Source organism: Cryptomeria japonica, chromosome 10, assembly GCF_030272615.1.
Source record: "Cryptomeria japonica chromosome 10, Sugi_1.0, whole genome shotgun sequence".
Taxonomy (NCBI): Eukaryota; Viridiplantae; Streptophyta; class Pinopsida; order Cupressales; family Cupressaceae; genus Cryptomeria; species Cryptomeria japonica.
Window position 1 is genome coordinate 189,456,445 of NC_081414.1, and position 144,179 is coordinate 189,600,623.

Sequence of the window (144,179 nt, forward strand, 5' to 3'; positions counted from 1 at the left end):
TTTCAATCAATTCAACATCCCCTCAAGGAGGAGGATTTCTACTTTCAATCATTTCATTTACATTATTTCAACCACTTGGTTAATTCCAAAACCGAGGTTTGCTCTGAAGACAAACCCCTATTCCCAACACATTTCCCTTTCTTTTTGTGTGTAGGAAATAGGTGCGCAACTATACTTTTGGAATTAAGCTTTATTCGCAGAGATGGAAAAACCATTTTCAATGCGCGAAAAGTTTGGAGGACCGATAGGAGGGTGCCCCTGTCTGGACACACGGTCCCTGCAACTTTCACCGGATTTCTCAGAGCAACTCTGAATCATCTCAAACTTCTGAGATCCAAGTGCACAACTGAATCCTGAATCTGTAGCTTGTTGTTTTCTCATACTTTGTCTTCATTTCCATCATTTAGTCTTAATTCAATCAGTCAACTTACAAAATAGGGTTAGTTGCATTTCAATCACAACCAATCTACTTAGTATTCAATCCTTGCATCCTTTGGGATTGGGTCTAGTAGATTCATCCCCTCTTTTGAATGTAAAGTCTCCCAAGTGAAAATTGAACCTGAGTAAAGTTCCCACCTTCCTCTCAAGTGGCGAATTTGGCTAAGGTTCCCAATTTTCTACTTTACATTTTGGTGAACCTGACTCCTTACACCCTTAAATCTGATTTTTTGTTTTAGATCTGAGTGGATGCAATTTAAAATTCAAACTTTTATTTATAAGTTTAATTTTGCTTGCAATTTTTAAAAATTTAGAGGTTGAATGCACAAAAACCCTAATTTTTAGATTCAAAATTAAGCTTGTTATTTGTCTAAATTGGATTGATTGTTTCAGATCTGAGAACTTTTCAATTTTGCAATTCAAGTTTTCATTTACACTTTCAATTTTCAAAAAAATTAAAATTAAGTGGTTGAATCACAAAATCCAAAGCCTCTTGTCTTTCCTCTAAACATCATAAAAGTCATCCCTTAAGTGTGTCCTTTTTGTTGTCCTTTCAATTAATCATTTTATCAAACATTCTAAGTGTGTTCTATTTCAACCTTCAAGGCTTAATTCTGCATATCTCGACATCTTCAATTTCCATATCCTTCTGGAACTCGCATAAAAATCACAATATCTTGCTTCCCCAAAAAATTGGAAAAAAGTTGGTCGAACCATGTGTTCCCAGACCAAGTCGCTACCTACTTGGTCTCGACTTTTTTTGCTCAAATTTCGGGAGCTTGTTCTGACTGTTTTTTACTGCACAATTCTAGAGATTTGTGAAAATTTGTTGATTTTGGGTCACCCTAAGGTCGAAAATAAATTTGAATTTCAACATTTCCATTTTCAATTTAAATTTTAAAATTAAGTGGTTAACTATATATGCCCTAAATTTTAAAATTAAATTGATTTCTTCAATATTTCAACATTCCAAAATCTCAAAATTTTAATTAAAAGGTTAAATTTGAACAACCCTAATATTAATTTTGATTTTCCCTCCTTTCAAACTTTTAAAATTAAGATGTCGTTTTCAACCATAATTTTAAATTCAAATTTCTATCTTCTAGGGGACAATTTAAATTTGATAATTCAAATTCCTAGGAGATTGCATTATTCTTTCCAATTTCTTTTCCCTAGTGCATGAGTTTTACTACAATTAGTCCTACCTATAGTATCCCCGTTAGAAGAAGTTGTAGAATTAAGGTTGCCCAAGGTTTAATTACCGAGGAAATGGAGTCTAATTTGGCTAGCTTTTTCAATGAGGATATTGCTACTTCTTCCCATCCTTCAAATATTCCTATTTATCCTCTTGATAGTTCTCACAATCAAGAGGAATCACTAACTAGGGTATCTATTGATCAATTGGCAAAGATGGACAATCAATTTGACAATCTTCAACAATGGATGAGTCAAGAATACTCGGAAAGTGAAGCTCTCCCATTGATTGAAGGATTAAAAAGAATGATTCAAAGTGATAAACATGGTGTTGATATCTTGTGTGGTATTGCTCATATTGTTGATACTAATATCATGCCTATGAAGAGTTGTGTCGAAAACCTAGGTTATACACAACCTCCTAGTCAAGTTAATCAGTCTATTCCTTTGACAACTTCTATGACTAGTGTTCCTACCTTTACATCAAACATCATGGCTACTTGTACACAAAATGTCATACCTACAAATGTTAGTCATGGGGGAAATACCTCTTCTTTCATTCCTCCTACCATGAGTGTTCCTCTTGTTACTCAATCACATTCACCTCCTATAAATCTTAGTCAAGGGGGGAACTCCTTCAATCACAATTCCTTCATTCCTCCCATGAGTATTCCATGTGCTACCCAATCTTCTCCATTACCCACTTATCAAAGTGTTCCACCTCCTTGTTCTCAATCTCTTCATTCAACAATATTACTCCACCCTCTCAATCTAACATGTCTAATTTTCAATCCTTCTACTGAAGCTAAAATCAATAGTCTAGCCCAAATAGCATCTTCCTTACAACAACAAATAGCTTCTATGAATCAATCCAAGTATAATGTGCCCACATTTGATGTAGCGAGCCCATTATCTCATGTCATTGTTAGAGTCGTCTTGCCTAAATATGTAGAAGTCCCTCAATTGGAACTTTATAATGGAAAAGGTGATCCTTTAACTCATGTTAAAACATTCCAAACTTTGTACAGTGACTTTGCTCATGATCAAAGGTTGTTAGCAAAATTGTTTACTAGAACATTAAGGGATAGAGCTTTGCAATGGTATTGTTCTTTTCCCCCTTATTCTATTACTTCTTTTCAACAACTGGCTAATGCTTTTATTCAACAATTTCACAATAGCATTGATCCTAAAGTTACTTTGACTGATTTGATGCATTGTAAACAAGGAGTTGAAGAAAAAGTGTCTGATTTTATTGGTAGATATAAGCATTTGTATTCACAGATTTCTTTTCCTGTGCCTAATCAAGACATTCAAAAGATTCTCATTGCTAATTTACAAAAAGACATTAGGGATAAACTTCTTTTACCTGAGTTTACTTCCTTTCCGCAGTTGTGCACAGTACTTCACAATTATCAACTGATTGTGAGTTAATTGGAACAATCATCTCCTTCCATGGCTCCGAGTGATAAGGGTGATAGTGCTCAACAACCGTTTGCGAAGTTCAAACCAAACAAAGCATTCATCAAATTCAATGACAACAACAACAATAGTCAATTCGTAGGTGCTACAGGTGTGCCTCCTTTGTCTAAATTCTTAAAAAGAGAAAAAGAGTTTACTCCTTTGAATGAATCTTTGCATAGCATTATGTCTCAGTTGATACAAAGAAATGTGCTAAAACTTCCCCAAATCAAACCAATTGATCCATCTAAAACAACTTCACCTTACTTTGATGCTAAATCATTTTGTCAATATCATTGTCAGCTTGGTCATGATACTAAAAAATGTTTTTCATTGAGAAGTAAGATTCAAGAATTGATTGATAACAATACTATATTTGTGGCAGGTGTGAAGGATAAAGGAAACAAATCCATAGATCCTCCTAATCAAAACCTACCTTCAAATTTTCATTGATCCTTTATCATCCCATTCCACTAATGTGATTGAGACTGATCATCTTACTTTCTCTCCCAATGATGTTGGCCTTGAAACTAATAATGTGATCAACCTTGTAGATCAACAAGAACCTCCTAAGGATTTGTGCATAACATTTGATCCTAGTGAGACCATTAAGGCACCCGATGGCCCATTATACATAAGTGCAAAAATCAAAGGTATACCCGCTAGAGGAGTCCTTATTGATCCTGCTTACATGGTTAATATGATAACTAAAGAATTTTTTAATACTTTGCAATTGTATCAAGTGATATATGATGATACTGATGTGATAGTTAAAGTTTTTGATGGCTTCTCTTGTCCTGCTATTAGTTCTATAACACTTCCTATTTGCTTAGATGTTCAATTTGCTATCATTCCTACATCTGGTCAATTTTGTGTGAAGTTGGGACATCCTTGGCTCTCTTCCATGAAAGCAATCGCTTCTACTATTCACAAGTGTTTGAAATTTCCTCATAATGGTGAAATCATAACTATTAATCATAGCATTTTTCAACCTACATTGAGGTGTGGAGGCGTTTGTCTTCATTATTTTTTGTCCGAATAATTCAAGCCTCTTGAACCTAGAAGTGATGCTCTCTTTAGATCATATCAAAACTGGAAAAATGAAATGATTTTATCCCTGAGTAAACCTAGAAATCCAACACTTATCATCCCTCTTGATGATCATATACCCCTTCTTGAGGATAAGATTATTCTTCCTCCTAAGGAAAGAAATAATCTTCTTCCCAAGGAGGCATCTATTTCTTCTCTTAAAGAAAAGAGTATCCTTTCACCCAAGAAATGAGATATTCCTCTTCCTAAAGAAGAATCCATTCCTTCTTCTATGGATGAGTCCACTCTTCCTCCCAAAGGTAGAAAAACTCTTCCTCTTAAACAACAATCTATTCCTCCTAAGGCTAGACCTATCCCTCCTCCCCATGATGGACCTAGTCTCCTTCCTACACCTCCCATTCCTCCTTTATATGGTGCGGTTCCTCCTCCTTCATCTTACAGAGAGAAGCGACCGACCTCTCCTATTGTCCAACCTAAAAGACCTCAACCCATTCATCCTTCTCTAAAAGAAGAGACAAAACCTATACCTGATGAACCTAAACCTCCTCAACCTTTAGCCAAGACTAGATGAAACTGTTGTGTGAGAGAACGTTGACGGAGACGTCGTGCTAGAACTCGTGAATTTGCTTCCCAAACCATTTCTTCTCCCAAAACACCAATTGTTGACATGATTCCATTTTCTCCTACACATGATCAACCTAATTCTCCAAGATGCAAAATGCTTAAGACAAATGATGGTTCAAGTTCTATTCCTATTAGAGCTCCTATTCTTATTAATCTTGATGAAGAAATAGATGAAAATGTTCTTAATGATGAAAATGTTGATCCTAATATTTCTGATGATGAAAATGAATATGTGGATGTTGACAATGACTTATTTGCAAAATTTTCAAAAACATTAATCCTAGCTCCTAGTAACGAACAAAGTGACTTATCATTAGAGCATGGTCCTTGTTTGGAACTTGTGATAGCCCCATCTACTGTGCTTGATGTGGCTCCTCTTGCGTGTTGTCCACCTTCCCAAAATAATGATCAGCAAGATTGGGGGGAGGACGACATTCTTGATTAGCTTCATTAGCACTATAGACTCTCTTTCTCCTCTCTTGCTTGTTTGTGACATTCTTCTATTTGTCCTCCCTACTCTTCTATTTGTTGTCCCTAGTGTTGTCTACTTGAAGACGATGCAAAGCGTTAAGATCTCTTTAGGTCTCTCCCATGTTGACTCCCATGGTGGTTTTCTCTATTTGGGGGATGAGGACGATTTATGCATATATATATATATGAGTTATCATAAAAAGCATACTGACTCCAAAGTTAGGTGAAACCACCTCGTGTTTTGTGCTTTGTGTTCATTATCTTTTAATTTATCCTCTCTTGGGGGCTAAATTATTGTGATAACATGCTTGTCTTGTTTGGGTGTATGCTATCTTAAAGAAATTGCTCCCAATAAGGCATACGCAATCGCTTTAACGTGGGGGCATACACTCCACTCATGATTCTCTCTTTCGATACTTAAAGTTACTTAGCGAACTTTGTCTTTGCTTCGTAATTTTGGGTGCTTCTTTTCATGACTCATAGTAAGTGAACCTTACTAGTTGTAGTCATGGTTATCTCTTTCACTCATGATCTTCCCTTTTACCTTATCATTGAAGTCGTAAGATCCTAAAGTCCACTGGGGGCTTGGTGAATCTTTCCTCCTTGATGTGGTGAAAGCCTTTCAATCTAAATTCCTTCTCCTTTACCGACAGTATTTGCGTAAGCTCATACTCCCGCTAAAGTGGAGGCTAAATGTAACATCGTAAAATTGCACCCCTTGCAACTTTTGACTACATTTGGGTCTTCGCCTTAGTGTTTGCCCCCCTCGGCCTGATCGGAGAATTGAACATGCTCATACAAGCCAAAACCTGCACCTCAAAGCCACCTTGATCCTGCCCCAAAATAGGGCATGGTGCCCTAGGATCCACTGGGACCAGGGCGTGGTGACCTAGGATCCCCTATTTGGGACCTATCTTGGGGTCCCTCCCTTTGGCTCATCTCAAATTAGAGTGGGAAAATCCCCCCTTATGTTAGCCCAAGTCGGAAAATCAATCAATTAAACCCACTGGCAAGTATATAAGAGGGAATTCCCCTCTCATTTGACATTCATCCCACAACACACAAGATCATAAAATTACATCAAGCATTCAAGAGATCAAACATTCAAGAGCAATTGAGCATTTCCAATCTTCCTTCAAGCTTTGGAGCAACAATAGAGACAAGATTTCAAGCATTGAAGAGGAGATCAACATTCTACTTCATGAAACCCTAATTCCATGTGGATGCAAGCAAAATTTCACAAGGAGGTATAAGCATTTCATTTTTAGTCAATTCAACATCCCCTCAAAGAGGAGGATTTCTACTTTCAGTCATTTCATTTACATTATTTCAACCACTTGGTTAATTCCAAAACCGGAGTTTTTTCTAAAGACAAACCCCTATTCCCAACACATTTCCCTTTCTTTCTATGTGTAGGAAACAAGTGTGCAGTTGTACTTCTGAAATAAGCTTTATTCGCAGAGAAAGAAAAACCCTTTTCGACGCGTGGAAAGTTCGGAGGACCGATAGGAGGGTGCCCCTGTCCGGACACAAGGTCCTTGCAACTTTCGTCGGATTTCGCAAAGCAGCTCTGAATCATCTCAAACTTCTCAGATCTAGGTGCACGACTGAATCATGAATCTGTAGCTCACTGTTTTCTCATACTTTGTCTTCATTTCCACCATTTAGTCTTAATTCAATCAATGAACTAACAAAAGAGAGTTAATTGCATTTCAATCATAACCAATCTACTTAGTATTCAATCCTTGCTTCCTTTGGGATTGGGTCTACTAGATTCATCCCCTCTTTTGAATGTAAAGTCTCCCCAAGTGAAAATCGAACCTTAGTAAAGTTCCCACCTTCCTCTCAAGTGTTGAATTTGGCTAAGATTCCCAATTTTCCACTTTACAATATGGTAAATGGAATGAATGATAATTGAGTAGTTAAATAGATTAAGTTTTGATATATGCTAATTTATCCCCCCTCTCAACATCTGGAAGTGTTCCACAGTTAAGGATTCCATCTTATTGTGATATGACCTTTACTCTTGAAGGGATGAGCCACTTGCACATAGTATGAGATATTGTTATTCATTGAGAGGTGTCTTGTGATGTTTTCTTCCTCTAGTAGGCCTATTTGTTGTTTGCTTATTTTGATGAACCAAGATTAGGAATGCTTGGCTTTTAGACAGTTCATTGTCTTAAAATTATTAAGGGTATTTTTTTCTATTTGTTTGTCATCTTTCGTATCTTACATGTGCACTTTTTGGGGGAGGGAAACAGGATCCCCACTTTTTGTCTCTTTTTCTTTTTTTGCTTGCTTTCTTTTGGTTGTTCTCGTTTAGTTTTAGGTTTGAAATATTTTTCCCTTATATTTATTTTAAGATTTTTCCTTTGTTAGCTTTTCAAAGGATCATAACATGTGTAAAAGAAGATCTAAAATCTAACCTTTTTGGTAGAACAATTTTTTTAGGGGTTTTCTATACCACCCTCATCAAAATTTTGGAGTTGGTCACCCAAGCATGACTATCAAAGCATTAATGAAACTTTGATGCTAAAGATGTGACATCATCTCAACCTATCTCTTAGCTCTATATTAGTGTCAATTTTCTTACACATGCCACTTGCATTATGTTCTATGTCATTTCGAAGATAACCATAAAGTTGTTAAATGCATTTGCAAGAGATGAAAATTTAAAGTTCACCATACCAAGATCTTTCCTTGTCTTTGTTGTATAAAAGTGTGCACGCTTATGATAATTTTCTAACATCTTAAAATCAACTCAACAAAAAATATTAGCTCAATGAGTAAAATTATTTGGACATTATGAATTTACCCTCATATAAGATTTTGACATGAGACAAGTACAAAAATTCAAGATTTTTAATATAGTTTTGATTAAGGATCGTAGACAAACATTAGCTGTAACATATGAAATTTAATTTTCACTAGGATTTGTTAGGTATGCAACTAATGCAAAATTATTCAATTCCTATCATATCAAATGGAATTTAACTTTACTAGCATTTTGCTAGGTTTTCAACAAGTGAATAAAATAACCAATTTAATCATATTATGAATATAATTGTAATATTCTTTTCAAACCTATCAATGTCATCCGCATTGTTTATTTGAAATCACCCAAATCGTTTTTTAGTTCCTCTTTCCTTAAATCTATTGTCACTCAAACACTTTAAATATCTTATTTGACTTCCCCAAACTACCTTGAAACTCTCATCTCATAGTGCTGATTACTAATTTCATCATGCACAATTTTGTAATACTGTAAATATACAATTACAATGCAATGTAAAATGTGATTTTACTTTTACAAATACTATTATGTTGTCTCTAACACCAATATATAAATCTCATTATGTGACTTTATCAAATGTTGTGCATAACTATGATTAAAACATAGATACAATTGTAATATATTATCTCCTCTCTAACATCAATCTATGAACCTTGTTATGCAAGTTTTTCAAGTGATGTGCATAACTACTAATTAAAATATAAACACAATTGATGCAGGAGCATCCTGGGTCGATTGACAATCCTGCATTGTCCAAAAATATTTTAGTTTGTATTTCCAATTTTTGTTTGTTTTTGTTTGACGTCTCTCTGTTTAGTAGGCTGCAATAACCAAGTTAGAATCTTGCTTCTGCTCTCCAGTGGTTGATATGTGAAGTGGAGCTTTGGAACAAGGCATGGACATCCATTAATGCAGGAGCATAACTATTAATTAAAACATAAACACATTTGATGCAGGAGCATCCTGGGTCGATTGACAATCCTGCATTGTCCAAATATATTTTAGTTTACGTTTCCAATTTTTGTTTGATGTCTCTCTGTTTAGTAGGCTGCAATAACCAAGTTAGAATCTTGATTCTGGTCTCCAGTGGTTGATATGTGAAGTGGAGCTTTGGAACAATGCATGGACATCCATTAATGCAGGAGCATAACTACTAATTAAAACATAAACACAATTGATGCAGGAGCATCCTGGGTTGATTGACAATCCTGCATTGTCCAAAAATATTTTAATTTGTGTTTCCAATTTTGTTTGTTTTTATTTGACGTCTCTCTGTTTAGTAGGCTCCGATAACCAAGTTAGAATCTTGCTTCTGCTCTCCAGTGGTTGATATGTGAAGTGGAGCTTTTGGACAAGGCATGGACATCCATTAATTCAGGCATTGTAGTTGCTACTGCCTCGTAGACATGTCTACAAAATGTGGAGCCATTGACAGAATATCCGCACTGTTTAACAGAATGCCTCGTCAAAATGTGGTCTCACAGATTTCCACGATTGCAGAATATAAACAATTGGAGGCTTGACAAATCAAATTGGCAGATATAAAAGTTGAACTCCTCAAGCAAACTGCGACCAACGCAAGGAGTCTGATAGCTATCAAGCATAATGAACTGGGTTTCAACAAAGCATAATGTCTTCTCGTCCTAGAGTTCGTATTAAGGTGCAAATCGATTTAAAAGTATGCAAATGGGAGCCTTGACGGCCATGGACTGTTTTGCGTCACTGTAATATGGTCTCATTAATTGCAATGATTAGAGGATACAAACAAAGTAAGGGACTTTAAAAGCTGTCATGCCATTTCCCATTCCAAGCGATGTGAAGAAAATGCAAAGTAGAATGCCACAGGAGAAAAAGGATAGATCTTTTGGCAGTTATAAACAACGAAAGAACCCGAGAGGATTGAGGAAGATGAAAAGTCGGCCAAGAGAAAATAAAGTGAAGTGTTGAGCAGGATGTGTATGGTGCCAGAGAAGATAAAAACTCGGCAGATGAAAGGTGGGGTAACGGTAAAACGTACATATAAATACAGTTGCAAATGGAAACAAAGACGGGGGGAGAAGTGGGTACAAGGTGTGTGGCTATGCAGGCATCACAAGTAGAGGCTGCGTGGAGTGTGGGTAGAACAGGGGGTTAGAATTTAAAATTTAATTTTGTATATGAGACTGTTGTGAGATCATGTTTATTAATTTTATTTTTTAGATTTAAAGGAAATGCAATTGGACTTCATTGCCACAATTTATTATGTTGAGTTGTTTGCACAAAGCCTTTGCAATTATTAAGTGTTTGGTTAGAGTTTGAGGTTTGAAGGCAGGAGTTAATTTGTCTCTCTTGTATCAACAATTGTAATTTTTTGATTTCATATATAAATTACTATTTTTCAAACATATTGAAATCAAATCAAACTTAAAAATCTGTGAATCCACAAAACTATTAGCTATCTCACAAAGCACAAAATTGAAAATATCTAAACCATAAATGAAACAAAATCTACATACCAATAAAATTACATATTGAATATAGAATGTGTGAATTAATTTCAAATAATTAACTCGACATAGACAAAAGGCAATACATGTAAATAGTCAAACAACTTTCCATTTACTTCGAGTGTTACTCACCTTTATGCTCTCACCCTTCCTCCTCCCCCTCCAGCTTTTAATTTTATACATATAATTTCCTGCAAACAATTCAGTGAAGCATTCATGTTATTATAAAACAGGTCTTTGGCAAAATTCCTCAGCTGTATATATAATCCAACAATATGATCTAAGATTAAAATTGAAAACAACACCTTATCCATTCGTTATTATTGCTGGTCTGACATGAGCCACATTACTATCATGCAAGCTTATTGTTCAATTGGCTACATTTATCATCACCAATAATCTCCACAAGAACATTCTCCCTGTTTAAAATGATGGAAACGATTCGCATCTCTCACAACAATTTCTCTTGCAACAATCTTAGAAATTAATTTTGTTGCATTGTGACAATCAACACATACTCGAAGGTTCTTAACAACTCTAATAATTGTTCCAGGTGTTGTGTTTAATAAACCAAATGCAATTGCCAACTTTTCACTATGATAACAGAGAAATAACTCTTTTTCCTCCTCTTCCACTTCATTAATTAAATGCTTTGAATCTGAAAAATACCCTGCTGCCTTCATCTCCCAAGTCAATTCCTCCAACTTTGCATAGATCTCCAGTGTCTGTGGATGTGATCTGTCTCCTACACAAAAAACATGTACCTTTTCTTGGGCTTCAATCCAACTACATCCAGGGCTCTTTTTAATTCCCCTATCTTTCATCAATCTCCTTACCATTTGAACCTCACCCCATCTGCCCGCTTCTGCATAGATATTTGAGAGAAGAACGTAAGTTGCAGCATTTCTAGGATCCAAATCAAAAAGAAGCATCGCTGTAAATATCCCTAAGCTTATATTCAGATGTGATTTACAGGCGCTAAGAAAACATATCCACACAGTCACCAAAGGTTTAACTGGCATCTTAATGATTAAGTTTAGGGTGTCCTCAAGATAGCCAGCACGAGCAAGAAGGTCGACCATGCACGCATAATGATCAATTGTAGGTGTAATGAAATAAGGTTTACACATGTGATTGAAGTATGTACAGCCCTCATCCACTAAACCTGCATGACTGCATGCATATAGAACACATGCAAAGGTTGTGGAATTTGGCTTTACACCAGCCAATTGCATTTGCTTGAAAGTATCTACAGCATTTTCAACTAATCCATTTTGAGCATATCCTGCAATCATTGCAGTCCAGGAGATGACATCTCTTTGAGGCATTGTGTCAAAAATTTCACGTGCACTGTATATGCTTCCACATTTTGCATACATATCTACCAGAGCATTTCCAACTACAATATCTGACAAGAAACCCCCTTCCATTATACTTTGATGGATATCCATACCCTGTTCTAAAGCTCCCATTTTCGCACAGGCAGGAAGGATGCTAGCAAAGGTTGTGGAATTTGGCTTTACACCTGCCAATTTCATTTGGTTGAAAATCTCTAAAGCTTTTTCGAAAAATCCATTTTGTGCATATCCTCCAATCATTGCAGTCCATGAAACCACATTTCTTTGAGGCATTCTATCAAACAGCTCACGTGCTTTGTCTATCTTTCCACACTTTGCATACATGTCTACCAAAGCAGTTGCAACTGCAATATCTGACAACATTCCCGTACCCTTCATGCTTTGATGGATGTCGATACCCTGTTCCAAATCTCCCATCTTGGCACAGGCAGGGAGGATGCTAGCAAATGTTGTGGAGTCTGGCTTTACACCTGCCAATTGCATTTGCTTGAAAGTTTCTAATGCCTGTTCAACAAATCCATTTTGTGCATAGCCTGCAATCATTGCAGTCCATGAAAACACATCTCTTTGAGGCATTCTGTCAAACAATTCGCGTGCCTTGTCTATGCTTCCACCATTTTGTGCATAGCCTGCAATCATTGCAGTCCACGAAAACACATCTCTTTGAGGCATTTTGTCAAACAGTTCACGTGCTTTGTCTATGTTCCGACATTTTGCATACATATCTACCAGGGCAGTTGCAACTACAACATCTGACAAAATCCTTCTATCCTTTATGCTTTTATGAATATCCATACCCTGTTCTAAATCTCCCATGTTGGCACAGGCTGGGAATACGCTAGCGAATGTAAACTGATCGGGTTGGAAACCTGTTTCTTGCATATGGTGAAAGAGTGTGACTGTCTCGTGCGGATACCCATGTCTTCTGTACGCTGCAATTATCATATTCCATGAGACGATGTCTCGTTCTTTCATGTGGTCAAACACTTTACGGGCATCATCTAATCTTCCGCACTTGACATACATTTGAATAAGCTTATTATGAAAAGTTGTGCATGTAGCAAATGCAAATCGCCTGTGAGAGATGAAAGAGTGGACTTTTTTCCCTTGTGAGAGCGCTTTCTTGAGAATACATGTCTGCAATAATCGAACATAGGTAGAATGATTTTCAGGAGGGTTGTGTGTAGTAAGCAGAATGTGCAGCGCTTCCTTCAACTGGCCATCTCTACATAATGCTGTGGGATTGAGATGAGTGGTAGAGGGCAATGGCATTCTATAAATGTTGGAGCGTGGATACTGTGCAGTGTCATTCAGTCTACATCTAACACAATAACAGTGCCATTGGTCAGCATTTTCACATAAAGTCTATAATGCCCATTCGAAAGCCATCAAGTGAATGAAAACATTTGAAGTTAATCCATGAACGGAGTGCCAGATTTCAAAACCAAAAAGCCATTAACAGCTGAAAACACCCAGCATACATAGAGACAGATTAACGTTTTCAGTACTCTGAAACTCCTGATACAATACATACATTATACTGACCACAAAGCTATGGCAGGAGAAGGCCAAACTGCTCCATACCTTAAGAAAAATGACACAGCTTCATCGTCTCGAGTTTTATGATGATCATTGTCATACTCTTGTTCAAAGTCAAATTTGTTGTCTCATCTAATGCCTTTATTTGGTCATATGGTTACTCATTTTCACACATTCGATTTATTTATCTTAACTTGCGTGCATGTGCATACTGATTCAATAATGCATCATTATTATCTTGAATTAGAATAATAGCTATAAACAATTAAGTTGCTATAAACAATTAAGTTGCATGCAGAGATAAACGAGCACGACAACCCAGCAAGGGCATGAAGCCCGCGAGCTGCCAGCCCAGCAAGGGCCTTCACAAAGCATTTTTTGCCATCTGATACGGGGGCACGAGCCAATAGGCTGAACCTCTTCGGCTAAGGTACTATCAAGATGCATTATGCTTTCTACATAGATGTTGCCCCCTTTTACACTTGAGTCCCAAGTTGACTTTGTACATGTTCTCATGAGTTATTGTTATGTCCTTGTATAAATAGATATCTATTTACATGTATTAGAACATTATCAAATTACGTAAGGAATCAATCAAATATCATCACTAGATATGAATGATTTCTCATTTGAAAGCAATCATTCTAGTGCATGTAGAAAGGTAATTAAATATCATTGCAATATTAGAGGATTCATACATAATGTAAATCAATACAAAACCTTGACCTATATGACAAAACTTGAGTTACAATAACAAATATCTTAGAAAATATGAATGTTGATCTAATGTAGAAAATGCATTAAAAAAATACAAAACAATAGATGAAGTAGAAATGTATAGAATTCTTAGATGTGTGAGTCAAGGAGGTGGCATGTCCAAGAGGACATGAGTTAACTCTCAATTGCTCCCAATAAATAGGAGAGTTGACTTAGTCTAACTAAGACATGTGACCCTTGATTAGACAAAGTGGTACTTAACATGTTTAAGAATAGATTTGCAAGTGGTGACACTTGATACCCTCAAGTCAAGAGTGACACGTGTCATTATTAACTAATAAGTGAAGGAAAATCCTAAGAAATTTTATACTAAATAGGTGCAATATCACACAAACAATAAAGTATTATCCATGGTAAAGTATAAATATTATACCTCCCCACCCCCCTATAAGTGAAATTTAAGAAGGTAAAGTTAGATCAAAGAAAATGTGTAGCTATGTTAGGTACCTATGTACAAAACAATCCCTCCAAAAGAGAAGTAAAAATTGTTCCCTTCAAAAGTGGTGAAGATGTATATGATTTACATTTCAAAGTATAATAATATTGTAAGTCAATAACTTACTTTTGGTTGAGCTCCTTGATGAATCAAAGTTTCTTTGAGATGGGTAAGTACAAGATAATAGGTTCAAATTGAGGGGGCAAATGTGAGGGCCAAAATTCATGAAATGGAATAGATACCCTATCCTTAAAACTCATATATCTACTTTTAGGAAATGGGCATCTATTGACCACAATATTAGCACAACAAATGACAGGAAATCTAAGGATAAATCTCCTCTCTTGAAAAGTGAGAATCCACTCTGAGATTACTTTAGGTTGGGTCACAGTCGTGTGAAATAGTTCAATTGCAACATATGATTATTTGTGTAAGGGGCAGTTGTTGGTAGCTTACTTAATGTTTAACTAAAATAAAAAAAATTAGTATCAACTCTCTCTCTCTCTCTTAGATGGTGATTTTTTTTGGATTTTCAATTATAACATCAACAATGACGAATCTAAAATGAAATGCTTTTATTCTAACAACCTACTCTAACATAAATCATGAAATAAATGATGAAAGAGATAGGGTGTTATAAGAGATAAATAAAATAAATCTAAATTATCTAGACAATGTCAATCATCACATTCATTTGTTACAGTAGAGGATTAACTTGAATCTCATAAATTCCATGTGCATAAACTAGAAAATCACAATTCATACATACACAATGCGATCATCAAAGGAAATTTAGCACAAAACTTGAGTTTTTTCTCCATAACTAGCACATTGAATCTATTCTTCCACTATTACATTGGCATTATTATGATCTCACCCTAGCATGAATTTTGCAATGTAATTCATGGGGCTATATGTTTGAATTTGAGGGCTATTGAATAAACCCTAGATTTCTTCTTTGGAGGAGAAAGGGCACGCATGACGCCAAACCCCTTGCCAAGATTAAAAAAAAAAATTAAAAATTAAAAAGACCAAAAGAGAAAGTATTCGATGTCGAGGGAGGATGGGGATGCGACTAAGAGGACTTGATAAGAAAGAAAGAAAGAACAAGAACAAAAAATAAATCTTAGTCACAAAATCTCAATCATATCCCACTAACAACAAAAACCAAAAGAAAATAAAGAAAACTAATCTTCACATAGTGCAAGTACGATACCACCGTCAATGATGAGGGTTCATCTAAGGGCCAGTGTATGAAATGTGTATAAGCACAAGCATTGGTCACAACTAGGGTGCACAAAGATTCGAGTTCGAATGCAGCAAGTGAGAAAGACTTTACCAATGATGTCTTTATATAAGTAGTTGTGATGACATAAGAGCCAAACACCCTCACTAATGTGCATAAATTGGAGTTCGAGGTGCAAGAGGCGTTGGGGAGAGCACAATATCGAGGGTTGGGGTAGCATTTTCACTTGTTACCAAGTGAACATACTACCTTCGATCCTTGATGCCTGAAAGGCAAAGAGGTGGAGGTCAGGGTTGCAAGCTTCCTATTTCCACAAGGTGAAAATAGAACAAGGGTATTGGAAACTTGAGTTGTTGTGATTTGTTGTCATTCATTTCAACCTATCTTGTGTTATCATTGATGTAACTATGTGAGTGTTCTAGTATTGTTGAGTTGTCTGGTGAAGATGTTGAAAGTGAAAGTTTCAATATGCAAGAAACAATATTTATGTAGGTTAGAATTTTTAATGTCTTAGTGAAATAATGTCAAGCATTCCTCTAGTATGTTGTTATCCGCGTTTTTAGCGTTAGCAAAAAATGAGGGCACTCCACAAATTTTGGCTCATTTGTGGTTTTTCTTGCTCTATGGTTCGCTTTATGAGACATTTTTGTCGTCATAAGCACATTTTTCCTATGTTTTACACCTTTTCACTTTTATGTGAAGTCTAGGTGCAAATCGGGTTTACGAACCTGATTTACACTAAGTTAGGCATTTTAGGTGTAAATCAGGTTCATAGACCCGGTTTACATCTCTTTTTGGCTCTTTTCACCTTTGAGGTGTAATTCAAGTTCATAGATCTAATTTACACCTCATAGGTGCAAATCGGGTTTATAAACCCGAATTGCACTCATTTATTGTACTTTGAGTTATTTGTGGCTCATTTGAAGAGTTGGTTTAGGAGTCTTTTTACCTTATTTTTTAAGACTTATTTATATCTTTTTACCCTCATTTTAATCTTTCCCAAGTTGATTTCATGGCTAGAGGGAGAAGATTTCGATTATACATTTTGGGTATGTATCTATTTTTCCCTCTTGTTAGGTTTTAGAAACCTTTTTTGTTCTTCCTTATTTTTATTTTCGTATGATCCTAAGTGATTTCTATTATTTATTTTGGTTTTACCCTTTGGTGTCATGGTGGGGCCGTAGGGTCGACACGCACCACTAAGTGGTCCATGGTGGGTTTGCGACCTCACCACGACCTCACCTTTCTTTTTTCTTGTTATACCAAATGATATCAAATGCATTGTGGTGTGTGGCGGGTCTGCGACCCCGACCACACATTATTCCCTTGCATTTTATTTTGTGGTGTTGGGGGGTCTACAACCCCGACCAACACATGTTTTACCCTTGTTTTTGCAATTTTCTTTCATGGTGTTTGGTGTATGGCGGGTCTATGACCTTGCCTGACACCATTTCTTTTATGCTATGGTATATGGCGAGGCTCTAAACCCGTCCTCCACCATTTATTTTGATCTTCCTTTTTTGGTGTTTGGCAAGTCTATGAACACGACCAACACCTCTCTGCCATGTTATTTTTATATGTGTAATTCGAGTTTATAAATTTGAATTACACCTATTTTTGGTTTATCTAAATGTAATTAGAATTTTAAAAATCCTAATTAAATATTTTGACCCACATGTTGTAAATGTTTTTTAAAATTATTTATTTGAAATTCATTTATCGCACACAGGTAAATGGTGATTTTTCATCCAATTTACCTTGGAGATATCAATTTGTCAAAAAGGGGTTTTTGGAAAACCTAATTGTTTCAAATACACTATTTTTAGAATTTGTTCAAGTCATATGAACACAAGTGAATTGATCCAATATCTCATTATAATGCTGATGAATGTCTTTTTCTCTCAGTATTATTATTATATCAATGACAAAGGCTTCTCCAAAAAAAAAGAGGGATGAAATTCAAGAAGCGGGACCCACATCCGATTTTTCCACCTTCTTTAGTTACTTCTAATATTGATCACATTAGATACATGGAGATAGGTCATGTTGATCTAGAATAATTTCATAAAAGAATCAAGAAACCACCTTCATATCGTGACATGGAAGCCATTATCAATAGTGGCATCCATTTAGTAGCATCTTTTCCCATGTCAACTCAGGATCCTGAATTTGTAATGGTAGTGGCAAATCATTTTGATTCAAATAGAAAAAGTGTGAAGGATGAATCCAAGAAGAAATTGATTAGACTTGATGAAGAATTCTATGATTTAGTCTTCAAGTGTCCCAGTATTGACAAGTATATTGATTTTATACAATGCAGTCAGTTATAGCCTACTTTGATAGAAATTCAGATAAGTGTAGTCGTAATATGAATGACAATTGGCTTAAAACCCCAAGACCTACTATTGCAAGATGGTCGGAGACTCTTCCCAGATGTGACTTCATTGAAGAGGTCAATGATTTTATATCTCTTTTAAGTAGACTTAAAGGAATTCCTACTTCTAATACTTTCTATAAATGGATGTATCAGTATATTCATGTGATCAGACAAAACAAGGAGAAGATATTTTGGGGAAAATAGATCAGTGATGCCATCTGTGAACAACTCACTAAGGTTCCCACTACACTTCAGTTCTATATGACTTCTTACTTGGTGTATGATGCGACTTCAATGAGACATTTTCCTGGATTGTCTACTACTAGCAATAGGAGGTAGATTGAGGTATAAAAATACTATTCCCAGTTGGTTCTTCAAGAAAGTCATAATCATTTCTGAAGAGTGAATGATGCTTTCTTTGGTTATTATATGGTTATGTTGAACAAGAACTTGTATAATAAGAGAGTGTTTGATCATGCATGGGAAGTAGTGAATCAATATGGATGCATGTTTCTTCAATTTCCAACCTTCACATATATCAGGGTTGGATGTTTCAATAGTGAGCCCTTCATGCTCCCTAGATACCCTTCCGAAAAGATTGTACTAATGGAGCTAGCTCATCAAATGAATGTTGTGCATGAGGCCTAATCACGTTCTCATAAGATAGGTTTAAAATTTTATCTTTCAATTGGAAGGTATTCTATCAATTTCGTCTTTAAGGCCAGGGCAATGGAGGAGGAGATGAGAAGAGTTACCATGAGGTTCTTTAAGGCTAGAAAGGAATTTGATTACAAAGGAATGAGAAACAAACTAAAGAAGGCATATGTACATGTGCATCAGATTGAAGATGTTTGGGCTGATTGTAGATCCAAGCATGATGTGAAAAAACTTGATTATTATTGGCTGACAGTTGAATAGATTGAGGAATTTGGTCTTGCCGATGTTCCTAAATATTTGGAGGAAGATAGTGATATCTTAGATCTAATGTATGAGAAGAACATGGTTTCTTCTACTCATTTGCCTCTCATCCAGTGGTTAGAAAATGAATGCACTTCCACCAGGGCACATTTTCAGAGTATTCTTACGAATACTAATGTTTGGTTATCTTTGCATGGTGTTCCTTTACAACCTTTCTCTTATGCTTCTAATGATGACTCTCTCAGCCCAATGGGAAAGAGATCAAAGATTAGAACCAAGAACAAATAGGATCCTGCTACTCCAACAATGGATCCTAAGTTGAAATTTACAATTGGGTCTAAGAAAGGTAAAACTCAAGGAGAGCCTTTGAGTTCTAATGTTAAGGAAATATCAGAGTTAGAGGTATAAAATGAACAAGAGGAAGGCGATCATCTTGATGAAGAGTTAATTCACAGACGGGATGATGAGCAAGAACAAAATTAATTGGATGTAGAAAGGATGCCACAAGCAAAGGAATCCTTACTTCAGGTATCTTCTCCTTCATCTATGTTACAAGTTCCTGTTTCTACTTCTAGGCCTGAGCCTCCAATGGTCACATGTATTCCCCCTTCAAGTGTTATTCATGTATCTTCCACTAGTGCTAGTGAGTCCACTCTAGATACACCCCATGACAATATTGAGAATGTATTTTCTGATTTTCCCTCATTGTTTGAAGTATCCGCAACCATGATGGATGATTTTGATAAATTCATGAATGAAGCAATCCCTTGATCCAATGAATCATCCCTTGAGAATCCTCCCCATGTTATTACCATGACCTCTCCTATAGTAACCATGACTGTTCAGGATTCTATCAATCCCTCTCAAGAGATGGTAGCGGGTGACGATGATGATATGGCTTTACCTCCTTGGTTAATGTTAAATGCGCCTAAAAGAAAGAAACAAGTTGTTTCTCCTGAAGGCTTTGATTTCAGTCAAATTGTTCTTGTGAAATCCAAGACAGTCAAGAAAGCCAAAACTTTGTCGAGGGTAAAAGTTGATAAGAATAGGAATAAGTATGTTGATATTGTTATTCCTCCTCAAGATTCTATCATTGGACATGTCCAGGACTTAGATTATACCATTTAAAGGATTGATCTAGGTAAGAAAACTCATGATTCTGTGGCACATGATGCTCAGTCTGCCTTGGAGCTTTAGTTTCTAGGTATGAGGAGGATAATGTCAAGAAAGATCATCTTAAGGCACGAATTGAGCAACTTACCTCAATTCTTATCAAAGTGGCTAAGTCTTAAGAAGTTGTTGAACCAGTGGAAACTTATTTGGATGACCAAGTTGTTAAGAGAGCTAAGAAGGCCACATCAAGGAGCAAATCCGTAGGAGAATGGATGGATCAAATGCTAATCCAAGGTACATGGCTCCTGAGTTCAGCTTGCACCATTGTCAACAACCTTGATGCTGTAAGAACAGAGGTGGACAATACCATAGAAATTTTCTCCCAGGAACTTGAAACACGATGAAAGGATTTTGAATCCTTCTTGAAGTTTGAAGATTATGATCCTAATGACCTCATCCAAAATGGTGTCATTCCTTCACGGTGCATGTACATTGAGCAGCGAGAAGCTTTGGAGCACCAGATGAATATTCTTGAGTGCCTAGTTAAGGATATGAGTGTTGGCATTTTGGCACTAAGTTGTCGTTGATGTCAACCGGCATGATGGAGATTCACATAAGGGTGAGCATAAAGAATGTAGGTCTACCGGTAAAGTACAAACCGGTCTGAAGGATGGTTGCTTGTTTATGATGAAGAGGCAGAATATTAAAGTTGTCTCACACCATTGGAGGTGAAGATGTACTACTGGTATAGGGTGCTCTACCGATTTACAGAAGAAGAAAGCTCTACCAGCAAAAGAGTTGCACTGGTATGTGTTTTGTCGGACCAATTGTGTGTTGGTGGGCCATGTCTTGATCATTGTGACGCCATGTGGAGCGGAGGTGGCAAGCGTGTTGGTGAAGCCTCATCGACAGGGTCGATGGAAAAAATAATCGCCATTAATGAAGGAGTCACAAATCATAGGATTGTATCTGATTGATTGCGGCTCAAGGAAGAAGGAATGATAGAGGAAGATCAGGGAGCAGTTGGCACCTGAATCGATGCATAGGAAATCTGATTCGGGATGTTCTCAAAAAGGAAACTTCTGAAGTACTTTACATGTCGACTGACTTCATGACAGAAGATTTGATTCGAGATTGCCATTTTCCAGAAAACGTGCATTAGATAATGGAAACCGTGTGCAAGTGCATCCTTCAAGGACAGGTGATCGATCCAAGATAGGGGGATTGGATCTCATGAAGATTGTGTTGGAAAGAGGAAACCCTTACTGCTCAGGTTTTTGAATGGCGTTTTGGCAGGAAATCAAGAGATAATGAAAGAGAGCTCAAGATAGAAGAAGAGTTGCTCGGAAGGTTGAGCAGTGAAGAGAAGTGAAAGTAAGAAAGGAGTGAACTTAAGAAGGAGTTCTAAGAAAGTTGCAGTGTGAGTGAGCAAGCATACTGGTGAGAGGATTCTACTAGCAGTGTGAGTTTCAGCGGAGGAGAAAATACTGTCAACCGGTAGAGAGTTATTCGATCAAAGAGTTGCAGAATTCATCTGCAACAAGAAGCCTTAATTGTATTCAAATAGTATTTCAATATACATCGCCAAGTAAAAGCTTGGTGCAAGGGTTGGTGCTCATTGGGTTGGTGCCCAGAATCTTTGTAAGTCAGTCTTTTACCTGTGAGGCTAGATTGGAGCAATACAACTGTTGAACACAAAATACCACTGAGAGGGGGGTGAATCAATGGTTTCTATGGTCAACAATGAGGAAGGCGCAGAAAGAATGTGTTGATAAGAAAACATAGATCATTGCCAAAATCTTTGAAATCCCATGTGCTTTCGTTGATAAAAATGAAAAGGTTCTCAATGAAGATGAAATCATTAAAGAGTTTACCTTACTCTTGACTATTGAGATTGATAGGGAAGACTTCCCTTTGTCCTCCATTGATAAATTACTTGATCTTCAATTAACTCTGGATCTTCTTGATTCACTTATAAAGAAACATAAGAAGTGTTGTACTGAGTTAGAAGATTCTATCACAAGGGTCAAATTCATCATTGGAAACACCTTGGGACCCGCTAGAATTCAAATGAAGAATGCTTTGTAGAAGATCAAGGAGTTCCAAAAGCGAGATTCATCTCAAGGGAATGAAACTTAGTCATTTATGCATTTTTCTAGTGACATTTTGTTATGTCTATTGACACTTCAAGTGTCATTTTGTAACTTCACATGTGCACCTATTGAGCGCACAAGTCCTAAGTCAAATTGAACTCTTCTTTTGACTTAGTCATAGAATTAGTTATAATTTCCTATTTTCATGTTGCACCCCTCTCCTATATTTATGAGGGTTATTATTGTAATAAGGATCTTTTTTCCATCTTTGTTTATGCAACAAAACTTTGGCAAAGTGAAGAGCAAATTGAGACTTGGTGTTCATTTTGTAACTTTGCAATTTAATTAAGAAAGAGAGAAGCTTGGCATTCAAACTTTGTTTTGAGTTCAATCTTTTATATGTTATGAATGTTATTATGTCATTGGTGTCATATGATCTTGAATTATTAAAGCTGGGTATAGTCTTGGTGTTAAAAAATGAAGAGTATTTTGAGTCTTTACAAGTAATCTTTGAGTTACTTTGAAGTTTCAAGAATTGGAAATTGGTTAAGGGGATAATTTCTTTAAGTCTTTGAGCTTTTACAAATTATCTCTAAAAATTGTATTTGAAAGATAGAAAGTAGAGTCTTTGTGCTATACGAACTATCTGGTTAGAGTAGAATATCTTTCAATATATTTGTGAGTCTTTGAGCTGACAATATATTTGGGTTACAGTGGTTGATAGGAATTTTGGCACATTGAAAGAATCTTTGTGTTCCTAAGTGTGCTAACTCCCATCCCTAAGTCATTTTCAGAAAAAGGGAAGTAACGGAAGACTTTGTTCTTTCATGGACACTTTACTTCCTAAGTAAATTAGTTAATATTACTGCAAGTTTAAAGTTATTGAGAGAGGAAATCTATTTTGAAAAGAGAACTAGATATAATTGGTTATGAAAGAAGAGGATTAGGTTGCTATTGTACCTTGGATTAGTGTAAATTTAGGACTTAGGAAAAATGGAAAGCAATTGCAGTAGAAAGGGGGAGCCTTCCATTATAATTAGGAGGGGTTATATCTTGATTTCTTAGAGATATCATCCTGTGTGCTGTCGCGAAACACACACGTTGTGAACCTTCATCAGTTTACAAAATTTTCACCCAACATATGTAAATATTACGTGTTATGGATTTGAATATAATGTCTATGTTCTAAGTATATTGTACTATCAGATTTGCAAGTCCTTTATTGCTCAAATGGCAGAGTTGGTTGTTGATGTTTCTAATAATAAGGCTATCCATTACAATAAGTCCAAAGTATGTTTGATGGGTTTCAAATATGTGGATTCACATGTTGTGGTTTGGAGGACATGTTCACGTGGTTTGTGCAATATTCTACTTCAGGGTTTATATGATGATTTGATTGGCAAGTGGATTTATGATGTTCTGAGTTTTGTGTTGTTAGTTGACCTGGTTTTCAATTGATTGTGGTGTTGTATCCTACTTGGATCATATTCTTTTGGTCTGGGTTTGCTTTGGAGGATAATTTTGGTTAGTGTTTTGGGTCTCACCATGGTGTGTGTAGATCTACATTATGAAATTTGCATTGGAGATTTGTTTTTGGGCCAACTAGTTGATGCACTTTAATATTTATCTACACATTTCATTTAATGTTGACCTTGGAGGATGTGTTAGCATGTGTGGTTCATTGGAATCATTTGAAAAATATGTTTTTTGATGTATGAAGGTCCCCTCTATCTCTTGGAGTGGACCTGAATGAATATTTTAGGTTTAAGTGGCCGAATTTATGCAATATTATTTATTCCATATGTGGCCAACCTAGTTAAGGGTTCTAATGGTTAATCTTGTATATAAAGAAGTGTGGATGTATGAATAGGAGCATGGAAGGAGTTTGAATTGGAAAGAAACAAACATTGATGGTTTGCACGCAAATTTTATGTTGAGATAGTGTGAAAGTCGGTTGTGAAGAGACTTGATGATAATATCTTCTTCATGACAATGTTTTGAGTAGAGTTTGAAGTCAAATGTGTTTACCATGATCTTGGTCACTTGACACAATGGTTCAAGGATAATTTCATGATCAAGAGATCTTTTTTCTTTCAATTCACCTATTTCTTTTGAAGAGGGGAATTAGACGGAGAAGGGACAAAGGAGGTTAGAATGCAAAGAAATCAAACAAGACACGATACAAATGCAAACAACCAAATTTATACCTTGTCTTTCACCTCTCCCTCGGATTGAGCTATGGATGAAGTGAAGGTGCCCCTTTTATGCTCCACTTGATGTGCTCCTTGCTTGATGTGGATGTGGATTGCTCTCCTTTGCTCAACAAGATTAGTATTTGATAGGATTTGGATTTGAGTTTGGGATTATGATGGATTTGGATAGATTTAGATTGGAAAATTGAAGGGTTATGAGGGCATTATGATGGTATGATAGGAAGAAGATAGAAGAGAAATGGGCAACATAAGGATAGAAGAATGGAAGACCTCCTTTGTGAGGAAAAGACACTCCAATTTATAGATTGGAGGAGGCCAATGGAGGGCCAAGATTGATTTGATCATGAAGGGCTAAGTTTGATTCAAGATAGTGGATAGAGATCAAGGATGCCTTGGGAGAATAAAGAGGAATATAAAATTCCTTGGGGAAAGGGGAGAGGAATTAAAAATTTGAAAATAAAGGATGCATAGGGAGATTCAAAGAAATTTGAATTTATTTGAGAGGTTCAATATTGATGTGACATGAGTGGGAATTTAAAAATTGGAGAATAATGATAAGTGGGATTATGAGAGATTCTAGAAGAATTAATTAGGTTAAGTGGGGATTAGTAAAAGTGATTTGTAGGAATCACAAGACTGGGTTAATTAATTAAAATTAATTAACTGAGTGGGCTTAGAGGAAATAATTATTGGAGGGGCTTTAGAATAATTTGATAAATTAATTATTGGACAATAGTGACAGGATTAATTAAATTGGATTTAATTAACACTGAGAAGAATAAAGATGACACAATTAAATCAATTAATTATGTTGACAAGCTTAAATTAATTAAATATTAATTTTAGGTGTCTACATCTTTCTTTGCCAGAAGATAGTGAGTCTTTTGGCAACTTTATGTATCTTGCCTTGAGACAGTGTGTTTCAACTCTGCAAGTCACTTTCTATCTTGTCCTAAGGTTGTGTGCCTTAGTTCTGCAAGTCCTCTAAGGAGTAGTGAGTTTCAAAGACAATATTGTAATAAATTATATTTGTATTGTGAGTTTTATTCTCACCATGGTTTTTCCCTGCTTGGGTTTTTCACATATATTTGGTTGTTCATATGTTTGATGTGCTTGGCGCTTTCATGATTTATTATTGTTGTGATTACATAGTTAAAGTTTAAAGCTTAAAGATTTGAAATTAAGTGCTCTAGACGGATTCACCCCCTCTCTCAGTGTTGTGGTGTGTTCAACAAAGGGAAGGTCGAACTAGAAACCCTAAAGAAGTGACAAACAAAAAAGGCAAAAAAGCAACACTAAGGGGAACAACCCTTATGGGGGAAAATGGGAAAAGAAAAAGAGAGAGGGGGGTTCCCACTTTGCCAACTAGCAGAGTGGAGTGTGAGTTGTGAAGCACAACAATATGCATTATCAATAGAAGTTGATATTCATTATAAGTGGATCACCATAAGTACAATAAAAATCCACTTAGGGATGGTATCTATTCATCATAGTTATCCATTTAGTATTAATAGATATTTGTTGCCAAAATAAGTATGTGTTATTTTCTCTCACACCCATGGGCTTTTTTTCAAATGTATGAATAGTAACCCATGGAGAAGGTAGAGGAAAAAATATACCAAGTATGTTATTTTTTTCACCACCCATACTTCACTTCTTTTCTTCATGGTTGTAGGCCACTAGTTTCTAAGGTATGTCTCCATTTTTTACTCTCCCTTTAAATTCTTTTTGTTGGTAGGATTATTGGCCAAAGGTAAAATAGAGTGACAAATGACAACAAGACTCACCACAAATCACTACAAAAAGGATGTGGGGCATAAGGTGACTAGGCCAAGTAGGAATATACACGTATTATAAGCAACACATCCTGAACAAAACATATATTTATAAATAATAGATAGATTGAAGATACATAGAAACATAGATGATACATAGAAAGATCTATACCATGGAAAAATGTAAGAACCCCCCCTTAAAAAAGATAAAATATTGACAAATTTTTAGTATTTCGTAGAAATAATATTAATAGTATTGGAGAATTTTTTTCTTTTTTTTTAGAACAAGATATTAATATTGTTGGAAATTTTTTGAAATTCTTCGTGGCAAATATTTATCTTCCTTTAAAAAAAAAAAAAAATTCTATTGGCAAAATTTTATTGTATTCAAACAATTATAATAATTTTTTTGGAGAATCATGCTTGTATTAAAAATAAAGAATTATTTTTATTGGCTGATTTAAAACAAATAAAATTATTTTATTGGTGAACTATATAAATATACAAAACTATAAATTTAAGAAGTTGACAAATGTGTTGGTAAGTCTTTGAAAAATTATAATTTTCTTAGCAAAAATATCAATTCCAAATGATGATAATTAATTTACTTGGAAAATTTTATTTTCTGGCCCTGAGCTATATGTGAGTTGTGCTTTCATTAGCTTGCTTGTAATTGTTAAATATTGTAAATTTATGTAAATATACATTGTGTTCTTTTTTGTTTCCATTAGATTAGTTTGTAAATTTATGTATATTCTTTTAGTTTAGTTGGGTTTTACAAGCATTTCTAAGAGAATTCCAAGAATTCTTAAAGGAGAGAATCAAGATAATAATTGAAATGACTAGTATTTCATTATATAAGGTTAAAATTTACAAAGTAGCCTTGGGATATCACCTAGAGTGAACAGACTCAAAATTTCCAAAATTTGGTCAAGGATATCAACTACATAAATGCTAAGGATATCACAAAGAAAACTTGAGAATTCATAAAGATTCTTTCTTTGTCTTAATGAAAAATTTCTAATTGAGCCAAACCTCAGTAAGCAAACAAGAAAAAGAGGACATTAAGATATCTCAAAGTTGTCCTTATTCTACAACAACTTGAGCTATAAATTCGTTAATCCATCGCATGTAGTTGTCAAGTTTAATCACAAGTAGCTTATTTAGGAATCAACACACCTTACACGCTTTATTGTGATGCATATCCAGAGTAGTTTTATGAAAACCTCCTAAGAATAGATACCAATACATGGGAGCATGGGTCTTAAGATAGATTTCAATACCTTGAGGTAAAGGGATGCCAACTCCAAGCCAGGCCACCTCCACTACTTAATCTAGACCACCTAATAAATCCTCTTTGATCATTTCCTCACTCAATTGTAAGGCAATACCCTTATCCTCACCTTATTCGAGAAGAGATGCTAAAAAGTGAGAGGACACGTCAGTGTTGAATTTGTATATAGTTTTCAAAACTAGAATCTCTTCTCCTATGATATATTGAAGTATGTGTATGATCAAGTCTATGTCAATTTCAAAAATGCATTTTAGATACAAGTCTGAAATAAATCCAAGGAAGGTCATTTGCCTCAAATTTGTTGTCAACCTAATCAGTGTTTCCATTAGTAAAGGGTTTGTCATATACAAACATGAAACCTTACCTAATTTTACATGATTTGGAGAACAAAACCCTACGAATTTAAAGTCAAAATGTATTAAGCTAACACAAGTGTAATCAATAAGAAACTATTTTCTTTCCATAAAGTAGTTGCTTTGATTTGGTAAATTGGTACAGATTAGGTGTTTTGAGAAAAAAAATAGTAAATCAAATTGGTTGGTTAAGCCATGGTAAGCCAATGATGAGGAAATTCAAACAAGTTGTCATAAGTGGCACGAGATTAGGGAGATCAATTCTCATGTAAATTAATGTCTATCACATTAATTAATGTTTCAATTTGCCTTTTATTGTTATTAAGTAATGCTATCTACAATAGAAAATAAATAATATTTAAAATCTATATTTACCTATGCATCATTAGATGATCTAATTTCAAAGACGTGGGTTTAATTATGGGTTGAAGCTATAATACAACAAATTTCCTACATAGAGACCGAATTGAGACAAGTGTTACCTTCCTATTGTGTCATGCAAGGATTTTATATCACAACTTTATGGAAGTGGTCCCACCTCAAAGTCATGTTCCTACAAAATTACTTGATGTGACTGCTATTTACTTGGTACAGACTATGATTTGTTGTGACTATTGAGTTTATATCTACAACCATGCAAATGACAAGGAATTTGGTGGTGCCAACCTCTCTAGAGCTCAAATTTTCATTGCTATCGTTTTGATATGATTTTAACATAAAATAAAGATATATAATATTGACATTTACACATGCAACATCAGATGATCAAATATCAACGACATAGGTTCTATTTGGGTAGAGCCCCACCTATGAGGCCCAAGGGGACTATCCCCCCAGTAGAGGCCTAGGGATGGAGCCATGGCGGGGGTCTAGGTGAAACACCACTAATAAGAGATGTTGGTTTCATCACCCCTTATTGGAGGCTAGGGGGAGCAACCCCAAAGCAAAAATTTCCCATTATTTAATAAAAAAGTTAGTTGCTATTTTAGTATGTAAACCAACCTTTGTAAACTACTAAAAACGTTTAATAAATAAGTGGCTATGGAATATGAAAAGATAATACATTATAATTTATTTCTTTGATATAAAAAAGTTGGAGGATTGTTTCTCTATGTATGTTACCCACATTGGGTGAACCACGTTAAATTTGTGTGTTATTGTGAATTATTTTTTTGTCCTTTATTTTGCATTATATTTTATGCTATTTGTTGTTGTAATTTGCCTAAACCCTAACAAAGGGTAGTAGCATACTACAAATAATCACTTTAAAGTGACACGTTTCCCTAATTTTTTTAATTTTTAATTTTTTTTATTAGAAGAGTAAATGGTAAATCAAGCATTCCCATTTTCTCCAATTTTGAAGTTTTTGTTACCAAAGTTTGTTGATATTCATTATTATATGAAAACCTAATCTTGATCTACCTTTAAAGGTCCATGATCCTAATTTCTCTTGGGGGAGAGAATTGATTAAGATTTCCTAAAAAATGGAAAAATCCATGGAAGAAGATAATAAAGATGTAAGATTGCTAAAGTGAGGGTTCTTGCAATATTTAATTGGGAGATAAAGATATTGAAAATAATAAATTGATATCCTAATGAAGGAAATGGTAACTTAATGCTAAATAATTACCTCAAGTGTGTGGCTTGGTTATAAATAAGTATATTTGGCGTCTCATGGATGCAAATATTCTTATTTCCCATTTGAGATAAGAGGATCAATCAAGATGAAGTGTCATATAAGAAATTCAATCTAAGACAATGATGTATATATCTCTTTCCAACCAAAACATTCAAGCCTTTGAACTTGTACTAGCAATTGTACCCCACAAAAATTCATACATTAGGTAAGAAGACCTTATCTTTGAAAATGAATTGGGTAGCATGATGGATGGTATTCAAAGAAAAATATAAGAACTTATGTATTATCAATAAATAAGTATGAACTATTGAACTTGTGCCTTGACTACCTAGGTGATGGGGAAGTTTCCACATGTGCAAAGATATGTTAAGGGAGGGTAAGCGAACCTTGGAAATTATGTTATTTTTCTTTTCATTTGGAGATGAGATATGGGGAATCTTTTCAATGATGGGTTTTCTAGTTATAAATATTAAATGTGTATTAATTTAGACCTTAGGATCTATATAATCATTACATTTGATATCAATTTATAATTTAATAATTTGGGCAAGTGGAAGTGGTTGTAAAATAACTTTTTTTGAGTAGTTCTCTTCAAATAATTTTTTGGGGGTCAAACATTTTTTTACTATAAACTTATAGTGTTAATAGCTATTTTTTTATTTTTTATTTAAGTTCTCCAAACAAGTGTGTTATGTTGTTTTGGACTAGATTTTTTGTAAGTTACCTAAGATTAACGTGATCTTACATGAACTTAATAATAGATTCTCTCAATTTAGTTCTTTAAGAGGTCGTGTATGAGATCTACAAGTGAGATACAATGGTAATTTGCATCATTTATTCTTTCTCAAATCTCCTTAAACATCCACACCTAGTTGTAGTCCTAAGAGTAAAATACTAATCAAGCAAAGTTGGTTTCTAGTTTTTTGTCATCTCAATAGGGTTATGATTTAATTATTTTTCCCAATAGGCTCACCTCTCTCATGTTAGTCCTATTTATTTTTTAATTTAGTAACAATTATTTAGAATAAGATTAAATTAGGGTTTTCATTATGATCCAAAGTTAAAAGAGTACATTATAAGTGCTTACAAGTTTAAATTCATTGCTAGTTTGAATATTAGATACAATGAGCTATCTCTATTTCCTTTACTTTGAAGGAAAAATATAAAAGCACAAATTTGTTCATACAACTGGAAAAAAAAAAATCAAACTAAAATCTTCATATCATAGGCCCCTTGAATTGGAATAGATTTATATATGTGATCACTTAGTTATCTTGCATGGCCATAAGTTACTAAAATGGACCATAGGGAAGTTTAGTATTCTTCCAAGAGACTAGATTCCTTTCAAGAGAGGTGAAGTGATTTTATTTAGTTTGCCTAAGTTGGAAATCTTAAACTACTCATCAACACTTATAATGACATGTGTCACTCTTGATCTAAAGTTACCAAACTTGCTACCCTTGATTTGAAGTTATCAATTATCGTCATGTCCTCATCAATTCTTAATTTATGGAAGTCATATGATGCCTTTGTCTAATCAAGGGTCACCTTCTCTTAAATAGACTAAGTTATGCCATCTCTTGAATATATCAAAGAATCTTGTCATGCATTCTAGGACAAAGCACATTGCAATCAAATATCATTTTCTCAGGGAAAAGGTTGCAGAGATAGAGGTAAAAGTTGAATATGTGTCCACCGGTGAACAAATTGCTGATATTTTCACTAAGCCCCCGCCTGGACAGTTTTCAATATCCGAGACCAAAATTGGGTGTTCTTCCACCCGCCTGCAACACTTAAGTGTTTTTGGAGTAGTCTGTGGTTCAAGGGGAGCATATTGTTTCTACTATTTCCTCCTTGAACCTCATGTACAGTCTCAGGGGGAGTTTTCTTTTTTTGTAAGCAGTATTGGCACTGCTTTTTATATTGTTATAATGGTTCATCTAACTTACAGGCAATAGAGGAAGTTGTAATGGAAATTTCTAATGTATTGCATCTGTGTCATGATCGAAATTGGAAGTTCCATTCATTGCTATAGAAAATCAAAGAGGGAGCATTTGTGTCATTGCACAGATGACAGTTATTTGCAACACCCTTTGACATTGTTGTCAAAGGGGGAGAAATGGTCGGAGAAATGGTCTGAGAGTGGTCTGCAAGTGTGTTGACATCAATGCCAAAGGGGGAGATTGTTGGCATTATTGGCATTGATGTCAAAAGGATGTCAAGAGAGGTAGCAGTCGCACATAACACACATATTTTGTTGTGCTATTGTCACTGATGTCAAAAGGATGTCAAGAGAGGTTGCAGAGATGCAAGTAGCAGTCACGCATAACACGCAAGTTATGTTGTGCTATTATCATTGATGTCAAAAGGATGTCAAGAGAGGTTGCAGATATGCAGGTAGCAGTCACACATAACACACAGGTTATGTTGTGCTATTGTGCATGGCACGTCATGTCATGTTGCAAGAGTTTCGACCTGATTCATCGTCCCCACATGTCAGAAACAGTGACCAAGTCTCAGGTTGGGGTTAAGAGCCATGATTTCCACATGGAAAGAAATTGTTTGATTCACGAGTATTCATGGGTCCCGCGGTGTGCTCGAATTCAGGAAACAGACCGTGCAGGATAACACTTGAGTGAAGAAGAAGACCTTTCATAACTAACCTGCAATGTTAAATGAAATTTGCACTAGTCATGCGGGATAAGAGTTTCATTGAGGTCAAAGACCCCTCGCTATCCCGCGACATTTTTTTTGAGCCTTGGTTGGCAATGCGGGACAAGAAAATTCAAAGGGAAATGTGTTCCCCTGCTATCCCGCACCACACAAAGTATGTGCATGGTGTTCATGCAGGATAAATCATGTTAGATAGTTCAAATAACCGGAAGACAACTAAGAGTGGGGGGAGGGGTGAATCAGTTGTCACAGATTACCATAACCATTAGCAATTAAAACTTTAATACCGAAACCCAAAACATTAATATCGAAATAGAAGTTAAACCAATTAAGCATAAAAAATAATCACATAATAAATACCATCCACATGACACCAATATTTATACGTGGAAAACCCGGTGAAGGGAAAAACCACGGTGGGAAGCCTACCCACAGTCAGATAATACTTCTGCAGTAAGTATGTGAATTACAATTCAGGGGCCTGCACTTGCAGGAAGGCCAATAGCCTAGAGCACACTTATCATCATAAATGGAGCCTCATTGACTACATAGAAATCTAGACTACAATCTGGAGAAGTGTTGAACTTCAAAAGATAGCATCTCCTATCCCTGAGTACAGTTACGATTAAGCTCAATACCGGAGCACTAAATCCTCTTACATAAACCCAATTCGATCTCCAATGATCGACCAAATCCTCTGCCTGAATGATATTACATTATTCACACATTTTATTCCTTGACCATGACCTCTAACATAACCATGATGATCTACAATGAGATCTTACATCTATATATACAAACCCTCGACCATAAACAATTAGGTTGGCCACCAAATAATAAACCAATTACATAATTACAAACCATGTCGGCCTTAGATCAAAAAAATAATATCCAAAACATAAGACATCCCAGAAACACATCGAGAGGTCCAATCCACACGTTACATTAAATTCGGTCCATAACCTAGATCAACCGGGACCCAGTACAGGTCCTGGTGCAGGAGCACCTAGTTTTGAGTCCAATTTCTTCATTTTGGTGTGTTTGTTCATAGGTTGGTTTGGAGTGGTAAATAAGAGTCTTCTATTATGTCCCTATATGTTTTTGTAATGCTTTGGTAGGTTGAATGTCCTTAGGACAATGCATTTGCTCAATTTTGGCTTGTAAGCCTTTGTAAGCCTAAAATGGCAAAATCTTGCATTTTGATGAAAAATGCCTTGAATAGCCTTGTTTGGAATTGGGACATGTTAATGTAATGGTTTTTAGTCATCCTAGATGGTTTTGAGGAGAAAACAAAGCATGTAAGGTAAAAATGCACTTTTTGGTAAAAGTTGTCAAAGTTGCTTGACAACTTTTTCAACGTTGAGCAACTTTTTGCATTTTTGAGAAAAGGGTTGGTTAGGAAACCGATGGAGAGTTATTTAGGAAAATAATGGTATATAAATTCCCTAAGAATGAATGTAATGAGGTTGTTGAACGCCTGGAGTAGATTGGAATACAAATTAGAGACCATTTTTGAGTTTTACATTGCACTTTTCAAGAGTTAGAGCAACAATCTGTAACTAATGGATTGATTGCATTGTTGTTGTTTGTTTGTAGTTTTGTATATGTTCTTGTAGTGCTTAGGAAGAAATTTGGTTAATTTTATTGCAGGTTTGAATTGAGTTTTCAATTTTTCAAGCTCTCGGCCTGAGTAAGGGTTTGAGAGGCCCAAATATGGTTCCAACTTGAAGTCCTTTGAGTTATTCTCAATAACCCTTGGGACTTGACCCATGGAACCTTTTTACATTGTAAATATCTTTTATTTTCTTTTGGTGTTCGTTGAAAGGCCAATGAGCATCATTTCCTAGGTGAGCTCAGTCATAGCCCGGTTAGGAAATGAATGAGATTATGCAAGTGTTTGCAGGAATGAGTAGGGTTGGAGTTGCAGAGTGATTGGAATGAGAAAGTGAGGTGTGGAAGAGAATATGTGTGATTTTGGAGGTGTGGAAGATCAAGGAAGACACCAAACCCCTGGAAAAAGATCAAAACAAGCCTAAAACCACCTAAAACAAGTATTTCTCGGGTCTTGTACCTGTACGGTCAGACTGAAATTCATCACTTCATAAATTGGAAAGTAATTCCAAAAGGGTATCCTGGTCATTAAATAGTTTGTGTGGATCTTTGGGGAAATTGTAAGCAAATCCACAAAAAACGGTTAGGTAGGGCTAATTGGGGATCTAGGGCTACTAGGCCTAGAAAATAGGGAAAGGAAGGAGTGATGGGAAACTGAATCAAAACCCCACTCAAAACTAGTTGATTACCCTTGGAAAACATCATGTACACTTACTACAACCTCTGCAAACATTTGTTAGGAGTTTGTGAGTGTAAGGTTGAATTTACCCTTGTGAATCTCAACCATGCTTGAGAAACTAGCAAGCACATCTTGATTGGGAGCACTCTTAGAGAGTTGAGGTGTCTAAATTGATTAGTAGACTAGATGAACATTGTATGAAGCCCACTAAGACAACACCTGGCTGCCTTTTAACAAGTAATGAACTCTCTTTGAGCATACCTCCCCATCAGGTCCACACACTACATCAATGATCTCCATCTGCCAAGTCTCGAACACGATCACCATCAGCATCCTAAAACTCCACTAGAAGTTGCACCAACACCACTTATGCAATTTATCAAAGATCTTCATCAAAAGCTTTGTCGGTGAAACCCTTGCTAGAACCAGAAACTAAGCTTCTAAGCAAACAGGATAGCATTCGATAACCAGACCAAAACCAACTTACTGAATATGAGCATGGGTATCATGATTATTCCAATTCCATCACCAAAATATACCAGAGCCTACCAGATCCAAATCAACCAGAAACCACTCAACCTACTAGGACTAGAAGGGTGTCGATAAAGCATCCAAACAGCTAGTGTTGGCATCAATGACAAAACATCAATGCAACACATAATCAATTCCACCAAATGGCCAACAATCTCCCCCTTTGGCATTGATGGCAACACTAGATGTGAAAAACATCTAAGTACCAAGAAATGCCAAACAAGTCTCCCCCTGTAAATAATATCTCTGTAAGGCTCTGAATCTCTCCCTTTTCTTATTCTTTTTCACTTCCTTTTGCACATCAATATCACTCCCCCTTTGACATCAATGCAAAAAATCTGACAAAAATATCAAAGCAAAAACATAAACCACTGAATCACAAAGCTGACTACTCCCCCTGAGCAGTATCATCCCCACATCAGTGTCGAAATGAATAGTATTTTTGATAATGCATACCAGACTGATGCCAAACCGCATCGATCAAGTCTCTACCAGAGGGGCAAAAACTCTTAATCTGTCTCTCATGTACTCAAATGATTCCTTGCGCAAAGGTTTAGTGAAAATATCTGCAATATGCTCTTTAGTGTTCACATAAACCAGTCTAACTTCATTTGCTTCCACCTTTTCCTTCAAAAAGTTATACTTGATAGATATGTGCTTTGTCTTAGAATGAAATACCAGATTCTTTGATATATCAATAGCAACAGAGTTATCACAGTGAATAACTACCGATGCATCACAATCCACCTTTATATCCTTCAACATTTGCTTCATCCATAAAACTTGTGTATAGTTAGTAGCAGCAACAACATACTCAGCTTCACCAGTAGATAAATAAGTACATGATTGTTTCTTGCTGATCCATGAAACCAACTTCTTTCCAAGAAAGAAAGCTCCACTGGAAGTACTTTTTCGGTCATCGACATCTCCAGCCCAATCAACATCTGTATATGCACATAAAGTAAAGTTGTCATCCTTAGGGTACCACAAACCATATTCTGATGTACCTTGCAAGTATCTAAAAATCCTTTTCACCGCACTCTCATGATTTTCTCTAGAATCACTCTAAAATCTTGAAACAAAACAAACAACATTCATAATGTCAGACCTAGTTTGAGTCAAATAAAGTAGACCCCCAATCATAGATTTGTATCTTGTAGGATTTACTGATGTAGAAACATCTTTTCTTGTCAATTTATCACTTGTAACCATAGGAGTACTTACCAGTTTAGAATCTCCCATACCAAATTTCTTCAACAATTCCTTAGGATACTTAGTTTGACAGATAAAAATACCTTTGTCAGTCTAAGTAATCTGCAAACCTAAGAAAAATTTCATCTCACCAATCATAGACATCTCAAATTCTTTCTCCATATTTTTAGAAAATTATATGCACAACTTATCTTCACCTCCAGAAATAATGTCATCAACAAATACTTCAATAATCGGTATATCATCATCAGTGATCTTATAATATAAATTACTGTCATCACTACCTTTAGTAAAACCAAGCTTCAAAAGATATTTATCCAACCTTGCATACCAAGCTCTAGGTGCTTGTTTCAATCCATATGAAGCTTTCCTTAACCCGCAAACCATGTTTATATCATGTGACAGTGAAAAACCATTAGGTTGCTCAATATAAACTTCCTCATCAAGATCCCCATTCAAAAATGCACATTTAACATCCATCTGATAAACCTTGTAGTTTTTATAAGCAGCATAGGCAAGAAATAATATTACAGCTTCAATCCTAGCTACAGGTGCAAAAGTCTCTCCATAATCAATTCCTTCCTTCTGAGAATATCCTTTACAAACCAATCTAGCCTTATTCCTTATAACTTGACCATCCTCATTCAATTTATTCCTAAAAACCCATTTAGTTCCAATAACATTCTTATTTTTAGGCTGGGGAACCAAAGTCCATGTGTTATTTTTCTCAATCTGATCTAATTCTTCTTCCATTGCTTTCAACCAATATTCATCTTTACATGCCTCAATTACTGATACCGGTTCAACTTGTGAAATTAAACATACCTCATTAGTTTCCAGTCTTCTTCTTGCAATCACTCCATTGCTCTTATCCCCAATGATCTGATCTTCTGAATGATTCAATCTCACATACCTAGGAGTCCTCTGACTCTTTGTTCCTCTTCCATGCTCTTCAGTTACTGTAGAATTATTTGATACTGTCAAAGTAATTGGTTCAACATTTTGTTCCGGTAAAGGTGCTACCAGTTCAGATATAATCATTTCCATTGTCGGTTCCTTCTCATAAACTTTGATTTGACTTTTGTTCATCTCATCTACTTTGACATTAGCACTCTCCACAATTCTCTGCAATCTCTTGTTATAACATCTATATGCCTTGCTTTCATTAACATAACCAAGAAATATGCCTTCATCACATCTAGGATCAAATTTCCCAATGATATCATCTCTCCTAATATACCATTTACTACCAAAAATTATGAAATACTTAACTATAGGTGTATTGCCAAACCATAATTCATAAGGTGTCTTACCGGTTTCTCCTTTGATATGTACTCTATTTAATGTATAAACAGTTGTGCTCACTGCTTCTCTCCAGTAGATATGAGGTAGACTAGTTTCCATCATCATTGTTCTAGTAGCATCCAAGATACTTATGTTCTTCCTTTCAACAACTCCATTCTGGTGAGGTGTCTGGGGAGCAGAAAATTGTCTTCTTATACCATGCTTCTCACAAAAGTTATTAAACTCACCAGACGTGAATTCTCCACCATGATCTGACCTCAAACATTTAATCTTCAATCTTGTCTTAGTTTCTACTTTAGCCTTAAAGATTTTAAACTTTTCAAATGCTTCAAATTTTTCTTTTAGAAAAATAACCCAAATCATTCTAGAATAATAATCAATGATTAGCATGGAATATCTATCACCTTGAAAAAATTTAACTCTAGCAAAGCCACACAAATCAGTATGAATAAGATCAAGAACATCATTAGATTTATCTTGTATACTCCTAAAAGAGGTTTTGACCTATTTACCCATTTGACATTCTTTACATACTGGATTATAGGGCTTCATAATCTTAGGTATATCTGTAACTGCCTTAGTTGAACTGATCTTCACAATGCAATCAAAATTCACACGACACAACCTTTTATGCCATAGCCAACTCTCATCAATATGTGTAATCAAACATGTCTTCTCACCGGAGTTCAAATGAAATATATTACCTTTTGTTTGTGTATAGGTTGCAATCTCCAAACCAGATCTGTTAATGATTTTGCATTTTCCATCCTTGAATTATTATTGAAATCCCTTATCTACCAATTGTCCTAAACTCAAAAGATTATGCCTTAAACCCTCAACATAATAAACATTTTCATTATTATTATTACCATCCAATGATATAGTTCCTTTTCCTTTGATCATACATGCTTTGTCATCATTAAATCTAACTAGACCGCCATCAAATTCTTGCAAAGATAGAAACTTCCCTTTATCTCTAGTCATATGATGTGAACAACAGCTGTCAATTACCCATTCATCCTTGTCTTCAATTTTAACAGCAAGTGTCTTCTCTTCAGGTACATTCTCTTCCAGGGTCGCATCATCTTCCTTGATAGCCAGGAACACCCATTCCTTCCCATTGTCGAAACCACTAGTAGAGTCTTCTATTGGTTCATCATCATAATTAGTAATGCCTTCCTCATCTGCTATGTAGCACAATTTGTCTATGTTTTTCTTGTACTTATACTTGTTCTGATAACCAGGGTTATGCTTAAATGATCTTCTAACTCTTTCTTCAAATCTTGAATTCCTTTCAGGACATCTAGATGCAAAATGACCAATCTTATTACACGTAAAACATTTAAAAGGTGTTTTTCCTTCATACTTACTTCCTACTGGTCCTTTAGGTACTCTTCTAGAAAATAGTGCTTCAAGTTGCTCAAACTCATCATCTTCTCTCTTCATATATTCCAATTCCTTTGCATACAAAGCTTTCCAATCTTGCTTATCAGTTGCAGATGTAGATGCATGAAACAGGTTTAGACTTCACAGCTCCAGAAGGTCCAAATTCTTCAAGCTCAAAAGTAGATAGTTTCCCAACCAAAGTATCTTTGTTGACAGATGCATTATCCATTGTTCTCAACTCATTAATAATAGTAGCCTTCATTTTGTAAGCCGGTGGTAAGTCTCTCAGAACTTTAAAAACAATTTCATCTTTGCTCAGAGTTCCACCACAACATTGAATTCCCATAACAATCTCATTTACCCTTTCCATGAATGCAGTAATCATTTCATCTTCTTCCATCTTCAAGTTTTCATATCTCACCCGATAACCATAAAGTTTAGCAATCTTCACTATAGGGTCACCTTCATTAAGAATCTCCAACTTATCCCATATAGCCTTTCCAGATGATTTGTCGGTTAATCCCATTATTTATTGATCAAAAAGTGCGCACAAGAGTGCTTCTCTTGCTCTACAATCATTCTCAAGCTCCTTATCTAGATTTTCCAGAGGAGGATTGTCAGATCCTAGATTATAAGGTGTGACACATTTCTATGTGATCTCCCAAATCTCCTTGCCAATACATCAGATGAGTCTCCATCTGAATCTTCCATACTGTGTAATTTGTTCCATCAAGTCTAGGAATATCTCTCCGAAAGACAACTCCAGAAGAACTGGATGAACTTGAACTATTAGTCGCCATAGGATCTTCCTCAATGGTTAAGCTTTCTGTAGAGAGGACCAACGCTCTGATACCAATTGTTAGACAGTTCAAATAATCGAAAGACAACTGAGAGGGGGGGGTGAATCAGTTGTCACATATTACCAAAACCATTAGCAATTACAACTTTAATACCAAAACCCAAAATATTAATACCGGAATAGAAGTTAAACCAATTAAGCATAAACAATAATCACAGAATAAATACCATCCACATGACACCGAGACTTATACGTGGAAAACTCAATAAAGGGAAAAACCACAGTGGGAAGTATACCCACAGTCAGATAATACTTCTACAGTAAGTATGTGAATTACAATTTAGGGTCCTGCACTTGCAGGAAGGCCAACAGCCTAGAGTGCGCTGCTCATCACAAAAGGACCCTCACTGGCTACATAGAAATCCATACTACAATCCAGAGAAGTGTTGAACTGCAAAAGATAACATCTCCTATGCATGAGTACAATTTCGGTTAAGCTCAATACTAGAGGACTAAATCCTCTTACATAAACCCAATTCTATCTCCAATGATCGACCAAATCCTCTGCCTGAATGATATTACATTATTTGCACATTACATTCCTTGACCATGACCTCAAACATAACCATGATGATCTACAATGAGATCTTACATCTATATATACAAACCCTCGACCATAAACAATTAGGTCGGCCACCAAATAATAAACCAATTACATAATTACAAACCATGTCGGCCTTAGACCAAACAAATAATATCCAACACATAAGACATCCCGAAAACACATCGAGAGGTCCAATCCACACATTACATTAAAGTCAATCCATAACCTAGATCAATCGAGACCCAGTATAGGTCCCACACACTACATCAATGATCACCATCCACCAAGTCTCGAACACAATCACCATCAGTATCCTGAAACTCCACCAGAAGCTGCACCAACACCACTTATGCAATTCATCAAAGATCTTCATCAAAAGCTTTGTCGGTGAAACCCTCACTGGAACCAGAAACCAAGCTTCTAAGAAAACACAATAGCATTCGATCACCAGACCAAAACCAACTTACTGAATATGAGCATGGGTATCATGATTAAGCCAATTCCATCACCGAACTATACCGAAGCCTATCGGATCATGCCGGATCCAAATCAACCAGAAACCACTCAACCTACCAAGACCAGAAGGGTGCTGGTAAAGCATCCAAATAGTTAGTGTTGGCATCGATGACAAAACATCAATGAAACACATAATCAATTCCACCAAATGGCCGACAAATCCAAGCTGGGTATAGCGACTCTTGCTATCCTGCGACTTGTTTGAGTTGAGATTGAAGGTCTCGCGGGGTAACAAAAGATGAAGCAAGAGATGATTCCCACCATCCTGCCACATGATGGACGTGCGAAAGGTGACAATGCGGGGTTAATAGATAATTGGCAGGAAATGGGCTTCCTGCTATCCCGCATAATCAAAACATGAGGAGTGATAGTCATGTGGGGCAACTCAAGGAGGACCGAGATATGTATCCTGCTATCTCGCAGTGCTAAGGAAGACAAGACGATGGTTGTGCGGGGTAACACGAAGAAAGAAGTGAATGGTTCTCACTATCCCGCACCATTCAAGATGGATGAGAGATGGTTGTGCGGGAAAAGATAGTAAAGCAAGAGAAGGATCTCGTTATCCTGCACCCTGCAGAAAGATGGAAAGTGGATCATGCGAGGTAAGTTAAGACAGAAAAATGGTGCATCCCGCCAGCCCGCATAGGTAAAATGGGTGTATGAATGATGATGCGGGGCAAGTCAAAAGGCAATATGGCATGTATCCTGCCATCCCACAGAAACAACGGTTAAGATCATTAGAGATGTTTTTTTGTCGACATTGTGGCAACCCTATAAGCTCGATAGTCCATGTGGTGGTTGACCAGGTGACTTGGATGTCGATTAAGAAGATTTTTTATGACATATGTGCATACCTATAGGCACAAAGGTTTATGTGGATGCTGACCAACTTTGACCGTATAATCTCATGAAGGAAATGAAGACATATGACTCCCTGATTGTAAATGAGAACATGTAATGTGCAGAAGTTGGTGACGGTGGATTTTAGTATGGTAGTTGTCGATCTTGTTTAGGTTTGTCAATAGAGGATGGAGAATGCATTAATGGCGATCGATTTGCAGATGGTTGATGGGCTCAAGGAAATTGATAGAGGTAAAATCAAATATGTTAGATAGATTAGGGTTGCTAAAAATAGCAACTTAGTACAGAGAATTTTTAGAAAAATAGAGAAGAGATTTAATGTAGGTGGTCGATCCAAGAAAGAAATCCGATCTACTATAGATCGAATCCCAGAAAGGCAAATGAATTAATTGCAATATTAAAGGGAAAAACATTCCTCAATGCAGAGTTGATGGTGCAGGACTGTAAATGTGATTTGACATTGGTAGGTGTGACTGTTGAGATTGAGATAGAGGTGGAAATAGATATCTCAACTTGTTAAAAAAGTAGTTTGGCAATGAGAGAAGTGTGGTATGGTTGACGAAGAGTGTAGCTAGTGAGAGAAAAACCTACAAAAATAGAGAGAGAAAAGATAGATTTTTTGTGACAAGGTGAAGTTGTAGCAGAGAGAAGAAGACAACCAGACTAAGGAAGAAGAAGAGATAGAGGTAGAAGCTGAATCAAAAGAAAGAATTTTTGCAAGTAGAGAAATTCATTCTCAAGATATGAGAAATTTGTAAGTGTTACAAAAATCATTTGTAACAAGGATTTATCACTGCATTGTAAACCTTGATAACTATTGTAAATCTCTGAGTGGGTGCTCATTTGAGTAGGTGCTCATAAAATTAGGAGTTGGTGCTCCTTGGGTTGGCTCCCTAAAGTTCATGATGTTGGCAATATGAAGGAATTGATTATGTGTTGCATTGATGTCAACACTAGCTGTTATGATTGGTTATTGACAGATAGATTTTGGTTACCGGTAGAAGAACTAGTGTTACTGGCAGAAGGGACAATCGGTTGGATACTACCGACATGTTTGGATCAATGGAATATGTTTGGTTTGATGTTTCTGGAATATGTTTTGGTCAGTTGGTATTGACTTGATGATCGGATGCTATCATACACTTTAGTAAGCCTATACTGGTAAGGGTTTAAGGTTAAATACCGACAGAGATTTTACTAAGAATCTTTGATAGGATGCATAAGTGGTGTTGGTGCGGCTTCTAGATGGAATTCAGGATGCAGAAGGTGATCTTTGTTCATGCCTCAACTGATTGGAGACATCGCTTTGGCGTGGTGAATCTATTTGGGTCCAGGTTATGGACCGATATCATGTAACGTATTCTCTACACGTTACTGGGATGATTTATGGATTGGTTAATGTTGTTTTGGTTTAAAGCCGACATGGTATATCATTATAATGTGGATGTATGTAATGATCTTATTATAATATATTTTAGGTGGTTGACCTAATTGTTTTAGGCCTTAAGGTTTGTATAAATTGATGTAAGATCTCATTGTAGATCATGATTGTGGTGGTAATGGTCATGGAATAAAATATCATATGCGAAGGAGATTTGGTCGATCATAGGTGATCAAATTGGGTTTATGTAAGAGGTCAAAGGCCTCTGGTATTGAGCTTAACCGAGACTGTAATCAGGCATGGTAGATGCTATCATTGATAGTTCATTCTTCTGGATTGTTGTCCAATTATATTGAGGTGGTTATAACCTCTCTGTAGTCAGTGAGACTCCTTTGTAATGAGGAGGCCCCTTATTGTATCACATACTTTTTGCATAAGTATCATCTGACTATGGGTAGGCTTCCCACCGTGGTTCTTCCCTTTACCAGGTTTTCCACGTGCAAATCATGGTGTTATTTGGTATGGTTTCTTTGTGTTGATTCTCTATTTCTGTGAGGCCCTACCCCAAGCCATCATAGCATTTCAGTTATTTTCATATTGGACCTACTATTGATACTACATTTTGATGCATTATAGACATAGATTTTATATGATCCAGTGTTTCGATAACATTGATATGATTATGCCATTACTTTGATTTGCAGTATTTTGTTTTGATGCTATAAAATTATGGATGCGTTCTCTATAAATGATTTAATCCCATGATTATGATGATGATGTCGTTTAGAAGATTATTTTATGTGGATGTTATTAGATAATTGGAAACTTGATTTTTATAAATGAAATTGTATGCGATGTCTGAATTGTATTCTTTCCATATGATAATATTATATATGATTTTTGGAATTACTAATGTGCAAGTGAGATGTGCATGAAAATTATTCCATGTGACCATGTAAACTATTAAGAGAATCAAGCCTAGACCTATGTGCGTTTGTGAAGCCAAGGGTTGTCTATTTGGAGAGACAACAACTCATTTGTAAATGTGTTTTAATTTGTAAATGTTATGCTTGGATATGTGTTTAATTTGGAAATTGTTTAATTTATAAATTCCAAAAAAAAGGACATTTGCCATGTGTATTTTAGTGATTTGTAATTATTTTTGTGGTGTCACTTGACACAAGTGTTGTAGGATGAGTTGGCAATGACATGTCCCTTTGGAGGAAATTTGTTTTACCAATGCATTATTTTTCAATTATCCTAGAATGGTCCCAAGAAAGTCTTGGATAGGGAGCCATTAGAAAGGTCAACTCAGGGTTGACCCATAGGTAAACTCTGGGTGAGTTTCTAGGGGGTTAAACTAACTCCTAGGGTCAAGTTAGGGGCATTTTTAGTGGGCCATATGATGTACCTATGGATGAAGGCCAAATTTAGCCATGTGTCCACTCTCTAGGGCCTGTTTAGCCACCCCAAAAATTGAGTTTCCCAAGTTGGCCGAATTTCAACTTTAGAGGAGCCTTCCTAGGTTAGACAACCCTCCTCATGAGTGACATTGATCTTCCCCATTCCTTTTACCTTTTTGAGGTGCCTTGGCTAGAGAGTTTGGAAGGTGTTGGGAAGATCAACCAATGAACATCCTTCACCCTTACCAAGTGGGTTGGAAAGAGTGAGGAGTGTCTTCATAGGGAATAGTTTGGGAGGGAGAAGTTTGATTGCCCACTCTCCATTTTGGAGACTTGGATTCTTGAGTAGTTTTGGTAAGTTTTTGGAAGTATTTTGGCTAAGTCTTGAGGGAAAAAGATAGTGGATTTGGGTAACTTTTCTACAAGATTCATCACCCTTTTGGCAGATTTAAGGTTGGTTGTTTTTCTAGCTCATGTATGTTATTGTATTGTTGAAAAGATTGCTTGTTATACTTGTCTTCATTGTTTAAATCTTAGTGTGTTAGGAAGATGTTGAGTTCTTACCTATGTGTTCTTTTATTTTGTTATTGTGATTTTTGAGTTTTGTTTTTGGGAGTTTTCAAGGCCAAACTCACCCTTGGGAGGGAAGAGTGGCCTTGGGGTGAAGGGTTGTTTGACAGCCTATGAGTGTAGAGGCTCTCTTTGGAAGAGAGTGATTTACAAGGGGTTATGGGACCCTTGTTGCATAGTTTTTTGTTTATGCAATGGGGTCCATAAGGGGAGTTTTGTTGGCTTGTATGCCTTGGGGGACATAAGGAATTGTTGGGACAAGTTTGGAACTTGTGGATGTGTTTATTTTGTAGCCTTGCAATGGCATTATGTTCTCCTACTTGCAAAATTCTCCTCTAGGTATATGGTCCACTTTCACCGCACTTGAAAAGTCACATAAGTGACATTGTTTATCCTTGGGTTGGGAGTGTTAATGTTGTTATGAGTTTTCTTGCTTGTATGTGTTTTTGAATGTGTGTATCTCGTCTAGCCTTGGTTCTCCTAGCTCGGGGGTGGCTTCTTGTAAGCCTAGGTTGGGAGGTGAGCCTCCATGGTCACAACCTGAAAGCTTCTATTGCAGGTTTGCTTGGGAAAAGAATTGGAAGGGAAGCTAAAATAGTCCTATTGTTTATTGTAATTTAGTTGCAGAAAAAAAAAAAGAGAAGAATTTCTTATTGTATTCAGTTGCAGAAAAGAAAATGTAACTATTGGAATAGTTTTTTTACCATGTAATAAAGATGTATTTTAAATTTGAAGTATTTATATTTTTTGCAAAATAAAGAAGAGTACATTTTTGGATTATTTTTGTATAGATATAGCTTCTTGGAAAAGATTAAGAATGGTATTATATTCTTTCTTATTGCTATAAAAAAAAAGAGTATTGTAAAAAGTTAAATGTTAGTAATTATTTTAAAATAGAATTGAAATGTTTGCTTACATCTATAGTTCAAATTCAAAGGAAGAATAGATAGCTATTTTAAGAGTTAATATTGATAATGCATTAGATATTGTTGTTTATTGGATTAAATGATTTTTAGAAAAAGTTAGTTGCAACTGTAAATGAATAAAATTCTGTCATATTCTACATTCTGTAAAAGCATGTTAGTGAAAGGAAAATAAATCTATATATAGAGTTATTTAAATCAAAATATTAACTATATGTTATTTTTATTCTATTATGTTATTTAACATACCCTGCTAAAATGCTTTGGAAGAAACATATTTAAAACAAGATATATATATATATATATATATATATATATATATATATATATATATATATATATATATATATATATATATATATATATATGCCTAATGTTTAAAAAAAAACTGCATCTAACTGTTGTATTTACTCTAAAATAAAATGATTAATACATATTCTACATCAAAGTTGAAATATATAGATATAGTAAACTATGAGAAACCTAGAATTAGAGGAAATGTTAATTTATTCTAAGTATTCTGATTTTTCCATATTAAAATCCTGAGAACAGTTTGCAAAAAAAAAAAAAAATACTCATATATATATATGTACCTTAAAATATAGATTATAATAATTGCTATTTAAACCCAGATATATATATATATATATATATTTTAACATTTTATAAAAAAAGAAAAAAAAAAAGAAAAAAAAGAAAAAAAACATATGCCAAAATCGGGATGGAGGAGCCGAGGGCTCTACCCCACCCCACCTCCTCGTGGGTTGCTACAGTGCAGTGCGGCCGCCACTGCGGGTTAAGCCGTAGTGGTCGGCTCAACCGCCACTATGGGTTAACCGCAGTGGATGGCTCGACCGTCACTATGGTTAAACCGTAGTGGTCAGTTGTGGCCGCCACAGTTTGACCACCGCTACCTCCATGAAAACTCTTAGCCTTGGTTCATCTCCTTCACCTGCACACACACACCCAAAAAAAAGGGAGAAGAACAAGCAACCCTAAGCCAATTTGGGGTTAGGGTTAGCTTGATAGGAAATAAAAGAAAATAAGAAAAGAGTTGCTATAAAAGATAAATCAACCCTAGTTAGGGTTCACATTAAAATATTAAATAAAATGAAATGAGGAGGAAATTATTTTCAAAGTTTGAAAAGAATTACCCCTCATTTGTCTATAGTCAATATGTAGAAATAAATAATTTCTATTATTGACTAGGGTAAAGTTAGTTCTTAATATAGGCTAGTTTGCATATTTAATTAAATATGGTTGTTTGGGTTAAAATTTTTTTGGGGACTCTATTAATAAATTTATTAAATGCATAATGTAAAATTTTAACCTATGAGGTCATTGTTGACCAAATATTTAATAGTTGAGATTTAAATATCTAAGGGGATTTAAATTCGACTTTAATATAAAATGAATTTATTAATCTAATATTATATCTGATTTGGTTAACTTTATTAATTTAATTTAAAGGCGTTTTTGTGTTTGTTCAATTAATTATTTTTAATATGAGTTAACATTATTTTTATTTAGTCTTGAGTATATTAATACTTTTGAGATAATTAATGTCTCTTGAATTATTGTTGGAGAAATTTTAATTAGGGGAAATTAATTAATTTAGTTTAATTAATTAATTAAGTAATGACGACCCTTTTTAGGAAATAATTAGTCTACTCATAATATGGACGCCATAATGAAGGAGTTGATTAAACCAACTTTAGGAAACCATTCTATTTTATCCTGGGTTAACCTTTAGTTAAGACAAAACTTATTTATTCCATTTTAAATGTAGATTATTTCATATATTTATGTTGTTTTTAAAAAAAAATTGTTGTTCCGTTTTTACCCAAAGGTTTGGGCGTGATAGTTTCATTCTTAAGTTTTATTGCTTACAAGTATCTGTTTCTGCTATTTTGGTATTTAATGTTTATGTGCTCCGGTTAAAGGTTATAAAGTGGTTTGATTAATATAATCTGTTGACAACTGATTCACAGGCTTCCCACTGTGGTTTTTCCCTTTACTTGGTTTTCCACATACAAATCATGGTGTTATTTGGTATGGTTTCTTTGTGTTGATTCTTTGTTTCATTCTTAAGTTTTATTGCTTACCGGTATCTGTTTCTGCTATTCCGGTTTTTAATGTTTATGTGCTCCGATTAAAGGTTATAAAGTGGTTTGATTAATATAATTTGTTGACAAATGATTAATATAATAGGTGATAGAATTGGGTTTATGTAAGAGGTCAAAGGCCTCCGATATTGAGCTTAACCGAAACTGTAATCAGGCATGGTAGATGCTATCATTGGCAGTTCATTCTTCTGGATTGTTGTCCAATTATATTGAGGTGGTTATAACCTCTCTGTAGTCATTGAGACTCCTTTGTAATGAGAAATACGCTCTAGGCATTGTACCTCCCTGCATGTGCATGCCCCTTATTGTATCACATACTTTCTGCAGAAGTATCATTTGACTGTGGGTAGGCTTCCCATCGTGGTTTTTCCCTTTATTGGATTTTCCACGTACAAATCATGGTGTTATTTGGTATGGTTTCTTTGTGTTGATTCTTTGTTTCATTCTTAAGTTTTATTGCTTACCGGTATCTATTTCTGCTATTTCGGTATTTAATGTTTATGTGCTCCGGTAAAAGGTTATAAAGTGGTTTGATAATATAATCTGTTGACAACTGATTCACCCCCCCCCCCCTCTCATTTGTCCACCGAATATTCTAACACATGGGTTGGTGCTCCTTGGGTTGGTTCCCTAAACTTTGTAAACTGTTATTTACTGTGAGGCTGGATTGGAGCAGTAGACTCCAACAACTATTATCACCGAGGTTTTTCTCACATTGGGTTTTCCTCGTATATCTGGTGTTGTGGCTTTTTTTTGGTGTGTTCTCAATTAATTTGCAGTAGCAGTATTAGCACACATAATTAAAATTTTAAAATACACTGATTCACCCCCTCCACCCCCCTCCCCTCAGTGTCCATTTGTGTTCTTCACAACCAATCCCCCCATGAGAGAGGTTTGAGGCTCCAAATCCCCCCAGAATGATAGAACCCCTATGTCAATGATCAAAACGATGTGGCTCCAATGTGGATGAAACAAAGTCAATGGACAAAGAAGAGGAAAAAATTGTATGTAAGGCAAAATGGAAGGCCTAGATGTTGATCAAAGGAGAATGCATGATGTTCCTGAAAAGGAATCTCTAATGATGGAGGGATAACATATGTGATGGATTTGTCATCTGAGAGGGAATGAACATCCTCTGACATGTCCTCAACAATAGTAGTAGTGGGCTCAATGCATGGAGCTCCAATGTTAGGTGGTGATGAAGAGGACTCCTGCTGAAAAGATGCAAACTCAACAGGAGGTGGAGGTGGAGAAGTCACAACACTGGTCTCAGGAACAACACATAAGTTCAAGTGACCTAACTTAACCTCAACATGCTCTCTTTAAAAAGGAGAGGAATTCTTAGACAATGGAGAAGATGGACCAAAATAAGAAAAGGGGTACAAGCGAGAAGAATGATCAACTATCCCTATGGCAACAATGTCTCCAGTCTCGTTGTCTCTAATGTGCACTGAATAGATCGTGTGAACTCATCTGTCTTCCCTGTACCATTGTGAGCAATTTGATAAATAGAGAGAAGGTTTGTTGACAAAGATGGTACACAAAGTACATCATCGAAATTACCGTCAACAATGTCGATAGAACCCTTCCCACATACTGTCATAACAGTGTTGTTGCCCATCAAGAAGTGTGGTGTAGGAGAAGCCTAAAAAGATGAGAAAATATCATGAGAAGATTCCATATGGTGTGAATCGCTTGAATCCAGTAGCCGTCGAGAAGAGGGTGTACTAGTGGTTGCACATAATGCATGACCCTTTCCATTGGACTATCCATCTGTCTGAAATGAAGGAGAAGAAGAAGACCTGTCAGAAGAAGAAGAATGAATATTTCTCTTTGCAATAAGATCAGTCAAATTCGAAATCTTTTTCTCATATCTATCAAACTTATTCTGATGGCATTGTGAATTATCATGCCATGGCTTATTGCAATAAGCACAAATAGGTTTTTATTTCTTCGATGATTCCCCCTTAGGAGAAAGTGAACTTGATGTGTTCTGTGAACTAAAATCCTTTCCTTTCCCTATGGTCTTTGGATTCTGTTTCTTTCCTTTGCTAGATGAAGCCTTCGTGTTCGTCTGAGGTGGAGTAGTAATAAGAACTAAAGCATTTGAAGGCTTCAATGTACCCATTTGAATCAACTTGGATTGTTCTCGCATGAGTTTAATGGCAAAGTCATCAAGACAAGGCATTTTGTAGTTGGATTCCATAGTATCCTTTGTAGTATAGAAGACAAACAAAAACAGAATAATTCGAACCAAGATTTGCAAGAATAGAAAGGATCAACTGGTCATATTTATTCTCAATACCTGACTGCTTTATCTGAAACCTCAAGGACTTAAGCTTTGTGAAGAGGTCCTGGATCGTGTCAAAATTAGAAGGATTAAGACATATCATCTCATTCTCTAACTGATAACTCCTGAGTGTGTCATGATTACCAAATAGAAGCTCAAGTTGTGCCCAAAGTTCTTGCGGTGTATTGCAAGACTCAACATGAAACAAGAGATCATGAGAGATACTCATGCAAAGAGTGAGAAAGGCCTCATTACTTTTGTTGAACCATTTCCTCTTATCTGCAACACATGTAGGTTCAAGTTTTGTACCCTTGGTGACTCGATACAATCCCAACTTCTTAAGAGTGATCTCAATGCGAGACTTTCACTCAAGAAAATTAGAAGTGGTAAGAAGAGGCATGTTTCTTTTCTCCATGATGTTGGAAAAAGTATAGATCTGAGACAAGAAAAATATAGTAATAGAGCCCAAAAATCAGAACTTAATACCTCTGAGAAAAAGTTTTGCGGAGCTTGGATCACAAGAAGGCAACATAGGACCAACATGCAATGTTGAATTCGAAAGGAATAAATAGAAATCTGGTAAAAAACTTGCAAATAAGGATCTGATATCTGGATAGAGCTCTGAATCATCTTTCAGACGATATTTCATTTGTAAAAAATGGAGTCTGGATGCATAAGATATGCCCTCGGGAGTGCAAACAACAACTTTTGAATTCAATTGGCAAAAAAACCTACTAAATAAAAACAAAAAATAAAAAACCTCCAGAAATGAATCTGTCTCGGAAAGAGATTTCCAACGATATATGGTTTGTCAAAAAACGCCTCTGTTTGCTCAAGTTAGAGTGAAAAAAACCAACCCCCTGTTGAAAAAAAGCTTTGGAAAAAAAAAATTCCACTCATGGTGGCTAGGTGGTGGCTCCCTAGCGGAGCGGAGGTGGTAGGAGGTATTGGAGCAAAGCTTTGGTGGCAGGAGGTGGCAGAGCGGCTAGTGGGCGGTCCCGCTAGCGGTGTCGTGATTATTTGCGATGATCGACAATTTATAAGCTGCTGGTGGCTAATCGCAATAGTCAGTGGTTGTGGCTGCTAGTAGCTAGCAGACCACCAACGGTTTCAAATCTGTTGGCAGTAAATCAATTGCAAATAAATATTTTTTCTTTAATATTTTTTTCCATGAAATTTAAAAAAAATTTGTACCTTTCCCGTTGTACGACCTAGAAGAGAAAATTTATGCCCGAGATGCTCTCGTCACCAAAATTAGGCGAATTCTATATCAAAATCCATCTGAAACCAACCGTGAGGTCCTTTTGGGCTCAAAACACTTCAAATTTTTAGGTACCCTCCGCAACAGAGAAAAATCCTTGAACTTCAAACCCTTGCAAAATGGACTCTGTATATCAGATTTTAGCAAAACGAAAGGCGATCTTGACTTTCTCGAACCTTCTAGAACTAATTGTGCAATCCAAAATAATCCAAGAAGAACAATTTTATGTGCATGCAAATAATCTCCAAAAAAGCAAATAGGAATCTTCAAATGTAGAGCTCTAATACCATGTTAAAATTCATGAAATGTGAATCCACAAGCCGTGTTATCTTTTGCAAGAATACCTATCACACATAAAGAGAGAATTGAACAACAAAATAATTGAAGACAATAACAATGAAATTGATTGAATTGCTTTGAAATTGCTTGAGTTACAAACAAGGATGACATCCTTATAAAAGAATCTAACTCTAAAGATAGAAACCCTAAATGGTGGAGTTTACAAGAAAGACTGAGAGTTTAAACAAAATGCATGAATCAGTCATGTATGCACAAATAGCATAATAGATTAATTAAATGCATGAAACTCTCGAAATCTAAACATAGTTTGCTTTTCCTAGTTTGCATTATGCATGGAGATAAATATTAATTAATTATCTCTAATTAATTAATTAATTAGTGAATTAATGCAATTAAGCGAATAATTAATATATAGATTATTTATTCCAACAATGTGTACATGGATATTCAAAACAATTAAGATGGATAAGTTAAATGTGTGAAAAATATGGAATGACACATGAATAGAGCTAGGTAAAAGGGATCAACTTTGCATAAGAGTGCACAAATAGTCATCTTGGACAAGTACCAAGAGATCTTCTCCAAAATAAATAGAAAATAGGTATTGGGATTCATTTTTTCCCATTACAATAATATATATAATAAAACAATCTTAATTGCTTAACAATTCATGTAATCTTCAATTTATCACATGTACCACCATTAATAAAACTTTGACAATTTACGACAACATTTATATTATAAATTTTAGCTTTTATAAACTTTATGTAGCCTAAAAATATTTCCTCAAAGTATTTATCTTATTAAATAATTTTCTTTAATAAATGTGACAAGTACAACCTATGGGGAGGTAATAACAATGACCATAATTCTACCTATTATGTCGATGTGCAAATAATTGCAACAAAATCAATGTAGAACACACTAAAGAAAGAGTATCTATATTAAAATTTGAGATTATCTAAATATTTGATTAGATAGGTAGGGGAGAGGAGCCACTAGATGAGCGTATTCCAATAGCTACTATGGTTGTGCATAACAATGACACCTTTTTTTTTTTACTTATTACTTGTAAACTTAAGCACCATATTTTTGTATCTAAACATGGATAAAAAATATCATTTCACAAATCACATAAAAAAAACAACTAATCATATGACAACGTTGCAAAAATTAATAATTTATCACTTACTACAATTCTGTCGGTCTAACTTTTTTTAAAAGTAGTTTTAAACAACTTTATAAAAACATAACAAATATGATTGCATGGTTAATATCCAAAATCCTAAATAATAACTTTACTTTTAAGAAGCAAGAATTCAGATGGGTATGGAAGCTTTACCATTTTTTTTAGCATGGAAATTTTTTATTTATTTATATTGATATATTTGACAATATGTATTAATTAATACATTTTGTATTTTCAATTAATTAATAAATACATGTGCAGTCTCACGACTGCATAGACATGTTATCATGGGTGTTTTCATCTGCTAATGTTTTTTTGGTTGCTCCATAGGAGATTTATGGAAGGCTTTCATCACTTGAAACTTGCTTTCGAAAGGAGGACATTAGAGACTCGTAGGAGGAAGTGCTTGCAGGATAACCACTGGCAATGCCACTGTGGTAGACGTGGACTAAAAAACGCTGCACATTTTTCATACTCCAATCACAGTCACAAAATGCGATTGACATTCACTTCTCATCTCAATCTCAGAACACCATGTAGAGAGGGCAAGTTGGAGGAGGCGCTGCGCATTCTGCTTACTACACACAATCCTCCCGAAGACCATTCTACCTGTCTTCAGTTGTTGGAAACCTGTTGTTTCAAGAACTCGCTTTTACAAGGAAAAAATGTCCACTCTTTCATCTGCATTTGCTACATGCAAAACTTTTAATAATAATCTTATTTACATGTATGTAAAATGCGGAAATTTGGTTGATGCTCGCAAAGTGTTTGACCATATGAAAGAACGAGACAGTTTCTCATGGAATACGATTATTGCAGCGTACAGAAGACGTGGGTATCCTCAAGAGGCGGTCACACTGTTTCACCATATGCAACAAACAGTCGTCCGACCTGATCGGTTTACATTTGCCAGCGTACTTCCAGCCTGTGCCAAAATGGGAGCTTTGGAACAGGGTATGAGCATCCATAAAATCATAAAGGATAGAAGAATTTTGTCAGAGGTCGTAGTTGCAACTGCCCTGGTAGACATGTATGCAAAATGTGGAAGCATAGACAAGGCAGCTGAACTGTTTGATACAATGCTTCAAAGAAATGTGGTCACATGGAATGCCATGATAGCAGGATATGCACAAAATGGATTTGTTGAAAAGGCTTTAGAAACTTTCAAGCAAATGAATCTGGCAGGTGTAAAGCCAGACTTGACATCCTTTATCAGCATCCTCCCTGTATGTGCCAAAATGGGAGCTTTGGAACAGGGGATGGACATTCATCAAAGCATGAAAGATGGAGGAATTTTGTCAAATATTGTAGCTGCGACTGCCTTGGTAGACATGTATGCCAAATGTGGAAGCATAGACAAGGCACGTGAACTGTTCGACAGAATGCCTCAAAAAGATGTGTTTATGTGGACTGCAATGATTGCAGGGTACACACAGAATGGATATGCTGAAAAGGCTTTAGAAACTTTCAAGGAAATGCAATCGGCAGGCATAAAGCCAAATTCAACAACCTTTGCCAGCGTCCTCCCTGCCTGTGCCACAATGGGAGCTTTAGAACAGGGTATAGACATCCATCAAAGCATAATGGAAGGGGGATTTTTGTCACATATTATAGTTGGAAATGCTCTGGTGGACATGTATGCCAAATGTGGAAGCGTAGGCAATGCACGTGAACTGTTTGACAGAATGCTTGAAAGAGATGTCATCACATGGACTGCAATGATAGCAGGATACGCACAAAATGGATTTGTTGAAAAGGCTTTAGAAACTTTCAAGCAAATGCAATTGGCAGGCGTAAAGCCAAATTCCGCAACGTTTGCTTGTGTTCTATGCGCGTGCAGCCATGCAGGTTTAGTGGATGAGGGCTGTACATACTTCAATCACATGAGTAACCCTTATTGCATTACACCTACAGTTGATCATTATGCGTGCATGGTTGACCTTCTTGGGCGTGCTGGCTATCTTGAAGACACCCTAAACTTTATCATCAAGATGCCAGTTAAACCTATGGTGGTTGTGTGGATATGTTTTCTTGGTGCGTGTAGATCACATATGAATATAGGCTTAGCAGTATTCACAGCGACACTGCTTTTTGATCTGGATCCTAAAAATGATGCAACTTATGTTCTTCTCTCGAACATTTATGCAGAGGCGGGCTGGTGGAATGAGGTTCAAATGGTGAGGAGATTGATGAGAGATAGAGGAATTAAAAAGATCCCTGGATGTAGTTGGACTTAAGTCCAATAATGACACATGCTTTTTGTGTAGGAGACAGATCACATCCACAGACAGTGTAATATTGGAGAAATTGGCTTTGGAGATGAAGGCAGCAGGATGTTTTGGATTCTAGCCATTTACTTAATGATGTGGAAGAGAAGGAACAAAAGCTATTTCTGCCACCTTAGTGAAAAGTTGGCAATTGCATTTGGTCCATTATACACTCGCCCTAGAACAATTATTCTGAGTTGTTAAGGACCTCCAGGTATGTGCTGATTGATTGCCACACTGCAACAAAATTTATCTCCAAGTTGCAAGAAAAAATATTGTAAGAGATGTGAACCACTTCCATTAAGACTGGAAGAACAGTCATGATTATTTGAATAACAATCATGATAATCTGGTGGTGCATTGCCATTGCCTATCATGGCACTAAATCTCATACAAGATTCAGCCATTACAAAAAGCAAAGCTGTTAACCTAACCGGTTGTAGTTAAGAAAGAAAAAATGAGTTCTACGCATTCTAATATTTTGTTTTAAACACAGCTTGAAGGGGCCAGGAGGAAGGTAATTTAACTGAATCCTTCTGAAAAGAGAGGTCTCTGCTTCTCCTCCAATGACAGGTTCTGACTCAAGAATTCCTGCAATTTGGAGAAATATTCACCTTTGTACACAAATTTGAAAATAAATTTCTTTTGCACCATCTTCAAAGCTTTATGATCATCCACTTCTGCATCTTGCACAATGAATCAAATTCCTATCGACATAAGAGAGAAATATGTTCCATCAAAAAGAAAACATTGTAAGACAGTTTCATCTCCTAATCAACATCACCCTTCTCCAAGAGTTTGGAATATCAGTTATCACATGTTGGACTGGTCCAATGGGTGGGCACAACTGCATCTGGACTGGATTCATCAACCTGGTTCTCGTCTGAATGCTCAAAAATTTAAGTACCATCATCGTCTTCTGAGAAGTCTTCTATTTGTAGAACATAATCTGAAACGCAAAATGGTACTCTCCCAAACACAATGATAGCCAACAGCAACGGCAGATGATGATTTAATGCTGAAGCAGCATGTGAATTTGAATAATAATTTGATTACTCCAAGTTGCCAACGCAGCGAACAGGCTCTAAAATCTGCACCATCCAATCATATGTTTCCAAAACATCAAGAAAGCCACTGAAGAACAATCATCAAAAAAGTCTTAATGCTAGACATGATTGTAAGCAAGATGTTGGTCATGTAATTTGTATATGTGATGTAAAAATGGATCAGCAGAGTCAAGGTAACAAACTAGCTTAGTTACATATCAAAACAACTAACTGAAACAGAGTTGTGGAAATTAGAGTGTCAGGATAGAACGGTAAGGTAAATTTACACCAAGTGATCATTACACTCGGGGCGTTGAAGTTGGATAGGAATAGTCTAACAGAGCATGGGCGACATGTTTGACTGCAGTTGAACTTGTTCAACAGTTGCGATCCCAGGTGAACTTTTTCTATGCGGAGGCCGTCAATAGGGACTGGTTAAATTCCAGTTGAACCCATCTCATACAAGACAAAAAGACACTTTGTGGCATTTTGGGAAGTTGAACAATTTAGAATCCTTTGTTTTAGTTACACATGTACTTTGGGCTCTTTCCAAGAGAGATCATTTTGGGACAATTGAAGAAATTTTCCTTAGTTTTCTTGCAAAATTTTCCTTATTGTGATTGTGGGAGTGTTAGTGCAAATTGTGGAGTTCTATAGGTTTTTTGCATTGCTGTTGTTGGGAAAGAGTGTTCATGTACGCCTCAACCATTTGTTAACAGCTTTTGAGATAGCAGCTTGGCGAGTTTAACACTCACTCTTTTGGAGTTTCAACCAAATTGAGTTTCACTGTCATATTGGCGTTCTTTATTTATGTGTGCTCTTATATGTTGTTTGATACTTCCTTACATTGCTAAGCACAATTAGATAATTAGATTTGGCATCGTAGGGACTGTTTTTCTGTACTTTCACACATAGAACAGCAACATCAACAATAAGTTTACATTAAGATTGAAAAAGATTTGTTTTCGGGAAATATTTAGTGGAGTATTCACCCTGATTACGAATCAGATTGGTATTAGAGCTATTTTTCTTGGATTTGTGGTTACTTCTATGATTTTTTTTCAGAATTATGCCCATTATTAGAGCAACTGATTCAAGTTGGAAGGAAGTGCTAGATCCAATGAACAATCCTCCCTAAACAATATTGAAGTTCATATATCATTGTCAATATATAACTTAACAATGTCAAGATAAAGTGAAGTAGAGGGTACCCTAGAAGATCAAGGTTCCTAACAAGCTAAAGCCTTCTCAGAAACGATCAGGTTAATTCAATTCACAAGCAATAACACAAAGATAGCTGGTGTTAGTATTACCATGAGATAGGGTTTAAACAAAACTATTAACAACAAGAACATTCTACAACTAGGGTTTTCTCACCATCCCAATGTCTATTTGCCACTGTTAACATACTTTATTATCAACATTCTTCAATTACAGGTAAGCTTCTTTGGAAAGCTCCAAGGGACAAGCACAATGTGTTTCCTAGAACCCAGCAGAGTCTTGGATTACCCAAGTTTTACAAAGGATAGTGTAACAGATCTAAGATTGCAAAGCTTTCTAAGCAGTATAGTCACAATGGCAACATTTGACTAGATGTGATCTAGGGTTTCAAGATAACCTTGGCTGTCAAACCTGCTCACTTAGAGATGATCAGCTATGACAAGAAAACATAGAATTAATTTTAACTCAACTCAAATAAAAGTCAAAGAAATGCCTTAAAGATTTATACTCAAGCATTCAATTCTTCTCTCTAAACCTTCTTGGGTTAAGACACAACCTATATCAATTGCAAGCAGAAAAATAGAACTCACAGTAAGGTTACGGTCTCCTACTACACAGTCAGAAGATTTAACGCTGTCAACCAATACAAGCTCCCTTGAATCTTTCAAACCAGAAAGCTTCAAACACAAAGATGCAAAATCCCACCATACTCTTGCTAAAGATGGAATTCCCACACACCATAATTAAAACATAAAACCTTGTTTTTAAGATTTTGATGAGTACTTTTATCATTTATGTGGCTTGTTAGCTTGTTCACTATATCTGTTTACCAAAATACTGAGCACTTAGAGAATTTCTTGTATCGTTTTATAAAATATTTGTGAATGAATGCACATACTCTGGGTGATGTGAGCTTCAATAGTATGTTAGCTTATTTTAATATTATAATGCTTCAATATTTTATACATATATGATATAAACATTAGGGTTCCTTAGCTTGGATCTCTAGACTTCAGTTAGAGAAATGTGTGGCTTTATTGGATAAAAATAAAATTTGACAGCAGATGTTATCTTTCTGAATAACATGTTAATGGGAGTTTTAGAATTTGTACCAATTGGGAGCTGCATAGTTTTCCTTTGTCTTTCTAATCTCTGATTCCTACTTTATAAACATGCATTGGAAAAAATGCTCTTAGATGTTTGATGTCTTCTAGTAATTCCATCGTCCACACAGAAGGCTCCCTGCCTCTCTCATGGTCTATTAGGATAAAAATTGCTTTGGGTGCAGCAAAGGGGCTCAAAGACCAGTAGTTATCGAGATTTCAAAACATCAAATATCCTGTTGGATTCGGTTAGTATCTACAACTTCAAATTTTAAATGGTTTCAGTATTGGGTATCTGATTCATTTTAATAAAAGGTAATTGCTTGAGGTAGGAATATAATGCTAATCTGTCAAACTATGTAAGATATGCTTTGAGTGTCTCAAAATATTTTTGGTAGGCAGGGGTCAATTCAAACTCAGTATCCTTGGATAGAAAGACAAATAAGGGGTTTGTTATCTTACTAAAATCTTTGATGAATCTTGTGTAGTATCCTATATGGTCACGGAAACTGTTTACATCCTTTTGTTTCTCTAGTACTAGTAGAATAGAGATTTTCTCTATCGTATTAGGATCCACTTCAATTCCCCTATGTGACACAAAGTGGCCTAAAAAAACTCCTTCCTCTATCATCATGAAACATTTCTTGTGACTAAGAGAGAGGTTATGATCTTGGCATCTTTGAAGGACTTTTTCCAGATTTGTCAATGCTTGTTCATAAGAATCATAGGTGGTGAATTCATCCATATAGAGGTGGTGAATTCATCCATAGAATCACGGGCAAAATATGAGAATATGCTTAAAACATCCTTCTAGAATATTGTTGGCGCATTACATAATATGAATGGTAGGACTAGATATGCATAGGTACCCAATGAACATGTCAAGGTTATTTTGTCCTAGTCTTCAGGAGCTATCTTGATCTGATTATAACCACTAAACCTATTTAGAAAAGAAAAATATCTCTTTCGTACCAATGAGTCTAATACTTGATCAATGAAAGGGAGAGGGAAATGGTCCATCTCAGTGGCTGCATTTAGCTCTCTATAGTCAACACACAGCCTCCTGTAGTGTCGTAAATTGCACCTTGTGTAATTCCATGCTACGTAAGCACCTCTAGTTTACACTGATTGGAGAACTCCCTTTACCTTTTTGTCCTTTTGTCCGCTTGGCTCGTAGATGCTTGTGCATTGTAGAGACATCTACACGTCGAGCTAGTATCTCATGAATCTGCAGTCTGCAAGTGGTCGTTTGAGCGCTACGCCTACGACTGGCCACCGACATTGGTTTCATCCTTGGGTCTCATATCTTGTCTTTAGCAACCTCATTTGTGGTCTCTCTGGCACTTTTTGGTCTTCTACAATCTACAGCTTCTTGTTCTCTTGTTTTGCATTTTGCCATTATTGCACCTCATTCATCTTGTCACCATCTTCGCAACTTTGTATTGGAGGATTCTTGGTGCTCACCTTCACTCTAGCAAGCTCTTGCTTCTTTGGTGTTGAAGGGGAGTTTCTTCCTCCTTATTTTCATTGTATCTCCAATAGCATATTATTCATCTTATTTATCTCGAATTATTGTATATCATCTTCTTTATACATTCTCTATCATCTTGGTTATCCATGGAGGTGAAATTACCAATGCAAGAGTTTGACTGTGATAGACCTCTAAACACAACCTCGACATTTCGCCTATGTTTGTTTTGTAAGGAGGTTATCAGAGGAAGTTCACGTGTGCTGGAGACTTCATTTGCAAAACTTTGGGAGCTCTTTCTTTCCCTTTCCTTTTATATTTCCTGTGCGTTTTCTGTTTTGTTGCTATCATTTTATATCTTTTGTAACATCATAAACATATACTTGGGTGTTGGTCATTTTGTTGCTTTCTCTAGCATAGCCTCTATACTCTGTCCATACAGGATGCTAACATGCCACGCTGTCATCCACGAACCATGCATGCATCCTTGGGCAAAGAGTAAGCAAAGGTCATCAGAGGATCTTTGTGACCTTCCCTTTTAGATTTAGTGGTTAAAATAGTTATATATGCTTCTTCTATTTAGTCATTTTAGTTCATAGGTTTGGATAGTTAGTTGCTTGTATCTTCCTAGCTCACCAAAGCACCAATTAAGTGAGGTAGAAAAGGAAGGTTTTCTCCTTGAGGTTTCATCACTTTGAGGATAGAAAATCCCCTCTACATTTTGGTGAACTCAATGTGAATGCTTGTCTCACATTTGTGTAATTGCTTGAAAGTGCTTTAGCACCTTCCTTAACTATTATTTTGATATCTTACATCATTCACCAAACTTCCTCTCTGCATCATCAGACCCTGAGTTTGGTGACCCAATTGTTAACATGGTCACTATCACTCTAATCTTGCCCTCTAGCTAGCAGATGAAAAACAATGACATATCTTTCACACCTCTTGATGCTCCTTATAGTGGAGAGCACACATCTTGATGGTCCTTGTGGGACCCAAGGTGGTGTCGACTACCTTTGTCATTATTCCCAAATTAGACCTGTTTCAGGTTAAGTTGGGTATCCCTTGGTTGATCACCTTGGAAGTAGTTCCCTCGGTTATTCACAAGTGCTTGAAGTTCCCTCACAAGGGCACAATGCATGTTGTCCAAGACGCTGGATTTTAGTTGCTAATTGCCCATGGGGCTTTTCATTAGATCACTTCTGACTTGCTTCAGTTTGGCCTATGCTTCTCTGTGGAGACTTGTTATATAAAGCCTACTATAAGTATTAAATAGGGGAGTTGGCCTCTATATTGGTTCAACCTGCAATTTCTTTATCTCCCCCTACATAGATTTCTACTCCTCATTCCCTATCTGCTCTTGTACTGTAGTTGGTTGTGCCTCTTGCCCCTTCTTCATCGACAACTAAAGATATACATGTTCCTCAAGGTAGACCTCCTTGCCTGCCTAGGACTATGCAACCTCCAATAGTGCCTTTTGTTCTTGGGACTACACCTAGTGTGGGCAAAGGAAAGGCACATGTGTTGCTAATGTCTACAACCCACCCTCCCTTCGAGCTTCCAATCATGGTTGATATCCCTTGTCCTACCTAGTATAATAAGGGTAGGCGTTCACTTCGAGCTCATTTGTCACCTCTTGCTCCTACATTATAGCTTCCTAGGGTACCCCTATTCCTTCGACTGCTCCTAGAGAAAAACGAGGAAGGGCACTCGTGACTGTCTACATGACTTGTTTTAGTAGCACCTCTTACTCCATCGATTGGGCCTTCTCCTCTATTGACAATGACTTTGAAGGCCTCTCCCATGGAACATGATGTCGTTGAGCCTTCTCAAACTTCTATTCCTAGTCCCCATTTACATTGAAACCAACTTGTGCATGAGCGTAAGCGCCATTGATGGCTGATAGCCTAGGAATGTGAGGTCACCTTGAAGGTTGTATGTGAGTCATCGGTGTCCACCCCTACTCCTATTGTTCTTGTGCCTGTTCCCACTACTACTCCCGTGCATGCTTTGTCTTTCGTGTTGTTACTTGTTGCTCCAGCAATGAGCCTCACACTAAAAGGGCGGAGGTCTCCATTGCTCCCTCCTTGGAGCTGCCTCTCATCACCTCTTTGATCGATGTTCCTTTGTTCTCCCAACTCGTTAACATGTTGCATACACAACTTGTGTCTAGTGCAACATTGTCTACCTTGCTTGCTTTGCAACCTCCTCTACATCATATTTTTCCCAAGGTACTTAAACCCGCTATGGTTGATTAGAGGCCTCCACCTTCGTAGAAACCTAAGAAAAAATTTGAGTAAGGTCTTGTGCCTGAGTTTTGTAAGGCTCTGACAACCTTTGTTTTTATTTCTTTGTCTATCCTGATGCTTGTTTTGTTATCTGCATTTGTTTGTGTTGTTGAGAAGGGGCCCCCTTCTCTAGAGTTTGTCTTTGTCCCTCTTCTAGAGGTCGACAATCTGACTCCTGTTTCACTGCCTTGGGCCTAATCACCCACCTCTTCCGCTGAGGGGCATTTGTTTGACTCTTTAGAGGATATCCTAGTGTTATCTATGATCTTCACTTGGTTGTTGAATCTCGCCTCTTAGGAGCTCTAGGATGTAGATGTGGAAGTTGCATCATCCCTAGCCCTTGCCACTGGAGAAGAGTCGGGTGTTGCCCTTGCAATGGTCCCTCTTCGATCTTGTTCTCCCTCCCCATATTATCAAGATTAAGAGGACGATGACCTGATGGTGGGTGACTACTAGGGCAATGCCCTCCTTATCTTATAGATTAGAGTGTGCCTGTTTGTGTTTCCTTGTGCTTTCTTTATGTCTTTTGTGTCCCTTTGAAGGACTCAAGTTACTTTGTTGGTACTTGGAAATAGGAGGTGATGATTGTCTTTATGTGTTTGTGCTCTTTTGAAGGATTTGAGTCCCATTTGTGCTTGGAAATAGGGGATCACCTATCAACTCTTTCTTCTATTTGTTAATTGCGCTTCTTCTATTTGTTGTATCTTGATTTTGACATTCAGGGATGATGCAAAGTGTTGGGAGCATTAAGGCTCTCTTCCATGTCGACCTAAATTTTTATTTTGTCTGTCTTCATGTGCCTTCTTTAGATTCATAAACATCGAGGCCATGATGAGTAAATCATATGCAACCATATGCATTATTTGATTTTACTGCTACAAGTTCTTCTGACACCAAACTATTGGATCCCCCTATCTCTTTGTGTTTTTTTATGTTGTAGGTTTTGTGTCATTTGTTGCAAGGTGGAATTCCACACAAACATCTCATTATGCTAAAGTGACACAACATCTCTTCTCCTTAGAATGACATGCGTTTCCCACATACTATTCTAAGAGGGGGCTATCATGTCTTTGTATTTTTGCATATCTATGTTAGCATCTTATTTATTTGCATACTATATATCTATTGATGTTATTATCTGTGGCCTTTGTGGGGGGAAAACCACTTGATCTTTATTTTATCGCATTTGTGGAGGCCAAACCACTATCTATCAAATCAATCTATGGTCTCCCTATCATATGGCTATCTAACATGACACAACTTGCTACCCATACCAATGAAATATTTTTTTATCTTAGTGATCACTATCTTGTTGTCTCAGTGCCTGACCGTATCATTTTATCGTATTGTTTTTATATCCAAATTTTTTCTTTTTTGTCTGACATGTTTGTTTGCAACTAAAATGTTTATGATGAAATAGATTAGTAGCATCTCACAAAGGTTATTTTGCTTTCCTCTTTGTATCTTGGTAAAACCTTTCTAACATTTTCCCACTTTAGCTCGCATCTCGTGATAATGACATGCTCACTAAAGTGGGGGAAAAATGTAGTGTCGTAAATTGCACCCCATGTAATTCAACGTTGCGTAAGCGTATCCACTTTATGTTGATTGGATAACTCCCTTTACCTTTTTGTCATTTTGTCCTCTTGGCTCGCTTTGTCACCCTTCATTATATCCTTTTCTCAACCTTGTCGACTGTATGGCTCATAGACATTTGCAGGCCACAAAGGCGTCCACGTGTTGTGCTAGTGTTCTATGAATCTCCAATCTGTAGGTGGTCATTTGAGCATTACACCTATGACTAGTACGATTCGTAACACCTCTTCCTGTGACCACCAACGTCGGTTTTGTCCCTGGGCCTCATATCTTGCCTTTGACAACCTCATTTGCGGTCTCTCTAACACTTTTTGGTCTTTTACACACTCTTTGGGCTTTCTAGACAATTTGTAGCTTCTTAATCACTTGTTTTGCATTTTTCCATTGTTGCACCTTGTTCATCTTGTTACCCTCTTCATAGCTTTGTATTGGAGGATTCTTGGTGCTCACCTTCACTCTGGCAAGCTCTCACTTCTTTTTTGTTGAAAGGGAGTTTATTCCTCCTTATTTTCATTATATCTTCAATAGCATATTATTCATCTTGTTTATCTCATATTATTGTATATCATTTTATTTATCCATTATCCATCATCTTGATTGTTCATGAAGGTGGAAACACCAAAGAAGGGGTTTGATTGTGGGAAACCTCTAAACATAACCCCAACATTTTGTCTATGTTTGTTTTGTGTGCATGTCATTGTAGAAAGTTTGTGTGTGCTAGAGACTTCATTCATGGACCTTTGTGAGCTCTTTCTTTCTTTCCCTTTCCTTTTATCTTTCCAGTATGTTTTTTGTGTTTTTGCTATCATTTTATATGTTTTGTAGCATCATAAACATAAACCTAGGTGCTCGTCATTTTATTGCATTCTCTAGCATAGCCTCTATACTATATCCATACAGGACACCAATGCACCATGTTGTTGTCTATGATTTGCATGTGCCTCCTCAGGCAAAGAGAAAGTAGAGGTCATTAGAGGATCTCTATGACCTTCCCTTTTGGATTTAGTAGTTAAATTAGTTTTATTATTATATATGCTTCTTCTATTCAATAATTTCCATTCATAGGTTTGGATAATTAGTTGCTTGTATCTTCTTGGCTCACCAAAGTGCCAGTTAAGTGAGGTAACGAAGGAAGGTTTTCTCATTAAGGTTTCATCACTTCGAGGGTAGCAAATCCCCTCCTCTACACCTCCATTTTCTTCCTTCTTAGGAACTATGACTAATAGAGACACCCACTCATCATCTGATATTGGATATATGAATCCTACATCAAATAGCTTTTGTAGCTTTGCTTTGACTATGTCTCTAATAGTTGGGTTCATTTAGCATTGTGGTTGTCTCATTGATTTGCATCCTTTATTGATGTGTATCCTATGTACTCAAAGGCTAGGATCTATGCTCTTCATGTCATGATAATCCCTTGCAAATGCAATTGTATGATTTTGTAGGATTTTCAATAGTTAAAATTTCTAGGATGTTATCAGCTGATTTTGTAGGATCTTGCCATGAGATACCTCCATTGGTGTTGTAAAATTGATGAAAGAGGCTAGATCTATCCTAATAGATTAATATCACAACTATGTGGGAACGATTCATGGAATATTTATGAAGTAGACTCTAAGGCTAATGTGGGAAATAGGTTATGTAAAGGGCATTGGTTTTGTTGTAGGTTCATCTCATAAGAGTTTTGTATAATGTTTACAAGAATCTCATCCTCATCTTGAATATCTGCAATGGTCATAAGAGTCTAGAGAGTATATTTATCATCATATTCTGATTTTGGCCATATAGGTTGTTTTAGATCAACATGAGGTTATGTAGAGGATAAAGGACCAATTTATTGTTACATATCTCTTAGAAATAATCAAATTCCAAACCTACATCCAACAAAGGCATTTGTTGTGGCTCGCCATGGTCTTCCTAAGATTAATGAGTATCCTTCTAGTTGGCCTTAGGTTGAAGAACCATGATGTCTATGAGGTATTCTCATGATTCAAGTGTGATGACTATGTCCTCAATCATAAATTCTAGTTTGATTGTTGACCTATCTACAAGTTGCAACACTATAGGTGTAGGCCTTACATCTATCAATTATAAATTTTTCATTATCTCAGTGGTTATCACATTTATTGTTGCTCTAAGATTAATCAAGGTGGTATTCATAAGTGTGTAATCAATCTACACATCCACCATAAGGCTACTAGGGTTTGAACATTTGGGAGCAACTAAGTTTCCCTACATGATGTCAACTAGTTGTCCTATAATATGAACAATTTGAGCATCCTTTTGTTTCCTCCTTAGCCTTTTGAGACATAATTCCCTAACAGTCTTGGTGTAGATTGGCATGTCTTTAATAGCTTGGATTAGGGGAATTTTAACTCTAACATTTTTCAATTATCCCAAGAAGTTAAATTTAGGTTCAAGATGGAATTTTTGAGCAATTAACTTTTCTAGGAATGGTGGTTCCTTTCTCTTGATGTCATAAGTAAAAAAAAAATTTCAAGTTGCCCATTGTTAGCAACTTCCATGGTTGGTTCCTCATCAAAAAGTTCTATAGTTTGTGAAAAAGAAGGGCCAACAAAGGTTTTTCTTGAATGTAGATGAACATCAGTAACCACAACCATATAGCTTGGGTATTGGATGGCCTCATTAGTGTAAGGCTATTGAACAAGCTTGTTGCTAGGGTTTTGTGTAGATTGCATAGGCAGTTGAGGTGATCTAGGTTGTGTGAAGGTAGGTGTAAATAGATTTGGCATGATGGATGGCTATTGTTGCAAGGGTTGTTGTGGCTACAAGTAAAATGTATATGAGTTTTTCCATTGTTGGTTTCCATGCCATTTTTGTGATCATGGATTTTGGGGGGATTGTCACTACTTGTAATGATTTAGAAATTGACATGGCTATTATTACCACATACCCTATTGTGGAACCCAATTAGATGATGAAGCATTTGGCTATGGTTGGTTGGACAAATTGTTCTAGGGGGGAATGTTCCAATTAGGAGGATTTGAATTGACCTCAAGAAAAGAAGCATTGTAGGATAATGGATCTTGAGGAATACTTGGTTTTTATTACTAGGGATTGCATTGAGAAATATAAAAAACTTTTCTTTCTTCATCCTCTAAGGTGTGCAACTCCAATCTCTCTTTCCTTTCTTCTAAGATGCTAGCAATCTTATTGGGCTTGTAATTGACATTCTTTTGATGACAATATGGATAGTATTCAATAAGAGCAACCTTTGCTTCTTATTTCTTCTTGATGTGCAGAGTGTCCAACTAAGTTACAAAATTGCTAATAATATCTTCTTTCATGTTTGACAAAATATTACTATGCTCCACCCTAGAAACACTCATAGATGTCTTGGTGGAAGGCAGGAATCAGAAGCCTTTAGACATCCTAAGAGATTATGAGCATGATTAGTTCATACAAATATGATAGTTTTTTCAAAAGATAACTATTATATAACCCCCTATTCCTATTAGGTTTATGGCATCTATACACCTCTTAGAAATACCAACTTAAGAGAAACTAGAGAGAGTTTATTTTGGTGTGATTTCTTTAAGCGAAATTGAAATCTCTCCAAATAATCTTCAAGTGGCTCATCCCCCTTTTGTGACATCCTGAAGATGTCATCTCTCTTCATATCTTCCCCATGGTAGTAATCTTGATACTTTTGCAAGAATTTTTCCTTCATCATGTCCCATCTTGTGACTGCATTCCTACCTAGCATCATGAACCATTATAGAGGAACATCTTTCATTGTGGTTGGAAAAAGTTTTAGCTTGTATACATTATTGGTATAATTATATATTTGAAACAATAGATCAAGCTCAAATAGAAATGTATTAGGGTCTTTCATGATGATGTCGATTCTTCAGAGCATGTTGGGTTTATTATTGTATCAATTTGTTCAAATAGCTTCTCCTGACCTAAGTTGATGGAAGAAATCTTCCTAAGGTGTCCCTCTATCACCGCATAGAATGAAAATTGAACTTAAGGGATGTCTTCCTGCACTCTGTTAGTAAATGATTTGAAGTTCATCTTGAAATTTTTACTAATCCTACAACTAAAAATGAAAAGCTTCTAAATAATTAAAACAAACTATAGATATATATAGGTGGTATCTTGTCCTTTAGTCGTTTTAATTTGATTGTTTAATTATTTTCTCTTAGTATGTTTGCTAGTTTTTTGAACTTCTTTAGTAGTATAGTTATATAGTCTTTTCTTTTACCTTTTCATTATTTTCTTGTTATTCCTTTTTTTTTTTTTTTTTTTGGTTCTCCATTTAGATCATAAGTTTCTAATCATCTTTTTTTCTTTCAACTTATTGTCTATGTTTTAACCCTCCCTTGTCAACTCTCTTTGAGTTTCACGCTCTTCCTTCACCATTCCCATCCCTCCTTTTTAGGGTGTCTTAGTCTGCAATTTACGATTTCTCCTTCTCCTTATGCAGTCTCTCATCTTGATATTGGATCACAAAGTGTGATCCAAAATGTTGATGCAAAAAATTCTCACAAAATAAATAATATATTATTTATTTAGGTCACCCTTTAACTTTAACTTTACTGTTTACTTTCAATTAATTTAATTTATTTAATTAACTCTAAATCTTATGGCACATGTCCTCCACCTAAATCAATTAATTTACACCTACTTAATAATCGATTCAGGTTAACTAGCCCCAATTACCATTTTCCCTAATATTTTGTTTCAACACATCCTCAATCTTTGTCTAAATCATAGTCATTGAATACATCTACATGGACTAAGATCTAAACTTGTCTTTATGTGACAAGTGTCCCTACATGGAGAGGTATCATAACCCAAATGAAGGCCTACTCATCACTTAATATATTTAATTACACAAGTTGTCCACATGACTCAATATAACTATCTAAAGAGATGTGCGACACAAATCATATCTCCATCCACCTAAGTACATTATAATATCATATCCTCAAGTACATGCTAAAATACCTTATAATATACGAGAGTGTATCAATAATCACTGTCAGCGTCTCAAAATAAACACTAAACAAAAAATCTACTCCAAAACATTTTTAATCATTATAATAATCTATATAATAGAATACTTTTAATTCTTTAATAATTCTTATAATCTTCAATAAATACTAAAAACAACATTTATATTAAAATTTTAAATTTTTATAGCAAAATAGATAACCCAAAATTATTTCCCTTGAATAGTGCATTTATAATATAATAATTATACTTAATTAAAATCTATGCTGACTCAAAGTATTACTGCAATTCTACATATTCTTCTGAGTTGTTTGTAACTTCATTTTATTTGTCTGTTATCTTTTGATAGCATGGAGAGATCTTTCTTGTTATCTTATCCCTTTTTCATAGCGAAGTACGTTTCTTCTCACGCCATGGTGAGTTTTATTACAGTGCATATCGTTTATAAATTACAAAAAATATAAATTCAGAGGACTGTAGCAGCTTGAGGATACTGAAAACGTTATCCACTGTTAATGATTGTTTGGTTACCTTCGAAGGTTTTCATTCATGTAAACTTGCTTTCGAAAGGGCATTAAAGAGTTGCATGTGAAAATGCAAATTTGTCCCCCTCCAACTACCATCATAAAATGCCATTGCCATCCACTACTCATCTCAATCTCACACCATTATGTAGAGACAGCCAGTTGAAGGATGCACTGCACATTCTGTTTACTACACACAACCCGCCTGAACACTACTCTACCTATTTTCAATTATTGCAGACCTGTTTACTCGACAATGCGCTTTCACAAGGGAAAAAAATCCACTCTTTCATCGCTCAAAGAAGATTTGCATTTGCTACAGGAAAAACTGTACATAATAAGCTTATTTACATGTATGTCAAGTGCGGAAGTTTGGTGGAAGCCCGTAAAGTGTTTGATCACATGAAAGAACGAGACTGCTTCTCATGGAACACGATTATTGCTGCTTACAGAAGACATAGGTGTCCTCACGAGGCAGTCACACTGTTTCACCATATGCAACAAGCAGGTCTCCAACCGGATCGGTTTACATTCGCCAGTGTACTTCCAGCCTGTGCCAAAATTGGAGCTCTGGAACAGGGTATGGATATCCATAGAAGTATAAAGGATAGAGGAATTTTATCAGATGTTGTAGTTGCAACTGCCCTGGTAGACATGTATGCAAAATGTGGAAGCATAGACAAGGCACGTGAAGTGTTTGATAGGATATCTCAAAAAAATGTGGTTTCATGGAATGCCATGATTGCAGGATATGCACAAAATGGATTTTTCGAAATGGCTTTAAAAGTTTTCAAGCAAATGCAACTGGCAGGTGTAAAGCCAGATTTGACAACCTTTGCCAGCATCCTACCTGCCTGTGCCAAATTGGGAGCTTTGGAACTGGGAATGGACATCCATCAGAGCATAAAGAATAAGGGAATTTTGTCAGATATTGTAGTTACGACTGCCCTGGTAGACATGTATGCAAAATGTGGAAGCATAGACAGGGCACGTGAACTGTTTGACACAATGCCTCAAAAAGATGCATTCTTGTGGACTGCAATGATTGCAGCATATGAACAAAATGGATTGGTTGAAAAGGCATTAGAAACTTTCAAGCAAATGCAATTGGCTGGTGTAAAGCCAGACTCCACAACCTTTGCTAGCATCCTCCCTGCCTGTGCCAAAATGGGAGCTTTGAAACAGGGTATAGACATTCATCAGAGCATTAAGGATAGAGGAATTTTGTCCGATATTGTAGTTGCAACTTCCCTGGTAGACATGTATGCAAAATGTGGAAGCATAGACATGGCACGTGAACTATTTGACGGAATGCCTCAAAGAAATGTGCACTCGTGGACTGCAATGATCGGAGGATATGCACAAAATGGGTTTGTTGAAAAGGCTTTAGAAACATTCAAGCAAATGCAATTGGCAGGTGTAAAGCCAAATTCCGCAACCTTTGCCAGCGTCCTCCCTGCCTGTGCCAAAATGGGAGCTTTAGAACAGGGTATGGACATTCATCAAAGCATAATGGAAGGGGGATTTTTTACAGATATTATAGTTGGAAATGCTCTGATAGACATGTATGCAAAATGTGGAAGCATAGACAAAGCACATGAGCTGTTTGACAGAATGCCCCAAAGAGATGTTATCTCGTGGACTGCAATGATTGCAGGATATGCACAAAATGGTTTTGTTGAAGAGGCTTTACAAACTTTCATGCAAATGCAATCGGCATGTGTAAAGCCAAATTCCACAACCTTTGCTTGTGTTCTATGTGCATGCAGCTATGCAGGTTTAGTGGATGAGGGCTGTACATACTTCAATCACATGAGTAAACCTTATTGCATTACACCTACAATTGATCATTATGTGTGTATGGTTGACCTTCTTGGCCGTGCTGGTTATCTTGAAGACACCCTAAACTTTATCATTAAGATGCCAGTTAAACCTGTGGTGATTGTGTGGATATGCTTTCTGGGTGCCTGTAGATCACATATGAATATAGGTTTAGGAGTATTTACAGCAACTCTACTTTTTGATTTGGATCCCAAAAATGCTTCGGCATATGTTCTTCTATCAAACATCTATGCAGAAGTGGGCAGGTGGTGCGAGGTTCAAATGGTCAGAAGATTGATGGAAGATAGAGGAATCAAAAAGATCCCTGGGTGTAGTTGGATTGAACACCAAAAAATGGTACATGTTTTTTGTGTAGGAGACAGATCACATCCACAGGCACAGGAGATCTATGCAAAGTTGGAGAAACTGGCTTGGGAGATGAAGATGGTGGGGTATTTTTCAGATTCAAGACGTTTACTTAATGATGTGGAAGATGAGGAAAGAGAATTATTTCTCTGTCACCATAGTGAAAAGCTGGCAATTGTGTTTGGTTTGTTAAACACACCCCCTGGAACAACAATTAGAGTTGTTAAGAACCTTCGGGTATGTACTGATTGCCACACTGCAACGAAATTTATTTCAAAGATTGTTGCAAGAGAAATTGTTGTGAGGGATGCAAACCGTTTCCATCATTTTAAACAGGGTGAATGTTCTTGTGGAGATTATTGGTGATGCTAAATGAAAAATAATGTCAAACCAAGATTTTATTTTCGTCCTCTAGAAAGTTTTTTGTTTTCTTTGTTTTTAGATTTGGCAATTTAGATCATGTTGTTTGGCTTCATAAAATTATATGCGTAGAGAGCCATGCAGACCACTGCTTATATACACTGTTGAGGTATCTGTAAAAGCTCTATGCTATGGACTTTTCATTGAATAGTTTCCACAAAACCTGCATATGTAAGAAATGAAAAGCTGGAGGAGGTGGAGAAAGGCTAGAATTCTAGAAAACAAAGATGAGGAACACTTAAAATAAATGAAAAAGTGCTTGAGCAATAGGAAATCAGAAAGTAGTGATCACAGTTATCGTTGCCATTTTCTATAGTTCTTTTGTTTGGACAAATTGTATTATCTTTTACCTATGTTAAGGTGATTATTTGAGATTAAATTAAATGTTTCAGATTACTTAATTTTATACAAGTGTACATAGATTTTTGTCTCATTTATGATTAGATATTTCTAATCTTGTTTTGCATCCCTGTACAAGGTAAGATAACTAACAGATTGTGAGTTGTATCTATTTTTTCAATGTAATATGATTTAAATATATTTAGTTTAATTAGAAATAAACTATTATAAATTATATATGAAGTAAAAAGGTTACATTTGTGTTTATGTTGTAACTAGCAATCATGTATGATACTTGAAAAACTTGGATAATGAGATTTGTGGATTGATGTTAGAGAGAAGAGAATAACATATATATAAATATATTGGTAGAGGAGAAGTGTGGTAACATATTCATCAAAGAATCTTTATTTAACAAAGGGTGGTAGCCCATGGCTGCTGGAGGTGTTTCCCGCCCGCTGGGGATTTTTGAATCCCCTTTGTCTGCTCTATCTGCTGGTGTTCGAAAGGGGGATCTGCTTCTGCCTTCGGTGGTCCTGTCTCTGGGTCGGGGGATCCTGACCGTGCTAAGGTGGGTGGTTCTGGTTCTACCCCGTTGGCTTCTCCTTCCGCTTCGGGTGCTCGTTCGTCACCTTCAGTGCAGGCTCTTCCCTCTTCGGGTATGGGTGTTGCATCTGCTCCATCTCTTGGGGGTAACCGCTCCAATGTTGGGGTTAAGATGAGGGTTGCTCTTGTGGCGGAGCCTTTTCCTGTCTGCAGGTCCATTGCCATTTCTTTGGAGGAGGATACTGAGGCTAAGATTGATCATACTGCCTTTGTTTTTGCTGCTCATGGTATTATTTGTAGATTTAGAGGTTTTTGGCCCAGCCTTCCAAAACTTCATGCGTGGATATCCAAGCATTGGGAGCCCATCTTGTCTGGTACAGTTCATATCTTCCCTTTGGCTAAAGGGTTTTTCATAGCAAAATTTGAGAATGTTGAGGACAGAAACTGTATTCTGTGTGATCATTTCTTCAGCTGGGATGATTGTTTTGTGTTAATGGTTAAGCCTTGGCACAAAGATTTCAATCCCTCTTTTGAAACTTTCAACAAGATGCCTATTTGGGTTAGGCTCCCTAACCTCCCACTTCATCTTTGGGTGGCTTCTCTTCTAGAGGAAGTAGGTGAGGCTCTTGGGGACTTTTTGATGTTCGATGCTGATTCTTTTAATATTCGCCATTCCACCTATGCTTGCATTTTGGTGGACATGGATGTGTCCAAGGGTTTGCCTACAGAGATTAAGCTTATGTCTTCTAAGGGCCATTGGATTCAGTCTTTGGATTATAAAGGGATTCCCTTCAGGTGCAGATAGTGCTTTAAAATGGGTCATGTTGCTACTAAATGTGATCTTGGTGTTACTAAGAAATGCTCTGCATCTTGGTGGAATGGTGCTTCAGCTTAGCATTCTTATGCTGTGAAGAATTCTTCACAACGAAGTTTCTCCCAGGTGGTTGCTTAGGATAGCCCGACTGCTTCTACGAATCCTCTGGCGGAAGGGGAGGCTTCCTCTAGGGAGGATGGCTCTGATTCTTCACGGCTTATGGTGGTTGTTGGGGCTTGTGGGTCGCAGGCTGGTGTTTCTTCTGATGTGATTGTCCTTCCCGTTGCTGATAGGGAGGAAGTCGATGCTGCTAGCTCTTTGGATGTTGTTGGTCCTTTGGGCTTGGCTAGCTCTTTCTCGGGTCCTTTGCACCCGACTTCTTGGATGGATTCCGCTGCGAAGGTGGAAGAAGGGTGGATATCGGTGAAAAGGAAAAAATCTAAATCTGCGACTGCTTTTGATATGACCCTTCGCTCCCAAAAAAGGAAGAAGTAATGTGTTGTTTGTCCTCTTCTGGTTGAGGGAGCCAGCTAAAACCCTCTGTTGTGTGCATTCCTTGGTGTATGCTTGCTTTTTTATTGGGCTCGCCTTGGTTTCTTGTTTGTGGTTTGGGTGTGCTGTCTTTTTCTCTGGTACAGGGTTCTTGTAAATCCCTAGGGATAGTTTCTTGCTATCCTGTTGTCTTATGTTGGTTTGGGCTGCTGGTGTTTAATGTCTATCTTTCTGGGCAACCTTATCTATTGGGTTCCAGTCCCTGTTTCTCTTTTGTAAGGGGTTTTAGGTCTCCTCAAAACCTGTTTTTGCCTAATAAAAAACATATATATAAATAAAAATAGAATCACAATTTATATTATATTATAATTGCACATTTTTCGTACCACACAATTGTGTGTGATTAGATTTATAATTAATAATAATGAAAGGTGTTAAAAGATGGTTGATAGAAAGCCAAATAGGGTGTTTCATAAGTATTTGGAGAGACAATAGGTTTAGAACAAGAGGAATTGAAATGGATGAGAGAAATTTTAGAGAAATATAATGAGAGGCATCCATAGGTTTGAAAAGAATATTAGAATTTTATTCCTAATATGGTAAAATTGCCTACTTTATTCACTTATGACAAACCGAACAAATGACACTATAGATTAATTTTGTTTCATAAGAGAGGAATTGAATATTAGTGCATTAGTTGCATAACTAACAATTGCTAGTGAAGACTAAATTCTATTTGCCGCATTTAATGTTTGTTTACAATGCTTAATCAAAACCATCTAAATAATCTTACACTTTTGTACTTGCTTCCTATCGAAATTGTATAAGAGAGGATTAGATTTAGAATGTCCAAAGAATTTCGAGTCATGTGGCTAACATTTTAAACTCTCCATGACAACAAAGCCATTGTTAGGCACAAGTTTATGGGAAATCAAATCCACCCAAACATAATGCGCTACTACAAATATTTGTTATTGAAATTTTCAAGATATCTGCAATTCAGTACAACCTAGCAATGAAGCCAACTATTAATTCCTAGAAGCATGGGTCCACAATCCTAAATATTTCTTACCTTCAAGGATTGGGATGCCATCAAGAAAGTAAAAGGGGGGGTTCATCAATAGACTATACGTGATTAAGGGGTAATGATGAGAGTGAATGGTCTCTCTTGCACTTTGGGCTCAACTTAAACTTGTGAGGGACATTCCTAGAGAAGTCATTAATAAGGTTTTAAATTAGTTAATGTGTAACATGATTACGCAATTAGTAGCTACACCCAATTTATACTTTGTTGTGTGACATGCACCCTTGGTCTCCTTGTGTTGTGCAGTGTAGCACTCGGGTTTGTGACATGGCTTAACCACCTCTCATGGATTCTATAAGTCTAGTGGTTGTATCGGGCACTAACAAGCCGATCTTTTGGTGCAATGGCAACTGTACTTCTAACAAGTGGTATCAGAGCTTGGGTCATAGGTTCAAACCCCCTCGCTTGCACTTGGGGGGGATTGTTGCAAGGTGTGCACCCTTGGTCTCCTTGTGTTGTGCAATGCAACGCTCAGGTTTGGACATGGCTTAACCGCCTCCTGTGGACTCTATAAGTCTAGTGGTTGTATCAGGCACTAATAGGTTGATCTTTTGGTGCAACAACGATTGTACTTTTAACATACTTGACCTCAAAAATTGTCACTAGATAAAAAACACAAGCTACATATAACCTCTTTTATAGTTAATAACACTTTGCACATGCACTTATGACTAATAGTATTTTGATCCCTTAAGATGATTTTATTTAATGTTCTTTACTCAATGCAAGGCGTATATATATTGAATATGATTCGTTAATGATTTAATAGTTTAAAATTTGCTTAAGATATTTCCCTTGTTATATTGTATCATGAATAACATGCATTCTCTAATCTACTCCTACTCTACTCCCACTACTAACATTGATGGAGGTGATTAAAAAGCTATGGAATGATTGATCCTTCACAAATGTAGCTTAGTGCCCACTCCATTAGGCATTAAAGTCATGAGATATGAAAAGTATAGATCACATCATGTACATTGGATATACTTAATAATCCATCTCAAAACTAAAAGGACCCATATAATATAAGAAGGCCCATTACAAATCATTTGTAATGTATTAGATTCTATCACACACACATCATACCTCTATTACAACTGCACTAATAAATGTGGTGAGAGAAAATGCATAGTTGTGACTTTGGATTATCCTAAATCACTACAAATTAACCTTGAGACATAACTTTATGAAGAATGTGCATTATAAAACCCTTCCTCACCTTAGTAAAATGCATTCCTTCATTTAGATCCCATACGTATAGTGTTTGACACCATATAATAATTTGGAGACTTTTATTCCCCCAAAAATTGGTTTAGCGATCTAAATGAATGAATTGGTATTTATCATTTTTTATTTCTAACATCTAGCTACTCATAAGGGCATGAAATCCCTAGACCTAACATGTAGGAAACACCCAAATTGAGGATGTCACATGGGGAAAGCATTCAAGTCCATGGAATAGTCAAAACATATGGTATAGACTCATCATGAGTTGAACTATGTGGCTAGAACACTAGTGACCATATTTATGGTTGCATGATTGTCTTAATATTAAATCAAATCTCTAAGTAAATGCATGCCCAATAAATCAAATAGATGTATCTTAGGGTTCAAAGGGATGATCTGGTAGTTAAAAAGTCAAATTTGGCATCAATGAAGTGATGTGTAATTATGGAGGTAAGTGAAACAATATTTTAAGGGTTTAAGGGAGTGAAATAAGGAAATGGTAGGGTTTTCAGAATTTTGGGGATCAAGGATTGGAGATACCTCACAATAGGTATTTAGGTAAGGAAAAGGTCGAACCTTCAACAAGGATAAGAGAAGGAGTTGGGAATAAGCCAAGGGGATGCCAAGAAGAGGGAGAGAAATGAGGTTGACACAAAAAGAGGGATTAGGAATCAAGCAAGAGGCATTCTAGGTACCAAGACTATGATTCTAACTCTAGTAAAGTAGCTTAGTGAAAACATTGAGTTGGGATTTGGGAATCTAGAAAAAGGTATACCAAGTACTTAGGGAGAGGGATGGATGAAACTTTGGTATTAAAAGGAAAAGAATTAGGTGTGAAGGGAAAGTGATAAGAAGTAAGGAGCCAAGATCAAGGAAAATCTTGGAATGGTACCTACAAAAGGAAATTCTTAAACCATTACACAAAAAAAAACTTGAGGCAAGGATGACAAAATTGAAGAGAAGAGATTAAGGGTGCCAATAAAATGGTACCCAAGGAAGCAAAGGCTCAAAATCTCAACACAACATAGGACCTAACATAAAATAAAAGGGTTTTATGGACATGAATGCAATGGTACTTAGGTAAGGGAAACCCTGAAATCTCAAAAGACTGACAAATAAAGATAAATGACCCAAAAATATCATATACTTAGAAATATCTTAGATTTTTTAAATTAACATATTCATAGGCACATTGGGGATGATGGGGAAGACACCTATACAAAATTTGACAAAGGAATACTCATTAAGAAAAAACTCAAATTGGTTATTTATGATGGGAATAACAAGGGCAATAAAGGGGGAAGGACTTAACCACATTATATAATTTGGGATGCTAAGAGGGGGGGATGAATCAACATAAATCAAAATTTAACCATTCATTAACATTTAAACCCTTTAAAGAAGATCTACATAAGTAAAGAATGAAACAAAACATGCACAACACAAGAAAACCAAGATTTTTATGTGGAAAACCCAAGGAAGGAAAAACCACGATGAGGATTAATCGACAATATATAAATCAAGTTATTACAAAATTTGTTTTAGGCTCATTGTCAAGGCAACTCACTGCTCCCAAAATGGACTTGCAGGCTAAGGCGCATTGCCCTAGGTCAAGATACAATTGACTTGTAATTTGAAGATCATTTCTCTAGAGCGAGATACATTGAGATTACAACAAAAACATTATGTGAACAGTTGTAGATGAAGCATCTAACAAATGTTGGTAGTGCAATTCTCTTTGGAGCCCAAATACTCTATCATACAAACTTTGCACACTTCATAATCATATGAGATGTAACTATTTTATTTTGCACATCACAAAAATTTCACATCCACACACACACAATCACAAATGATTTAACCTTCCATATTTATCCTTCATAGCATCCCAAAACATTAATTTGGTCTGCTCAAATAGGATCTAACAAATGAAATGCGTGACCTTGAATAGGTCGGCTTCCAAGTATATGTCTTAAGCACAAAAATAGGTTGTGGATCAACCTAGCACTTAACTAAAGCTTAAACACGTCGTAATACATCCTTTTGGGCCAATGAAATAGGTTCGGATCAATTGCAATTGAAGGAACATACCTAGTCAACCCAATATCAACACCATTGTCAAGATTCCTAACTATTAACCTTTTTACCATTAGGGAGATACTCAAAACATTATGTAGACCAAAATGAAATCATTGTAGACCATCTGCAAACTTTCTACAACATCTCCTTAAGTAATCAATCATCAAGTGCTAGTGCAAAGGAACATCATCACAAAATTGGTAAACACTATGCAAACCAAACAAACTGTATGAAGTCATCATAAATAATACCATTCACCTATGCACGAACAACCCTAAAACTCATATCACTAGTCCAATACACTATTCTCAACATCTTCCCAAAACTGCAAGGTTGTACCAATCGTTGTGGTAAAATGCAAAGAATTCTAGTGAGCCAACTAAAACACTTTATTCCAATAGACTATGATCCATAGTGCAAGCTCTTATAACTTTTTCTATACAAATGGTTAAGTCTCGAAAATTGGTAGAATGGTATCTACCATGGTTCATACCTTGATTCTAGAACCACACACCTAAAACATGCAGGGCGAAAGAATGCAGAGAAAAATACCTCCTTTCCATTTACCAAATTACTTATGGTGGGATAGGCAAGATAGTCGACTTCATCTTTGATTCAGTTTTCATAAAAAATATGCATTATAGAGAGATTATTGTAGTTAGCAATGTTGATCATGCATCCCAATTGTATGAGTTCTCACATTCTACTCCCATTGACTTGTCTTATCTTTCATGCATCGAGAGTGGATTAGGTATCCGAGGAGAGGTTTGGTCACTTGAACTTATTTGTGCTTCAATCATCCATAGTGGTTCTTGAGACTTGTGTCGACCCTCATCCACCTCCTTCTTGTTTAGAGGTCAGTTTAGTTCAACAAGTTGATTGTTCCCTTCCAATTTCAACATAGTGGGATGAGTACTTACCAGATATTGCATTGTTATTTGATACATCACACACTCCAGACATTGGGGACATGATTGAAGATATTCCATTCCTCTTTGATGGCAACTTGAGAGTTCATGTCATCATCCAATGTCTTTTAAGGTTGTTCATTAGGTATCTTCACAGTTGTTTGGATTTGCTTCAATTGATTTGGCATCTTTTGGTTCAAATAGTTGGCTAGTTGAGAAGTCTTCCATGGCACACATCTTGAGAAATTTTCTTCCATCTCTTTTCATGGAGTTGCTTTTGCCTTGGCCATTTGATTTTTTTCTTCTCAAGGGGAGGAATGTGATTTTCTACTCTTGGATCTTCATCAACATTCATCCTTGAGCATCATCTTCAGCATTGGAGGTTCTCTCTTATGGGAGGCATACATCATCTCTTCTTTTCTCTCTTATGGGGGGAACATTAATTGAACTTTTGTGACCGATTCACTACTTGGGGGACATCTTGAGTCCTTCACGCTAGTCATATGTACTTTCTTTTTCATTTTTTTTCTCTCTTTTGGAGAGGAGCTTTCTCCCACTGGTTTTTCCTTCTTTTCTTTGTTTGTGAAAGTTGCATTTCTTTGTACATGAGTATCTGATTAGACCTTGTTGTTAGGACTCATTCATGTGTTTTGCATTCATCATTAGCTCTTTAGCTTATCCCTAAGTTAATCTTAAGGGGGAGGGTGTTGGAGTAATCAAATGACTTCATCTAATTATTTATTAATTAGGCCCTTTAATTTGTTTTTTACTTAAGCTAAACTTAGGTGCTTTTCCTTTTATTTAATCTTGTACTAGCTAATTTAATCTTACAGTAGGGTTTCGCATCAAGGGTTTCATTCATTATTTTATAAGGATTCATTCCTTCATTCATTGTATCTCCAATATTCTTGTGTGCAATCAATACATAATTCTCAAGTTGTTATTGAGCATATTATCTTTGGTTGATCTCTTTTGTGTGATAGGTGTTTTGCTTGCAGATGATTTTTGGCACCTATGGTTGTATGATCAATTCCTACACCACTGTGATATGATTTTATAAAATTATCATAATTAAATAAGACTTCCTCTTGGGTGGAACCCGACATGTATCAACAATGCCATATAATAATACCTTGAATTTCAAAAGACATATGTCAATGTTTACAAACTTGCATTAAGCATTATCAATGTTCAAATCACGCTTGAGACAATTGGCAACACTATGCTCATCATATCTTCATATAAAGATATATACTCCATAATAATAGTAGTAATAATATTTGTACCTTCTTGTTTCATTTGCCTTATGGTGTAGCCTATTATTCTTGTAATAACTTGGTTCTCAAACTAGATAATATTTGTACTTGACACTTATAAATAAATACTTCAAGTAATTGCAAAATACCAACATGTTATAATGCCAAACTTATCATAACATGTTCTTTGATATAATTACCAGACATAGGGAACTCGTACTTAAAACTGATCCAGATTTTTTATACTTAGATTTGTTAAACAAGACTTTCTATCATATAGCATTGTCATAATCTTTACAACTATTGTCTTCAATTTGAATACATTATGTAAACTACAGTGCATCATCCAACTATAAGAAAGCATACAACAATAATTATAAACTTGCTTAAGCTCGATTGACACCTGAGACATGCTCAAGATGTGGAAGCAATGTATATGTTAGATCATCATATGGAGATACTTCCAATAAATTTAATAATGTTCATTGTCACAGAGATCATACAAGTTATCCAAAATAGAGGTAAATATGCTTCCCTTAAGACCTCTGCCAATCTAGTTGTTATACTACAAATTATACACTAAGATGTTTCAACGTGTTATAAATTCTACAATATGATAATCTACATATTTCGCAACATGATAGTGTCATTCTTATAAACATGTAGAATAAACATGCAATGAACAAATACATGCCTTGCTAAATAAGATGACTCGAAATCACACATTTCAAGATCAGTGTTTTGATATGAACATATTACAGATAAAATGTCTATTTTTGTGCTATTACAATGTCTGTCTGTCTTATGGGAAGAATCTCCTTGAAAGAGTAGCATAAAAGAAGAAAGGTCGATGGGAAGGTCAATGAAAGCATTGACTCAAATAAATTTGCCTACAACCTTTCCCTTCCTTTTTTTCATCTCACCTATCAATTGAATAGAAGCCTCAATTTTCCCCTCATTACAGAGCATCTGCACCAACATGCTAAATGTGTACTCATCAAAGCTGATGCTATTTTGAACCATCACCCAATAGAATTTCCAAGCCACCTCAATCACGTTAAATGTCCATAGAGTATGCAGAGCTTTTGTAGCAAGCTCTAACTGAAGGCTTGAATTCACAAGCTGACATCCTATAAAATGTATTGAAAGCTTATGGGATCATCCTGTCCTGCCAACTGCATTTTCTTGGACATTTTCAAAGCCTTTTCCCAGCTTCCATTTCACATACCTATTTCCAACGCCGTTATACTCCATGAAACCCCATTTCTTAAGGCATTTCGTCCCTTTTTATACTCACTCCATCTCCCTGCATGCTTTCTCTAATTTCACCAGACATAGTTGATCCTCTACATTTCTCTCGCACGATTTCTCCTTATATACCCAACTTCTAAACGCCTCTGCAACTACCTTCTCTCTCTCCCCCCCATGCAATCCAATTACCTCTTCTCGCGTTTATTATCTTGTTCCCATTTCCTCTCCCTGCCCCCATATCCTCCGACTCGTGTTTCGTGGTTTTTCATGTCTTCGAACTACCCTAAAACCTTTTAATGGAGGGTCGCGGACCAGTTATCCTCTATGCACCATTTTCTCCCCAAAAATAGTCAAAAACACATTTTTGTTGAGGTTAAGATCTATGCTCTACATGCCAAATTTCCACACTACCTATCATTTCCACGCCAAGAAAAGGGTTGCTATGCTATATTAGTGGCATGGATGCCTCCTCACTTAACCGCACCCGTTCCTTATTAATAGCGGATAAGAAACACCCATACTTATGTTGCAAGTTTGAATAAAAAATAAACAAATAAAACAAAACTATTTAGAAACTGAAAATAAAATATTGTCCATTCTTTATTACTGCAGATCTAAGATGAAGTGCAAGTCTATTTTCCATATTGTTTCATTTAGCATCACCAATAATCTCCACAAGAACATTCTCCCAGTTTAAAATGATGGAAACGGTTCACATCTCTCACAACAATTTCCCTTCCAACAATTTTGGAGATAAATTTTGTTGCAGTGTGGCAATCAGTACATACCCGAAGATTCTTAACAACTCTAATAGTTGTCCCAGAGGGTGTTTCTAACAAACCAAATGCAATTGCCAACTTTTCACTATGGTGACAGAGAAATAATTCTTTTTCCTCTTCTTCCACATCATTAAGTAAATGTTTTGCATCTGAAAAATAACCTGCCGCCTTCATCTCCCAAGCCAATTCCTCCAATTTTGCATAGATCTCCAGAGTCTGTGGATGCGATCTGTCTCCTACACAAAAAGCATGTACCATATTTTGGCATTCAATCCAGCTACATCCAGGGATCTTTTTAATTCCACTATCTTTCATCAATCTCCTTACCATTTGAACCTCACTTCTTCTGCCCACTTCTGCATAAATGTTTGAGAGAAGAACATAAGTTGTAGGGTTTCTAGGATCCAAATCAAAAAGCAGCATCGCTGTAAATACTCCTAGGCCTAGATTCATATGTGATCTACAAGCACCAAGAAAACACATCCACACAACCACCACAGGTTTCACTGGCATCTTAATGATAAAGTTTAGGGTGTCCTCAAGATAACCAGCACGGGCAAGAAGGTCAACCATGCACACGTAATGATCAATTGTAGGCGTAATGCGATAAGGGTTAGTCATATGATTGAAGTATTTACAGCCCTCATCCACTAAACCTGAATGGCTGCATGCGCATAGAACACAAGCAAAAGTTGTGGAATTTGGCTTTACACCTGCCAATTGCATTTGCTTGAAAGTTTCTAAAGCCTTTCCAATAAATCCATTTTGTGCATATCCTGCAATCATTGCAGTCCATGAAACGACATCTTTTTGGAGCATTCTGTTAAACAGTTCGCATGCATTGTCTATGCTTCCACATTTTGCATACATGTCTACCAGAGCATTTCCAACTACAATATCTGACAAAATTCCTCTATCCTTCATGATTTGATGAATTTCCATACCCTGTTGCAAAGCTCCCATTTTGGCACAGGCGGGGAGAACGCAGGCGAAGGTTGTCAAGTCTGGGTTTACACCAGCCAGTTGCATTTGCTTGAAAGTTTCTAAAGCCTTCTCAACATATCCATTTTGTGCATATCCTGCAATCATGGCATTCCACGAGACCACATTTCTTTGAGGCATGTTGTCAAACAATTCACGTGCCTTGTATATGCTCCCACATTTTGCATACATGTCTACCAGGGCAGTTGCAACTATAACATCTGACAAAATTCGTCTATCTTTTATGCTTTTATGGATGTCCATACCCTGTTCCAAAGCCCCCATTTTGGCACAGGCAGGGAGGATGCTGGCAAAGGTTGTGGAATTGGGCTTTACACCAGCCAATTCCATTTGCTTGAAAGTTTCTGAAGCCTTTTCAAGAGATCCCTTTTGTGCGTATCCTGCAATCATGGCATTCCACGAGATCACATTTCTTTGAGGCATTCTATCAAACAGTTCACGTGCCTTGTCTACGCTTCCACATCTTGCATATCCTGCAATCATGGCGTTCCATGAAACCACATTTCTTTGAGGTATTTTGTCAAAGAGTTCACGTGCCTTGTCTATACTTCCACATTTTGCATACATGTCTACCAGGGCAGTTGCAACTACAACATCTGACAAAATTCGTCTATCCTTTATGCTTTTATGGATGTCCATTCCCTGTTCCAAAGATCCCATTTTGGCACAGGCAGGGAGGATGCTGGCAAATGTTGCGGAATTTGGCTTTACACCTGCCAATTGCATTTGCTTGAATATTTCTAAAGCCTTCTCAACAAATCCATTTCGTGCATATCCTGCAATCATGGCATTCCATGAGATCTCATTTCTTCGAGGCATTCTGTCAAACAGCTCACATGCTTTGTCTATGCTTCCACATTTTGCGTACATGTCTACCAGGGCAGTTGCAACTAAAACATCTGACGAAATTCCTCTGTTCTCTACGCTTTTATGGATATCAATACCCTGTTCCAAAGCTCCCATTTTGGCACAGGCTGGCAGTACACTGGCAAATGTAAACCGATCGGGTTGGAGACCTGTCTGTTGCATTTGGTGAAACAGTGTGACTGACTCACGAGGATACCCATGACTTCTGTACGCTGCAATTATCGTATTCCATGAGACGATGTCTCGTTCTTTCATGCCGTCAAATACTTTACGGGCACCCACCAAACTTCCGCACTTGACATACATGTAAATAAGCTTAGTATGAAAAGTCGTGCGTATAACAAAAACAAATCGCCTGTGAGCAATGAAAGAGTGGACTTTTTGTCCTTGTAAAAGCGCATTCTTGAGAATACAGGTCTGCAATAATTGAAGATACGTAGATTTGTCTTCAGGGGGATTGTGTGTAATAAGCAGAGTGTGCAGCGCCTTCTCCAACTGGCCCTCTCTACATAATGCTGTCAGATTGAGATGATTAGTGGATGCCAATGACATTTTATGTTTGTGATTTAAGTTCAAGGAAGATGTGCAGTGTTATTCACTTGCAGTCCTTAATACCCTTTTGAAAGCAAGATACAAGAGAATGGAAACTATACAAACATTAACAGTCGATAACATTTTGGGTATTCTCAGAATTCCATTACTCTTAAAAACTAGGAGAAGAAACAAGAAAAATCTGTCCATTTCATAAAAAAGATGGCAAGCAGAATGTGCTGCACTTCCTTCAACATAATTGAAGCAGAAGCAATTTACAAGAATCACATCGTACAAAAACATTCTTCCAGTCTAATCGAATCTCTAGCACAAATGCTCTCTGAATTTTAACAGATGTAGAATGTGTATATAAATTATTGCAATATAAAAATTAGTTAGTTGTGTTTATTTTGAGAAGATATCTTCCTATTTTGAGGATTTTAATATTTTTAACAATTTTTAAGTTATTTGAAAAAAATATTTTTCATTTTCGAAGATTTCTCAAGTTCTAAGACTTGGTGAGTTTTAATGGTTATAAATGTTAAATAAACATGTCTAATAATGAAAGAAGGTTTGTCTTCCTACATTTTGATTTCTATAAAACTCTAGAGTATAATTTTCGGATGTCGTGAATGTAAATAGTAATGGTTACAAATATAACAAAAAAACAAATCATTCTATAACAAAATATCAATTAAGATTAATGATCATTCAAAAGACTTTGAAAAGATTTGAGAAAGTTTGATAAATTATTTTCAAATTATATAGACATGAACTGAACCTTTTATACACAGCTATATAGATCCATTTTATTTGTCACTAGCCCTTAATGTGTTGATTCATAGTAGAGTTTAAAGAGATCTTGAAATATGTGGAAAATGAATTGTTCATAAATGCAAGAGAAAATGTATTCAAAGTGTGATCTTCACAAGCATTTTTTCGACTATTGAGATTGGATAATTAAACAAAATAAGTTACACTTAAAAGATTTCTCATTTAAAACATATAGTGATTAGAACCAATTGTAACTAGTATCTTATATCTTGGGCAATAGAGTCAAAGAATTAAAACATTAAATCAGTCATACATGTAACATACAATTTCAAATAGACCTGACGTATGAAACTTTTTCATGCAAAGTTCAAACCCTTAATTGTTTTTTCATTCATGAAAATATAAATCATGCTTAGTTATCCCTCATTATAATTGATTACCCCACATGTTGCATCTAAAAATATTTATAAACAATAATTTATTGTAGACTAGCTAAATTACAAAATAAAAAGAAAATATCATAAATTAACAACCAAATGAAAAATGCAATTTGCATAAGTTAAATAAAAATATTTCTTAAATTGTTATATTAAAGAAAATACATTGCATTTACAATGATTCTCTCAAAATGGCCTTTACTACTACTTGCATGATTGATTTTTCAAACTACAATTTGGTATACAAAATTATAATCCTTTTTACATTATAAGTAAACTCTATTTATAACTAAGCAACAAGGCTCGTCCCACTTGGATGCCTAACACTTGTCACTTAGTGCTACTATCTTTTAAAATATGGTTGCAACTTTCAATACTAATCGGGGTGAGTATATTGATGGGGGTTGCAATTATATTAATTGTGGACATAGAAAAAAAGTATAATCCTTTAGAAAAACTAGGCATGTAAAGGAGAGATTCACTCACTACTAGTTTAACCTTTCAGATTGCATATGCAAAATTTTGTCCATTGTCACCCCAAAAGAGAAAACCCTTGACTATAACCATCTATCCTTATTTGCAATCTTAGTATGAAGAGGTTGGATCTAACTTCTAGTCCACACCGTTTTATGTTGATTACTATGGTTGTATCCACCATTGAAGAACTAGGAAACTTGTATTGAAACTTTAAGAATATCCACACCTCTTCTCTAAACCAAGGTTTACAATTTAACAACTATAAACCTCACAAAGCTCTCGATCCATTTTCACCTTCTTCTTGATGAGAATAAATCACCTAAATAGCCTTATTATGCAAAGAATTATTATGGAAATGAAAAAAGCCCACACTTTATTTTAAAATATATTATATACTCCATATCATCACTTTGTATGACTAACTACAATGTTCATCCTGTGTGATAACATAGAGAACTAGCATGTGTTTTATTGTCACCCTACAACATGATGTCATTTGAACCAAAGATATATGAATCACCATGCCATCCATTATACTGGAAACTCATTAATAGTCATGTAACAATTTCTATGACTGTTCAACTGCTTCAATTTTATTTCATTTCAACTCTAATTTCCTTTTAATATTGCTTATTTAATTATGAAAGAGTTGTATATTCTCTCTTGTATATTTTCCATCCAAGATGTGACTATGTGCCATGAATTTTGAAAAAATGGTTAAAGGAGAGAAAAATTAAATATTAATAACTTTTTGCAAATAATTTTGACCATTTTTAATTTGGTTCACAATTTGATCTTTCAATAAAGGAGGGAAGGATTCATAAAGGTGGACACTAAAATGTTAAAGTCATCCTTCCAATTCCACATCTTGTTGCTTTTTCCAATTGTGTCTTGCATAGTTGGAATGTCAAATGCAATTTAAGAGACCACAATTCCTTAATTTTATCCTTCAATACCACCTTTATTTTTCCTACAAAATTAGACATAAACATCATAAATAGCTTTGCCATTCAATATGTTTCTATAATTTTGTTGGACCTCTCCAATACATATTTGGCATTCTTATGTCTTATTTTCATGGGACTACACTTGGAAACCATTTAAATTTTATTTTAGCTAGGTTGGGATTAGAATCTCAAATTTAACTTCCAAAATTCTAAATATTTTGTGCTACAATCCCATAATTCATTACCTATCCCAATGAGATTTTTGTAGCCTTTGATTGCCTCTCTTATATATTTCATGTCCTTCACATCCTTAGCTTTTAATACTCTTTAAGTCTTTCACATCCTTCTATAGAATTCTCATATCTTGAGTAACACTAGGAGGAGGCATGATTTCTCTTGGGATTATTTCTAGGAGTTGAAACATGAATCTTTATATATTTGTCTTTTCATAATTGCCCTTATTCAACTTAGCATTATACTATAACAAATTATAATCTTTTTGTATCCTATTCACTTTTTCGTCACTAAATTGGGTTATTTGTATTGCAAAAGGTATTGTCTCTAGTGCCAAAATTTCTTCTAATATTTTCACAACAAGTTGCTTAAATAATCCTTGTGGAACCCACTATATTTGTGGCTTGTTGTGCTTGGGTCTAATACCCCACATTTCCCAAGTCTCACAGTTTTTATTAAATTTTGATCCCTAATAAAACTTCTTGGCTTAATCAACACTCTCGATTGTATAACCCTCTTACTTGCTCCTCCTAATAGTATCCAATTCCAGTGATCAAGGCTATATCTTATCTAGATAGAAGGCATGCACTACCCTTACTAACATTTTACCTTTCTCAAGTGTCATTTAATTTGTGTTGACTTCAAATTTGTTAGTTACTTTGAGTGATGTCAAGCTTGTCATTCTTACCCTCTCCTCTATTCTAACTCTAGTTAATAATTTTATTTTCACAAGCCTTATTCATCATCAAATAGGAACTCTTTACAATCCTTATCTCTAACATCCTCCACAAGTATATCATTTTGGACTAATATCAAAATTATGGCTGCATCCATTTTAATTTTTTTATGATTATCTAATGATATATAAAGGATTTTATAACATCTCTAATGGATTCATCAAGTAGCAAGAAATTCTCACAACCCTTTGTGTCATCATAATTAACCATTGTTTGAAGTGGTATTTTTGTTTCAACCTATCCTATTTAAATAGGAATTAACTAACCACTTAGTGGTGGAAAGGATATGGTTTTAATCATATGGATTTTTCCCTTTGATGGGGGTATTGAGAACAATACTTATTTGTGAGCTAAAAGATACATTAGAGATAAAAAAATATTGTATGTTGAGATAGTGGCCCATTAGGTGATTGGGTTTGAAATCACTCCAACAGTTTTAACATTGTCCAACTTCACTATAACATTTTTATTGGGAATCTTATTTATTAAATTATACCTTTATATGTGTGATCATTCATATGTCTCATTCTCTCTCTAATTTTGATACATTTCTACCTATCCCTTCTCTAATATTTATTAGCTTAGTCAATGCAAATTCTAGAAAAATATTTTCTCTCAAGGTATGGATGCTCATAAATAGATTGATATTTTACTAATGAAGCCTTCTAGACCATAAGGTTTGGCATGATTTTGATTGGTATAAAAAAATGACTTTACAACAGGTTGCATTCATTGAAGCTAAGATGTGACATGTTTAGATTAATACAAACACATTTAATGGTCATAACATGTACAAGAGACAGACTCCTTAATAGTACTTACGCTTAGGTGCAAGTGGGGATACTATGCAAAATGTAGGAAAGGATATAGAAGGAAGAATAGGACATAATATGTAATTAGATATGAGAATAGTGTATATAAGACAAGTATAAGGAAAAGGATGAAGATTGGTGTGTAAATCAATAATGTATGAGAGTTTTATATGATGAATATAATATACCACATGATGATCTAGTGAATCTCTAACATGCTATGAGATATGATGTGTATGTGAATGCATGTGTATTATCAATTTTAATTGTTCTTTCCTATCACAACCTTTTTCAACTCAATACATACGTTTTAATCTTCCTCTTATTACTCATACTAGGATATTAACACAAAACTTAAGTAACCTAACCTCGTACTGAGCATGTGTCTAATTATTACGAATATTTAATTTCATCATTAGGACCTTAGTAAAATAGTAGAGGAAGATCAAGTCAATAGATATATCATTTGTGATGGTTAAGGAATCAAGAAGAAAGGATTACATTATGGTTTGTAACAAGATACTCTAAATTCTATCCTTGTGAGAGGGAATTAGGCACCTAGGGTATAAAATTAGAAAGATGAATTCTAAGGGGATCTCCAAAGGGATATGTAAATAATGAAAAGTATCCATGTCAAAATGAGATAACAAGAAGATAAGGTAAATTAGCAAAGATATTGAATTGAAAATGGAATTTAACATGCAATAAAAATATTGACACAAGTATTGGATAGATATTACAATAAAATAGAGATGACTAGAGAAGCCAAAATAGAGTGCATCAAGGGGGATGCTTCTAGAGAAGATAAGGATCTTGTAAATGAGTAAGAATATTTAGAGACCACCAAAGAGGATACTATTGAGAATGTTAAGAATAGTGAAAACCCAACACCAAAAGAAGAGAGCATAAATGAGGACATAAAGGAAATTGTAACTATTAAATATAATAATTCTATAGGAAACACTAAAATTAAAAAAAACATATGGACCATAGTTGTGTTAACAAATAATAAATATAATCTAAGAAAAGAAATAATCATAATGAATAAAGCAATTAATACTTTAAATTTATAGACAAAGTAGATTGAACAATAGGTGGAATTTAAAGAGTCATCAATAGAATGGATTGCGAGTCATAATGCTTACCTCGGGCATGTATGAATAGTAGTTTTATTGTTTGAATTCTTGATTCAAACATCTCACTTGGAGACTAATTTGTCAAACATAAAAGTTACAATCAATGATGGATTTCATGATTTTTTTAACCCCTATTACAAAACTAAAACCTCTAAATTTTAGTATAGAATATGTTAGGACTCAATTTGACATTGCAAAGTTTCCCCTAAGTTCTCTCTTATTTGTGTGTATCTTGACTCTCCTTCACCTATAGTTAATATTTCAGTAGAGAAATTTTTTGGTGAATCCCTCATGCAAAGCCCTACCCAAGGATGCTTGGTTAATGTGTTTCATCAAATTTTTGGAGTTTTCTTGTGGTGAAGTACTATCTTTGTGCCAATGTATGTATGTTTTCCCTTGGCTAGTTTCTAGGGTTTTGTAAAACTTTAACACTTCGTACAATGATCAAGTTCTCCCCCAAAACCTTATTCATCACCTTTGTGTTATCTTTTTTGCTCCTTTTTTTCTTGCAGATTCATACATCTTATATTTTTTCCTCCCCACCTAGTCTTAATTTCATAAAGGAACCTTGGACCTTGGAATGTAATCCTATGGTGCCAAGTCCACCCAACACTCTTATTCCCACCTTACAGTGTTATGCATTATTTTAGGGCCCATGTTTATGGATAGACTCAAGACTAAGGGATTGGGTCTCAAGGTCCAAATTCCTCATGAGACCCCAATCCCTAACATGATTTGATTCCAAGAGTTTTGGACTCCCCAAACCTTGGCCCCCCCATTATTCCTCACCCTTTCCTCTCAAATCCTAGAACTCTAGGAAGATTCCATATCTTGACTCCAAATAATGATGAGGGAAAATAATTTTGGGACCTACAAGAATCCTTCAAACATTCGCTACGAGGTTGCAAACAAGGGTGATTATAGAGTATTTGATCAAGCAAATGAATTCTCTTATTAAAAATGCTACATGGAAAAGTGAATACTTCATAAAAAAACATCCATGGTTGATCAATGTTGACGACAATGCTTCTCTAGCGAGGGGCCATGCTACATGTTTAACCCATTGATTGTATTAGGATATGCATGGTTTACTTTTGGCTAACATAACTCTTAATTAAATTATATGACTATGTATAGTGTCTTATATGCACAATTAGGTTGATCTACATAGCATCCATGTTATGAGTATGGTATATACAGTCCGTAGATAGTGGTTATTTTATTATCATCATATTGTGGATTAGGTTCTGGTTGGAGACATTTGGAAGATTGTGCCCTCAAATTGGCTTATTATCATTGAGTATTTGTAGCTTATTTCCTATGCTATTCTTCTCTTAAGAATGTAATTAAATTTAAAAAGTATTATATATCATTGTAATGGATATGTGTGTGTGTGTGTGTGTGTGTGTTTGTTGGAAAAGAGATATACATTTTTATATTATTAATTTTTGTTAAACGAAAGATGGTTTGATGTGATTGTTATTTAAATATTATATAACTAATGGTTGCTTTTCTTTATTTTACTTGGTTAATCATGAATAGGTATTGTGTCTTTATAATTGTGTTACCTTTAAAATAGTATGTTATGTGGCTTGTTAGATGCTCTGTAATATTAAACTATTCAATTGATTTGTTTGAGATTAAACATAACATTATAAATATAATTTTCTTTCAGATAAATATAAAATAAGTTAAACTTCATGACAAGTAATAAACATATCATGTTCTCCTCAAAATTTGTAAATCCTAATTAGTTTAAACAAAACCTAGTACTATGAAAATAAAATTATTAAGAAAATAAAAAATTACCAAATAATTATGTAATTATTTTGGTCTTTTCCATTTTCAACCTAAGAGGGTTGTGATAATTTGGTTTTTTATGTAATGTGTGATCGACACACTTAAATCTAAATATCATGACCTCAAAAGTGATTAAATAAAAAATGAGTTCAAATCTAGGATTCTATAAAATATATTAAATCAAATTATTTAGATATTTTTTAATTGTCAACTAACTTTTAAGCACATATTTATGTTCATGCTCTTAATATTTAACACTCAAAATCCTGGCTTGTTAATGGGCTAGTCAAGGTTAATCTTTCATAGAGTGATAAGAGCAATGAAACTTGGGTAAAACTGGATGTGGGGTGGATCAAAATAAACTTCAACGATGCATCAAAAGTTAATCCAGGTGTATCAAGAACTTGTTGCATTGTGAGAAATGACAAAGGGGTAGTGTTAGCAAGGGGATCACAAAGATTGAATGATGGCACTAACAACGAAGTGGAGGCACAAGCAATGCTTTTTGTTGTTTCTTTGGCAAATGAATTGCCAATATCTAGACTCCATTTGGAAGGAGACTTGAGATCGGTGACCGACACAATTATTAAAGGCAAAGCCCAGTGCTGAAAAACAAAAAAAATTATTTCACTAATAGTGCAAAAGCTTAATAAATTTCAAGATTTCAAAAATACACATGTTTAGAGAGAAGGAAATGAAGAAGTAGATTATTTATCCAACTAGGGATGAGAATTTAATTATCAGAACATGAGATGGTGGGATGGTGAATGGGGGGAGTAAGGTTTAGAAATATCGATGGAAGATCATGACATCATTGGGTGAGGTGGTGAACAACCACCAACCTCATAAAAAATTGTCAGGTTTTGGAGAGCATGTCGCATCAAGTAGGGATAATAATGGAAGGACAAGGAGTACATTGTCATTTCTTCCTCTCACTTGTTGCATGATGGATGCAAAGTATCTAGGTCATAATTCACATGTGTAGATATTAATGCCAAGGTAAGGTGGTAGCATGCATACCTCAGCACCCAATGTGAAATATTTTATAAGGGTGTAAGGAGATTTATCTCTTAAAACTTTGAGAGGAGTTTAAACGGTGTTGAAGGTAAATTTCTCTCTACAGAGCCATTGCATTGAATGTAAATGAAGTCGAGGTGATCACAAGGAAAGCGAAGCTTGAAGGAAAAAATGAAAGAGTTTGGTGGTGCTTATGGAAGGAGGTGGTGATCAAAATTGGTGGTGTTGTTGTGGCAATGGAAGTAAATTTCTACCTTGTCACAACAAAAAAACAGTTGGCATTCATGGGGAAAATTTCAGAGGATAGAATGTGAAATGTCTTCAAGATTGAAGACTTCAAGTTCTTCCAGATGGTGGATGTCTTTCTAGGAAGAGAATACATGGAGTTTGAGTTTAGGTACATAACTAATACAGACTTGGTCTCAATTTTCTTCACACTAGGGCTTGAATTAGGAACAAAGGAGGACATAATGTGGGTTATGAGGGAGTGCATCAAGGAGGAGTAGAAGTTTAATATGGAGACCATGACTATGGCAAGACCAGGGGGAGGATTTGTATCTGTAGACACCTAAAATTGTCATGTCCAATTAAATAAATATTTTTATTTATTTAATTATCTAAGCTAATTCTTCTATTAATTAAATAAATATTTATTTAATTAATTCATTAACCTTTTCTACCCATGACACATGTCATTCATCTCTTAATTCCTACACTACCTACCCCTCTTATTATTTTATTATTTCCTCTACCTACCCTCTAATCATAGCCAACCTCTTTTTACACCTCTCAATCTTATCCCTTCATTTCATATAGTGTCTTCTATATAAGGAGATGCTTCCTTCATTATCAAAGCCTGACAAAAACTCACTATGCATTCAGCCCCAACTACGTTTTTGAACTTGCATATCCAATCAAGTCTACTTGCAACCACATTTTCGTTCTTTGTTGAGCTCTTGTGCACATATAAAATCTAAGAGCAAATATAGATCAATGGAGATATGAAGAATGGAGATCCAAACCCTATTGGACATGTGATGGTATAATCTTTGTGATTTCATTTGATTTGCATTGTCTTAGGTAATCTTCATATGTTATGGTGGATCTTTGTTGTTGTTAGGCTAGGGTTTTGTGGTTGAATTCATTTAGTCTTTCAACATCATTGTTATCTATTTTCACCATAAACATTTTGGCATGCCCCGTGGGACATGGATTTTTGTTAGATCTGTGTTTTTTGCAGATTTTTTTGGATTTTCTTACATTTTTGGAAATCTCTCAGAAGTATACACAGGATCTGTTCTTTGTGATTTTAAATTTGATGCAAAATCATTCCTCAAAAATTGGATCTTTGAAAATTAGGGTTTTTCATTATTTTACTCATATCTCACAAACTGCTTGGATTTGTTGCAGAAAATGTTTTATGCAAGTTTGGAAGACCATCAGGACTCTCTAGTAAAAATTTCAGATTTTTTGGATAGATTTTGCATTTTATATGAATTTTTTATGATTTTTCATAAAAAATTAATTTTTGGAGCAAATTAGCAATTTTTTGGATTTTCTTACATTTCTGGAAGTCTCTTAAAATGTTACAGGTGGTATTTTTTTATGATGAATTAGATATTTTAATTGGTCAACAAAACGCATTGTTGAAGGCCCCTATTTCACAAAGTCTTTTGGATCTAAAATTTACCTAACGTGTGTGCTTGTAGGAAGGGGTGATCATTTGAAACAATCCAAACTACTAACAAATCTTTGTTGTGGGACCTTGGCAAGGGTTTTTGATCTTTATTGTGTGCCTTGTTCTCTTAGACTAGCAAACACTTCAATTGGTGCACTAAAATTGAACCATTGTCTTTTGTGTCTTGAGCAATAGGCTCTTTTTGTTTCATCTTTAGAGGGCATGTCTCCCCGTGTGGTCATTAGGACTACTGGTGAGGAGAGAACGACCCAAGTGGTAGGGAGGAAAACCCACCTCTTCCGAACCACTATAAACAACTGTATTCATGGTGAAAACTATGGATAATGTGTGCTAATTAGTTCATACCGACACTATGTCTCCCCATAAACCCATTTGATCAAATTTATTTGATCAGTTGTAGGGCGTAACCCCTACCAGCTAGGAGCCTTCTGTATTTACAGAGCTGAAAGTGTCGCATGTATGGCCACACGAGCGGATGCCCTTACTAGCACCTTTTTGTTTTAGAAGCCAAAATCCTTCTAGTTGTTGGGGCAGGAGGTCGGACCTTTGGTAGTGGCCCACACACATATGGTTCTTAGTAGAGATACAAAGTTCACCACGGGGAGTTTTCGTGGGGACTGATGCTTGGTTGCCCCGAAAAGTGAGTGCCGAGGGTGGAGCCAGTGGGGTCAAGCATCTAAGTATCTGCTCTGAATAGCGTAACCTTGGGGGAAACTCAATGCGGGATCAACAACTATTGTCCTGGCCAACCATAAGAATTGTGCTTGTCTTATTTTGAACAATCAAACATTCAAGACCAAACAACAAAACATTGTGTCTTTTGTGTCTTCAAGTGTATGCAAAACATTCTTACATCAAACAACACACTTTTCTTGGAGTCATTTTGAGTCTAAACACTTACAAACATTGAGTCCTCATCAACATTGTGTCCTCTTGTCATGAAAAATAGTCAAACATTCAGATTTGGTCACAACAAACAACTTCACAAATTGGAAAAATTTACAGTCCAACAAACAAGAGCAATCAGTTTCAGAATTCTTGAGCTTCCTAAGCTATCTCTTCAGGTTTTCATCTAGCATTCAACCTATCTTTGGGTCTCACAAAGTCCATCATTGCTTTACACCTTACATTACATTCACATTTGTCTAAACTTGAGTCAAAAGGTCACTTGCTTGTCCCCATCATACTTTGTCAACACATTGCATACAACAACATTTTGCTAAGTGGTCGCTCATCAAGGTCTATCACCTTTGAGTCTCATTTGGTCTTACTTAGAGTCAAGGTCAACTTACCTCATCAAGAGAAACTATCCTCTCTTTGGAAGTCACACCTACTCTACTACATACATACTTGGTCTTACATTTTGGACATTGCAAGTAAATGCCAGATTCATTTACATTCCATCCAACTTGTGTAGGGGAAAAAGCGAGACTAGGCTAACATGTCCTAATCCTACCTTTTGACACACATTGTGGAATACGAAAGAGCCTAGAGGTATCACACAATTGGCTACTTCTTTTTGTGGAAGAGAGAGCCACGAGCTACCTATTAGGGTTTCTATTCCTTTGTTGTAATTAAAAGATAAAATGATACAAGTTCAATTCCTAATCCCAAAGTGCAAGTATGAACTAGTAACAAGATTGCAAGATTGAGATTAAGTGATGAAAAGTTGTAAACACAAAAAGGAGAATGCAGATGTGTACCTGGGGTTAAACTCTGAGTGGAAATGTTCGGGACGGGGGCGCAAGCGCCACTGTCCTGATTCTGCCCCTGAAACTGCTCCTGAAACTGTTGTTCTACAACCTGAAAAGTTGTCTGAAACTTGTTGTCTGACAGAAGGACCAGGGCGCCCAGCACCCCTGTCCCAGGGACTAGGGCGCCCAACGCCCCTGTCCTGGCAGGACCAAGGCACCCCACGCCCCTGTCCTGGTCTTTTGCTCTGAAATTTGGTGTGTTGTTCTATCTCAGTCCGCTTCCGTCGAATCTGCAACTTGCGGCGTTGTCCGAATTCTGAAACCTGCACTTATATCTGAAAAGGTATGGTGGGCAGCTATATAGGGTTTTGCCTTAGTCAAACCCCCGCTTTGGTGGTTTCCACCTCCACGAATAGCCAAGTTGTATTGTAAAAGTAGTGTGTGCAGACCTTGTGTGTGTGCAAGATCCTAAAATGCAAGTAAGCAAACTAGAGCAACCTAGAAAGTAAACCCTAATTGCTTGTACATGATAATGTAAGTGCTCCAAATCAAGATGAAAAGTGATCTAAAGCATGAATACAAATGATATGATGAAGCTTATGCAAAGACATGAAAACAACATGAAATCATACCCAACCCCAAGGGAGGGGTACAAGCCAATCTTTAGTCGGTGATCCCTTATTGTTCTTCAATGCCTTCAAAGCTCTAAATGGATGAATGAAATTGATGGATGCTTGACGGATGGATGTTGAATGTTGTTGAAGTCTTCAAAGATCTGCTCTTTCGCTGCATAGAAGGTCCTTGAAACCAAAATTTCGGATCCTTTCAAATGAAGAAGGAGAGCTCTTATATATGAAACCCTAGGTCTTTAATTTCAACTTTATGCCCACTTAGAGATTGAATCTCCCGCCAATTTCTTGGGGTTAAGCTTTATTTTATGATTGGATCGCGCTCCTAAAATTTCGGGAAAAATGTCCGGGACCGTGTGCACTCCGGGCGCCATGGTCCCGACAACTTTTCACCAAATTTTCAGGGCCGTCGGATATGATGATTTTAGAGAGAATCCCGAAGTTACAGGTGATTTTGAGATGTTTTGACCCCCGAAATCAAGCCCCCAAGTTCAAAATAGGACCTAATTAGGGTTTTTGATTAAATGATGTATTAGAGGAATAAAATGAAAGGGGCACACTTTAATGAAAAGGGCCCAACCTTATGATGTGGAAGATGATGAAATAGAACCTTAGACCTAATTACTTTTTAATTAAGTGCTAAAGGGGAAATGCAATGCAAAATGCAAAATGCGCCAAGGTGGGTGCTGAACTAGGTGTGAAATTGTACTGCTTTAGCAAGTGCGTACAATTTACAACGCTACACAACTCTTGGTCTTCCATACTCTTTCCATTTTCATCTAGTCTCACACATCTCGATCAATACCTAGTTCATGGTTGAAACCCGTTCACAAAAATCTAGGAGAGAAGCTAAAGAGGCTCCAGAGTCCGCAAACATGAGTTCTTATGAGTATGACAATGATATCTTTTTCAATTCTAATCATAACACATTACCTGACATGGATGGTTATAGAAACATTCTGAATGTTGAGAACATGGATGCTACAAACAACAATGATACACACAATGACGATATGGACAATTTTTCCGTACATTCAGCAGATGTGGAAGAATCCATTATGGATCCCCATTTCAATCGATTGGTTGAGGAAATAATGAGGAGAGATAGACAATATTTCTTACAAGTGATGGCACAAAGTGGAGCCAAGATACCTCATGATTTTGACATGTCTCAAATAATGGAAAATCAACCTTTGCAACAACCTCACCTCAACATGGATCAAAGGAGGCCTAATAGTGGAGGCAATAGAGGACCACATATGGTACCTGAATCACCATCATCTTTGTTCCAAAAACCAGAGGCCCCACATACACATGGTCAAGCATATGATACTCACCTTCACAGACCATTATGGAAGTCTTATGCAGAAAAATATGCTCAATCACATACCAATGCTAAGGATCAACCACCAAGGCAATTGGATATTCAAAGGCATGCTCAAAATTTGGACACAAGGAAACCCCGCATCAAATTTGGGGGCAACACATTAGAACAAACTCATGACATTCCTATAGAGTATGGTATACATGGACAAAGCAGATATTCCATTCCTCATCATGACTCTATACCAAGTGGTCCATATACGCAGCATCATTATAGACCTCCTCCATATGAACATGTGTATGATCAATATCATCCATATAAGCAATATGCTCCTCCTCCAATTGGTGCCTCAAGTATGGGGTATGGTCCAAGAAGTCGGTCTCCACCGAAGAACAATTTGGAGCAACAAATCAGGGACTTACAAAAGAAAATGGAGGACATAAATACACCGAAGCCAACATACACAATGAGAGACATATGTCCTTATCCATTTGACAAAAGCATTCCAATGCCTCCATTTCCTACACACTTTGTGACACCTAAGATTGCTAAGTATAGAGGAAAAGGGGATCCTAAGGCACACATAAGACAGTTTTTCACAGCTTGCATTGAGGTAGCTTTAGAAGAGACATATTTGATGAGATTATTCCCACAAAGCCTAGGTGATCAAGCTATGGAATGGTTCTCCCAACTTCCACCTGGTATTAAGTCATGGGGTGACTTAGCAAAGGCATTTATTCAACATTTCTCCTACAACATAGAGATAGACATATCAGTCACTACTTTGTGCAACACCAAGAAAAGGGATGGAGAATTTTTTTCATCATTTTTACAAAGATGGAGAAATCTAGCCAATAGATGCTCTTGTGAAATTCCACAAAAACAAATGGTAGAAATGTTCACCCAGAATGTTAACAAAGACATTAGCTATGATCTAAGGAAAGCTTGTTTGTCCACCTTCAAGGACGTCATTGAAAAAGGCTTAGCGACAGAAAAGGTCCTAATTGAACAAGGAGTCATTAAGATATTCAAGGAAAACAAAGATGACTTTAAAGGAAAAGATAAGCCGAGATTTTGGAATAAAAACAAGAACACAGTCAATGATGGTGTTGTTGATGCCAATACAGTGCGACCCAAAATCATTTTTTCGGGATCAAGCTCTACAAACATTCAAGTGAATACTCAAACAATTTCTAGATCATGAAGGAAGTACACCCCATTGGGAGAACCACTTGAGTCAGTTTTCAAGAAGCTAGTGGCAAACAAAGTAATCACAATTCCATATTTTCCTCCATATGAACCAAAGGTCAAACCAAATTGGTGGAATGATGATGAGTATTGCGAATTTCACAATAGCAAGGGTCATAAAACAGGAAATTGTCATCGACTGAAGAACATCATACAAGATCTCATTGATAGAGGTGACATTGAGATTGAAGGACACTCATCTAATCAAGAACATGAGATGTTTAAGGAACCATTCCCAAAACATGACAAGGGAAAAGCTAAAGCCACAGATGACCAAACCAACTATACAAGAGCATCCTATAACTATGATTCAACTATCAATCACATTTCAATGGATAATTATGTCTCTACTATTACCATCAAGGACAAAACCCTTGAGAATTCTACCCAGAGACCCAAGATCATTCTGAAAGGAATTGGATCTTCTTCTGAACCTACCTCTGAATGTCATGTTACAACTCGTCGAGGTAAATTCACTTTGCAAGGTGCTCCAACCAAAAACACAGCTTCCTCATCGACCAAGCCTGAGTATGACCTTGTAGAACAGTTAGGGAAGACACCCACGCTCATCTCCATCCTTGAACTCTTACACATATCCCCAGCACATAAAGCCATTCTTGACAAAATCTTGAGAGACACTCCTGTCCCTACTGATTTGAATGTGGACCAGTTTCAAGCCATGATGGGATACCTTTCCATTCCACACTCCCTTACATTCACAGAAGCCGATGACGCCTCCGTAAGTCAGCCACATAATGCACCGTTACACATTGAAGCCTTCCTACATAAACATTGACTAAAATGAGTCCTGATAGATGGAGGAGCAGGTCTAAACATTTTTACATTGAGCATTATTAAACAATTGGGATATTCAGATAAAGCTGTGAATTCCACAAACAAAATTACCATCAAGGTATATCATGATGAAGAGCGTTCATCCAAAGGCACAATCACCTTACCTCTCAGAGTTGGGCCAGTTACAAAGGATGCGGTTTGTCAAGTCCTTGACTTGGATCTCACATATAACATATTGCTAGGATGTCCATGGATTCATGAGATGAGCGCAGTCCCATCTACATATCATCGATGTATCAAGTTTCCACACAATGGAGTTGAACTGATCGTCAAAGCTGATCCAAATCTATTCATATATTGCAACAATATGCGACCTAGATCAGAAATAACAATCCCAGTCAATCGACAAGCTATTCCTTCATCAGCCTATGTGGATCCAAAATCCTTGAAACCTTCTACATCAAAGCAAACAGAGCTCAAAGAAAAGTTCAAGCTTAAAGACTTGGGATGTGGTGAGTATATCTTTCATGTTGATCAACTCCCACTATCTCCTAAGGTATTCAGTCAACAGGAACAATCTACAAGAAACTTCCAATACCAAGGAATTGGGTGTGAACCACCTAGTGTTGTGGCTACTAAGTCTGAATGCAAATCTCCTCTAGTGGTGCAAGCAACTCTTGATATCAATAACCCTAAGAGTGGTTCCAACAAAGAATCTATTGAGCATATTGCCAACCCTCTTGAAAAATCACATAGCCTTACCATATCATCCATTCATTCCATTTCCTCTCTGCTCCCAGACTTGGATCGACAAGAATTACAAAAGCCCTTACTAATTGGGGATGAAAAATTAAGCTTTGAAAAGAAAAATCTAAAAGTCAAAAATAAAGAGAAGTTCTTTAGTTCAAATCAAAATCAAAAGCTATTGGACTCTGCAAAAATCAAAGTCAAGGATAAAAATCCTATGAAGCAAAAAGAGAAAGAGTTGATCTCCCCTAATATCAAAATAACTGGGGGCAAAAGTTCTAAAATTTCAAGTCAAAAAGCATACTTGTTGATCCTAAGTCTCCATCATGCTATCCTACTTTCACTTCTTTTCGCAATCATAAGCCTTCATCACTCATTCACTTGTTCTGCACATCCTTTCCCTTCTAGTGATACATCATGGACCTTTAATGGAGCTTCCTTGAAGGACTTTGTTATCAGTGATGCCCAAACTTCTTTAGGTGACACGTATACGGGCTTGTGTAGTCCACACACTAGTAATTCTATCTCAGTTTCTTCATCAAGGAAGATAGTCACTCGAGATACACATCATTCAGTCAAGGAACGTTGCAATTACAATCATAAGGTTAAGCCTCACACATTTGAGGTGGGTGCCTTGGTTCTCAGAGAAAACCCTAAAAATCAGCAAGACAAAGAAAAGAAGGGCAAGTTCGAACCAAACTGGCTTGGTCCCCACATCATCACAACAACATATGGATTTGGTGCATATCAACTCTCAACTACAGAGGGTGAACCTTTGGAGGATCCTATCAACAGCATGCACCTTCGCAAGTTTCACACATAGCTCTTCAGAGTATCCCAATTCAAAAATACAAAAAAATCATAAAAATTAAAAAATACAAAAAAATCATGAAACATAAAAATCGTTACTTGGTGAAAACCTGGCAAAAGGCGCCTTGTGACAAAAAAAATAAAATTGAAAAATAAAAAAAAGTAAAGAAAAAACATTTCGTCCAACGGTGAAAATCACTTTGGTGGCGCCCTGGGCAAGTACCATGGTGAAAACTGGGTCACCAATGCCATGCGTAGAGACATTGCTCCTCCCTCCTTCAAGATTTCATTTCATCCTTCACTTTGCACACACTCACAGCCTATTCATCCACAATAAACTTACCCATTCCCATCATGGCTTGTTATTGATCTACCTAAGATTGGTTAGCCATTCATAATAAACATTCCTTTTCGCTCGTTTCAATCCATAATAAATCCGCTCCTATCTGTGGCTAAGGCAAATCCTACGTCCAGTAATGGGTGTGGAACTAAGAACATCACATGTTTCGAGGAGTATAGTTTCTTCCACCTTTCTTCAGTCTATCCGTGCACAATCCGCAATAAAGAAACATTTGCATCACCAATCCGCAATAAAGTTTCGTCTTCTCTGCAATAAAGTATCAGTTTCATGGATTCAGTCAGTTTCAGATGAGACACAACAGTAAAAATGGGCTTCAACAAATCAAATATTTCAACAGACTCTGACAACATTATGGTTCAGTGCTATCTATCCTTTTTGTGAAAGTAAACATTGTGACCACAATCAAATAAGACTTATACAAGTGACAAGAGACACTAAAACTTGAGGACTACAATGGATGTTGGTGTCATGTCTTGGTTTTCTTTTGATTTTATCTTTCTGGTGACATGTCTTTTAGCTTTTTCGGGATGTCTTTGATTAGAGATTCTATCTCTAGGATGTCTTTGACTAGAAAGACAAGGATGGGGTATCGTCACCTATTTTTATTTTGCTGTCTATGGATTGTCTCTTAGTAATGCTATGACTTGTCCAAGGATATGAGGACACTGTGAGTCTAGTATGAACTGGGGCATTCCTTGTTTGCAACTATCTTATCTCCATGCAAACAAGTACAATGACTTTCTAGGTCGCACATATGCCTCGATTGTCATAACCTATTTTGCCATAATAAAGCTCAATGATGATAACGCACAAGAAGCTCTTTCACTTTCATATCTTCTATCTTCCATCCCCCTTTCTTGATTGACCTCCATCATCCTTCTTGAGTTTGTGTAGCCTGCTATCACATGATTAAGTATAATGACACGCCAAAAACATTTGCATTTCATGTAGTTGCACCTGCATTATCACATATAAGCATTTCATACATACATATAGATATCACAATTACATCACATATGTTAGCACATTTTACATTTGCATTATCATATTCATCTGCATTTCATACATTCACATTCACATATGCATAACATATTAAAAACATAAAAGAACAAAAATATTGCATTTCATCATGTACATATTTGCATCCATATCATAAGCATCACATAGAAACATACATCATAAAACATCTCATCACATAGGTACATATGCATATAGCTGCTGCAAAGATGAATCATCTCATATATATATATATATATATATATATATATATATATATATATATATATATATTCATATGTGTCATGATACAATGATGTCAAAATCATATGGCTACAATCACCCGAAGGTGTCTACATCATCATACAAAATGGTACAAAATTGATACATAGGGAGCCCTCTATGGCTATGATGAACTCCCTCCCTCGGAGCCGGCTGGCCTCGACAGAGTCTGAGCCCTAGAAGGACCCACCCCAAGATCATCTCTCCTGGCCCCTGTGTCCTCTGCAGCCACCCCTCGTGTCGCCCTATCCGGACAGACGAACCCATTGATCACTCCTGATAGTACTAATGATAGTGCTAATCCTGTTCGCGTCATGGTATCCCATGCCAGGTGTCTTGCCCTCATCTCCAATCCTGGATCCTGGAACACTCGTCTCAGGGCGTCCCTATCTCCGTCTCGATCATAGGGTATCAACTCCCCATCGATCGGTATCCCGTGGTATCCTATATACATCCTCCAAGGTGACTGTCATCTCACCCATCGGCAAATGAAAACTGCAAGTCTCTGAGTGCCATCTCTCAGCCAGCGCAGTTAGCAACCCCATGTTCGCCTGAAACTCAGCACATACAGAATAAATCGCAGACCCATAACCTCAATCGCTGCTCTATCTTCAAATGTCAGCTCTGGTCGTAAACTTTGAGACGATGGGAATCTCTCACGTGACTCTAGCATAGGTAGGTACTCTTGCAGTCAAGCAAATCAATCATGTCAGTCATAGTGGCATTCCCTGTTCATCATAAAATGTTGCTCTTTATCCTAGTGCTTATATTTATCATATGGCTCTATTTATCCTAGTGACACTCATTGTTCATCACAAAGTGTTGCTTTTTATCCTAGTGGTACTCACTGTTCATCACAAAGTACTACGTGTTTTTGCACTCCCTGTTCATCACAAAGTGCTGCTCATATTTGCACTCCCTGTTCATCACAAAGTGCTGCTCATATTTTAGTACTCCCTGTTCATCACAAAGTACTATGTCTTGGTACTCACTGTTCATCACAAAGTGCCTTCATCTATCCTAGTCTTCCCTAAAGGACCTGCTTGAGTGTATCCTCTCAGCAACTTATCCAATCAATAGTGTATGTTCATCACAGAACTGCCGATTCAACCTAGAAGACACAAACACGCTTTCATTACATAAACGCGCTTACATATTGCATAGACACGCCTTGACGTTTTTACCCCGCTTGACATTTTTTCTAGACCTACCTAGAGCACATTTATTGCACTACTTGGCAGGCATTTATGACAACAATTAATGCGGCAAAGTACAAGGAGGTTTTGTGGTACTTATCGACTCTCCAGCATCTGTTGGCCTCTGAAATCGGCGAACGCGATCGAATCTATGCACCAATGCCATCGTTGTTGACTGTTGCTGCTCTATTCTCTCTCTGCACTCTGATCTCTTGGATGTGTGGATGACAATGAGTATGTTTTTTCCCTCATGGTCTATCTTATAGACTACCCTAGCCCTATTGAGTCTTCTTTATCCCGTGACTTTGTCACTCTATCCTATCTGGTCAGTCCATTCAACCCTTTCTTTCTTATTGAGAGATTGTCTGCGATCTTTCCAGACATTTTCATCCAATCTCTCAAGGGGGCATATCATTCTCATCTTGGGGCAACTTTGTATCAGTTCATATTATCTTCTTTGAAACAACGCGACAAGTTGCATTGTCTCAAAGAGGGGCAAAATGTAGACACCTAAAATTGTCATGTCCAATTAAATAAATATTTTTATTTATTTAATTATCTAAGCCTAATTATTCTATTAATTAAATAAATATTTATTTAATTAATTCATTCATTTATCCTCTTCTAGCCTTATTTCTCATTTAAATAAATACATTTATTTATTTAAATTATCCTTTTCCTAAATTAAATAAATATCTTATTTATTTAATTGATCCCACTTCTTCTATTAATTAAATAAATCTTTATTTATTTAATTAATTCATTAACCTTTTCTACCCATGACACATGTCATTCATCTCTTAATTCCTACACTACCTACCCCTCTTATTATTTTATTATTTCCTCTACCTACACTCTAATCATAGTCGACCTCTTTTTACACCTCTCAATCTTATCCCTCCATTTCATATAGTGTCTTCTATATAAGGAGATGCTTCCTTCATTATCAAAGCTTGACAAAAACTCACTATGCATTCAACCCCAACTACGCTTTCGAACTTGCATATCCAATCAAGCCTACTTGCAACCACATTTCTGTTCTTTGTTGAGCTCTTGTGCACATATAAAATCTGAGAGCAAATATATCAAGCAAGATCAATGGAGATAGGAAGAATGGAGATCCAAACCCTATTGGACATGTGATGGTATAATCTTTGTGATTTCATTTGATTTGCATTGTCTTAGGTAATCTTCATATGCTATGGTGGATCTTTGTTGTTGTTAGGCTAGGGTTTTGTGGTTGAATTCATTTAGTCTTTCAACATTGTTGTTATCCATTTTCACCATAAACAGTATCCATCAATAGGGAATGGATACACTCGACGGAATTAATACCGCCCCTCGTGCCTTACTTGATCTAGGGTGAAAACATGGACCAAGAAGTGCAGAGGGAGGAAGCACAGGTGGGTTGGGAGTACATCAAAGACTACTTGCGAAGTAGGGAGCAATTGGAATAGATGTTGGGACCGGATGAAGCAAAGAAGTCAAAGAAAAAAAGTAAATTTAAGAATGAGGATTTCTGGTTGAGCCGTAAGAAGCCAATTTCTTAGAATTTGCACATAAAAGTTTAGTTTTCTCATGCATAGTGACTATTCGGATTATTAATAGTTGTTTTCTCTGTTTAAGCTTTAGTAATAGTACAAGTATATTTTATTTTAGTATATTTTTTAAGAAGTGGATGTGAAATTACTGGCAATATGGAACAACGTATTTTTTTGAGAAACTAAATAGAATCATAATATTTACCGATAAAAAAAAAAATCAAAATCCTAGTTTGAGTCACTTACATAAGTTTGTAGTTCAGTATACAGTTGAAGTTAAATAAAGATCACAATTTAGATCAAATACTTGGTTTATATTCTAATAAATGCATTGAGCATAATAAATTTCAAAGTTCCATGACTTGGATGGTTCTTGAACCTTCCTATCAAACTACTTTAAGAAAGGGGTGTTGGGTTTTTGTTGCTACATAAACTAGAGGTTAGAAAATACATTAATGAGACTCAAATAGTCTTTATTCTAGATAGATTTCTTTATGTATAAGTTGCACTTCTTCATGTTTTGAAGATAAATTAGTACCATCCATGAATGTTTGACATGTAAATTATTATATTAACCAGGAGAAAGTATAAATATTGTCATTTCACTAATTTTTCCAATGATATGTTATTGTTTTATGTTGAAATATTGTTAGTGGTTCCATATGCGTGTTCATAATTTCAACATCAAACATCCAAAAGGGTATTAGAGCCTTAACACTTGCAAAATCTCTAGACTTGCGTGAATGCCAAAGCCAAACAAATGACCAAGGTGCCTCCTTGTGGCCTTCTCCATGCAAGAGATATGGTAGCAAAGGCAAACACAGTAGGTGTATAAGTTACCATCACTATGTAGGATGATTTCCATGCAAATGGCCCCCCTAGTTCCAATAACAAAAGTATTGTATTACCTAAGGACAATAATCAATAATCATATATTCATTGGTATAGAGCTTCATATTAGGACACTTAGCCTAGAGGAATATTAGAGGCAAAGGGCACATATGGCATTAGATGGGTTCAATCACATAAATACTCTTCTTATTAGGCATTAAAGGAAAAGATACATACCATAGTCTTCCATTTTGAACTTATTAAGACAACTCTAATTGAGCTATGTGATGTTTGTGTAACTAATACCTTTTGTGATTTAAAATGTGAGTTTTTGGTAGGCATTTCCACATATTTGTGACAACTGCATATTATGACCTAAATATTGACCAATCTTGTAGCGTAGTTTTTTGTTGGTGGCACATATATCCCCTTTTTTAAAGAATCACGAGCATATCGCCCATTTTAGTGATGTAATCTATGAGATTATTTATAATTATTTTTATTATTAGAAAATATGGAGTTGCTTCCATTCAAATGTTTCATACCTTTATTATGCACATAGAAAACATTTGTTTATAATTTTAAATGTTCCTTGGGACTTTGTAAAACTATGAGTAACAACTACAAAGTAATTTAGCTTTTAGAAGAATAGAAGGTACTTTATAACAAATTATCTTCTTCCATTGTAAACATTGAATAAACTCATTACAAAGACGGAACTATTTAGAAACATGTGTCCTTATAACCTAAAGTTGTCAAATCATTTGCATGAGATGCATCAAAGTTCATCATTTTAGATTTTTTCCTTGGACCATTTTTCTTTCCTTCATTGTATAAGGACATGCATGCTTAAGAAACCATTCGAATATTTTAAAATTGACTTAGAAAATTGTTAGGCACATAAAAAAGTCTTTGTACATTATGAATTGAATCTTCAATTATTAAATTTTAACATGAAACAAGTACAAAAATTCAAGATTCTTGATGCAATTGAGATAAAGTATTGTAGACAAATTAAGAATTGACAAATGAAATTTAGTCTTAAGTGGCATTTGCTAGGTATGTAATTAATGCAAAATTATTGTCAAATATAATTACTTAAACTACCATTCATCAAGTTTGTCACAAGTGAATAAAGTAGTCAATTAGAACATAATATGAATATAATTGTAATATCCTTTCAAACCTATAAATGTCTCCCATTGTGTTTCTCTAAATTTTCTTGATCCTTTTGACTTCCTCTTGTTTTAAACCTATTGTCACTGTAAACACTTATTAGATGCCCTATTTAACTCTTTTCCAACCTCTTCCAAGCCCTTATCTCAATAGTATCAATGTATAAATCTCATAATACATAGTTTTGAAATAACATGAAAGTGCAATTACATTATGCAAGTTTTATTATGCAAGTTTTTCAAATGCCACACATAACTATTAATAACAACATAAACATAATAGTAATTCTTTCCACTTCTTGATATACAAATTATTATAGCTTATTTCTCAGTAAAATTAAAAAGATCAAAATCAAATTAGATTAAAAAAACATGTATGAATTCACAAATCTATTAGCTATCTCACTAAGCAAAGGGATGTTAAACAACATGAAACATATTTAACTGTAAATGAGACAAATTCTACATAAAATTACATACTAAATCTGAAATATGTAATTTTATTTCAAAATGTTAACTTTGACATAGATAAAATATAATATAATTAATCCATACAAAAAAAATTATACAAAATTACAACAATAACTGTGAGCTCTGATCTTTCATTTTGTACTGACCATGCATCTTTCCATTTACTTTTGAGTGTTCCTCACCTTAGTCCTTTTCCCCCTCTCTCCTCCAACTTTTCATTTCATAAATGTATAGATTTTGTGAAAACAATTCAATAAAACATCCAGATTATCATAAAGTAGGCCTTTGATCCGATTGCACTCTATGCACTGATCTATATATACCCAGTGACCTGCATTGCACTCTATGCATCTCAATTTATGAACCAACAGTATGGTCTAGAATGCCAAATACTCAAAACAAGACAGGAAACTTTCTAGAGACTAAAATAAAACCTCGTCCCTTCATTATTACTGCAGGTCTGAGACAGCACATGGTGCAAGCCTATTTTTCAAATTGCTCCATATTAACATCACCAATAATCTCCAGAAGAACAATTTCCATGTTTAAAATGATGGAAACGGTTCGCATCTCTCACAACATTACTGCAGGTCTGAGACAGCACATGGTGCAAGCCTATTTTTCAAATTGCTCCATATTAACATCACCAATAATCTCCACAAGAACGTTTTCCATGTTTAAAATGATGGAAACGGTTCGCATCTCTCACAACATTACTGCAGGTCTGAGACAGCACATGGTGCAAGCCTATTTTTCAAATTGCTCCATATTAACATCACCAATAATCTCCACAAGAACATTTTCCATGTTTAAAATGATGGAAACGGTTCGCATCTCTCACAACATTACTGCAGGTCTGAGACAGCACATGGTGCAAGCCTATTTTTCAAATTGCTCCATATTAACATCACCAATAATCTTGTGGTGCTCCATATTAACATCACCAATAATCTCCACAAGAACATTTTCCGTGTTTAAAATGATGGAAACGGTTCGCATCTCTCACAACAATTTCTCTAGCAACAATCTTGGAGATGAATTTTGTTGCAGTGTGGCAATCAGAACATACTCGAAGGTTCTTAACAACTCTAATAGTTGTTCCGGGTGGTGTGTTTAACAAACCAAATGCAATTGCTAACTTTTCACTATGGTGTGAGAGGAAAAATTCCTTTTCCTCCTCTTCCACGTCATTGGATAAATGTCTTGAATCTGGAAAATACCCAGCTGCCTTCATCTCCAAAGCCAATTTCTCCAACTCTGCATAGATCTCCTGTGTCTGTGGATGTGATCTGTCTCCTACACAAAAAGCATGTACCATTTTATGGCCTTCAATCCAACTGCATCCAGGTATCTTTGTAACTCCTCTATATTTCATCAATCTCCTTACCATTTCAACCTCACCCCACCTGCCTACTTTTGCGTAGATGTTCGAGAGAAGAACATAAGTTGTAGCATTATTAGTATCCAAATCTAACATCAGCAGCGCTGTAAATACTCCTAAACCTGTATTCATATGTGATTTACAGGCACCAAGGAAACACATCCACAAAACCACCACTGGTTTAATTGGCATCTTAATGATAAAGTTTAGGGTGTCCTCAAGATAACCAGCACGGGCAAGAAGGTCAACCATGCACACATAATGATCAATTGTAGGTGTAATGCAATAAGGATTATGCATGTCATTGAAGTATGTACATCCCTCATCTACTAAACCTGTATGTCTGCATGCACATAGAACACAAGAAAAACTTACAGCATCAGGATATGCTCCAGAGTGCTTCATTAATTCAAAGATTTTGAGAGCATCCTTGCAAAATCCATTGTGTGCATATCCTGCAATCATGGCATTCCATGAGACCACATTTTTTTGTGACATTTTGTCAAACAGTTCACGTGCCTTGTCCATGTTTCCACATTTTCCATACATGTCTACCAAAGCATTTCCAACTATAATATCTGACAAAAATCCCCCTTCCATAATGCTTTGATGGATGTTCATACCTTGTTCCAAAGCTCCCATTTTGGCACAGGCAGGGAGGATGCTGGCAAATGTTGTGGAGTCTGGCTTTAGACCTGCCAATTGCATTTGCTTGAAAGTTTCTAAAGCCTTTTCAACAAATCCATTTTGTGCATATCCTGCAATCATGGCATTCCACGAGACCACATTTCTATGAGGCATTTTGTCGAATAGTTCACAAGCCTTGTCTATTCTTCCACATTTTGCATACATGTCTACGAAGGCAGTTGCAACTACAACATCTACCAAAATTTCTCTATCCTTTATGCTCTGATGGATATCTATACCCTGGTCCAAAGCTCCCATTTTGGCACAGGCAGGGAGGATGCTGGCAAGGGTTGAGGAATTTGGCTTTACACCGGTCAATTGCATTTGCTTGAAAGTTTCTAGAGCTTTCTCAACAAATTCATTATGTGCATATCCTGCAATCATGGCATTCCACGAAATGATATCTCTTTGCTGCATTCTGTCAAACAATTTGCGTGCCTTGTCTATGTTTCCACATTTTGCATACATGTCTACCAAAGTATTTCCAACTATAATATCTGACAAAAATCCTCCTTCCATTACGCTTCGATGGATATCCATACCCTGTTTCAAGGCTCCCATTTTGGCACACATGGGGAGGATGCTAGCAAAGGTTGTAGAGTTTGGCTTTACAGCTGCCAATTGCATTTGCTTGAAAATTTCTAAAGCACTTTCGACAAATCCGTTCTGTGCATATCCTGCAATCAACGCATTCCATGAGACGATATCCCTTTGAGGCATTCTGTCAAACAGTTCGCGTGCCTTGTCTATGCCTCCACACTTTGCATACATGTCTACCAGAGCATTTCCAACTATAATATCTGACAAAAACCCCCCTTCCATTATGCTTTGATGGATGTCGATACCCCAAACCAAATCTCCCATTTTAGCACAGGCAGGGAGGATACTGGCAAAGGTTGTAGTGTCCGGCTTTATACCGTCCAATTGCATTTGCTTAAAAGTTTCTAAAGCCTTTTCAGCAAATCCATTATGTGCATACCCTCCAATCATTGCAGTCCATAAGAAAGCATTTCTTTGAGGGATTCTATCGAACAATTCACGCGCCTTGTCTATGCTTTCACATTTTGCATACATGTCTACCAGGGCAGTAGCAACTACAATATCTGACAAAATTAGTCCATCATTTATACTTTTATGAATGTCCATAGCCTGTTCCAAAGCTCCCATTTTGGCACAGGCTGGGAGTACGCTGGCAAATGTATAGTGGTCGGGTTGGAGACCTGTTTGTTGCATATGATGAAACAGTGTGACTGCCTCGCCAGAACACCCATGTCTTCCATATGCTGCAATAATAGTATTCCATGAGACCCTGTCTCGTTCTTTCATGTGGTCAAACAATCTGCGGGCATCCACCAAACTTCCGCACTTGACATACAAGGAAATAAGCTTATTATGAATAGTTGTGCGTGTAGAAAATGTAAATCGCCTGTGAGCGATGAAAGAGTGGACATTTTTCCCTTGTAAAAAAGCGTTCTTGAAAATAAAGGTCTGTAATAATTGAAGATATGCAGAGTAGTTTTCAGGGGGTTTGTGTATAGTAAGCAGAATATGCATCGCCTCCTTCAACTTAATGCTGTGAGATAGAGTTGAGTATTAGATGGTAATGACATTTTCTAATTGTAATTGGAGCGCGGAAAATATGCAGTATTATTCAGTCTACCTCTACCACGACGACAATGCCAGTGGTAAGCCTGTAAGGATTACCACTTACAGGTTTTTAAGCTTTCAAAACCAAACAAACATTAACAGTAGAAGGAGAGGGAACCTTCAAAAAACTGGGCCGAGCTCAACAAAGAAAAATATCTCAGTACAATAAAAATAAGGGTAGGGTTTCCCTGTCTCAAAGATGACAAGGAGAATGTGCTGTACCTCCTTCAACATAATGCTAGATAGGGTAAAAACTTACTTTTAATATCAAGTATATGGGCAATATAGAACATTTATTTAATATAAATAATGCACAAAAAGATTCATAATAAAATAATTTTTTACTTGGCCATGAGTTAATTTTCAACAACTCTAATTAATTGAAGAAAGCTCTTGATTGTCATCTAAGAATTGATAATGGAATGGTGGCACTTGCATATAGTCTCATATCAAGGGTAATACATAGCATTATTAGTTACATGAGTGAGGAAAAATAAAGGTAATATTCCTAACATCCTAGGTAAACCTACTAAATAGATATAATATCACAAGTATGCATATTGCGCCAACAACCTTCTATAAGTAAAACTTAGGAAGGTGAAAATGGGTCCCATAATATATATAGCAATGTTAGGCACCCTTGTATAAAGTGCTTTGATTCCCTCTTGCCTCTTGCCCCCACCTCCCACCATTTTTTTAAAACAAAATGTCCCCCTTCCCTTTTCCCAACAACCCAAAACAAAAAACTGGCCCTCACACCCACCCTCCACCTAGTATGAAGAGCGAGAAGAGAGAAGGGCTAGATGCAATACACTCCCACACCCTAACAAATCTCATAGATGATGAAATTTTTTAAAAAATTATTGAAAATTTAAATGATTTTCTCCAAAGTATCAATGAGATTTGCTCCAAAGTATCAATGACCTATTCTTGGATGAATGCCCTAATTTAGTTCATATGGATCTTGACATGTTTAGTCTAATGATGATGAACTAGGCTCTTCAATATCTTGATGGTATTTTGATTGTCACCAAAAGTAACTAATAGATTCTAAAAAAATAATGATAAACTTGGTAAAAAAGTTCAAAAGTGAGATAGCCTTGTGGCGACATTGACTACTCACAAAACTTCATGTTAGTAGAAAGAAGAGTAACAACATATTGCTTCTTGCTTTACCAATAAATGAGGCTAGAAGCATATTGCTTCTTAGATGTATATTTCTTTCGTGATTTCTCTATGGAATGACTTGAGCCTTTGCTTTGATTTGCCACAAATACATGTGACCTTGAAGACTTCAAGAAACCCATCTAACTCAAATTTTCATGTTCATTAATATCCATTAAAAAATGAATCAAAATAAGGTATTGTCCATTAATATCCATCAAAAATATAATGTGTAGAACCCAAACACAAAGGCAGAGTACTCAAGACATAGTTTAGATATCACATTTAAAGTTTGGTGTATTTTTTATTAATGCAACATTCTTTGAGTTGTGATCTAGAATTTATTTTACTTTAGTGTTGTAATCATGAATGTTATAAAAAACATTAGCTTCAAGATTCATTATTTTATTATCAATTCGATATCCCTTGGTTTCATTAGTTTGCCAATACAACATAGCAAGGGCATCCCAAGCCTCCTTATCTTTTGTACATTTTTTTAACATGAAATACAATGTTAAAAGATATAAATATTAAGATATAGCTAAGGGATACCTCACAATTTTCAATAAGCAGTCTTTTCCCTTTACATCAATAGATTTAGTTTCTATTTCCAATCCTTGTGTATGATAACATTTAATCTTTAAGTATTCTATATCAATGGTTTTTATTCAATATAATTGTATGGAGTGAGGTTTAAATTATCAAGGATACATACCCTTTAAGAAAGAACAACAAAAAAAATGATTGGAAGTTAGAACGACAAAAACACTCCCATAGTCACTCAATCAAAAATCCCCACCCTTACTAACAAAAATGAGTGTGACACTTTATATATGGAGAGCATAATTTCTATTTTTATAAATTGAAAGAACTAGACTTGAATTTTTGTGTATTATAGATATTGAGAAGGCCAATATGTTGAAACTACATCTTTGAGGTGGAATGGAAACAATCATATTATATTAATAAAAAGTATTAAAAATTGATAAATTTCAAAAAGAAAACATATTTAAAGGAATTCATATTATCTCAAATGGAGCCTCAAAAGTTCCCAAAAGGAATCCATATAACTAGATACCAAAATCGAAAACAAACTTGTCATTAAGGATAAATGCAACTCTAGATCTTGTTGTAAAATAAAGTGAAAAATGCTTGCATATGAACTTAAACTCAAGGTTATAGCAAATTTGAAACTAAAGATTAACCATTAACATAGTGATTGTAGAATCAAAACAAGAACAAGAAAGCCATTGCACATAAAACACTTGATTTATGTGGAGAAAGCCTTTCGAGAAAAAACTTCACCATAGAAAGAGAGGTAAGTATATTACTAATCCGATAAAGAATACAACAACAATACAATTCTTTGTAGACCTCTATAAAAGTCAGCAACACTATGTTACTGTGTAAATTGAACAAGACTGAATGAAGAATGCACGATCAAGGCACCAATTTATAGGAGTTTGTGAGGATGAATATCACCATGGTATCACACAACAACAAGCAACAAAACCACCTAGAAAAGCTCACACCCACCTCCCAAAATAGCCTCTTATAGATTCTCTTATAGTTGTCATAAGGCATCTCTAATGCATGTGCACCTGTATAAGAATTTTATCATAAATATTGTCATAGATGTTGTCATAGAAATAATGAATGCCATAACTGTCATATATTCTCTTACAACTCCCAACAAGTGTCCAAGAGCCTTAAAATAGAATATTCCAAGAGGGGTCACCTAACTATTTTGTCCTTTTCCTAGATGACAAATGATAAATGTAACTTTGCCTTTATATGGTCTCTTTCACCACCATTGGTTAAATGGTTTAACATCTTATGAGTAAACTACAAATAACATTAGGAAAATAATAAATTAAAGGATTTACATGGTTGATGACAACTAAATCCTAAGATTTTTTACCACATGACACCATACATTGTAAACTACCCCATAGAGATACATAGTACAAATAAAGTATAGTGATCAAGGCCCATGGCCTTCATGCACCAAGATAACTTATTTGTGGTTATTGGCTTTGTAAGAGAATCTACAAATATTATCCAAAATGTCAATATTTTCAATCAAGACCTCCACTCTCAACCATCTCTCGCACAAAGTGATACTGAACATCAACATGTTTAATACGAGCATGATACATAGGATTTTTGGCAAAACATATGGCTCTCTGACTGTCACATTCAATCATCATTATTCTACAATCAAAACCAATACCATTACCAAGTATTTGTAACTAAATCATCTCCTTGGAGGCTTGCATAGCAACCATGTACTCTACATTAGTGGTGGACAATGCAATTATAGGTTGTCTTTTACTCATCCAACTCACTACACCTCCAAACAAAGTAAACACATAGCCATTAGTGGACCTTCAACTGTCCAAGTCACCTACCCAATCTACATCTACAAAACCATGTATGTCCAATGGCTTATCTGCATTATTAGTACCATGATAAACCAAATAGTGATCATAAGTACCTCAAAAGTATCTTAATACCTTTTTAACAAAAGTCCAATGCTCTTCAGCTAGGTTAGACATAAACCACCTTGAACTCCCACTACTCAGGCTACATTTGGTCTAGTACAAACCATTGCATACATTACACTACCAACAACACTAGCATAAGGAACATTAGGCATTTCTTCAATATCATCATCAGAATTAGGACACATGTATGAACTCAACTTAGTAATAACCAAAAAAGGAATACTTAATGGCTTACAATCCTACATTTTAAATCTCTGCAAAATGGTATCAACATACTTACTTTAACTTAACCAAATCTTTCTATGAACCCGATCCCTATTGATTTCCATCCCAAGGATATATCTAGTAGACCCCAAATCCTTCAAATCAAATGTGCTATAAAATTGAGTTGTGATCTCTCTAATCATCACCTTGCTATTACCAATAAACAAGATGTCATCAATATACAAGACAATGGTTAATAACTAGTCATAAATAACCTTGATAGAAAAACAATGATCCTCTTCACTTCTAATATAACCCAACTTTAATGCAAAAGCATCAAACTTTTGGTACCACATCCTAGGTGACTGTTTCAAACCATACAATGTATGTGTGAACCTGCAAACCAAGTTTTCTTTTCCTTTCTCAACAAAACCATCAGGTTGTCGCATATAAAATCTCTTCTTCAAGATCCCCATGCAAGAAAGAAGTTTTAACATCCATTTGCTCTATCTCAAAATCACAAGCAACAACAATAGATAATAGGAATCTAATTGAAGTTATCTTAGCAATAGGAGAGAATATTTTACCAAAACCAACTCCCTCTCTTTGGGAGTAGCCCTTGGCCACATGTCTATCCTTGTACCTCTCTAACCGACTGTCTGCTTCAAATTGCTTCTTAATTACCTACTTGCATCTGATGGGCTTTCTTCCTTTGGGAAAACTAACAAGATCTCAGGTGTCACAGCTATCTGAAGTTGTCATCTCCTCCTATATGGCCTACATCCAAGACTCACTTTCCTCGAAAGAGAGTGCTTCCTTGTAAGATCTAGGTTCATCGTCAATACTTAATAAAGAAAAACTACAACAAAAAAATGGTGGGCTATACTTGTCAACTAAATTCTATTGTCTTGTGAACCTTTTCAAAGGTGGAGTAAGAGGGTCTTCCTCATGTTCTTCATTATTTTCAACTTCTTCTATCACAATTGAATCTTCAGATTTTTCACTTGAACTCTCTTCTTCTTCTCCATCTTGTTCTCCATCTCTATGTTCTTCCACATGTGCATCTACGTTCTTTATTTCAAAATGCATTGTTTTTTATTTTTCCTTTGGTTGTTCTTCAGCTAAGTCAGCTCTAAATTCCCAGAAAATCACATCTCTAGAAAATATCATTTTATGAGTTAGAGGATTCCAAAGCTTATAACCTTTTATATTCTTGTCATATCCTACAAAGATGCAATTCTAAGCTTTTGTATCCAATTTAGAATGCTTCTCTTGAGACACATGAACAAAAGTCTCATAACCAAAAACTCTTAAATGTTAAACTGAAAGCTTTTTACCCAACCACATTTCATAAGGTGTTTTATCAACAAGAGGTTTACAAGGAGATCTATTAACCAAATAACAAGAAGTACCAACAACTTCTACCCAAAAACATTTATCAAGCTTAGCACTACATAAAATTATCCTATCTCTTTCCATTGATGTACATTTCATTCTTCTTGCTACCCCATTTTGTTGGAGTGTAAGGTGTAGTTTTTTGCCTAATAATTCTTACATGTTTGCAAAACTCATCAACTTCCCTAAAGCAATATCCATCCCCATTGTTCAATATCAATACTTTTATATTATAATCTGATTGATTTTCAACCAATTCCTTAAACTTAGTGAAAACTTCAATTTTTTAATGCATAAAACAAATCCAAGTATATCTTGAGACAGATAATAAATGAATAAAAAATAATAATGAGATCTATTCAAAGAGTCAACATCCACTAGACCACATACATCTAAAATATTAATCTCTACAAGTCTCTTAGCTTTATTAACTCCTTTAGGAAATGAAGATTTATTTTGTTTACCTAACTCACAATGCTCATAGAAATCACTCTTATTAACAAAAAAATAAAAAATCCACTCAACTAATTTCTTATCTAGAATGGTCTTAAGACCTTTTTCACCAATATGGTTCAATCTATGGTGCCACAATATACATGCATTTTTAGTTTCAGTTACAAAAGATGAATTACAAAAAGTAGAAGCCTGTAGCTTAAACAAAGTCCATATTTGAGACCCTTTAGCCACTACCAAACTTCCCCTTACCAACCTACAACCAAACTTATCAAATGTCACATGCATTCTATAATCATTTTACATGGAAACCAAAATTAAACTTCTCATGAGATTTAGAACATGTAAAGCATTATCAATGGAAACAAGCCTCCTATCACTAAAGCAAAACTTTACCTTTCATTTGTCAACGATCTTCAATGAAGTTTTATCAACTAGAAAAACTTATCCTCCATCATATCATTTATAATTAGAAAACCACTACTTGTCTGGAGTCATATGGTAGGAAGCATCTAAATCAACAAGCCAAGCATAATTACTAATAGAGTTGGCTGAAATAAGTAAAGCATCAAAATCACCATCATTAGAGGACTTATCCATGGAAGCATTTGCACTCTTCTTTTTATTCCTACACTCCTTCACATGTCCTCTTTTACCACAATTCAAAACACTTAACTCTAATATTTTGGGGGGTCTTGGAACATTCTTTTGACTTGTCCTTCTTTTTATCCCCTTTAGGCCCTTTCTCCTTAGGCCTTCCTTGAACAGGCGAGGCATCTTGGGAAACAACATTTATGGTCTTTCTCCTCATATCTTCTGAAAGAAGTATGGGAATCACACTGTCCATCTTAGGTTCTGTACCACCACTACTTATGGAAACAATTAGATTTTCCCAAGAATTAGGAAAAGAGAAAAGTAGAAGAATACATTTATCTTCATATTAAATACTAACATCTATCGATGCAAGCTTACTTAAAATCAAATTAATAGCATTCCAACTTTCAGTAATAGAATCACCATCCCTCATTTTCAAAGAATACAAATGTCCTTTCAGATATAGCATGTTAGACAAACCCTTAGTGTGATAGATATCACTTATTTTCCTTTGAAGCTTGCATGCAACATCTTCTATAGAGACATTCAGGACAAAGTTAGTGAGACACAATTGAATGGTTCCTCATACCTTCTTATCTAAATTTTCCACTCATCATTTGTCAAGGTAGAATCCTTCGGTTTCTTTTCTTCTAAAACTAGCAACCACTTACCTCTCTCTTCAAGGTGATCTTCAACTTTCAACTTCCACATCTCATAACCAGTATCATTAAACTTCTCAATATCTCGATGAGAGGTGGAGGCCATGGTATACAACCTTTCTCAAATTTTCAAAAATCCCACAAAACAAAGGCTTTGACTACACCAAAAGACCTTCAACACTTATAGAGAAAGGTGTCCCTCCCTCAATAGAAGCATTAGCTCTAATACCAAGTGTTGTAAAACAAGGTGAAGAAAGCTTGTAATATGAACCTAAAATCAAAATTATTGAAAGTGTGAAATTAAAGATTAACACAGTGATTATAGAATCAAAACAAGAGCAAGAGAATCATTGCACATGAAACACCAGATTTACATGGAGAAACCCTTTTAGGAAAAAAAATCCACCATAGAAAGAGAGGAAATTATATTGCTAATCCAATGAAGAATACAATAACAATACACTTCTCTATAGACCTTTGTAAAACCAGGCAACATCTATTACCTTGCAAATTGAACAAGACTAGATGAAGAACACTAGCTCAAGGCATCAATTTATAAGAGTTTGTGAGGATGAATACCACTATGGTATCAACAAATAAAAAGAAGAAAAATTACCTATATAAACTCATAACCACCTCTGAAAAATAGTCTCTTACAGATGCTCTTATAGTTTTCATAAGGCATCTCTCATGCATGTGCACTTGTGTAAGGATTCTATCATAAATATTGTCATAAATGTTGTCATAGCCATAATGATTGTCGTAATAGTCATATATTCTATTACTAATCCTAACAAGTGTCCAAGCACCTCAAAATAGAATATTCCAAGAGGGGTCACCTAGCCATTTTGTCCTTTTCCTAGAGGACAAACAGTAAAAGTAACTTTACATTTACATGGTCTCTTTCACCATTGTTGGTCAAATGGTTTAACCTCTTACGAGTAAATTATAAATGACATTAGGAAAATATTAAATTAAAAGATTTACAATGTTGTTGTCACCTAAATCCTAACAAATTTAAACCCTAGAGGAAGATTAAATTAGCTAGTGTTAAGTGTCCACATCATAATTATTGAATTTTGTAACACAAGCCTGTAAGATCAAATAGAAAACAAAGAACACCTTCCACAAACAAGAGCAGAAAAGATGAATGCTATATTCCTCAAAAAATAAAATTATTGAATAAAGATTACAATGCATAAAGGCATGCTTTATAGAAAACAAAAAAATGCCCTAAGCTAAATTTAGGAAAACTAAAGTATGAAGGAGCTCAATAAAACTCAACTAAGACTAAACTAAAGTATCACTAAGTGAACGTAAGCTAGGCAAAGCATGAATCTAGATAGAAAAGCATAACTCTAAATGAAAAAGAAAAGCTCCAGGTAAAATTCTCTAACATCCCCCTTAAGTCAAACTTAGGGAGAAGAAAAAAACCTCTAAATGCATGAAATGAAAGAATGGGTCCCAACAACAAAAGGCTTCACGAGGTACACATGTACAAAACAAATCTCTTGCAACTAGAGAAAAGGAGAAAAAACTAGTGGTAGAAAACTCCTCTCTAAAAGAGAAAAAGAGAATGAAGGACAAAGAAGCCTCTACTAAAATGTCCCAAAAAAATAGGAACATGAAGAACATCCTCTAAATCACAAAAAAATTGTAGACAACTATCAAATGGTAATTGTTGTAGTGATGAATGAAGAACCTCCTCTAAAACCGAAATGATGATGAGGATCAAGAAGACAAGAATTTGTATGAGTGTCCCCAATGACACTACTCGAACAATTAGATAGAAAACAAAAGTGAAACATCTGTCATTCGAAGATACATATGACACATGAATTTGCATGAGTGACCCCAATGACACTACTCAACCATAGAAGAGTAAATAACTAGTCAAAAGTACAAGTGCCAATAGTCTAACAAACTAGTGAACTGAGGATAAGTCATCTCTACAAAACTTTAATGCAAGAGTGTTTATATGATAAAAGCTCCATCTCACCAAAATATAGTCACTGTATCTGGATAGTGCAAAATCAAAACAAATACTAAATATGTAGCTCAATCCAAATCGAAACCAAGGAAGCATTAGCACCAATAGTAACACCCCCCCCATAATGCTAACAAGGGAGAGAGATGATAGTTCCACTGAAACTATGTGTCACCAAGTAGTGCATGAAGGATAAAAACATCTAAATGTGCATTAGAAACTACCTACAACTAAAAAAATGTACGCAACCAATGCACACATTCATGGGACATAAATCTCTAGGATTCGATATTATCATGGAGGGACACTCGCTGAACAAAGGTGTGATGGAAAAATAAAAGGCACTACACAACCCCCCATGGCACTTTATATAATAGTGCATATACAAAATAAGACACAATAGAATGTGCTCAATCCCCAAAAACCATAAACAAAAGTGGTTATCTCAGTGTGTCTACAAATAAAGAAATGCATGAAAATAATGCTCAAAATTCCCAAATAGGGAAAAGTGTTGGAAATACATGTAGAACAACCCAAGAGAATCTATCCAATGCAAATAGAAAGATTCTAGAAGCAAAAACGACCAAGTAATCAGAAATAAGGTCAAAACACAAAAGACTAAATAAAAAATGCTTAGAGAAAAATCTAGAAAAAAATAATAGCAAATCTAGATAGAGCATTGAACCATCTTTCCAACAATATCTTTTTGGCAAAAAACGAAGTTCATTTGACCAATATATGGCCAATAAAACCACTAAAGGTAAAAAAATATGCCTTTTTTGAAAATTTTCTCTACTATTAGCATAAAAATCATCGATCACCAAAAAGAATTCTTGTTAGTTAAAAAAACATGCATGCTCGAAAAGAAAGGGCAGTAGCCTAAAAAAGATGTCGGAGAGTTCATCATTACCGACCAACGCACAAAAGGGACACTACAAAAATAAAAATTGGTGGTCGTAAAAAAATATGTTGTCACTGCAAGACAACCCCCTCGCCTATTGTCAAATAACCCTACCATTGCTTGATATGAAGGTTGTCATTACTACAAGCCTAGCTAGAAATCAACACTCGTTGCATAAAGAGAATTGCCAAGAAACATAAAAACTTGGCTACTAGTTGGAAAATAGGGGTCAAACAAAAAAGGATGAGTCATTGGAGAAAGAGGGGTCGACAAAGGTGAAGTTCCCGATGAAATAAAAGCACCAAAAAATTAGGTCATCCTACAAGATTATGACTGGGTATGATATGTAACTTTCCCTTACAAATCTTTGCCTCCCCATTTTATTAGAAAATGCCCCCTTCCAATAAAATCAATGACCAATTTATTAAATAAATTGACCTCCTTTTAAACTTGTGCCACATAGAAAACTAAATCGTTTATGGATAGAGATGATGACTGGGTGCCTTGTAGTATGGATTGTGAGGCCCTATACGAATCCGTACATGGTCTAAGAAAAATTCAAAAAATTTCAACTTATCTGATTTTCATAGAACGATAAGTAATCCTTAGGTTTTTCGATGTTGCAAACATGATGGTGAGGTCCGTTTTTCCCCAAAGAGACTATAAATTTTGGTGAGCTCCAAAATTCACCTTGAAGAACATGACTACTACCAGATCCACAAAAAAAAATTGTGACCTTATAATGCTTTTGAGAAAATAAACCCTCAAAACTTGAGAAGGGGTTTGTTGAATCCACGTTTTGGTACCATGTTAAATTTTACAACACAGAAGTTTCTAACACAAACTTGAAAGATCAAATAATAAACAAAAACGACTTTTCACAAACGAGAGCAACAAAGATGAATGCTATATTCCTCAAAAAAAAATCGTGTAATAAAGATTACAATACATAAAGGCATGTTTTATAGAAAGAAAAAAGATACCCTGAGCTAAATTTAGGAAAACTAAAGTAAAGCATGAAGGAGCTCAAAAGAGCTCAACTAAGGCTAAACTAAAGTATCACTAAGTGAACTTAAGCTATAAAAAGCATGACTCTAGATAGAAAAACATAACTCTAGATGAAAAAGCAAAGATCTAGCTAAAATGCTCTAGCAATAATGAATGAGACATGAGCTATTATTAGCCTAATCTAATAAAAGAAACAATAAATCCTAAGTTTAACTTAAGTGGATAAAGTAATAAGGAGCTAATTAGATAATTAATTAGGTGATTATCTTATTTACTCCAACACCCCTCCTTAAGATTAACTTTGGGAGAAGATATAAAGGTAATCATGAATGCAGGCATGAATGAATTGGTCCTGACAAAAAGGCCTAATTAGGTACCCATGTACAAACCAATGCAATCTCTCACAACTAGAGAAAAGGAGAAAACCTTGTGAGAAAAAAATGCTCTCCAAAAAAGAGAAAAAGAAATAGAAGAAAGTACACGTGACTAAGCATGAAGGACTTAAAATATCTCCCCAAGTACTAAATCACATAAGTACAATCAATATCTCTCCACGGGAGAGAAAGGAACATAAGATATATCCCTCCCATAAGAGAGAAGCACCAATGTTAAAGGTGAATTCTTGAAGATGAATGTTGATGATGAGCTAAGAGTAGCAAACTACATTCCTCCCCTAAGAAGAAACAAATTCAATATACAAGGTAGAAGAAATTATGTGAAAGGAGATGGAAAGAATAGACTCATGATGTGTGCCATGGAAGACTACTCAACTATCCACGTGTCTAAATTATGATATGCTAAATCAACTAAAGAAAATCCAAACAATTATGTAGATAATTGAAGAACAACCTTGGAAGACACTAATGAAGATGAGGTGATAGGAATGATTAATATACCATAAAAGAGGAATGGAATATCCTAAAACATGTTCCCAATGTATGGAGTGTGTTATGTGACAAATAACCTTGCAATATCTGGCAAGTAGTAATCCCACAATGATGAAACTAGAAGGGAACTATCAACCTAATGAACTAAATAAACCTTTGAAGAAGTAGGAGATGAAGGAGGAAGCACAACATGAGTCTCGGGAACCAAGGTGGATGATGGAAGCACACACAGGTTCAAGTGACCAAACCTCTCTCTAAATATATGATCTACTCTAGATGCATGAGAGTTGGGACTAGTCAATAGAACTGCAAGCTCTTAAGAATAAAAATGAGAGAACTCACATAAGATAGATGCAAGATCAATGCTACCAATTGCAATAATCTCTTTACTATGTATGTCTCTGATGAGAACTAAATATAGGGTGAACTCTACTATCTTACCTATCTTACTATGAGTAATCTGGTAGATAGAAAGGAGGTCGGAAGATAATGAAAGGACACAAAGTACATCATTTAATCTATTATCATCAACCCTATAGACCCTCTCCCAATAAAACTCATGTAACACTTATTACCCATAAAAATGTAAGGTAAAGTTCTCAAAATAAGAGAACATACCCATGGATGATGCCATATGATGAGAGGCTCCTAAATCAAGAAGCCACCAACTAGATTGAAGGTGTGCCAATGCAAAAAGAGCATTTCCTTTCATCTCAACTTCACCAAACACCATATAATTGTTACGTATTTTTTGCTAACAAGCTCAATCAGGTAGAGCTTTTATGTTTTAGAAACAGAAAGGTACATTTTTATTTTGTTGTGTTACATTCATATGCATGAAGAAAGAACAAAGGATTACTATCACATTTGCAGATGTGGATGCATAAGAGAGAGTACATAATTTTTCAGAAAGTAATCTTTATTGATAATATAGATGAATGATGTCTTACACAAGCCATGAGACTAACTCTTATAGTGCATGTAATGGTCACCAAAATATAATGGTGGGTGAAAAATGTGTGAATGAGAGATCAAGAGGAAAGCTACCCTTTCCCTCTAAGGAGAGATGAGAGTTTCACTACGGATTTCCCTTCAAACACTTTTCACACATTACATTGGAAGGGGGGGGGGGAATTCACTAGATTCAACCTCCAATGAAGAAGATAGAATTCTAAATGAAATGAGAATGATAAGTTAATCCCCTCTTCTACTCAGAATGGTGTTGGTGTAAATAATTATTCATCTTGGATATTATTACACTTACTTAAGTTTACTTAGGAAATGCATTTCATAGTAGTTTGGGTATGAGACACTTGGGTGTTTGTGCCACATTGGGATAGTGTGTGTAGGATAATTTCCACCTTTTATGGTGTTGATCTTGTTGTTACACTCCACATTCAGTGGGTGATCCACCTCATGTGGACTATTATATTATTTCTCCTACCTACCCACACCTATTTCCTACCTACCCTTGTTTCTTATTGAGCCACATGTCATGTTTGTGTGCTCACATATCCATATAGCATTGCCTATATAAGCAGGCTTATATTCATTGTATGTAATGCTTAATGATCCAGTTGATCACATTTTTCATCTTGATAGAATACAGTTTATTTCTATCATCTATTTTGTTCTCTCTTATTTGTGCTTTCCATTGCCTCTTGATCTTGGCAAAATCTCACAAATGGAAAGGAATTGATTGAATTATGTATAGCGACTAAGTGCAAAAGAAACAAAGAACTTATTATAACTTGAGATCGAAGCGTGGGATGAAGCTGTGCACCTGGATCTGGCAGTAATATGTCGAAATGAATTCGTCCTACAAATTTGAGGAAAAGTTGCCCGAACCATGGTGAAAGTGTACACGGTCCTCTGAAAAATCCGCAAAACAAAAAGGATTTTTCTGCCTCTGCAAATGGAGTCCAAATCTGAAAGCATAGTTGTGCACCTGCAACCTACACACAGAAAAGAGAGGAAAATGGGTTGGGATTGGGGGTTTGCCTTTAGGTCAAACCCCAGTTTTGGAATTAACCAAGTAATGAAAGAAAGTACTTGCAAGTAAATGCAAATGAAAGACTAAAATGTAAATCACCTCAAGGGAGGTTGTGATAGAAATGTTGATAGAAATGCTTGTATGAAGTTGAATGTTGAAATGGATCTCCTCTTCAATGGTTAAATCCTTAACTTGCATGCAACACCTAGCCTTGAAGGGAGACTTGAGATGCTCAATGCTTGAAAGGCATGCTTGAATGCCCTAGAATACTTGATCACCAATTTTCACCTTATTGAACTTCCCCCCAAAATGAGAGGGAAAATGCAAATTTTATAGTTGTCAATTAGGGTTAATGAAACTGATTTTCATCACAGGCTGACATTGGGGAAGTTTTCTCGTTCACTGCACAACCTTCTATGCAAACCTAGGAAAGGTCCTACCCCAAAATAGGGCAGGGATATGGGCGCTAGGCCCCTGTCCTACCCTTTTCTCCAGGACAGAGTGTAGATAGGGTGGTGTAGAGGGCAAGGGAGAAGCAATTTTCAGGGGTTGAGAAGTCTCCAGTCTCCAATCAGGCTAGAGGATTCGATTTCGCATGCATGAGGACCCTAATGTGGTCGAAAATTGCTAGGGTCACAATTTTATGACACTACAGTGCATATGAAGGAAAACATTATTTATTTGCAGATGCAAAGTAAATTTAAAATGCACATAAGGAAGGGTGACTCGTCATTGGCTGAATGACGAGTCATGACTGAGTAGTCGTGTGTCATCTTGAGTCTTATGCCCAACCTGAATCCAATTGTTTTTTCCTTGTTGCTCCATGTCTGCATCTGATAGAGAAAATGTTGTTAGAGAAATGAAGGTCATCATTTGTTATATGCACATGTATCTACAAACATATAATCTATTCCTCATGTGCATTATAATAGTTAGCATGACATATAAGCCCAGGAAAGTAAATATCAGATCCAATCATCACAAAAAATCAGCAATTGCACTGTTTTATCTAACTTGTTTGCTTCATGTGCATATATAGGAAAAGTGATGCGGTTGTTCATCAAATTACAGCATGTGGGTTAAAATGTGGCTCCCACAAGGGTTGATCCCTGCATGCTAAGCTATAGGCATACATGTTAAGAGTACAATGAATTTCTTCAAAAGAATAGTAATTGCTAAAGTGCCATTATATTGGGAGTGGCATATAATGATCCATGGTCATTATGAACTGTCACAAGGCCATATGAAGAGAGCATAGTCCTCAATATCACAATGATAGACATTGTTCCAAGTGAATAGAGATAAATACATTCTAAATGAATGTATCATGCACTTCATACTGATAGTGAATAATGACCTTTAAAGGAGTAGTTAGTGTAAAGAAAAAATTCTATAGTAGACTTCTTGAAGATCAAAGTAGTCTCAATCAATAAAGTGCAGGCTTAGACATAAAGAGAAATGACAAGGGTCTCGAGACAACCATAGAATGCATCTATGAGGCAATATGGACAGTCAATAAGCGCAGTCACCATTATAACACAAAGAAGACTTTTGGTGCATAATAGTATGTAGCAGTCACATACAATCTTCAGCCTCAAAGGCAACTTTCTAGAAAATGCAATCATAGTGCAAAGTGCAGAAAGTTTAAGCCAAAATGGGAAAAACTTGATAGTTATATTGGCTTCATGAAGTCATCCATACACAAATAACAGTGGAGTACTGCCCAATACATAGCATAGATGATATGCCCAATGCAGTCCCAACATAGATGTTGATAGTGTAAAGGTTTTGAATGACAAAGAGCAACCTTCATGACAAACTTAGGTTTCAAGAAGGTAGCATTGTTTATCAAGATAGTCATAAGTAGATCAATATCAAATACCATATGAGAATCATCATAATGATCACTTCAAATAAAATGGAGAGGTGTCTCAAATATGTCAAAGTCAAAACAATGGACAAGGATTCTGTGGCAATGCTTGAGTAAGAGCCAAAGGGTCAAATCTCCCAGATGAGATGAATGAACTCATTAATCACAATTACTCCAGCAACTTTAGTAAACAAGAGTGAGGCTAGAAGTAGACACCTATTATAGAGGTTAAATATAAAAGTAACCATGCATTGAAGCCTAAGGGGTCAATATATTTTTATTCTTTTCAAGAAACTGTGATACAAAAAGAACATACTGCTATCAAAAGCATAACAAGTTCAGCTTCATGAGCAGTCATCATATAAGGAGCATAATTCATTTTGACACCCTTAATAGTGATGAGATATAGGGATACAATAAAGCAGCATAGTCGTAGATTGACTGTCAGAACAGTAAAATACAGTGAAGATAGTTTTTTTATGCTGACAGTGGTGGATCCATAATAATATGGCTCAGAACACAACTACAGTCCAAGTAAGCTATTACAAAGGTGTAGCATAAGACAGACAAACGACTATTAAAGAAGTGAACAAGCCTTCCTTGTGGCTATAAATCAATGTCATCTTTTTACACAATGCATTTCCATGGATATGTAGTAGCACTAGGGATAGTATTTAGTTCCTTTGACAGTCTATTTGAATATTGATAAGAGAGGATGTAAAGAAGATCACTATAAGGATTTTTTTGATAAAGAATGGTTGCATCATCATAATCCTAGGATAAAACCATGTAACAAATAGATCAAAACATATTTATAGAGATGTAGATAATAGTCTCAAATCCATTCTTGTACAGAGATATCAATGAGATCAGTAAAGGTATAGACCATCAATGACTTATATCACTGTCAAGAGAGCACAAGGGTCAAAAGTTTAATGTCCAAATCAAAAGAACAATCACAAAGGATGCAATTTTTTAGTCATTCATATACATTGATATGAGTCAGAGCAGTCATTAAAGGTTAGTGACAAGGCATATAGCATAGATCAACCTCCATTATCACGGTAATATCAGTCTTCATTGAGTAATAGTAGTATTAGCATTGAAAAAGGTTCTCAAAATTATTCTATGATGAAAACACTTAAGTCACAGAGCTCAAAGAATGCACAGGAAAATATAATATGTGTAGTACAGGATGACTCAAGACCATCAAAACAATAGCAAAGAACAATAATCCCTGCTATTGACCAAAAGAGGAAAGAAGGCCATAAGGATTCAAGGACATAACAACCAATGAAGAGCCTTATTGCACCCCCACTACAAATATAATAGCCACAAAATGAATAGTCTAGAAAAGAGCATACCCTCTCCATGAATAACTGAGAGACATGCAAGAAATTAGACCAATGTTCAAATGATAGCCCTGAAGGAAGACATTAAGAGAATATTTAAGATCAAAATATAAATTATCCATGTTGCAGAGACATGATGGAGATTTACAGTGACTTGGCCATTCCTAGAATGGTAAAACCCAACAAATATTTACAAGAAACTCAGAGCAACAAAAGTCCAGTATATAAATAATATGCACAAGTAGATAGACAGTGATAATGATATCAATCTTGATCGAGCATGACCGAGAAAAGTCAGGTTCATCATGCAAACCACAGTACTACCTATGACCATAAAGAAGCTTGAAAGAACAGAGGTTCCATCTTTATTGATGGTATTCACAGTCACTCCAAGAACAAATGATAGGGACAGGGAATACAATCAAAAGGCCTTTTAACCAAACAAGGAGGTTGCATCTTCCACATTATGCACAGAAAAATATAGGATCTTCAAATAAGAACTTCATTGAATCCTTTTGCACATTTCAAAGAATTACTAGAAATATCATTCACAACCACTTAGTCACAAGAGATGAACTTACCTCACAATTTCCCTGAAGAAAACAATGTACAAATAACCATAGCAATAGCTCAATGGAGTTTCTCAAGCTCGAACCTAGGGTTTCCTCATGGTGGTGTTCCAATAAGAAGTAAAAGAGAAATAAATGAAATAAAAATGTAAACGTTTTCATCTTTTCATTTTTGCATTAGGGTTTCCAAACCCTAAATGGAGCCCAAAAGAGAAACCTAAAGAGAAAAGGCTTTTGCCTTTATTTTCTAAAAAAACCTTACTTATATCATTATATTGTGGCTTCTCTTTGCTTTATTTCTTTTAAGCTTTTTGTAAACACTTATAGGTTTAATGAGCGTGAAGAGCCTTTAAGTAAACACTTGTAAAGATTTTGGTAATAAGCCTTTTAGGATTTTATCAAAATTCTTTTATTTTTTGCATTTATTCCAAGTAATTGTAAATCTTTATTTTAAAGTGATAATCATAAATAACTCTAGATAAATGATATTTTTAAAATGCAAAGTAGAGGACAAGTAGGAGAAAAGAGTTAAAAATAAAAGATTAGTTACCTTTGGAGTGCTAGCTTGAGTCTAGGAGATAATTGAGGATTTGCAAACATGTGAGAGAAAAGGTAGGTGATATGTTCATCTAATTGGCACTTTAGCTTCAATTAGAGAGTCCAAGTGGGTAGAGGTTGAGTCAAGGAGTGATGTGAGGGGAATAACTAGTTTCAACCAATTACATCCCTATTTTGGAGGGATTTTTAGTTGCATTCGAACCCTAAGAGTTGTTTTCAATTTGACAACTCTTTCTGCATTTTTTAAGGAGTTCTCTTTCAGTTACATTCTTGATTTGTAGGAGAGGTGACATCACATCCTTTTTAGAGACAATTTGAATTTTGGAAGCCTTTTGTATAAGTCTCTCTTCTTCACTCAATTTTCTCTAGTTCGGAGTTTGTACCTATAATGGCAACAGTTATTCACACTTTTGTAACTCATTTCTCATGAGTATTTTTCTAGATTTTGTAATGCAAGGGATTCCTTATACTCAATAAATAAGTTGAGCTCCTTTTCAGATTATCTTGTTGTCAAATTGTTGTATGTGAATAGTGAGTTAAAAATATTGTGATTTTGATTAAAAATCCTTTATTTTTATACAATTCCTTCAATGTTTGGTTCAAGAATAGCATGCTAGAGTGCGGGTCCTTGACTATGTTTTCATTTTGATGAATGCAAGTTATGAGAACAATATTTGTTTTCTTTTAAGCAAGCATCAAATATTGAGCCTTCCAATGAACCACTTATGCAAAGCTTGTGTAATTAAATTGTGAGTTGTTTTAGCTTATTAGCTGAGTATTTTGTGAGTTTGTCAGCATATCAGGTCATTTTTCAGTCATTGGTGTATCACATATCAGTAGTTTTTTTCATTTTCTGCATATCCTTCTTACCTTTTTCCTGTCAAGAATTTCAGTTAGTTTTAGGTGATCAAAAAGGAAGTCAGCCTATAATCTAGAGGTCTACTCTCGCAATAGGATACCCACAGCTTGAGAGTAGTCCCATGTTGCATGGGATTGCAAAATTTCACATTTGCATTGGGTGCAAATCCCTATGACAACAATAATATGACCCAAAATGTGTAGGTCTTGAAGTGGTAAAAGAGGATGAACTAGATGAAGGTGACTAAATATTATTCTTTTAAATACAATGTTTCATCTTATCTATCTACTTTGCATAACAGTGATGCTCATCATGTCCTGCCTTGGTGCTATATGCACACTTTTGATTGTTCTTCTTAGATGAAGATCTCTTAGAAGAGGAATCAGAATCTAATGAATCCCATGGATGGGATTCTATAACTCTCTAATTATATTGGGAATCTATGTGCTTCTATTTATTCTTATGTTTTCCTATAGATCACTATGTAAGTAAAGCCTATGATTTGGAATTAGATAGTGAATCAAGCTATGTCAACTTGGGTTATTTCCATGTTAGACATTCACAAAGTACCTCAAAAGAAGTAAGAGTGAAGGAAACACCCAAAGCATCTAGAGTGGAATGAAATGTAGAAGCAAATACCTAGAAGGGGCCTTAAAGCTATGACAAAATAATAAAGATGAACTCTTTGTTAGTCTTCTCCTTGCCTCAACCTTTTAAAAGTGATATGATGGATTTAAATTTCTCCAAATGGTTCTTAATGGAGGAGAAGTAATGAATTACCAAATTTTTAAAATCTAGCTCAAGTTGAAGTGCATAAAACTCATTAATACCCACAAAAGGCTCCTAAAATTTGAGCCACATAGCCTAATAAGTCTCGCAAGAATCAAGACAAAATAAGAGATTATTTGAAACATGTAATGCAATCAAACCCATAGTTGTATCCATTTGGTTCCTACATCATAATCTCTTAAATAATTGGTTAATATCTAGTTGGTTCTCATATAAATGAGACCATAAACCCCTAGATTGAAGCAATTTGGTCATATGAAATTTCCAGCTATGATACTTGTGGGATCTAAGTTTATCAATAGAATATTTATTCATTTGAATTGGTTTTTAGATTAGGTTTAAAGGCTAGGGTAGAATGAGGATCTAAAAGATGAAGATTCTACGCCCTTGAACAACGATAAAAACTAACTCTTTCACAACTTTCAAAGATGAGAAATTACTATTAATGAGTTCTTGAGTACTTGGTGCAAAATATAAAAAACAAGTGGTGGATCTAGGTAGAGCATAGAATCATCTTTCCAATGCCTACTCATTCATGAAAAATAAAATCTGAATGTGCAAGATATGACCCCAAAAGCATAAAAAAGAAGATCTAACTTCAAAGGCCTGTAGCGAAACACTGGAGCTAAATCTGGAAAAAAGAGTAGCACCACTAGATCAAAATTAGAACTAGTTTTTTGGTGATATCTAATTTGCTCAATTTCAAGAATCACATGCAAACGAAATGCCTATCACATCTAAAGAGAAAAAAACATGATTGATGATATGCAACCTTAAGATATGTTTATCCAAAGAGGGATATAATATTGAGAGTAACCTATAAAATGAATTAGATAGATTACAATGAATTCTTATAAAATCATAAAGATAAAAACCTAGATGAGAACCCTAGGAGAGGATTAAATTGGAACATTGCAAGTGTCCACATCAAAACCCAAATATTGCTTTTCTTCAAGATGAGCCATTTTTTCTCCTCAAGGTTGGATCTCTTAGAAAATGGACAAGAAGTCATAGATCTAGTGCTCCAACTAAACTAAACTAAACTCGTAATCAACCTTGGTCGACAAAGTATGTCATACCGACATAGGAATCCAAGCAAAGGTGGATGTCAACAAGCATGACAACTAGATGTCAGGTGAAGGTATTGCACAGGTCGGTGGAGTGTGCATCGATGTAACAAATCTAAAAGTGGGTCGGCTTTTATGAGGAACCCGCAAGTCATGGAGGATACCAGAGGATTGTGGCTCGAGGAAGGCAAGCTGGAAAAACAACTGCACTGATCATGCAAGAAGATTTGATCTTCGTACCTGTTTGTTGAAGGAAACAACAAATCCATTAATGGTGAATGATAGAGAAAAGCAGAAAAGCATGGTGCAGACCTCCAGATTTAGAAAATGCACATTGGAATGTGAAGCTCTACTAGTGATTGATCGATGTCATGAAGATCTTATCCCTGGAAAAGCAGATCAAATCAAATCGGATTTGGATCGAGTTGGAGAAGGAAAACCTAACACAACAGTGTGTGAATGTATTTTTGGCAGAAATCCACGATTATAAATACATGAGCTCGAAACAAAGAATGTTGATGCTTGTAGAGAAGAAGAAGAGTAAAGAGAGCTTGAGTGCAGAGAAGGATCATTTTGCCTTAGAATTTATTCTAAGAAAGTTGCAAAGTGAGTGAGCAAGCAAACCGGTGAGAGGTTTTAACGTAGTGATTGAGTACCGGTATAACTATAGTAATTCCAATAGTTAAGCAAATCGGTGAGGTGTGGTAGAGAAAGGCAGCATCCAAGTGTGACACAATGAGTTGAGAGACTAAGAGAGAGAGAGAGATAGAGAAACCAGTGAGGTGTGGTAGAGAAAGGCAGCATCCAAGTGTGGCACAATGAGTTGTGTGTGTGTGTGTGTGTGTGTGTGTGTGTGTGTGTGTGTGTGTGTGTGTGAGAGAGAGAGAGAGAGAGAGAGAGAGAGAGAGAGAGAGAGAGAGAGAGAGATCTCATAACTGGTAGTGTGAGATCCAACAAAGAAGAAAAGATTGTCAATCGACAGTAATCTATTTAATCAAGAGTTGTAGAATTCATTTGTAACAAGAAGCCTTAACTGTATCTAAATTGTATTTCAATATACATCACCAAGTTGGAGCTTGGTGCAGGGGTTGGTGCTTCTTGGGTTGGTGCCCTAAATCTTTGTAATCCAGTGTTTTACTTGTGAGGCTAGATTGGAGCAGTAGTATCCAGCAACATTTCTTACCGAGGTTTTTCCCATATTGGGTCTTCCTTGTACATCTGATGTTGTGGGTTGCATTTGTGTGATTGTCTTCTTTGGTTTCCTCATTTGCTTTACTGGTTTGATTGCGTAGACACCTAAAATTGTCCTCTCTAATTAAATAAATATTTTTTTTTTATTTAATTATTTTAGCCTAATTCTTCTATTAATTAAATAAATCTATATTTAATTAATTCATTAATTTATCCTTTTCTAGCCCTATTTCTCATTTAAATAAATACTTTTATTTATTTAAACTATCCTTTTTCTAAATTAAATAAATACTTTTATTTATTTAATTTATCCCATTTCCTCTATTAATTAAATGAATCTTTATTTATTTATTTAATTCATTAGCCTTTTCTACCCATGACACATGTCATTCATCTCTTAATTCCTACACTACCTACCCTCTCATTATTTTATTATTTCCTCTACCTAGTCTTTAATCATAACCGACCATCTATATTTTACACCTCTTAATCTTATCCCTCAATTTCGTACAATGTCTTCTATATAAGGAGATACTTCCTTCATTATCAATCCTCTTGAACTACGCATCCAAACTTTCATATGTGATCAAGCCTACTTGCAACCACATTTCCGTTCGTTGTTGAGCTCTTGTGCACTCATAAAATACGAGAGAAAATATATCAAGCAAAAGATCAATAGAGATAGGAAGAATGGAGATTCAAACCCTATTGGACATGTGATGGTATAATCTTTGTGATTTTGTTGATTTACATTGTCTTAGGTAATCTTCATATGTTATGGTGGATCTTTGTTGTTGTTAGGCTAGGGTTTTGTGGTTGAATTAATTTAGTCTTTCAATATTGTTGTTTCTATTTTTACCATAAATATTTTGGCACACTCATTTTTTGTAACCCTATATTGTTGTTTTGTAAAACAATTTGTAGAATAACCTTGTGCAGCTAAGGTTTTGGACACAAGATTAAGATCTTTGAGAGATCCGATACGATTTCACAAACAGCTTGGAATTTTTATACCAAATTTTGTTGGCAACTTGAGAACAATATCAAGAGCCTTCAATCAAAAATTTAGATCTTTTGGAGCATATTTGAATTTTCTATGATTTTTTTATGAATTTTCATAAAAAATTAATTTTGAGAGCAAATGAATGAATTTTTTGGAAAGCTCTCCAATTTATACACAGGATATGTTTTTTGTGATTTTAATTTTGATGCAAAATATTTCCTAAAAAATTGGATCTTTAAAAATTAGGGTTTTTCATTATTTTGATCAGACCTCACAAACACCTTTGTGTTTTGGTATCAAATTTTTGTTGCGGGTCAAGAACATTATCATAAGTGCTCAATAAAAAAATCAGATTTTTGGGAGCATATTTGAATTTTCTATGAATTTTTTATGCATTTTCATAAAAAATTAATTTTGAGAACAAATGAGCGAATTTTTCAGACTTTGTTACAGTTTTGGAAATCCCTCAAAATTATACATAGGATATAGTATTTGTGATTTTAATTTTGATGCAAAATAACTCCTAAAAAATTAGATCTTTCAAAATTAGGGTTTTGCATTATTTTGATTATATCTCATAAACTTCTTGGAATTTTTGTAGGAATTTTTTAATGCGGGTTTGGAATACTATCAGGAGTTTTCAGTAAAAAATTATATTTTTTGGATCAATTTTGCATTTTCTATGAATTTTTTATGATTTTTCATAAAAAAATTAATTTTTGGAGCAAATTAGAAATTTTTTTGGATTTTCTTACATTTCTGGAAATGTATTGAAATTTTATTGGTGGTCTATTTTTTATGATGGAAAATAACTCATGGAAAATTAGATATTTGAATCTATCAAAAAACGTCTTGTCGAAGGCCCTATTTCACAAAGTCTTTTGGATCAAAAATTTACCTAACATGTGTGCTTGCATGAGGGGTTTTATTGCAAAAACTACTAATAAATCTTTGTTTTAGAATCTTGGCAAGGGTTTTCTTTTGATTTTCATTGTGTGCCTTGTTTTCATAGATTAGCAAACACTTCAATTGGTGCACTAAAATTGAACCAATGCCTTTTGTGTCTTGGGCAATAGGCTCTTTGTGTTTAATCTTTAGAGGGCCTGCCTCCTCGTGTGGTCATGGACTACTAGTGAGGAGGGAATGACCACAGTGGTAGCGAGGAAAACCCACCTCTTCTGAACTACAATAAATAATTGTATCCATGGTGAAAGCCATGGGTAATGTGTGTTGATTAGTCCATACCGACACTATGTCTCCCCATAAACCTATTGCGTAACCCCTACCGGTTCGGAGCCTTCTATATTTACAGAGATGAAAGTGTCGCATGTATGTCCACACGAGCAGATGCCCTTACTAGCACCTTTTTTATTTTAGAAAGCCAAAAATCCTTCTAGTTGTTGGGGTAGGAGAACGGACCCTGGAGCGACCCACACACATACGGTTCTTAGTAGAGGTACAAAGTTCACCATGGGGAGTTTTCATGGGGACTGGTGCTTGGCTGCCCTAGAGAAGTGAGTGTCATGATGGACTTGAAAAACACTGAGAGGGGGGGGTTAATCAGTGACACCAAAAACCAAACTACTTTAAACAATACTGGTAGATGAACCTAACAAAGCTTTTAAACACAATGCATGTAATCCAAAATGATATAACAACATCCACAAAAAGTAAAGAATCCACCATAACACAAGTGTTTATATGTGGAAAACCCAAATAGGCAAAAACCACAGTGAGATGGAGCTCACAAGTTAACTACCTGCAGTAATAGATAACTAACCAGTTAAGGTCTACAAAATGCTCTGCTAGGAGCGAATCTTGTTAGAGATCCCAAAGCTTGCTTAGAAGCTTATACCTTGTTAGGAGTGACCTCGATGGAGGATTTCAGAATCCAAACTAATGGATCACCTTGTTAGAGGATTTATACATTGAAGCTTGTTAGAGCTTACCCGGTTAAGGGATTTGATTCTGTTGTAATGGTTAGAAAACAACAAGAATGGTTTGATCTGTTCTAAGTAGCACAATAAGTTTGCTTGATCAGATCCTTCTAAGCACAATCAACATTTCTCTTAAACACACTCTTCATCTTAACACTTATCACTCTTCAACAAAAATTTTTTCTCTTCATGCACACCATCATCTTAAAAAGATTTACTGAGATGTCAATATATAGACATTCAAATTTCATGTTGGCCTAAGGAAACCATGACATAATTTCCTAGGTGCAATGTATCTAGACAAGTGATCACAACTCATCACAAGAATGACCGCCAATTAGTCAGTGTTGGTAACTCATCACAGAAATAACCAAATACTGGTTGGAACAATCAATACCGGTTTGAATAAAACATATGAATTGTTGTCCTTGAATCTCCGCTTGATCCCCATCTTTATATTCATCTTGATGCTGACTTAGTATAACCATAGGTTGTCTCTTATGCACATATCGGTTGACACAAAGTACCAGTTAGGGATTAACTACAAGGTATATCGGTTGACAATGTAAACAATTTAAGTTACACCGGTAGTCAATATAATCATATGTGTGTGTGTGAGTGTTTCATCAATGATAACAAGTGATAATTACACTACAATCACCATCAAGCCAACAATATCCCCCTTTGGTATTGATGGCAACACTTAGAAAATTTTATAGTAATATCGTTAAGTGTGCATACGCAACAAATTTGCACATATACTCATACTCCCCCTTAATGCATGCATTAATACAAAATTTTCAAAAACACACATACATATTTCTACTCCCCCTTTGACAACAATGACAAATTGAAAAGATAAAATATATACATATATAGACAATTTGTATCAAAGTGTTCAACATATATAACAATAGCTTAAAAAAAATTCATGCATTAGCTAATCTCATAAAAATGGCATTGAAGCTCTTCTTCATCTGTGACAAAGCGTTTTCCCATGATTGCAGTATGTTTGCAGTATACTCGAATGTAGACGTCAGCTGGGAATGGAATTCTTCCATTGAGTCCAGTGTGCAGGTTTCAGGAGTTGCAAGAATAGCTTCTGCATTGGAGTAGGCCCTCTAAAGAATGTCTACTTGTGATGTGAGTAGACTTTTGAGGTCTTTAAGAGATCAAAGTCTCTTGGCCTTCTCATTATCATAGTTGTCTAGTCTGTTATGCAAATCATCTACAAACTTGCTAAAGGCATGTATGGAATCCTGGAGTGGGACATATGCCTTGCATATCCTTTCCATTTCTTGCTTTGTTTCAACTTGACTGTTTGAAATGTCAGAATAAAAGAAAGTAACATGGAGGTAGAAGCAAGATACTTTCCTTCTGTTTCAATAGCTTTACTCAACATGCTTTTACTGTGAGATAGAGCCATTTTGCTACTATCAATATCCTTTGCCAGTTTATCTCCATATCTCTTCTTGTGTCTCTTTTCAACATATAGTTGAGTAGCATCTTCTAGTGACTTGATTTGATCATATGCATCTGCAACTAACTGACCAAGTTTGCTAATGGGTGTAGAAAGATGTGCTATAGATGTTTCTGGTAGTAGACCAGACAAAATTTCTACTGCAGTCTGAATTGTCTCTGCTTCAACCCTTTGCTCTTTCAGTCTCTTCTTATGCGCCCTAAATTGCATAACATTAGCAATCTTGATCATTTCTGATGCGCTCAGGTTGTTCATATCGATTGGTCCTGAGATTCTTAGAGAATCATCATCATCATCATCATCATCTTCAAGTTGTTTCTTCTTTTTTGGTTCAGGGGATACAACCTTAATGATAGCTTTCTTTGTATTCTTCTTTGTTTCTTGTTGTGTGACAATAGTTTCAGTAGGCTCCTTTTGAATTTCTTGAATGACCGGTGGAGATTGGGTTTTCTCCAGTTGTTTTGTTGCCGGTGGATTGTCCACTTTTGGTTGAGTAGCCAGTTGCTCAACTAGTGTAACCTGTACATTAGTGATTGTTGGGGGCTCCATATCTGGTGCAGTGTGGTCTCCAGATAGGTCCACTGTGTTCTGAACATCACCATCAACAAGAATAATGGAATCATCCTTCTTCTTGAGAGGATAGACCTCATCAAGTTGAATAATCTCCTCTTCATCCATTTCCGGTCTATAAACATCATCAGCTATCTCTTCTGTATCCTTATTCTTAGAAGAATGGACGAGTTCTTCCATCTTTTTGATTCCACAGGCTATCTGATGTGTCTCAGTTTCAACAATTTCCCTTTCACCATTAAGAAGCTTCAATCTTCTTGCTTTAAAAGCAAAATGTGCTTTGTACTAATCAACTAAAGCACTAATTCGATCCGTGGATAAATTGGAAAAATATTGTACAAATATTTCATCAATAATTTTTTTTTCCAATTTTATAGCATCCTCCCATTTATCTAAAAGAATATTATACAAAGAGATTGAAATAACCTTTTCCAGATCATGTGGAAATCTACTGTAATGACACAAATGAGTGATTACCTATTGAATCACTTGCTCTTTCTCATCTTCAGTGAAAGAATCAAAATATTCTTTGACATTGTCAAACCTATTCCTCCCTAGTGTCTTCATTGTTCTTTCAAAATGGGTGTCCAATTTGTAAGAAGCTATATCAATAGGTGTAGTTTCCTTTGGCACTACCTTTACCTTCTTGGATATTCTGTCGGTTGCTTTTTACTTTCTTAGGTTCTTCATCAGAATCTATTCCCTCAAACTCTGGTTGCAAAATTAATTTCCTGCCTCTCTTCTTTGTCTCCTTCTTAGTATATACTTTGGGTTCCGGTTCCTTTTTGGTTAGGACACTCCTAGTAACCCTAGTACTCTTTGTTGTTGGAGATGCTTCACCAGACTTTTTATTCTTTCCCCTTGTAATTTTAATAGGTGCAATACTGGTTTGTATAGATGCTTCTTGGATTGCCACAACGTCAAATTTTGCCTACCTCTTGTCTATAGGTGATACTAATAGGGTATTAGCATAACCAACCAATAGATCATGGTTAACCTCATAACTCATGTCTTCCATTTCTTCTTATCTTGCCTCAATTGCTTGCATTAAGCAAAAGTCAGTGGTAACGGTGAAGATTATATCCTTCTCAAAGTGTTTTACCACTTCTTCTGGTAGCCTCATTCGCATACTCATCTTGTTTTGGAACTCACTGAAATACCTATTTAGGAAAGCATGAAAAATATTCTTTACAGCCTTGATGTTGTTCTTGATTTGAGCCGAGACCGGTGAGTCCTTTGACTACTCAATGTCTCCAATCCCTGGTAAAAAGTTTTGAAAGTAAAAGAATAAACCAACTAATAGCTAACCATACTTGAATTTCAAACTGCTATCCTTCTTGATAGATTGCAAATTCAAAAACAATTGTCTCCTGATAGCTTCACATAGATCATAGTTTGCATTATCAACAATCATTTTGTGAGCTGTGTGAACTGCTGCAGATGGAACACTGTTAAGTCTATTGGAGTAAAATAGTCAGTAGCCTATCACCATTGCTGCTAATTTTACTGCAGGGTCCTTAATGTTTTTGATGGAAAAAGAAAACCCATTAGATGTAGAACCGATTAAACCAAAGACAATATCCTTTAAATTTTTCCTTACCTCAGGTACTTCACCGGTTGAGAAATAACCAGTCACAACATGAATGGATTCCTTTGTAATTGTGTGAGTCCTTTCTAATTATATGTTTTCTCCATGAACTCTACTCAAAATTATTCTGATATGTGCTTCTTCAGAATCATCAAGAAAATAAGAGGCATTATGAAAACCCTTTTCAAAAATCCTAGCATACTGTGTCTTAATCTTGTCATTCTTATCGCAAAGTAATTTCAACTGTGTGTAGATGTATAGAGACCCTAAGTCTTCTAACTTGCAGTCAATATAATTGAACAAATCACCTTTGACCAAAACTCCGCTCGAAACTTGTGATAATGCATTATATGACACAATCTTATCTACCTTTTGAGCTTCCATAGGCTCATAACTGATCATCAACCTCTCTACAAACTTTGAAGTAGATGCCATTCTAGATGAAATTTTTTTGAAGTGGTATGTTCAAAGAAATACCTTGTTTCACGCACGTTGCCCTATTTACCGGTTGAAATGCCCAAGTGCACACCAATTTGACCTTCTGCAACCTTCACTTCAACTTGATTTCACAAATCACGGAACAATTCAACAATTTATAGCAAGACAATCTTACTTAGCTCAGCAAGCACTCCAAATTTCTTTCTCAAATGCATTAGGATAAAAATGAAAAATTAAAACTCACTTTTATCCTTTTTACCTATTGCAATAAATGCTCACCCGTTAGGGTTACAAACCCTAATTTCACCGCTCAAGTGGAAAACTGATTGATAACATGTTGACAAAAAGTTACCAAAATTTCATGTTTCAAAATTATTTTGCCGCTCATTTTTCACAAGGGGTCCGGAGATGTTTTACCATTAAGCTCCTCTTAGCCATATTAAAAAGGCTTAAGTCACTAGTACAGGATTCTCTTCACTGGGTAAAGGAACAGTTTCTTCTTCAGGTGACTCATCACTTTTCTTCTTCCAAATTCAATTATTTCCTCTCTGGTTTCTTCAACATTAACTTTCTACTTTCCCTTCTGGTCTTTAGAAGAGTTGACCGGTTTGTTGTTTTTGGATCTACAGAATTTTGCTAAGTGCCTCAGTTTGTTACAGTGATAACAAGACATACTAGATGATCTCCAAGGTCCTGCATTTCCTCTTCCTGTTCTTCTTTTGCAATTCATAGCCACATGACCAAAGTTATTACAGATGGTGCAAATAACATTTGTTACCTTTACCATCTCAAATGGACTAAACCAGTTGTCGTAGGATCTTTGCCAGTTCAGGTTTACCCAGCTATCAAATTTCCTTATCCGGTCACCATTTGGTCTTGGATGCATGTGCGGTACGAGATTTTTTTCTCCATATCTGCACTCAAAAGATCTATGTCCATACATTCCACATGTGAAACAATGATCTTCAAACTTCTTGGACACATACCTAGCATTAGTATTGTAACTTGCATTTGTGTTAGGTTTGTCTCTACAAACATTTGCAGTGTGACCAGTTTTATGGAAAACAAAGTAGACTGGTTTAAAAACCTTCTTACTGGTAGGTTTATTGATCTTAGGAGCAGATTTGTTCTTAGGATTGTTGCTCTTTGTACCAGAGGATTCACCTTTTTCAGTTGTATGAAAACCAAGTCCAGAGACATCACCCTTCATTCTTTGTGATTGAATTTGTTCTTGCAGTATGGTAGAAATCTTGATGAACTTCTCCAATTTCTCATTAGCTTTAGTAAGCTGTTTTGTGAGATCTTCATTATGCTTTGACAGTTTCTCTTTCAGAGATGATGCAAGTTCAAGATTTAGCTACAAGTTCTCCTTTTCTTCTCTTTCAATAATCAAATGCTCATGCATAGTGGAATTTTCCCGTTTGATCTTTGTAATCTCTTGATCTCTTTCCTTGATAATATCTTCAACAACTCTTCTAGCTTCCAATTCCTGACTCATGCGGATAGTGAGACCTTCTAGCTCTCTCCTCAGATTCAGTTTCTAACTATTTAACTTTTCAACTTCCTCTGCTAAAGCATCAATATTGGGTTCATCTAAAGAACTATTATCAGATATCTCTAATACTTGTTTAGTTAGCTCTCTCCTTTTGACTTGAGAAGCTTTCAATTTGACCCTTAGGTTTTCAAGCTCATTTTTGCTAGCTTCTAGTTGTCTAGCCATTTCG

At 35.8% G+C, this 144,179-nt stretch overlaps 4 protein-coding genes across 6 annotated transcripts; 1 reads left to right on the plus strand and 3 right to left on the minus strand.

The window, feature by feature from the left end:
* Window positions 1–10,539: 10,539 nt before the first annotated feature.
* LOC131079195 (putative pentatricopeptide repeat-containing protein At3g23330) lies at window positions 10,540–13,611 on the minus strand. Of its 3 annotated transcripts, none has more exons than XM_059213497.1 (3): window positions 13,458–13,611; window positions 10,821–13,188; window positions 10,540–10,706 (listed from the first exon to the last, which is right to left on the minus strand). In XM_059213497.1, the coding sequence occupies exon 2, from the start codon at window positions 13,143–13,145 to the stop codon at window positions 10,905–10,907; it is 2,241 nt and encodes a 746-aa protein (XP_059069480.1). In that variant the 5' UTR covers window positions 13,146–13,188; window positions 13,458–13,611; the 3' UTR covers window positions 10,540–10,706; window positions 10,821–10,904. The 3 variants fall into 3 exon arrangements, with proteins under 3 accessions (XP_059069480.1, XP_057873083.2, XP_059069481.1); XM_058017100.2 differs by having other exon boundaries at window positions 10,821–13,194; XM_059213498.1 differs by having other exon boundaries at window positions 10,821–13,194; window positions 13,408–13,611.
* Window positions 13,612–53,556: 39,945 nt separating this feature from the next.
* Window positions 53,557–72,734, plus strand: LOC131079143 (pentatricopeptide repeat-containing protein At4g30700-like). The gene is made up of 3 exons (XM_058017040.2): window positions 53,557–55,502; window positions 56,030–56,050; window positions 69,819–72,734. The coding sequence occupies exons 1-3, from the start codon at window positions 53,932–53,934 to the stop codon at window positions 72,313–72,315; spliced, it is 4,089 nt and encodes a 1,362-aa protein (XP_057873023.2). The 5' UTR covers window positions 53,557–53,931; the 3' UTR covers window positions 72,316–72,734.
* Window positions 72,735–82,944: 10,210 nt separating this feature from the next.
* LOC131859557 (pentatricopeptide repeat-containing protein At4g21065-like) lies at window positions 82,945–85,884 on the minus strand. Its single transcript, XM_059213468.1, has one exon. It carries the CDS (start codon window positions 85,566–85,568, stop codon window positions 83,028–83,030), a length of 2,541 nt encoding a protein of 846 aa, XP_059069451.1. The 5' UTR covers window positions 85,569–85,884; the 3' UTR covers window positions 82,945–83,027.
* Window positions 85,885–109,739: 23,855 nt separating this feature from the next.
* On the minus strand, window positions 109,740–113,650 carry LOC131079142 (pentatricopeptide repeat-containing protein At3g24000, mitochondrial-like). Its single transcript, XM_059213492.1, has one exon. The coding sequence runs from the start codon at window positions 113,337–113,339 to the stop codon at window positions 110,658–110,660; it is 2,682 nt and encodes an 893-aa protein (XP_059069475.1). The 5' UTR covers window positions 113,340–113,650; the 3' UTR covers window positions 109,740–110,657.
* Window positions 113,651–144,179: the final 30,529 nt, after the last annotated feature.

Bases quoted from the DNA above. Each gene is read 5' to 3' on its own strand.
- LOC131079143 (XM_058017040.2), top strand. From the start codon at position 53,932: ATGTCCACTCTTTCATCTGCATTTGCTACATGCAAAACTTTTAATAAT. The intron at 55,503-56,029 runs AGTCCAATAATG...TTTTAAACACAG, and splicing joins CCTGGATGTAGTTGGACTTA to CTTGAAGGGGCCAGGAGGAA. The intron at 56,051-69,818 runs GTAATTTAACTG...AGGGCATTAAAG, and splicing joins TTGAAGGGGCCAGGAGGAAG to AGTTGCATGTGAAAATGCAA.
- LOC131079195 (XM_059213497.1), bottom strand. From the start codon at position 13,145: ATGCCATTGCCCTCTACCACTCATCTCAATCCCACAGCATTATGTAGA.
- LOC131859557 (XM_059213468.1), bottom strand. From the start codon at position 85,568: ATGTCATTGGCATCCACTAATCATCTCAATCTGACAGCATTATGTAGA.
- LOC131079142 (XM_059213492.1), bottom strand. From the start codon at position 113,339: ATGCATATTCTGCTTACTATACACAAACCCCCTGAAAACTACTCTGCA.